The sequence below is a fragment of the Sipha flava genome, unplaced genomic scaffold (genome assembly GCF_003268045.1).
Source record: "Sipha flava isolate LNK unplaced genomic scaffold, YSA_version1 221_pilon_pilon, whole genome shotgun sequence".
Taxonomy (NCBI): domain Eukaryota; kingdom Metazoa; phylum Arthropoda; class Insecta; order Hemiptera; family Aphididae; genus Sipha; species Sipha flava.
This window is the reverse complement of record NW_020272852.1, coordinates 1-144,179: the sequence shown is the minus strand read 5'-3', so window position 1 is coordinate 144,179 and position 144,179 is coordinate 1. Positions and strand designations below refer to the sequence as shown.

The 144,179-nt window shown below is 28.9% G+C and overlaps 10 protein-coding genes and 1 pseudogene across 15 annotated transcripts; 3 read left to right on the top strand and 8 right to left on the bottom strand.

Moving 5' to 3' along the window:
* Positions 1 to 1,836: 1,836 nt before the first annotated feature.
* LOC112683189 lies at positions 1,837 to 4,349 on the bottom strand. Its single transcript, XM_025554095.1, has 8 exons — positions 4,318 to 4,349; positions 4,072 to 4,221; positions 3,603 to 3,709; positions 3,419 to 3,509; positions 3,163 to 3,283; positions 2,841 to 3,102; positions 2,567 to 2,718; positions 1,837 to 1,854 (listed from the first exon to the last, which is right to left on the bottom strand). Exons 1-8 carry the CDS (start codon positions 4,347 to 4,349, stop codon positions 1,837 to 1,839), a joined length of 933 nt encoding a protein of 310 aa, XP_025409880.1.
* Positions 4,350 to 5,054: 705 nt separating this feature from the next.
* LOC112683188 lies at positions 5,055 to 11,863 on the bottom strand. The gene is made up of 5 exons (XM_025554094.1): positions 11,451 to 11,863; positions 8,622 to 8,793; positions 5,474 to 5,635; positions 5,332 to 5,398; positions 5,055 to 5,251 (listed from the first exon to the last, which is right to left on the bottom strand). Exons 2-5 carry the CDS (start codon positions 8,650 to 8,652, stop codon positions 5,158 to 5,160), a joined length of 354 nt encoding a protein of 117 aa, XP_025409879.1. The 5' UTR covers positions 8,653 to 8,793; positions 11,451 to 11,863; the 3' UTR covers positions 5,055 to 5,157.
* Positions 11,864 to 14,824: 2,961 nt separating this feature from the next.
* Positions 14,825 to 17,038, top strand: LOC112683181 (nuclear inhibitor of protein phosphatase 1). Its single transcript, XM_025554081.1, has 7 exons — positions 14,825 to 15,080; positions 15,209 to 15,269; positions 15,347 to 15,500; positions 15,785 to 16,011; positions 16,073 to 16,267; positions 16,332 to 16,455; positions 16,553 to 17,038. Exons 1-7 carry the CDS (start codon positions 15,052 to 15,054, stop codon positions 16,783 to 16,785), a joined length of 1,023 nt encoding a protein of 340 aa, XP_025409866.1. The 5' UTR covers positions 14,825 to 15,051; the 3' UTR covers positions 16,786 to 17,038.
* A 9,252-nt stretch (positions 17,039 to 26,290) lies between these two features.
* LOC112683175 (vesicular inhibitory amino acid transporter) lies at positions 26,291 to 34,557 on the bottom strand. The gene is made up of 2 exons (XM_025554074.1): positions 33,409 to 34,557; positions 26,291 to 29,651 (listed from the first exon to the last, which is right to left on the bottom strand). Exons 1-2 carry the CDS (start codon positions 33,841 to 33,843, stop codon positions 28,467 to 28,469), a joined length of 1,620 nt encoding a protein of 539 aa, XP_025409859.1. The 5' UTR covers positions 33,844 to 34,557; the 3' UTR covers positions 26,291 to 28,466.
* Positions 34,558 to 50,088: 15,531 nt separating this feature from the next.
* Positions 50,089 to 53,131, bottom strand: LOC112683180 (trafficking protein particle complex subunit 12). Its single transcript, XM_025554080.1, has 8 exons — positions 52,822 to 53,131; positions 52,239 to 52,453; positions 51,382 to 51,612; positions 51,047 to 51,298; positions 50,831 to 50,977; positions 50,587 to 50,762; positions 50,394 to 50,529; positions 50,089 to 50,319 (listed from the first exon to the last, which is right to left on the bottom strand). Exons 1-8 carry the CDS (start codon positions 53,057 to 53,059, stop codon positions 50,089 to 50,091), a joined length of 1,626 nt encoding a protein of 541 aa, XP_025409865.1. The 5' UTR covers positions 53,060 to 53,131.
* A 153-nt stretch (positions 53,132 to 53,284) lies between these two features.
* Positions 53,285 to 55,856, top strand: LOC112683186 (zinc finger protein 701-like). 2 transcript variants are annotated; one of them, XM_025554090.1, is made up of 5 exons: positions 53,285 to 53,515; positions 53,611 to 53,798; positions 53,877 to 54,011; positions 54,713 to 54,791; positions 55,012 to 55,856. In XM_025554090.1, exons 2-5 carry the CDS (start codon positions 53,617 to 53,619, stop codon positions 55,786 to 55,788), a joined length of 1,173 nt encoding a protein of 390 aa, XP_025409875.1. In that variant the 5' UTR covers positions 53,285 to 53,515; positions 53,611 to 53,616; the 3' UTR covers positions 55,789 to 55,856. The 2 variants fall into 2 exon arrangements, with proteins under 2 accessions (XP_025409875.1, XP_025409876.1); XM_025554091.1 differs by having other exon boundaries at positions 53,285 to 53,574; positions 53,657 to 53,798.
* Positions 55,857 to 58,113: 2,257 nt separating this feature from the next.
* On the top strand, positions 58,114 to 62,628 carry LOC112683187 (HSPB1-associated protein 1). The gene is made up of 10 exons (XM_025554093.1): positions 58,114 to 58,432; positions 60,207 to 60,413; positions 60,494 to 60,639; positions 60,898 to 61,079; positions 61,156 to 61,302; positions 61,364 to 61,497; positions 61,695 to 61,813; positions 61,869 to 62,113; positions 62,212 to 62,274; positions 62,340 to 62,628. The coding sequence occupies exons 1-10, from the start codon at positions 58,338 to 58,340 to the stop codon at positions 62,607 to 62,609; spliced, it is 1,608 nt and encodes a 535-aa protein (XP_025409878.1). The 5' UTR covers positions 58,114 to 58,337; the 3' UTR covers positions 62,610 to 62,628.
* Positions 62,629 to 65,101: 2,473 nt separating this feature from the next.
* Positions 65,102 to 85,720, bottom strand: LOC112683183 (cardioactive peptide). 2 transcript variants are annotated; one of them, XM_025554086.1, is made up of 5 exons: positions 85,648 to 85,720; positions 77,884 to 77,993; positions 76,319 to 76,388; positions 75,678 to 75,844; positions 65,102 to 65,280 (listed from the first exon to the last, which is right to left on the bottom strand). In XM_025554086.1, the coding sequence occupies exons 2-5, from the start codon at positions 77,974 to 77,976 to the stop codon at positions 65,200 to 65,202; spliced, it is 411 nt and encodes a 136-aa protein (XP_025409871.1). In that variant the 5' UTR covers positions 77,977 to 77,993; positions 85,648 to 85,720; the 3' UTR covers positions 65,102 to 65,199. The 2 variants fall into 2 exon arrangements, with proteins under 2 accessions (XP_025409871.1, XP_025409870.1); XM_025554085.1 differs by lacking the exon at positions 85,648 to 85,720 and having other exon boundaries at positions 77,884 to 78,006.
* A 35,420-nt stretch (positions 85,721 to 121,140) lies between these two features.
* On the bottom strand, positions 121,141 to 128,747 carry LOC112683182 (serine/threonine-protein phosphatase 4 regulatory subunit 3A). Of its 2 annotated transcripts, XM_025554083.1 has the most exons (14): positions 128,375 to 128,747; positions 127,967 to 128,310; positions 127,165 to 127,220; positions 126,841 to 127,083; positions 126,572 to 126,776; positions 126,412 to 126,505; positions 126,153 to 126,333; positions 125,924 to 126,073; positions 125,706 to 125,862; positions 122,871 to 123,089; positions 122,276 to 122,789; positions 122,044 to 122,222; positions 121,813 to 121,964; positions 121,141 to 121,594 (listed from the first exon to the last, which is right to left on the bottom strand). In XM_025554083.1, the coding sequence occupies exons 2-14, from the start codon at positions 128,118 to 128,120 to the stop codon at positions 121,505 to 121,507; spliced, it is 2,394 nt and encodes a 797-aa protein (XP_025409868.1). In that variant the 5' UTR covers positions 128,121 to 128,310; positions 128,375 to 128,747; the 3' UTR covers positions 121,141 to 121,504. The 2 variants fall into 2 exon arrangements, with proteins under 2 accessions (XP_025409868.1, XP_025409867.1); XM_025554082.1 differs by having other exon boundaries at positions 127,967 to 128,747.
* A 7,712-nt stretch (positions 128,748 to 136,459) lies between these two features.
* Positions 136,460 to 138,519, bottom strand: LOC112683185 (annotated as a pseudogene).
* An 814-nt stretch (positions 138,520 to 139,333) lies between these two features.
* LOC112683184 (cell growth-regulating nucleolar protein) lies at positions 139,334 to 143,730 on the bottom strand. Of its 3 annotated transcripts, none has more exons than XM_025554089.1 (5): positions 143,531 to 143,730; positions 143,311 to 143,458; positions 141,884 to 142,112; positions 140,905 to 141,814; positions 139,334 to 139,566 (listed from the first exon to the last, which is right to left on the bottom strand). In XM_025554089.1, the coding sequence occupies exons 2-5, from the start codon at positions 143,442 to 143,444 to the stop codon at positions 139,334 to 139,336; spliced, it is 1,506 nt and encodes a 501-aa protein (XP_025409874.1). In that variant the 5' UTR covers positions 143,445 to 143,458; positions 143,531 to 143,730. The 3 variants fall into 3 exon arrangements, with proteins under 3 accessions (XP_025409874.1, XP_025409872.1, XP_025409873.1); XM_025554087.1 differs by having other exon boundaries at positions 139,334 to 139,587; positions 143,531 to 143,729; XM_025554088.1 differs by having other exon boundaries at positions 139,334 to 139,587; positions 143,548 to 143,729.
* Positions 143,731 to 144,179: the final 449 nt, after the last annotated feature.

Genomic DNA, 144,179 nt, shown 5'->3' with positions numbered 1-144,179 from the left:
TTGCAAACTCCCTCACAACCCCATTTCCACTTTATCGTGCACCTAAACCTGTTTCGCCTGGTCTGGACTTGATTACCGCAGAAGTATCTCTACAGTTACCGAAAAAAGCTATAATACACCTTGCGCACATATTAAACGCTATCATAAGACTTTCCCATTTTCCGCTCCAATGGAAAACCTCAGTCATCATCTTAATTCTAAAAGCCAGGCAAACCCCCCGATACTCCGTCCTCATATCGACCCATAAGTCTCCTACCACTCTTCGGTAAACTTTGTGAAAAATTAATTTTAAAACGTATTTCTCCTTTCTTAAATGATGTATCAGTTATACCACAGACCCAATTCGGTTTTCGTGAACGTCACTCAACCATTCACCAAATACACAGACTGACTGACTCCATATCTAATTCCCTAGAAAAAAAAGAATACTGTTCAGCAGCCCTACTTGATGTATCTCAAGCGTTTGATAAAGTGTGGCATCCTGGTCTCTTGTACAAATTAAAAAAAAATTTACCTCTACCCTACTACCTATTTTATAAATCTTATCTTGAAGACCGTTACTTTGTGACCAAAATTGGATCAGAAATGTCATCCTTGGCTCGAATTTCCGCCGGGGTCCCCCAAGGAGCCGTCTCATCCCCCACTCTTTACAATCTGTATTCAGCTGATCAACCGACAACCCCTTACACCTCAGTTGCAGATTTTGCCGACGACAAAATTATTTACTCCTCACACAAAGACCCAACAATTGCTGGCATGAATCTACAAAACCACCTAAACCTTATGTCTTCCTGGTATGACAAATGGAAAATAAAAATAAATCATGAAAAAATCTACTCATCTAACCTTTACATTGAATCGTGGAACCGTACCACCTATAAACCTAAATAACCTAATCATTCCAAAATCCTCTAGCGCCCGTTATCTGGGCCTATTTCTAGATCAACGATTAACCTGGGCAGACCACATAAAAAAGAAAAAAATCCTCCTGAACTCTAGAAGGAAATCACTACAATTCTTACTCGGAAAACACTCTAAACTTAATATAAAAACAAAATTACTCTTATATAAAACTCTATTAATGCCCATTTGGACGTACGGTATTCAACTATGGGGCGTAGCCAAAAAATCAAACACAAATAAAATTCAAACCTTTCAATCTACAACCCTCCGTATAATCACGAATGCCCCTTTTTATGTTTCTAATCACACCCTTCATACAGACTTAAATATTAATACAATAGAAGAAACTACCAAAATTCTTTATAAACGTTTCCGCTCCCGACTGATGAACCACTCCAATCCACTTATTACCGCTCTAGGTTCCGACACCATTCCTGGTAATCCTCCTCGTCGATTAAATAGAAAGTGGTGCAGAGACTTAAATACCAATTAAAAAAATATATATATAGGAAAAAAATTAACCTAATCATATTAGAAAGTGTCGCCATTGGGTGGCTGCTTTTATCACGTACCAATGTCAAGCTATAGTATATATTCCGCATGCATACTTATTGTAATAACTAATTTACAGATTGTACGCCGTATAATAAAAGTTAAAAAAAAATATAACTTTTTAAGTCCGGATAATAAATAATGGCAAGCCATATTTGGGTCACACTTATATTTTATGGTGATGCATGTGAAAAATCCTATAAAACTGTAGGTACACAAACTATTAACCAACAAAACTAACCAAATTAAAAATAGTATAAGTTTGCCTTTGTTCTTTAAACATACCAATAATATATATGAATGAATACAAATTACATTTTATCAAATCAATTTCAACACATGCCATTCTACCAAGTACCAATACAGTGAATATATTTTAACTTAGGAACACATTGATATCTAGAAAGTAAAATTAAATTTATAAAATAACATAGTATTCCAATTTGTATGATACAACATCTCTACATTTTTAATAGTAAATAAAGAAAAACAAGAACTTACAACGTAAGTACTATCTACTTCTTATAATAAACATATTCAATAGTATAAACAGTGAATTATAACAAACAATAAGATATTTTCTATAACTTTTTTCTAGATTGAATAGTAGCAAAATTATCAATAATATCTTCAAATTTAATTTGTTTTGTTATTTCTGATTCAATATTCAATATAGCAAGTGCATTTAATCTCTCTTTAGATATTGTTGATCTTACATAAGATTTAATACGACGTAGAGTTGAAAATGACCGTTCAGAATTACAATTTGAATACGGAGTACATAAAAACATGTGTAAAGCAATACTCACATAAGGGTAGATGTCTTCTAATTCTTCTGTTTTTAATATAGAACTCATAGCAATTATAGTTGTTGGAGGATTATTTTACTTTGAATGTAACTTTGGAAATGAACACATTCATTAATAAATACTACATCTAAATCTTTTTTATATATTGAACACAAATGTTCCGCTGAAACACGAACTTCTGATGATTTTATCTTGGTAAGTTTTAAAAAAAAACTATACTTTGAGATCACATTATCATAAGCTAACTTTCTACTTGTTAATTATTCTATTAAAGAATCACATATCACAAAATATGTATTTACTTTAAATTCTAAGCTACCGGCTAAATTAATTTCATTATCATTAGTTGTTTCATCATGATATTTTGACCTTCTTTTTATACGTTTATAAATTGTTTCATATTTATTTTTACACATTCTCAAGGCTAGTTTTTCATAATGTGTAAACATATCATCTGAACGGAGATTTATGACATATCTTATCAATGATTCATATTGATCACAAACAATACATACATCAATATTAACACAGATTGTAGATATTTATTAGCTACATTAAATCGTTGAAGTAAATCACCCCAAAATAATGACATAAAGGTAACTTCAAAACGGTTCATCAATTTAAGCAAACCACGAGCTTCATTATGGGTATTAGGTTTTTCATTTATATTTTCTAATATGTCACACAAACTTTGTTTAATGTTATCCCAATTTTGGTTCAGAGCTTTACATGCATCATCTCGTGCGGACCATCTTGTATCAGAGAGACTTTTTAAGGTTAAATTTACTTTAAGTAAGTTCCAACGATGAGTAGATGCAGCAAAAAATGTATAAATATTCTGAATAAAATTAAAAAATATATTGGCTTCCTTGCAGCAACTTGCTGCACATGATCCTACTAAATTCAAAGAGTGTGCTGAACAAGGAACAAAGTCAGCTAACGGGGAAATTTCTTTAATTCTAGCCTGGAGGCCTGAGTAAAGACCAGACATATTTTTCGCGTTGTCATATGACTGACCTCTTAAATATGTAATATCAATATTAAATTTTTTTTAAGTAGAAAATACTGCATCAGCCATACACTGGGATTTATGTCCAATATTTTCTAAAAAACATAAAAATCTTTCTACTGGTAAACCTCCATCATTTACATACCTTAATATAAAAGAAAGTTGATCAACGTGTGCAATATCTGGAGTTGAATCAATAATTATAGAGAAATATTGTGCACTTATGACTTCTTCGACTATTTTATTTTGTACTTTAGATGCCATAAATTTAATAAATTGTTCGTAAGTTGAATGAGATAAATAAAAAGTGTGACCTTTCCCAGGATTACCATAATTTGATAAATGATTGGCCAAAAAAGGATCAAACTCAGCAATCAATTTAAGACACATCATAAAGTTACCATTGTGCGGTGAACCAATATTTTCATTGTCACCTCTAAAAGGTAAACCACGACTAGATAACTATTTGACAACAGCGCAAACTCGCGTGAGCACATTTTTCCAATATATTTTTTCTGTTTCGAATTGAAAAGTAAGCGCTTCATTAATATTGTTCAATTTAGAAGATCTGTTTTTCATGTTAACTACACATGTTTTAGGTGAAAGTGAATTTTCATGTTTATCTATTGATTTTGGTCTTTTCTAATCCGAAAACCCATTTTTTGAAAATTCTGAAGTATTTTTAAATAAATAGCAGGGAATAAAATAAACTGAACCCTTAGATGGTGAATAAACTAGATACTTTTGAAGGCATTTATTGCCATTGACTAAAACTGTTTCAAAAAAACTTATATTTACATAACGATTGATATTTCTAAATGAACCTCTACAACTGACTGATAAATTCTTTTTGATTGACTGAAACCTGAATCTAAATTTTGACTATACCCATTTTTACAAATATAATCAATTATATATTCATTTATTTCCCATTTAGCTGGATCTGACCTACAAAATAAATCACATAAACATATTAATTTTAATATTATTGTTAAGATTGTAGATAAAATGTAAGAAATGGTAAAATATATTAATAAGAATTACCAAGTTCTATACCTATATTCTAAATTGATCATATAATTTTAAGTATTACAAAATTAGTTCTGTTAACTAACTAGAAATGTATTATTTAAACGTTTAAAAGTAAAATATTCAAAATCACTAAATCCCTCGCGTTACTCAAAATTTAAAATTTGAAAATATATTATAATTAAATATGTAAATACCAATAAATAATTTTAAAAAATTCCTAAATAACAGAAAACAAGAAAAATATATGATAAACCAAATTAATATACTTACTCAAACTCAAAAAATTCATCAATTTTTAAATAGTTACGTTTTTCATCGATTTCATATAAAGATATCTCTGTTTTTCTTAAGCTGAAAATTATAAATTTACTTGTATTTTAGCGTAACCTAATCAAAATGTATTTAAAATATTAATAAATAATAACATATGACTGATAATATACAATTATTAGGAGTAAATTTTACTGAAAAAAATAAAATACCATATAAATATATTGAAGTAAATTATTATCAATGTTGATTTAATTGATTGATGGACAGTTAATAAATTAAAATAATTTTAAAAATCTAAAAAATTAGAGCTATAACCAATTATTTAGTTATAAAACTTAAATACTTAAATCAGAAAAAATTGTATTATTGCAGTAAAAGCACTGTATTAAATTAATAACATTTCCGTATAAATAATATACACATACTGGTATTTCTCTGACTTTAGAGTAATTTAAATGTTTCCATCTAGTATCCTGACAAAACTAATCTATCTGCCAACCCTTTTAAATTTTTTTTTGAAACATAACCATGTAAGTACTCATTACTAAATTATATTAAATTGTAAGTGCACTATGCATACTATGCATACTCAGAGACTTCAGTATGTTTTAAGTTATCATCAGGCATTTTAACAATCTGATTATCAGAAAAAGGCATTTCTTTCTTAATAAATCTAAAAAAAAAAAAAAAAAAAATGAATTCACTATAATTATAATTTGATACATTTATATCATTTTTGTGTAAGAACCTAACTTTAGATCCTTAACATTATCCAAGTAGATGTTATCACTACGTTTTTCACCGATTTCATTTGATTTATCTAAAATGGAAACTATTTAAGTATTAAACATTTAAATTATTAAATTTATAATTAATTTTAGTATTTTTTTCTTACCATGTTGAGACTTGCTCATCTGCTTGAACATTGAACCAATATTTTTTGTGTTTTTTAAAACTTCATTAAGTTTTTCTTTCTTCTTTCTTGCTTCATTACGATTGTGAGCACCACTAGTTTTGACTCTCTTCGGTGCCATTAAAATATAATTAACTTGGATACCTATGAAAATGGTAATGACACAATTATTCTCACATAACTATATTTATTAACTATTATTTTCTATAGATTAAACTACTACATACAACTCATAGCAAATGTATTAATATTCATAATAATTGTACGCAAATTTAAAATATACCTAGTATAGTTAGTTACCTCAACCTTACAATATTAATTATTAAGTTATAAATTTTAACACTTAGTTTTTATACTATGTATTTCATCATACTCACATATCAAGTAACAATTAACACATTCTTATTTATTTTATCGATTCAAATTATATAGGTAAGTAGGTACATACATCATAGGCACAAAACTTTTAGGTTTTATCGAAGGGTACAAAAAATTGTGATTTGAAATGGGTAACACATTTTTTTTTTTTTACAGTTACTTATTTTAAATTTATTAATATCAATAAATAATTACTAAAAAAGTATTCTTAACTAAACTCAAATAATTTACTGGTGATAAAATATTAAAATACATGCATTAATATAGATAGGTACCAAAATATAGGCAAAATACTAAATATCAATCTTTTTATAATCTAATAAAGGCAGTTTTTTAAATCATTTTTGTTAAAAATGTTCTTTTTCAACCTAAAGAAAACAAATTAATAAAAATAATTTATTAGATTACCTACTTTCACAGTTAAAATTAACTTCAAGTTAAATATGTGGTTAAATATAACCTATTGGCTATTATCAAAATTCAAAATTTCAAAAATTAATTTAATTTTCACAATCTGAATTCCGTACTTGTAATTTTGTTAGGGCAAACTTCGATAATTTCTTTAATAGGTGTATAATTGTACATATTTATACATGATGTACCTAGTTAAATAATTTGAATTATTATTTATTTGCAAATATGCCCTATGATGGTTAAGGGACGGGCTTAAAAAAATATACCCGATTTTTTTTTTCTAGGAATCGACAAAATTAAAATAAAAAAATAAACGTTTGATACTTTACTCGTAATTCAATAAAATATATTATTTAGAACTAGCTTAAGAATCATCGATCATATAAACCGAAAATGTATATAGTCGAAACAAATTTCATATTTTATAATATTTTATACCTACCAATTATAATAAATAAAATTAACTTACCTTTTATTAAATTATAATCTTCCAATCAAAAATCCAACAGTAATATAGGTACTAGTTTAATAATATAAAAGTAAGTATAACGATTAACGAAATTACGGAAGAGTGGACACCGTGCACTGAGCTGACAATAAAAACATAACCAATTGTTCACAACACAACACATATCTACATTTTACATAGTATTTCGTAGAAATCTATACGTCGTTTGTCGACAATAATATTGTTAAAAATAGTTTTATTTTGATGATTTCCGATGGCGAACATCCGATAACGATTTGATTTTGGTTATCTAATTATATTTATAGTACACCTCACTAAAAATAAACTAGAGTTGAATAATCAATTGATATATTACGAATTAAAATTATTATTAATAATAATAATAATAATAATAAATAAAATTGTACGATTATTTTTAAATTTAATATTTTTTTATTTATTATTTTTTTTACTTACATAGAAGCATTACAATTTTTCTTTATTTTATCTGAGTCTAAATTTGCCGCCCCCAAAGTGTGGCCACCCCCGGGCAATTGCCCACCGATGCCCCCCCCCCCCCTTAAAACCGGCCCTGCTTACATGATATGACTTATAAGAAAAAACCAACTACTAAGATATTTTATACTTTATTATAAAGCTATTTAAATACATTATACTAGATATATTCGATCAATAATCAATAAAGTTCGTTACAACGACACGATATTAATTATAATTGTTTATACCAATAATTACATTTTTTAACATCAGAATGGTAGTTCAGTAATCCTAAAGGACCCGTATATACAATATCGTTAGTAAAAATTTATGTTTATAATAATTATTTTGTATTACAGTTTTAATATAAACATAAAATTAATCAGAGAAAATACGAGAAAGATTAGTGGTCTATTTTAAAAATATCTTAGTTATCTTTAATGGCGTATAATTAAAGGAGATAAATGCTTTGTGATAATTGTTCCATTGTATTGCTTTCTCATGTTCATCGTCGCTGTTTTTCGCAATGCTGATTTCATTTTTTCTGGCCTAGGATCACTCGTAAATATTTTTCGTTACTTATGTCTAGTATTTTTGTTTCATATTTGAACCCCCTTGACATTATATTTATACTTCCAGTTATTTCAAAACTTCAGGATCTAATATATAAGGTCCATTAATTATCGTTCGGTGCCATTAGTTTTGCAATAATTATGATTTTTTTTTTTTTGTTTGCAGAAATAGTTTACTGATAATGGACAACGTAGTTTTGAATATCATAGTTTGCTTTGAGATGCGAACACATGAATCCCTCGTTGGTAACTTTAACCAGGTAGTCACACATACATATGACAACGGCCATCGAGTGTATAACATAAGTTGACACATAATCGTTTTTACTTGAGTACCTTGAAAATAATAAACTTTCCGGCTCAAGTCCCCAACGAAGAATTCACGTGTCTGCATCCAAAAACCGATAGTAAAAATATATACCGCGTTTATCATAATGCCTGTTGATGACCAATTATACAAAAAATGGCAAAGTGAATCGCACCAACCGATAATTTGGAGACAACTGACAAAGGGACATTATCGAAAAATATTGTTTCGTAAAAATATTGTACAAGCTCACAATCACACATGTGAAGGTAGCAAGACGAAGATGGATGGGACAAGTGATAGTGATGGTGGTGCTGATGACGTATAAAACGATGTCCGGTAGTAGGTGTGGACATACATTTTGTGATTCAAGAAGTTGGACCCCTAATTACTGCAATTTTTTTTTTTTTAATCTATGCCGCTATTTACCATTTTATTCCCAAGTATTTACAAGTCCAAACTTCCAACGTGAAACAAAAAAATTAAAATTTAGGTAAACTTCACGTAACTCACCCATTTTGATGAAGAACTTTAAAATCAGCATCCAACGACAGCTAATTATTAGCAAGAATTCGGAAGACTGTTTTTAGAATTTGCAAGTGATTCAGGTGGCCGGCCGTTAACTTTTGAAGTTGTACATTGTGGAAACAACCTACACTGCTTGATGTATAAGCAAATTCAGTACCTACATAAGTGTGTAGAAAAGTGATAGTAAAAAATAGTTAATAATTTATTTATTTCATTTACATAAATGGTTATGAAAGACACTGAAATAATGTTTATCATTACATTTTTCTTTTCACAAAAGTAAATCACATTTTGTAAGGACGTACTGGTTTTTTTTATATTTTACCCTAACACAAGCAATACAACTTACGATAATACATGTAAATATATGAATTACATTTTTTCTTAAACAACGGATTTAATGCAATCTTGTTTAAAGATAGATGTATACGGTGAGTATCAAGTGATGATATTTTACTCTCTTATACAATTGTATTATCCGACGATCTATAACAACATATTCTTTACGAATTGGAAAAGTGTTAATAATTTCACCAAAAGAATAAATACGAAAAAATATATTTTGTCACTTAAGTTACACAAATTTAGGCAATATTTGTTCGTATTTGTACAAATTTTATTAATATAAAAATGTATTAATAACATTTTTTTATGGATACTTCTTGAACTTTTTAACTAAAATTATTACCGTAGAACGTTTGCATAATTTTCAAACCTAATAATAATGATGAAAATAGTTCATAAATTATTTAATTTGTTAATATTTCATTTAAATAATTAAATTCCTAATGAACATTTTTAGCAGTATTCGAATTTTGTAATAGACTTTTCAGTATATACATATTTCGTGATTTAAATTGTAAATTTTAGTTTTATTAATGTATGTGTATTACATACGTGTGATGTATACATTTTCTAAGAAAATTAATTTTTCGTGCATTGGTATTTATTTTATTAATAAAATATATATATTTATGTATTTATTTTATTTTATTATATTGGAATTTATTGTTTCTAATGCATACAATATAAAATAAACTGTACACATAAACGTATGTATTTATCTGTACGTTTGTTCGTTCGTTTAAATAAATAAATAAAAATTACACGGTAGTTCAAAATTAATCAAATATACGTATTTTTTATATCTAACACTAAGAATAGACTGTAGTAAATGTTATCGTTTAATCCAAAATATCTATAGATTTGACAAAACATATTATGTAGTAGCGTCACGTAATTCTATATATCATGTAAATTCACAAAATCAAAACTATAGCACAAATATGTGCACACAAAACTTAATATGATTTTGACTATAATCTTATTATAGATTATGATAACCAAATCGGTCACCCCGATCTAAATATGCTACTGCCAAGTCCCCGTCACGTCCCATATTGAAGCACATATTCATATTAAATCATATATTTCACTTCTGTCGCGCACAATCTGGTACACACCACTTTTTCTTTATTTTCTCAATACTAAAATATTAGATTCTGAATGAAACAAGTGTTGGTCTTACCATCATATATTTTTTTCGTGTATGTGTACACGATTTAGATCAGGCGAATTTCTTCAATCATCAAAATCATAAGAGATTTGATGTAGGGAACCTTGTCTAGTTGATACTTTTGAGACGCTAATATTACGAACTTCTCTACACTTCTTTTAACATTTATGAAAAATTGATGGAAAGTTATGAAAAAAAAGCAAAATTTATGGCATACCAGTTTTCGAAAAGATCGAATTTTTGTTTTCACCATAACACAAAAATAGTAATCGTTGAGACTTGATATTTTCATTTAAAGCTCATATCAGCGTACTCTAGAAAATATAATTAAAAAAAAAAAATTGAGTAAATTATAAAAAGTTGATCTTTTAGCGTTTTTTTTTCGAAAATGTCGAAAATATAATTTTGGTTGGATAAAAAGTCTTGAGAATTTAATTCGAATTTCCTCATATATATCTATATTTGATAAATAAAAAAATTGGCCTTGATAAAAAAAAATTAAAAAAATACAAGTGTTTAAGTATTACATTTTGACAAAACGATAAAAATTACTAAAATTTATTAAATTTTTATATTCAATAATTCATAAGAATTTAAATTTTTTTACAAGACTTGAAAAATGGATGAAATATTTTTTTGTAACCATAAAAAAAACTTGCTTACAAGTTGCAAAAAAATTTTTAAGCGTTAAAAGCTTATATATTTCAACGAATTTTCATTAAACGATTTGAATTATTAGAAATATTTTATAGTTTCAAAATACTTTCATGAAATGTATGCTGTTTATAGACACTTGACATTTTCGATTTCACCAAATTTTAGATGCTTTTTTTGCATAAGTTAAAAAAAAATATTAAAGTTCAAGCTAATTTATCAAAGAATTTATTTTTTCTATTATTTTATCAACCTTCTTTAGAAATATTAATCTACATAACCTTTTTTACTCAGTCATTTTTTTTCAATTCATTCATCACTATTTATCGCCCAACCTGGAAGCCCTATATTATAAGATTATAAGTTTGATACTTATATCTAATTTCGTCCTGATCCCATTCTAGATACATATCTGCTCTTCTTCTATATACATTTCTAATATTAATATTACAAAAATAAGGATTAATTAAGTATTTGATATTTTTACATACATATACAGTTTTTTAATAAATTATTATATTTTTTACATACATGATACATAAATAAATTATATTGTTTTAAATTTTAAATTACACCTTAAGTATAATATAAGGATAGAAAATGAACAAAATTAAATAAAGCTGATACATTTAATTAATACTTACTAACAAAAGTAATGAGAAAAATTATTTTCCAATAATATCGCTTGAACAATCACTACTAATGATTAAATAATAATTCTGTATAATATATTATGTACATCGTAGACTCATATGTTAGTTTTCCGTGCTTACACTTTAAAGACAAGTTGAAGTACCACACTCCAGTTTGAAGACAGTTACAATTTGAAATAACTGTCATCTCGTGTAGAAGAGTGGACTTTATTTGAATGTACAACTAGATTTTTGCAAAGGAATTTGTTTGTTTTCAGACAGATGTTTACAGTTGAACGCCGGCAGACAAAATACGAGAAAAAACACATGTTATAATGAATGAATCAGTTGTATAAGTTTGTAAAAGAAGAAGACGTTTACAAAAATGCTTTCTCCAAATGTATTCAACAATCTTACTTTTTAAATGTAAGCTTCGCACTACTACTGTACGAAGTCCATTAAAATATATATTTAAATAAACATCTCATTATATGACAGCACGCGCACCATTATAATATAATGATTATATTATACATACGCACAATTGTTTTTCCATTTTTAAACTGCATACAAACTATAAAAAATACATTCATGAGTTCTTTCAATTTTGTATAATTTTTCTTAATTTATTTTACTGTAGGTATAAATATATACTATATAATGCCACTATAACTACTTAATACCAATTGTGTAACTAAAATACAATGGAAAGAACTTGAAATCTCTTTTGAGGAATAACATAAGTAGTAAAATAATATATGCATATTAATCATAGTGTGCGTGTAACTACTGCACTACAATACTTTATTATTTTGTCTATTTCTTTTTTTTAAATATTGTACTACCTATAAGCAAGAAAAATCGAAAAATCAGGTTATTTACTTTTTATTTCCGGTGGATGATATATATTTTTCCATGGAAATTGTTTTGTTCAGATTTTTTTGAATGAAAAGTGTGATGTAATTTTTTTTGCATTTCTCATACTACCAATCACGCCATAATAAAATAATGGTACTATATTATGTTATATGATGGTAAAAAGTGAAAATTATATTAAATATTGGGATCATTTTTCATTGACTATAGATACACTATATTATACATCTAGGTTTTATTTACATTTTTTTTTTTTTCATAATTTATGCTTAAAAATTACTATATTGCCATTATTCCTGTGGTTATATTATAATGCTGCATAGTAACGTAAACGTGGGCTAAATATGTTGATCTTATCTTATGACGTATCTATATGTGCTGTAATATATTCGATAAAAATCATATTATATTGTCTGGTTAGCCCCAGAAGAAATTATTTCCAAAACAATTATAATATTTTAAATATTATATCAAATCCGGCTGATCTCTACGTTTGCTTTCAATGAATTTCATACTAGGAGTCCTAGAAAATTTGCGGAGATACTTTGATAATTATACTATCAGTTTATGAATAATAATTCATACTTAATTTTCAAAATCACCGACAACCAATATAAATTACTTTTGATTGATTAGGAAAAAACTTATAATAGAGCTTTAAGCAAAAAATCGAAAACCATCAAGAAAATAAATTATAATTATACAATAGATTAGTTACAAAAGGCTCTCTCAACGATCATTGTACATACCCCAATTACATAAATGTTTTTTTAACTACAGGAAAAAAACAATTGTTTAATAGTTATTTTAATACTCAAATAATAATAATTAAAAAAAAATTAATTATAAAATATTATATAAGTTAGATAAATATTATCAGCTAATATTACATTGAAATTTCAGTTTATTATTTCTCTGCACCACCAAAAATTGGCCCCAATTCATGCCACTATATATAAATATACGACTGATAAAACATTTTATTTATTAACATTTTACATTTTCTCAACCTCCCCCCTCCGGAATCTTTTCCTACGTTCGCCACCGAACACATCCCTTCGTTTCACCCATAGAGTAGTTACTCTAGACAGGTTGGACCAACTTTTTGTGGTTCCCGGGCCAATTTACACATTCTTAAACACATCCGGGGGCCGACAAAATAAAAAAAAATTATATTTTACCTATTTATATTCTATTTTGTAATTTTATATTATGCACACATTATTATATTACAAATTAAGTTACTTAAAATTACAATTAATTATAATTTAGAATTAGTTAATTAATTAATGTGATAATTGACATTGTTTTTCATTAGCCAAGTTTTCGAAATCAATTGAACACCCTGTGGTGGCTAACCTTATTTATGTATTAAACATAAATACATTAATTTACCATTTTGAATTAAATAATCTTTTTTCATCTTCTAATTTACGTTTTTTTCATTTAGACAAAGTAAAAATAAAACGTATGTACGTAGGTCCGTATTTAGGGGGACATTGGTAGGCACATGCCCAGGGGCGTCAAGTCTCAGGGGCGGAGAAATATTTTAGTAAAATTAATTTTAAAAATGATTTACCTAATGAAAAAAAAAAATAAAACAATAAAAAAAAAGAAAATAGTATATTTTATTATGTTATAATTTGTTAATTAAAAAAAGTATTAAACGATTTTCATTTATAAGTTATATTTTAATATTAAAGAATCTCGATTTGGACGAAATAATAAGTGTTGTATTATTATTAATTATTTTTGGGGGGAGGGGCATAAATTATATGCCCAGGGCGCCAAATATTTAACTATGGGTCTGTATATACGGTAATAACACGGGCATTGTCACACGGGTACACGAACAAACGGGCTCAACTGGTTAATAATTACTGATTAGATTTAGTTTAGAGAAATATTTAATACTTACCATTGTGAATGTAATTTACGCCGTCCATCGCGTCTTATCGCAAAAACTCCCATCTTACTCTAGTTTTAGCATAAACGACTTAAACTATAAATATAAAACAATAAAATATAAAATGTATACGATCATAACACAATTTTGTTACAATCAGTGCTCGACTTGAGGGGGGAAGCAGGGGTGACGGAGTACCCCTTCTAATTTTTAGAAATTTTAGCATCCCCCTACTATAAAAACGTTATAATTATAACGCTTAACAAGTTTTGGGGACGCAATTTTTTTTTAAGCAAACAGAGTCCCCCTTCTTTAATTTTACCAAATCAAGTACTGGTTACAATATTATTGTGACTTTAATTTTTAATTAATAAAATAAATGGTTAATTTAACTGTGGGGGTACATTAAAAAAAGGCTTCGAAGGCCTCATGCGACCCGCGGGCCGTGGATTTTACCACCCTGTTCTATGATTTTCGCCCGATTTTTGAGAACACAAAATTACATTTGTATTCAACCCATAGACCTGAGAACGTGTACCACGGTTACGACACGCATGGTAAATTGTGCTATCGTGATAAGGCGGTAGTGTACTAACTGGTGATAATAAAAATCGAATATTCAGCGTCTAATTCAGTTCGACGATTCTATTATTTTGTTGCAAATATAGTTACTATAGTGTTTTTACAAACCTATTTTGGTGTTTTATTACCATTACACAGAATTTAATCTCGACGCACTTGCTAAAATCGATTCGTTCGTGTGTCGACACTCGTAACGATTATGTTTGTTTAAATTGAATTTCAAAGTTTTCTACGCTACAATTATTGTCAATGGCTAATCATTACGATGTGCCCAATTGGTAAGAAAATAACTTAACAAGTACTGTTCATCGTGTACCAAATGTCAGATATTTGGTCTGCGATTCGTTATTAACACTGATGCGGACCGCAATATGATTTAAATTTCATATTTCTGTTTTGTTTCTAGGGCTGGCAAACCTCCTGTGGGTTTGCATTTAGACGTATTAAAAGGAGACAAATTGATTCAAGTGAGTTAAACAAATCCTTTAAAAAATGATACATATTTTACCTAATAAAAATAAATCAATTGTTTCTATCTTCTTAGAAACTAATGTTGGACCAGAAAAAATGTTACTTATTTGGGCGCAATGCTCAAATGAGTGATTTTTGTATTGATCATCAATCGTGTTCGAGAGTTCATGCAGCTTTTGTTTATCACAAACATTTAAACAGAGCATTTTTAGTTGATCTTGGATCTAGTAAGTTGAAAAACAATTTATCGATTGGACTGCTGTTCGATATTTAACCTACCTATAGTTTAAGAAACTATATAGATACTAATCAAATCAAAAGTAATATTCATACATAATTTTTTTTTCATTTTTAATGTTATCAATTATTAAATATTTTTTTACAATTTAATTTTTCCAAATATACTAATTTTATACAGCACCTCATTGTTATAATTAAATACGTTTTAAACTAAAATAAAACTAAACTATTAGTCAATGTTTATTTCAATATTTGTTTCCAATTTATTTAGCACATGGTACTTATATTGGTAGCATACGAATTGAAGCAGAAAAACCTACACAATTGCCAATTAATAGTCAGTTCCATTTTGGTGCATCTACTCGAACATATATTATACGTGAACGTCCTCAATCTACATCAGCCTTTGGACCTCGTCCGATCATGGATCAATTAGAAAGAGAATCTGATAATGCATCTAGTTTATTAGGATTACCAGAAACCGATCTTGAACTAGATGTAGGTATCTATAATTAATGTAAATTGTAATTCTATAATCATCTTTACTTATTATTTTTAGAATTTAACTGAATTTAATACGGCACAAAATCGACGCATATCAATGCTTGGTATATCAGATGATGCATTAAAACCAAAAAGAAAACGAACTCGAATTCATTTTAATGAAGATGAACAAATTATCAATCCAGAAGATATTGATCCATCTGTTGGTCGTTTCAGAAACCTTATTAGGACTACTGTCATACCTAATAAAGTAAACATTGAATAAACAATTTGGGTTTTAACTAATCAAACTAATTAATTTTTTTAATTTATAGAAATTCAAAGACACAATGGGTTTTTCAATCGACCAAAATAATTCAAATAATCAGAATAAGAACTACATGAAAAATATGATTCCAGGTGCACATTTAAGCAATTCACTTTACAATGATATTCCAGGTCAGTATTATCTGAGATTATCTGTTTCAAAAAAATTAACATATTTTAAATAATACATTTATCTCAACTAATGTATATCTTTTCTACAACTTTTTAGGTCCTGAAGGTGATAAACAACATGGATTCTTATCATCTATTGGTAATCGTCTTGGTATGAATTTACCAAATCCAGCCCCAGATGTCGATATTAATCCTAGTATAGAAGAAACAGTTGTTCCCAAACCAACGGTATCAGAAAAAGTTGAACCAACATCAATGGAACCCAAAAAGAAGAAGTATGCAAAAGAAGCATGGCCTGGGAAAAAAAATGCTCCAACTTTACTTGTTTAAAAAATAAAATCAATATCTTATGTATTGAGATACCTCAACTGCTCTTCAACATACATTTTTTTCAATATAATATTATTAAGCATAATTGAATAGTAACTGTTAATGAATTTTTGACTTGTTTAAAGAATCTAAAATAAAATTCAAAAATATATTAAGGTATTGTGTTCACAATATAATATGTGGGTGTGTGTAAGTTTGTAACTTATGAAAGTGTGTAATATGTATGCTAAAATATAATAAGTATTATGAATTATATTATTTGTATTGTTATTGGATTTTCTAAAAATATTTTGTTTTTAATCTTCATCCCTTTATGAGTTCTTAATTATTATATATTAATATTCTATAAGTTCTAAATTATAAAAGTTGGGTCACTAATTATTATATTATTTCTACATAATAATTTTTATTTTAGTGTATTATTTATATAATAACATTTTAGTAAATAATACAGAGTTTATTATAAATTGTATAAATAGGTCCAAATTATATATGTAAATTGTAAGTATAAAATATTAATTGTTTTACATATTTATCCATTGTATGCTATTCCTAATATATAACAATGTATTTAAGATAATAAATAATATCATTAGAATGAATTTTAAAAAATGATCACCTCTTAGACTATTGTACCTGTCCTAATTAAACCATTTGGTTAAGTGATAGGAAAATATAAAATATACAATTTAAGAATTATAGCTCAATGATTATAATTATAATTTTATAAATCAGGAATTGTTTTGTTGCTAAAAATGTATTTTTTATTTTCTATGTGCATAAAACCAATAATGTTTTATACAGCAATTTTATATAAGCAGTACCAGATCTAAGTCTCAAGAGCCCAGGATGCAAATACCAATTGAAGGCCCCTTAAAAAAAAATTGCTCAAAATTACACTTATATTTATATATTGATATATTAAAGAACTTCAAAATAACCAAATTTGAGTAAAAAATAATGGAAAAGACAATTTGCGATTTTAAAATATTGCTTTTAAAGGCCTCGGTAAATTGCATACCCTGAACCCTCACTAAATCCGGCACTATCGATTAGTTAAATAATAATAAACAATATCAAAGTATTGATATCATCTCGATTGTTGCTGTTTTTATTGATCTGTGAGTGCTAAATTCTATATCATATAAAAACAAGGTCGACATTTCGATCAAGAAACAACTTCTATAATTGTATCAGTTAGAAAAATGTTAGAACTTAAAGTCAACAAAAAGACATGTAACATTATTATTTATAATTTATTTTTGACTAGTAACACTTTCTCAGTACAAGTATGATATATTATATTATATTATATATTATACTCATATTTTTATTATAATTTTTTTTTTTCTATTGATCACAAAAATAACATTGACAACAAAGGCCATTAGTTACAAATAAGATTATTATACTAAATAAGAACTAATAATAATAACAATTTTTTTTATATAAGATTGAAAAGTTTTGTTTGTTTTAAAAAATTAATTAAACCAAGGTTATTTTTTTGGTTGGGTCCAAGTGAAGTGTCTAGGTTGTGAGCTATCTTGTGTTCGGCTCGTTCTTGATTGAACCTTAGACAGTCAGCTATTAGGTGTTTGACTGTTAACAAGGTTCCGCAGGTTTGACAGGAGGGGGGTTCCTCTTTTGCCATCAGTAAGCCATGAGTAATTCTGGTGTGACCCGTACGGAGTCTATTGAGAACCGTATCTTCTTACGGTTGAGGTTAGGATTAATCCAACGGTATATGTCTCTTTTTATTTCATTTAATTTTGTGTTTTGTATGTTCCAGATTTTTTGCCATTTATATTTTGTTCATTCAATTATGAGTTTTTTCGCGTCGTCGTATGACATTTTATTAATTAAGACGGTTTCTTTGTTGTTGATGGCGAATGAGGCGTGTTCATCGGCTATTTCATTGCCTATTATACCCGAGTGTCCGGGTATGCACATGATGACGATAGTTTTACCCAGACAGGAAGCTAGGCTGAGGTTGTTCAGAATTTTGGATGCAATATCACCGGGATTGAAAAGGTTCTGCAGACTTCTTATAGAGCTCAATGAATCGCTGAGAATGATGAATTTCGAGTCGACTTCTTGTAATATAGTCTCGATAGCCATAAGTATGGCTGTAGCTTCGGCAGTGAATATGGAGCACTTCGGAGGTAGTTTGTGTATAATTTTTTTATTTGGGAATATAATCGAGAATCCTACACCTTCATGAGTTTTTGAACCGTCGGTGAATACTTCCTGGAAATCTTTGTATTTACTTATAATGCTTTTAAAGAAGCTTTTGAAAATATTTGGTAAGGTTTGATGTTTGTGAAGACAGCTGAGTTCTGTATTAATTAGATATGAGCTGGCCCAAGGAGGTTGGGAAATTTTTTCTTTGGTTATGATTTGCGATATATCGAGGTTTGTGTCTTTCATCTCTTTTATGATGAGGGGGTTGTTTTTTTCGTGAATGATGTTATTTGATTTTGAAGATCTTGCTAAATATTTAAGATGTGATTCCAGCCTTTTTATATCAGGAATGGGTTCACCAGCGAGATTATAAATACTATATACAAGACAACTGCGAAAAGCTCCTAAAGCCAGTCTCAAACCGCAATTATAAACACTATCTAGCCAGTTCAGGAGGGATTTGGATGCTGTTCTGTAAAGGGGATGAACCATAGTTAAGATTTGATTGGATTAAAACTTTATGAATTTTAATTAGAGTGTTTGTTTCTCCACCCCAAGAGGTGGGGGAAAGAATTTTTAAAACATTAACAGAATGACCGGTGGAGGCTTTTAAATGTTTCATGTATGGGGACCACGATAACCGTCTGTCAAATATAACGCCAAGTATTTTTACAGAGTTACGATGAGGAACTTCAACTTTGTCAATTGTTATTTTTAGAGCTTCAACATTTCTTTGAATTGCGTGTTGAAATTGCTGTTTCTGCTGTTCTTGTGAAAATATTCACCGACTTTGTTTGAAATTAGATCGGGATTACTAATAAGTTCATTTGTGTTTTTGTCCACTAGGTTTATTTTGTTATTTCTACTGAGACCTTTTAAGGATTTTATTTTATTCCATAAGAGTTTACTGTCTTCTTTATCGTTAATGCTGCTAGTAAATTTTTCCCAGGAAGTTTTTTTGCTTAATTTGATAAGGTATTTTGATTTGGCTCTGAGTTGTTTGAGAATTATAAAATAGTTCGAGTTATTTGTTTTTTTGAATATTTTTAAGGCTTCTTTTTTGGCTAATAAAGCATCTTTAATGTTTTGGTTCCACAAAGGAACTTTGGATTTTTGATTTTTAGTTTTGGATTTTCCAATTGTTAAGTTACCAGAGTTTATTATGTGGCTTGTGATAGTTTCTGTTAGCTGGTTTATACTTAATTTTTCGGGGTTTTTTATTTTTGATATTTCTGATTCAAGGAATTCAGTAAAAAGGGGCCAGTTCGGGTTTTTTAGATTCCATCTTTCAGCCGAATTATAAGTATCATTGTGTCTAGAAAAAATTTGTATCAAAATGGGAAAATGATCACTGCTGGAGAGATTGGGTAATACGTTCCAATCAGTACGCTGTGCCAGACTTGCGTTGGAGAATGACAGGTCTATACACAATAGTTCACCATTTATAGGGTTAATTCGAGTTGGTTCGAGGTTGTTAAGAAGTACAAGATGGTCATTTTCTAACATTTTTTTAATTTCTTTTCCTCTATTATCGGTTTTAATTGACCCCCACTCAGTGCTATGGCTATTAAAATCGCCTGTCATTATGAATGGTTTGGGTATTTGATATAATATGTTTTCAATGTTGTTTTTGTTAAAAATATGCTGGTAAGGAAGGTATATGTTACATATGTTAAGTTCCATATCCTTCAGTTTAATGGAGGCAGCTAAAACTTCAAAGTGTGTAGTTATATTAATTATCTTACTAGGCAAATCTGATTTTATGTATATGGCTACACCACTGCTTGCACGAAGACAATCAGTTCTATCAGATCTGTATTCATTGTAGTTTTTTAGTGTGCCAGTGTTTAAGTTGTTGAAGTTAGTTTCTTATAAACATAGGATTTCTGGATTGTGTTCGGAAATCAGTAATTTTAGTTCGTCCAGTTTTCTATAAAATCCATTAAAACTCCATTGAAGAATTTTTATGTTTTTTGATATCATCTTGAATTTTTTTTTTTAAAGTTTTAATGAGTAGATTATTGTTTTATCTGACTGTATTTAATTACTAAGGTTTGGGTTTGATTCTTATTTGATTTCATTTACGTTTTAACTAATTTTTTTTTTTTTAATTGTGTATTGTTTATTAAAAATTGAGTGTAATTATTCAATACAGAGAGAGTTATGATATTTGATTCTAGTGGTAGTACTATTCTTGATCTTGCTCAGTAGAGAGAGCCTTATCAAGGAGAGAATTACACAGTCTCGTTAATCTGTTTTTCATGGTTTGGATTTTGATTTTAGGCTTAATGATCTCTAACATTTCGATCATTTCCAAGTTTGTAATGTTGAAATTTTTTAGTACAGCATCAGGATTGGATATGCCGATCGAGTTTTCAATTAAGAATTTGAACTGTTTATAATTTATTTTTTTGCTGGGTATTTCTTCAAATCGGGTTTTAGTGGGTTCGAGTATTTCATCGAGTTGTAAGATTATATTTTCGACGGATTTATTACGTTTTAACTTTTTAGTTGGTTTAGATGTTTTGGTCGTATTTGGTTTAGAAAGATTAATATCATTTGGGATAGTATCTTGCGAAGTAGAATTAGGTGAAGGCGAGTCAGCAGTTGTACTTGATGAAGTTGAGGTGAGTGCTGGTCTTTTTTTCGCATCAGTTGTAATAGGAGTCAATACTAAGTTATCTTCCGTTGTTACTTCCTTAATGGAGCATCGAGAAGGGACGGTGGAATTGATGTTTGTGCAATGATGGTTGTATTGATGTTGAATTTTGGGTCTCCGAATGTATCACATGTGGGGTTATTGATTTCTACTATATCATCAGTGACGTTATAGTTACTTGAAGATTTATTGTAAAATGGAGCTTCATATAACTTAGTGTTAGGGGCTTCTGATGGAGGGTTTTTGCATTGTTTAGAGGTGTGGCCTTTGAGTTTGCATAAGTAACAGGATAGTGTGTCATCGGATAAGAAAATTCTGTGTGAAGTATTTTCATGGTTAATCAGGAGGGAGTTAGGAAGTTTTCTAAAATCATCTGGATTTATGTAGACTTGGCGTCTAAAACTAAGGATATGTGCAAGTTCTGTAATGTTGAATCCAGCATTGATGTGTGTAATCTGTGATAATATTTGTATGTTGTGATATTTTAATTGTGATATAATGTCATCATTTGGTATTGCGGGAGACATTAGAAATAATGATTCTTTTAACCGGGTTTATTAAACGTCTAATTTTAATTGATATCTGGGCGTTTAATGTAATACTGGGATGGTTGATTATAAGAAAGTCCACTGTATTTTTGTCATTGAAATAAATACAAATCAGTTATTCGATATACGAGAAACGTATTTGATGTGTTTAGGTGGTATTAATTTGTTGATTGCAATGATATATTCAATCTGGGGAATGTTGTCTATGGAATCAAAAACGATTACTTGTTCTTTTTTTGGTAAGGTAGCGTTGATAGTGGTTTCAGCGAAAGATTTTTTACTGGTTACATATTTTTCGGGTTCAATGTTGATGTTTTGATGTGATGAGGGTTTGTCACTGGGCACACTCTGTATACTGTTGGTCTTGTCGGTGGAATCATGATTGTGGGTATTTGTATCGCTGTTTTTAATTGGATCATTGTTGGATTCTTTATCGGAGTACTGTGCAGGTGATGGTAGTGGCTCATTAGTATCGTTATCTATTTTGATGGCTGTGTGTACGGTATTGGACATTATGGTATTAGGTTTATTATTTTGTTTTGTTTTTGATGATTGGATTAGTTTAGCTCTCAGATTATTAGAATTTGTGGGTGAATCACTCATTTTTGGGATAAGAGATATTAATAGGGGGTAGGTGTAAGTGCAAAAAATTCGACAGAATGGTAAATATTCATATTACCTGGATTTACACGTAGATTAACTAATTGCTTCGAAAGCTATAAAACGAGAGCGAGATACGATAAACGTGATGCTCGGTCGAAAGTGAACACGTAACTGTTATAATTTTTATTACATGATATACTGTTACAATATAAATTTTGTTTATCAATAAATAATAATAATTGGTACACTTACTAAAATATTTATTTTATAAGTTATACAAAGTATAAACTCTTTTCAAACAAAGGTAAACTTTATGCAGTGGTTGCCATTGAAATATTTTCTTCCATTAATCATTCTTATCTATCACAATTTTTAATAGAACTTTATACTCTCGAGAATTCAACTTTTGATATGATCTGATAAAAATTTTAGCTGTGCCATACCCTCGCAACAATATATTTTGATTAGTATCAATGATTGACACTTACTTTACTGTCCCTTCATGTTTGACTAGTGATAACTATTACTTATAATTAGGCTTAGAAACTTGTTAATTGAAAAAATACCCAAATATGCACTTAAAAATAACCGTATATACGCTAAAATATGCTCAAAAAAAATTAAGTATAACAAATATGTGGTAAAATTAATTATTTATGTTATAATGAATACTGAACAAGTAATCGAAATTATTTGATAAAATAATATCTATTATCGGATATCGTCTAACTGACACCTATAAACGGTTGATACGGGTTTATTGAATTATTTATACCTTCACAAAAATTATAAGTGGTAGTTTTTAGATAGTATATATATTTTTTTTCCGATCGGTTCAAATATGTGTATATACACATATTTTAACTATATAGTTATAATTTCTAAAGTTATACCAAATATGTATCTATAGTTTTTAATTTTAAAATTGAGAAAAATGTGAAAATATTCAAAATAAGAATAATAATTTTAAAATAAGCACATTCCTGCAAAATCTATCAAATATGCACACTCAAATTTTAGATTTGATATCATGGCACCGTAAAATGAATTTATTTCACACTCTGCTATTTTTAACCATAATAAACAAAAATATGCGAATGCTAGAAGTCCCTAAGCCTACTTATAATAATTTAGTTTTTTTTAGTATACTAATGACAAAATAAATATAGGTAAAGTTTATCCAGTTTTTAAGTAATACTTCGATCGATTTTCTCTATTTCATATTTCTCAAGCGTAATTGAGGCTTTTAGAATTACATCAGCCTAATCTGAAGTAGTGAAACTATACAAGACAGGTCCCGAAATGAATAAATAAATGTCAATGACTAAACGAACAATATGCTGTCGTCTAATTATAAAATATTTATTTATTTAGTATTATTATAGTTATTATTATTATTATTATTATACTATTAATATAGGAATTACTGTTATTATTAGGCTCCATTGAAAAATCAAATAATTCTGTATCTATTTATTAACTAAAACTAAATTAGATTTTAGGTGGATTGGACTGATATGGTTCTTCACGTCTCAATTAATTTTTACATTATTTTTCTCGATCTACGAATTTATTTTAATTATATGGTAACATATTGGCAGTGAATTATAGCAGGATCACTATATTGCGTACACAGTATTTTCAGCGTCTTCAAAGCTGTGCAGCTGTAATGATATCAGTCCGTTCACTTAAATTATTAATACGAAAGAAAACAGTACTCCGGGTCCGTGGACTTTTAAAAGTTTTAATAGTTTTAATAAAATCGAATGCACCAAATCTCCTGACTGGTTGAATTTGGGTCTACATATGCACACTTCTAGTAGCTAGCTTTAATATACTTCTTTTACATAATGCAAATATTATTTACTAAATACGCAACACATAATAATGTGTGTGCGTGTGTATGTGTATTAAAAATGTAAAATAAAATAAAAACTTCATGTTTTAAGATAAAATGTATTTTGTTAAATATACTGAAAGAGTACGATGTATACAATGTAGTATAATATGGTATAAATTATGGAAGACAATAGCAGTCTTAGGCCAAAAACGAAAAAAAAAACTTGATGTATTGTGTATAATGTTAACTTATACTTTATATAATATAATGTATAACAAAGAGTATAATTAATTAAATATTTTAAGTAGGTATTTATAAAAGTGAATAATAATTAGTATTAAAAATTACATAGAATCCGAATTTTTTTTTCTTGATTAACAAATAACTTGTTGAATATATAAGTAGGCATATAGGTATTTCACTTTTTTTTCAAAAAATAATAATATTAATAATAATAATATTACAAACATGTATGAACACAAATTATTTTTTTATTATCAATTAAAACTACCTAAAAACATTATTTTTTTTTCATAATATTAATCAGATATTCGGATATGCTATGTAATAATAATTATTATTTTATATATAATATCGTAACGTGAAAAAACATACAATTTATGACGCGTATTATTTAGGTACGTATAAATGCTTACAAATAACATAATAGATTTAACAGGATTAAAGATTACCGACAATATAATTTATAATATTGTTAATAATATATAACATAAGTAACTATTTTTACTCGAAAATATCTACTGGCTAGATAATAATAGTAGTTATTAATAATTTTCTTTATTTTTTTTTTTTTTTTTAATTGGAAGACTTGCAATTGACATTACTTAAAAATTAAGCGCTAATATAAAATATTTTTAGAAAAACATATACGTTTCTCGTATATCCGAAATAAATATATATATAATATTTGGAATCCAAACGTTGTGACATTAAAAAAAAACTGTTCGGAAACCATTAAAATGACAACTAACATTTAGAATTTTTTTATAACGGAAGACATTATTGTTATATTAGAAATAACTACGAACGACTCAGTTCAAATTGCAATACATAAATATACATATGTATCGTGTGCAAACTGTTGTACTTAATTTAATATATATTTATATAGTATATATTATTTATAATAATATATAGAAGATACAATTTATTTATTTTTTCATTAAAACGACCGTAACAAAACCATGAATAAATAATATCCTTGACATCAAAACGATTATTAGTAAAAATATTTCAAATTCAAGAATAATTTGTATGGTAATATCATATCATATATAATATGTGGGCCGTATAAGCCCTGGAAGACAAATGTTGTTTATCACAATATCAATTACATAATATATCGCGGAAGACATGGACTACAAATAATATAACGGTCTAACCGTCCAATTTCAAAATTGTTTACAGTTATGTTATTCTTATAAATAATGTAATAGATATGCATTATTATTATGCGAACATATGGTATAATTCTATAATAATTTGTTTTGTAATTTAAAAAAATGCAAAAACCTTATTCCTCCCTAAATCATATCTATATAAACTTAGATGTGCGGCCATTTCACTGACAGCAGCTAGAATACATAATTATATAATAATCATATTATTACATTTTTTTTTCTCGGCATCAACCTGCTTTGTTAATGAAAAACAAATAATTAAATAACTCGGTAGCTGCGTTTCTATATAATATAAAATAACTTTAGGTACTAATAGATATAATAATTACGATCCGCAGTATATGTAAAACAGGTGAATTATGTTTTTGACAACGACGACCGATAGTATAGAAAAGTTGCGTTTTTCGACAAATAAATCGTTTGTATTTAACCGGCGAGTCTTTTTCTGTTGTAATTTCATAGTTCAGTAATTTTTTTTTATCGACTTAACAAATAGTACTGCAACACATACGATTAGCTGTGTATATCGTTCGGATCGTGGGACCGATAAGGGATGTGAATCGAAATTAAATGCAACGCTTTAACCATAGTAAATGAAACATTTAACCGCAATTCACGGGTGTTTCCAGCTGAGTGTATTCTTTCGACGATTGAATAGACATCGCTTTTAAGATTTGAGACTTGGAATTTGTCAGACGGTAAAATCCAATTAAAATGCCGGTTGTCGGGGTTATAATTTCGTAAGACACTTGAAGTCGAATATATAAACTATAATAAATCAAAATATACCTGGATTCAGTTCTGATGTGGGTTGATTAAAAAATAAAACAGATGAAAAATGAAACGGATGAAAATGTTCGTCAAACCAAAAGATGAGCCCGGTAGGCGATAATACCTATTATCGAGGAGAATCGTATATTATTGTTATCGGTTCTCAGCATCAAAAGGCTTTTCAGGACAAGTGAAGAAAAGCAATCATGCTCAGAAGCTGAAATTTAAGATTATTTTGATAATAATGTTCACACTTTCAGTAACGTATTCATGGAAGGGAAAAATAAGAAATCGAAATAAAAAGTTACCATCAGCACAAACTGTAGCAATGACCATAACTCATTTGACGTATCAGAAATGTTAATGGGCAAAGAAAAAATACTTGGGCTAAAATATTGTCATCCCATTCAGCAAAATCCGATTAAAATAACGAAACGAGCGATACCAAACACGTTAAAGTTCGATGCTCTCTCTTTTTCTCTTTCTCTCCCTCCCCCTAATCTCTCCATACATTTATATAGTACAGTATTGTGCATGATGCGTATGCAGTACTATTATAAAGCCAAGTCTGCGGAGATATAAAAACGCGTTTTTCTTGTATCGTTTTCGAAGCCCGTTTTCGTATATAGTTCGGATCGCGTGATTCACAAGAAAAGAGATAATAAGATTTGCTACGATGTAAATAAAACGCCATAGTCAATATAGTCAGTGGATAGGTGTGTGCGTCTATCTCGTAAATGTATGAATACCAATCGCGCGATATCAGTCTCCCCGTGACAAACACCTCAGCGATTTGCTATTTCCCGCACTTAAACATATATTATTTACGTATTATTCACGGACGATCATCGCAATCCCGGTTCTATAAATCAACGTGTACGATGCGTACATATATCATTATAACATCACCGTCGTTGTTGTCGGCATCGGTGATTTGTCGGTGAAATGGTGGGACGTAGGGTTTCTGTGGGAGAAGTGAGGAATGATAGGTTTTTTCGTACACGCTGATCGTATTCGAGAGCTCGGGGATTTGTATTTTTCGCGGGGAGAGAAGACATTTCGATTGTTGAACTCCTGGCAAAGCAGTCTTTTGACAAAGTCAAATCGTTTGTTTTCCAGACCACCGTCTTAAATAACTCGCATAGTATTCACACAGTTTATCTTTGGATTAAAAACCGTGAACTCGTTATGGTTGTAGAAACGAATGAAACACTCTTGTGTTGTTTTTCCAACGGTTAGGAATCTTTACGAACATTCGAAAAAATTCTGTTAAAAACGGATTTGTTGCGGATTTGATTTCAATGCGCGTTTAATCGGTGTTCGCCATCGCACAGGAGGAACAACAGGCAGTGCGGTTTTAACCTGAAGTAATAACGTTCGGATTTCAGAAAAAAGACGCGTGTTCACACATAATAACCGTTTCAGTGATGATAAAAACGATAGTAAAAATAATAATCGCAATAGTTAATCGGATGTCGGGCGTAAACCGGGAAAACGCGTGTTGAAAATCGACCGGGTTTCGCACTGCGACGATCATAGAAAAAACAAAAAAAAAAAAAAAACGTTAAGCGCGTATGGTAATGATAGGTCGCGGGTGGTTGTCAGATGAAGAGGAAGAGACGAGGAGAGATATGGGGAGTAAGGGGTCAGGACGGCGCTCAGAACGGCAATCCGATCTGGAACGCTTTGATGATGGCGGTGCCAGAGTCGTAGACGCCGATGACGCCAAACAAACAGCCGAGGAATATGACGAAGCAGTCGAACGCGATGGTGCGCCATTCGAGCGAGTCGCCCTTGAGCCTCAGGTGGAAGTAGCAGGGCCAGATGAACGACAGCATGGTGCCGGTGAAGCTACCGATGAAGCCCATCAGTATGGCGAAGTGCGGTATGGATATGGCCATGAACACGGTACACAGGATGATGGCGATGCGGAACGCAAGGCCCCAAACCTTGAGCTCACCGTCCAGGTGCCAGATACTGGGGTACGCGGTGGCGGGCGGCCCGATAAAGAACGACTTCTCGAGTATGTCGCACGCAGCATAGTACGGCAACGGGTACGACAGCAGCACCTTGACCACCAGGAACACGTTGACCAGGCCCTTGAAGGCGGGCGAGTGCAGGTTGTTAGTGATCACCTGCTGCGTGTCGTTCTGGAACGTGAGGAAGCACACGTAGCCGAACAGCGACTTGAATATGGCGGCCGAGATGTGGCTCCACTCGAGCATCCAGTCAAACTTAGACCGGTCGATGAGGTTGCCCTCGAGCGTGGGCAGGAATATCTGCGACGTGTAGCTGAACACGATCATGCCCAGCGATATGGGGAAGTTCTCCACGTCGATGGTCCACTTGACCTTGCTCCAGCCCCAATCGGGCAGCTCCAGCACGCAGTAGCCGAGTATGATGATGTTGATGAGTATGTGTGACATGGTGCACCAGAAGCTCAGCAGTGACACGTGGTGCAGGTGCTTAAGGAACCCGAGCGGTATGAGCAGCACGCCGGTGATCATCATCCAGCTGCGCGTGTCGATCACGCCATCCGGGAACGTGCCCTCCATCAGGTCGCCGCACGCCACCACGTACAAGATGCACGTCATCAGCAGCTCGATCATCTGGGCCACGTTCACGGCCCGCGCGCCCCACACCGGGCCGAAGCAGTCGCGCGCGATCGACACGTACGAGTCGCGCACCCGCACCCGCTGCCCCGTGTTCAGGTCCAACTCGTACAGGCACTCCACCAGTATCTTGCCCGTGTAACAGCATATGTACGCGATCCCCACCATGGCCAAGATGGCCCAGTAGCCTCCACGCAGCACCGCGAACGGCAGCGACACCACGAACATTCCCTGCGCAAATACCGTACAGTGTAATGTAACATATGATAATTGATAGAACGCGATAGGCATGTGTATGTATGCGTGATGCGGTGCGATGTTTGTTTTGTTTATGATTTTTACTCTCTCACGCCGACGAAACCGTAGTCGGTGGCGAAACGGACGAACGGCAGACAGAGATACTCGAAAACGTTAGAGCAATATGATGGAATACGAAGATCGGTCATACGTTGAGGCACGAAAACGTACCGGTGTGTAGGATACTAGAAGGAAAAAATAAAGAAAAATAAAGAAAAAAAAACAAAAAAAAGTAAAAGGACAAATGGTCTCCGACGCTAGACCATCGAGCTACACGGGACAGTGATGGTTAGCCGGAATCAGAAAAGAGTGGAGCAATATCTGACTGCGAAATCAACCATAAGGTAGATAACGAGAAGAAGAATATCATACGATCAGTGCCGGATTTAGCGGCGATGCTGAAGGTGCAATGTACCGGGGCCTCAAGTTCTAAAGGACTTATAAAACCAAAATCTAAAATTGAAAATTATCTTTTACGATATTTTTTTTCCTTTTTTTTTTTTTTTGTTTACCAATTATTTAAGGTACTCCTACTTAAATTTCATTTTTAAAATTAATACATCAACATGTGTTCATAAATATACTCGTATAAGTGTTATATTGAGCAAATTTTTTTTTTTTTTTAAGGGGCCTCCAATCGATATTTGCACTATCTTATTGCACCCTGGCCCAGGGCCGGCGTTAGGGGATACAATATCACCCCACAAATGAATGACGTATTTATATAGTTAGCAATCATCAAAAATTTAGTAATATTAGTATTGAATAATTTTATTTTAGAAAGTAGTATTCAAATTTGTATATTTATGACCTAACCTATCCCTTAATATTCTCTATCGCCGGCCCTGCTCCGGCCTCCTGAGAATTAGATCCAGCATTGGATATGATATTATATTATAATTATAATAAATATTACATGCTACACGAGTATTTTTGCATTATGTGGTTGGTTCGACGAGAAAACGGGACCGCGCAGAAACCAAAACTCATTGTGCAACCATCTATCCATCCGCCCATCGCGATTTTCTGATAAATTTCCGTTATTGCATACACGTCACGCCCCCGCTCTCACAAGTCGAATAGATATAGGTTTCCCATGGATACCGCGGTTTCCTGCGAGTGTTTATTGACCACATTCCCAGTACTGCTAATGTGCGTGTTTCACATCACTATTACTATTATTTATGGTACGTTCGACGTGCTTTCGTTTTATAAACTTAAGCGTAACATCATGTGTACCTGTGATCGGAAACCGCCGATAAAGCTTGTGCGATCGTGTTCAATGCGTACCCTTATATGTAAATATGCGGAGCGAGAAACATGAGTTCGGTTCTCGGTTCGAAGTTTTTATTTTCTTAGTAGTTTCCCGAGAAGTTTACGTTCTCTTATGTTCAATAAATAACACGGTTTTAATAAATACAGCAGGTTCGCAGAATACAGTAAAATCCGAACGAAAACGAGGGACAGGGACCCTGCATATGACTTGAACAAAAAAAATCAATTTTTTTGCAATTTAGATTTTTTAAACTATTTTTAACTATGTATGATTGAAAAAGAAAACTATTAAAATCATCAATTATGTATATATATAAAATTACATTCCTTTAAATAACTCAATATTTTATTTTGAACATAAAGACATATTAATAATTTGCTATATAACTATGCGATAATTCTCAAGCCCGTTCGGATTACCACGTGTTTTGGATTAGCATGTACTTCGATTAACGCTATCCTACTGTAATTAGTTTAAGAAGCTCTTTTTGAAATGGTTAAAAATAAATAATATATGTCTCTTACAGGTCTTGCGCAGTTATAATAATTAAACTATTCCGTGGCAATAATTTTATTTTCGTGTCAAACTCATTCACGTTGCTGTAATTGCGAAAGTAATTAAAAAGTTTTTGTCGTTTGTACAGTACTACGTATTTTTTACCCCGGTTCGGTCGAGAGAAACAGATTTATTTAATAACAACCGCGTATAAAATTTATGAAGTACTTATTATTCAATATTCCTGAGAACTCCCCATCGATCAAAAATAAATACAAAATGTCCTCACCGTTATGATAATAAAAACAAAGTTTTAGGGCAAAAGTTTTTATATATATATTAAATTTGACTTCGACACCTTATTGTCTTTCAGCATATATATTTAATAACAGTTTTCAGATAGTTTTTCAATTACGAGGGGTAACGGGTCATACATAAAATATAGACGTACGAAAAAATATTGTTGTATAACATTATATAGTGTGCACGGGGAACAAATATGATGATTAAATTATAATAATTACGTGCTATTTACAAAATGAATTATAGTTTAAGTCATATATCATATAAAGTGCATGTCTTAGTTTAAAGTGCAATACAAGAAATTTGAAAAAAAAAGTGCAAGTAAAAATCATGATAATCTTTTGTCGAAACAGTGCATAATAATATAACAATATACATATAGTGTTGATAGTGCATATTGTATTGTGCAATGTGCATATAATATCATTCAACGTCGACAGAATCGTCGAAACTCACTTAATAAATATACTGACCATAACATTCGTTCACGGTGTAGCTCGTCGATTCACCTAAAATAATGTGTTAACAAGTCTTTATAATAAAATAAATTATAATCGGATAAAATATGACTCAGGAATAACTGTGTACACACGTTATAATTTATATTTATAAAATTAGATTACAATTTAATTTTATAGTCAACCCGGACATCGCGTGAAATATTAACTCCCACTTTCACCGTACAGCAATTGAAATCTACTGTATAACATATAAGAATACATATTTTTGTCGGAACGAGTACTAACGGATTGGAACCAGAGCCGGCGAGAATTTTTGAGGGCCCTGATCGGTTCAAGGTTCCCTTTATTTGCACTTGTTAGGCCGCGATATACATACTGCTTGTACATACTTTAGTACATCAAAAATATTGTGCTTTAGCCCTCCCTGCCCCACGCTCTCGCTATCCCTGATTGGGACACCCATGTTAACCGGTGGAATCCGGAAACAAGATCTAGGGCACACTCTTGGATGGCCAGGGTTTCATTCGCGGATATGGTGAATTCGTTAGAATTCAGAGGTTAGGAATTATACGACATAACGATACGATGTGTAAACGTGTATAGACGGCAAATATTCATTCGTGTCCTCATCGACCATTGCGTGTACATTTTTTAGACCGCACCAATATTAAGTCCGACTACTGAGTTGAACGACACCGATTTTTGAACCAAACATCATCAAGGGGCTAAAGTTTCATAAGAACAATAAGGCACCCCTCCCTTCTACGTAAAATGTACCTAAAATATAACGTGTGCTTTAACCCATTCCCCCGTCTTCTTCGATCCCGAGTTAGATCAGGAGAAGAGATGAACAGATAAACGACTGAATTCACTCGAGGATTATATCGACTGGGTTTCTCACTCGTTCTCGAAGGTATTAAGGTCATTGTGATGTGCTATGTTTTGAAGCGTTCGAGGCATCCGAGACGAAAAAAGAAACACGTCTTATCCTTAGGGTCGAAGGACCACAGAGAAAACCCGTCGCCTCCAAACCATCGGAACCCCCACCCCTCTAATGACGTAGCACGCGGACGGTCGCGAGCGGATCATGAGGTCGCGTACACCTTCAAGGTATAATTACACCGTTGTAGTACTACGTTCATGGTACGTGTTATACCTGTATGGCGTTAGTGACGTTCCACGCGGCTTGCCATTCGTCGATCTTGTGCCGCCCGCGGCCGAACTCGCCGCCCGCCGAGTCGTCATCGAAGCTACCGTCATCCATGCTGAACGCTTGCGGCGTCCTCCTGGTGACCCCTTCACCGGAGGCTGCGTCCGCGTCTCGTTTCTCCACGCCGCCGTACGACGACAGCTCCGAATTGCACGTGGTCCGGAACGGGTTAGTGTCCGGTCTGCCACCCGCCTGCAGCCTGCTCTTCTCGGCGTCCGCGCCCGACGTCCCGGCCCCAGCCGCCGTCGCCTGGTCGCCGCGACGTTTCGCGATGGCCTCCATGCACGGGCTGTCCTCGGGCACGTACGCCTTGACGGCGGCCCACACCACGTTCATGGCCGCGCCGAACGGCGGCACGTAGAACCGGCCGAAGTTGGCCATGGACCGGTGTCGTCCCGTCTACCGTAGCAGCGTCGCGCGCCGGCCGGTCACTTCGAGGGTGGCGGCGGCGGCGGTGGTGGTGTTGGTGGTGGTGCGCAGTGCTCGAAGACGAACAAATAACGGCGCGAAAAATCGATCGATACCGAACGTGCAGAAGACGGTTGTTGTTATTGGTTAGCACCGCGATAATACTGCCCGTGCCGCCGCGGCCGCCGCCGTCGTCTTCGTCGTAGTGCCCTTTGCCGGTGTCGCAGTCCTAACCGCCTCCGCTTCGGCCGCCGCTGTCGCAGTCTTGATCGTCGTCACCGTACCGATGCGGGCCGTACGCATATTTTTCCGGGCCGAGCGGTGCACACGCGGTCCTGGTGCTGCTTAGGGGACGTGTGCGGCGCGTGCACGTCGAACGGTCCCGAGCGCGGGGTCGGTTTTGGGGAGGGGGCGCGATAGTGGGAATCCGGAAGGAGAAAAGTGAACTCTGAAAATTAAAAAAAAGAAAACCAACGACGGAAGCGAAAGTGATGTCGGGTGACGCGGAAAAAAAAATTAATAAAAAAATCGCCAACTGTGCGTGTGTCGTCGTGGCCGCGGAGCGGAAGCGATTAGGCGGCGCGAGGGGGTACGGCGACGGCGGCGCGGATCGATGAAAAGCGGGCGACTAACCCGTCTAGTCCGTGCGCGGAGCACCGCATTCTGGTGTCGAAATTTTGGGCGGTGGCGGCGTCCCGGGATCCGACGAACGCTCGTCGATACGTATCACGAGCGGCGCACACGCGCACGTATGCACTGGTACCGAACGATTTCGGCTGTGCGCGCGGCACCGGAGATTGTTTTCGGTGATCCGTATTGATTCCCGGACGTTTTTCGATTTTATTGCAATCTCCATTTGATTTTATTTATTACTTATTTATTATTATTTATTAAAATTGTTTTCAATGTATTACACGACTATTTGTAGCGTATTTTAATTTGTCTGATGCTACAGATTTATGAAAGTTTCCTTCCATTAACACACTATATGCCGCGGTAACAATTAGAAGTTTAGAAACCTACCCTTAATAACCATTATTAAGTGTTAAAGGCAGGGCCGTATTTAGGGGGCAGCTACAGGGTGCTGTTGCCCCGGGTAGCTGAGTATGAGAGAGTGACTAATTTTTTTATATTTTTAATAATATGTATTAATATAATAATATGTAATAATATATAATAATGATCTAATATTTTTGAAGTGAAACTTCTTTACAAAATAAAAAGTGTATCTCAAATAAAAATATACATCGTCAATCACGGCGTCACGACACACACACACACACACACACACACACACATATTCGGTAACAGTCGATTACTGTCGATAGATCCAAAGATTTACCAACAATCTATCCTTATGTAGACATTAGAGATGAGCAAAAAGTTTGAAACATCGATGTTCTGATATTTCAATGTGTCTACATTTGAATCATCGATGTTGGTGAACGATATATTCAACAAAAAATCGATGTTATAAAAACATCGATGTTTAAAAATATCGATGTGTACCTTAACGAGTTTTAAGAAAAATTGTATCTATGTTATATGTATGTATGTTATGTATAGATTGTAAAATATTTAAATAAATACGTTATTTAAACATCGGATTTCGGATTAAAAAAAAATTAATTTTTTTTTAATACATCATAATAAAAACATCGATGTAGGGTTTCAATATATCAAACGAATTTTTGTCACATTTTTAGTTATTAACTTTCATTAAATATTGTACATTATATATAAATACTGCTTAATTGTACACTCATTACTACAATAAACATTAAACACTTAGGTACCTATTCATAATAATGATTATAATTGAGTCTTCATTGATATTTTCATAAATATGAAATATTGACCAAAAAATAACATTTTTTGAAAATATCTTTTTTTTTTATCTAGGTAAAATGAAATAATATTTTATCTTTATCTAGATGAATTTGGACATACTATCTTTCATCTTTATCTAGATAAATTTTGAATTATCTATTCCCAACACTGGCCATAAGTATGAGTGGATAGAATTGTTGATATACAAATATTGACTGTTAAAATAAGCCACCTAGCAGTGACACTTTTTAACTTGATTAATTAATATTGTAAGTTAATTTTGATTTATGAGGTTTTTAAACGGTTTTAAATTTAATTTACTAAAATATCTATGATTTGAATAGGATAAAAATGCATAGTAATCTTTTAAAAGATCCAATATGTGTCACGAGGCAGTCAGGATATAAGAAGAATATCGATTAAGCCAGAGTTTCTGTTAATTATTATTGTGTTTATTCTCGCATGTAAATTTCTTATAATTTATACACATTTACCTTTATATACTTTTATAGGGATCAAAATATCTTTATTTAAATTTTATATTTTATTCAATACCCAAGATTTGCTAGTGAAGCCATTCGCAGTGACCATACTTGCGTTACAGATATTATTAATTTCATTAGATTACACGAGCACCAGTGAAATATAATCATAGGCGCAATTTAGGGGAGGGCTTGAATGTGCTTAGCACCCCTATTTTCGAAATTAGACATTAACCTATGCCCACATTAGACAGAATCCACTGTATTTTAATTGCTTCTTATAAATATTTATATTCAATTGAAAACAAAGATATAGGAACTTATTCAGTTGCACTTTGTCTTGAATATTATATGAATTTTTTTCATGTAAAATAAAATTACACCCATTTTAGTTATTATATTTTATAATTTTGTAAATTCATCATCATATCAGTTTTTCTTAATCTTAAATATATTACCTACATTATTAACTATGCATTTTATCATGTATGCGACGATATAAATAAGAAATCAATAAATAGAAATGTACAATAATATAATAATATTATATATTGCAAGAAAAAAAATATAAATATTATTTAAACAAAATGTAAAATGTTATTAAAGTAATGAAATAAATATAGAAAATTTTTTTAAGAAATTAAACATTAATATAATATTTTAAGTCATCTTCAATATCGTTGATTATGTATTTCATGTTCGGTGAGCTGGCGTTAATTTCTTCATCTTGATGTATTTTATTGAATCTATAAAATAGTAAAACAGATAAATTTTATTTTATAATAAGAATTCAAAAATATTAATATTTATCCTAAAAATACCATTATCTTTGACAAGTGGTTTGCTTCCAAAAGAAGCTTTTTATCTGATTTGAATGTTTTCAAACAATGCTGCACGAGTTATCGATAAAACAAAATTAGTTTGATCGTTTTTCAATAAACATGTTATAATAGGAGATAACTGTTGAATAATATTTTGTAAATATTAAGATTAAATTATATTTATTGTATGTTGGAATTTAAAATGGGAAACAAAATTGGAGAAAAAAAATTCGTTTACTACTTTTAAATTAATTATTTAATTATTAATTATCTTATTAATTAGTTTTACATGATAAAATAAATTAATATTTATAATTATATCGTGATTAAATATTTCGAAATTATAAGTCAAAATGTCGATCGAAAATATCGATCGACATCCTCCGTATAAGATAAGTATAAGATATGTATAATATTGTTAATAGTACCTATATGTAATTATTACATTGTTGCATCAAATTCGTTTCTTCTACGAAATCATATAGTAAATCATAGCAGTCACTTTGAATGAATTAAGTCATTAGTTGAACGGTAAGTGTTTTTTGTCTATGTTTAAAACGAGATCCCTTCGTAATCGACTGATCTGGATCTGAAACTAAGACCGACGAAATTAATTCATCTTAATCCAACCTGTTGTTGTCGCAAATTCCGATTTTCACCACCTTAATTTGCTGTTTAACGAATTCACAAATATCAATACTATTCAAATTATATTAATATTTAAACCAATGGCTCAGTTTCATCGATTTCAGTTGTTTCATCGTTTTATACCTCAATACCCCAAATCAAATCACATTGGTTTTGAATAATCGATAAAAGTCTGTGCAATATTTTAAACTCAGTTTAGAATAATATTATATAGTTACCTTCGTGAATCCATTTGTCGAAGTAAATATCATATCGTGTATTTTAATGTTCTTAACGTTGTTGACATAACTTTCTCTAAATCACGTTCTAGTATTAATAGATTCACAAAAGCTTTAGCCAAGCTATATTAGGCTAGAAATACATCTAGAAATAATAAATCACGTTATTAGGAGAGCTATTAAAATTTTTAATTAATAGCATTTAAAATGTTACTTTAAAGGCGTAGGGAAAGTAGCGTCCCCATCGCCCGGTACATTATAATAAATGCACCGCAATAGCCCTACCCTGACCTTAATTGGTTGGGGTAGTCTGGTCCTCCAGGTTGGGGGTTGAGCGTAGGGCTAACAACCCTACCTCGTAAAAAACTCATTGTTACGATTCAACCAAAATCGCCTCGGATTAAAAATGTGGAGCTAAAGGATCTCTCGATAGAAACATGGAATGTACGATCGCTGTATAGGGCCGGACATTTGACGACAGTGATATCGAGTCTTGAGCGGTATCAATTGAATATAGCTGCGATTCAAGAAACTAGATGGCCAGGGCAAGGAAACCTAAAAACAAATAATTGGACCTACTTTTACAGTGGTGGACTGGGGCATCAAGCAGGAGTGGGCTTCATCGTGAATGACAAACTCCTACCTAACGTAAAACGCTTTGAAGCAATTAACGACAGAATATGCTATCTAGAATTAAAATGTAAATGGTACAATCTAGTCATAATCAATGGTTAGGCCCCTACCGAGGACAAAAATGAGGAAATTAAGAATGAATTCTATGAAAGACTGGATACTATATGTGACCTACTACCAAACAACAAAGTAAAAATAATACTTGGAGATTTTAATGCTAAGATTGGTAAAGATCCCCTTCTTCAGTCCGACAATAGGGAAAAATAGCTTACATACAAACTCAAATGACAATGGTTCAAGACTGGTAAATTTTGCTATGGCACGAAATATGGTAATAAGTAGCACTATCTTCCCTCATAAAAACATCCATAAGCAAACGTGGGTTTCGCCTGATGGACGAACGAGAAACCAGATAGACCACGTAGCAGTAGATGGTAGAATTAAAAGATGTATAATGGATGTACGTAGCATGAGAGGTAGTAGCGGAATATCAGACCATTTCATTGTGAAAACAAAAGTCAGATTTAGAATATCTATAAAATGGAAAGAACAAAAATCACCAGTCAAAAAGCTAAACATTGAACATCTAAAGAATTCTCAGACAACAGAAATATACAAAAATAGGTTAAATGATGCACTGCGAGCAGTAGAAGAGGAGAGCAATATAGATGATATGTGGGAAAAAACAGAGAAGTCAGTGAAGAAAATAGCAGAGGAAGTTCTAGGATTTCAAGGGAAACGATCAATAAATAAATGGTTTAACGAAGAATGCAAAACTGCAATGGCAAAAAGAGACAAAGCAAGAACAATAATGTTAAGAGATCCAAGTGAAGCCAATAAACGAGAATTAGCACTAAAACAAAGAGAAGCAAAACAGATAATTAGAAAAACAAAAGAATGTGGGAAAAAGCCAGATAGAAACCATCGAAAACAGCTACAAAAATAATACAAAACTATTCTTCGGAAAGGCAAACGAGATTAAAAATGGATTTAAACCAAGATCAAAAATAATGAAAGATGACGAGGGAAATTTAATTACCGTTAGAGAAGAAGTAACAAAAGAATTCAAAAAGGTTTTTAAAAAAATGCTGAATGTTTCAACTCTAACAGAAACAAACGATAATGATGTTGCCACAGTAGAACAATACTTAGAAGAACCCTCATTAGAAGAGGTTGAAATGGCGGTCGAAATGCTTAAGGGAGGAAAGGCACCTGGAGAAGACTCAATAATGTCGGAACTTTTAAAGCAAGGTGGAAGTACTGTAATGCTACGCCTAAAACAACTGATAAACAAAGTATGGAAAGAAGAAACAATACCAAAACCATGGCGGGTCTCAGTACTGTGCCCAATATATAAAAAAGGAGATGTAATGGACTGCAAAAACTATAGAGGTATATCCCTACTTAACACATCGTATAAAGTTCTCTCGAACATAATTCTAAATAGACTAAAACCATATGCTAAAGAGATAATAGGAGACTACCAAGCAGGTTTCATAGCTGGAAAATCCACCACTGATCAAATACATATTATCAAGCAAATAACTGAGAAGAGTCACGAGTTTGATAAAGATGTGTACCTATTATTTGTTGACTTTAAACAAGCCTACGACTCGATAATAAGAAGTACGCTGTGGAACGAAATGATCCAACTAGGAATCCCAGCTAAGCTCGTCAGAATGGTGAAAACATGTATGGTAGACTCAAGGTGCAAAGTGAAGTTCAACTCAACAATATCAGAGGAATTTACAATAAATACTGGGGTAAGACAGGGGGATGCTTTGTCTCCGGTCTTATTTAACATCGCCTAGGAATCGGTAATTAGAAGAATAATGCAAAACAAACCACAAGGTTTGAATATAGGACAAGAAAAACAGATAACATTAGCCGCTTATGCAGATGATGTAGTCGTAATAGCAGAGACAGAGGACAGCCTAAAGAGAACAACCGAAATGTTGAGTGAGGAAGCGGGAAAGATTGGGCTTATTATTAATGATAATAAAATCAAATTTATGATCATATCTAGGAGAGAACATCCACAAAGTGCTATAACAATAAAAGACATGTCATTTGAAAGAGTTTGGAACTTTAAGTACTTAGAAGTAGACATAAATTCACAGGCAGATAGCCACGCAGAAATACACAGGAGAATCTCAGCTGGCAACAAATGCTACTACTCATTATTCCAATTATTTAAATCCAAAAAACTATCAAGAAGAACGAAAATAAGACTTTATAAGACCCTCGTTAGACCAATAGTACTATACGCCTGTGGAGCATGGGCATCTACCAAATCAGACGAAAACAAATTAATGATCTTCGAAAGAAAAATTTTACGTAGAATATTTGGTACAAAAAGAAATGAAGAAGGTATCTATGAAATAAGATCAAATAGAGAACTGAACGCTTTATATAACGAACCCAATATAGTTGCCACACTCAAGAGCCGAAGAATAAGATGGGCCGGACACGTATGGAGAGCAAAAGACCAACTTCTATGGACCATCACGAAATGGAAACCGAACAAAAGTAGACCAAGAGGAAGGCCTAGACAACGTTGGGAGGACCGAGTTAAGGAAGACATTAGGATGCTGGGAGTCATAAATGGAGAGGAACTGGCAAAACATAGAGAATCATGGAGGGAGATAGTGGAAGCGGCAATGGGCCTAAATGGCCTAGAGTAAACCAAAAAAAAAAAAAAAAAAATGTTACTTTTGATAATTTCGAACCAGTCATTTGTAATATTTTACACTAACAGTTATCAACCTAACAATGTTTCTAATCTCTCAATGGATATAGAATAAATACAAAATTCTAATTCAAAACTGAATTAGACAAAACAAAACTGTATTCTAATTCTAACCGGGGCATAGGCAGCTCTCGCCACCCACTAGCTACGGCCCTGGATAACAATCAACTGAACTGGACACTAAACAAATAATCTTTTATTCTATATCAACTATCATCTTTATTGGCATCCGGTCGATATCTAGCGGGTTATACGGTCGATACAGGTTTATAGTATTATTTATACTTATTATTTACACGAAAATTATAACGAGATATGAGAGGTAGTTTGCAGATAGCATATTGCTGGAAGTATAACGTCCTTTTAATATATTTTTATTTCGATAGGTTGAAATATGTATCCATAGTTTTTAATTTTAAATTTGGAAAATTTGTCAAAATATGCAAAATAAGCATAAACATTTTAAAATATGCACTCTCCTGCAAATTCTATCAAATATGCAAAAATATGCACATTCAAATTTTAGATCTGATATGATGGCACCAAGAAACGAATTTATTTTTCACTCTGCTATATTTAAAAATTATTATCTACTATTAACTGAAATTAGTCTCTTTAAAAGGTAACCAGAAATTTATTTTAAAACATGGGATATAACATATAAAAATTTTTTACTATAATACTACATATCATTTTTTTAAAATTTAAACATTTAATAGTTAATAAATAAACTTTGTAATTTATATTCTTTTTTATTGTACCTAATGTAAATTAATAAACAAATTAATAAATATTAATAAATGAATAAATTATCTTGTATCTTATATGTATCTCAGCTACCTATATCTCGTATCTAGTATCTTTAAAAATATCGAAGTATCTTGTATCTTGTATTAAGATACTTTTTTTTTAGGTATCTTGCCCAGCCCTGGATGTTACCAGGGGTGTATTTAGATAGGGGCCATGGGTCCTGTTGCCCAGAGCGGCACATTTTTAAAGATTTAGATGGGCGGACAATTTTTATTTTGTACTTTACACACAAATACAACTTACGCAAATGATTTAGATTTATCTAAATGATTGTGTACAAATTTTAGGCCATATAAAAAATATTGAAGTTAAGCTTACAACAATACAGATGTTACAGTTTATAAGAGAACACAATTTTACTAGTGTTTATCCTTATGCTGGAGTAGCTTTACGTATTTTGTTGTGTACACCATCTACAAATTATAGTGCAGAGCGTTCTTTTCCCACACTAAAAAGAATAAAAAACTATTTTCGCTCTAAAATGGCACAAGATCGGTGCTTGGCTTTAGTGGTATCAACAATTGAAACTGAAATAATCACTTTATTATATTTTGAAAAAATAATTAATGATTTTGCTAGTTCTGAATCAAGGAAGAAAAATATTTAAATTTTGTATTTATATTGTATATCTAGCAGTTAATATAGGTTTTAATAAATAATATTAATTAGTAACAATATTTTTTTTTGGCTGGAAGGGGGGGGGGGATATGTGTTGCCCTTACCCTGAAATTCTCAGCGGCAAATTATTTTGCCGCCCTCAAGTTCACGAGGTATTGAAATTATAACGTTTTTTTTTCAAATCCACTCAAATATTCTTGTGTACGTTTGTGGGAAACAAATTTTGGTCCCGACAAATGAAAACCGTAAATGTTGATGTTCTATAACTACACTGCGCACTAAATCGAGTCGTATCGCGTACGTGAAAAATATGCAGAATCCGGAAGGGCCACCGTTCACGTTGAACATGACCGTAAATAATTAATGGTAATGTGGTTTTGCACTCACTTTGGCGCGATTTTCTTCCATTTTCGGTAGTACGTAGGGGACGATTTCGTCTTCATCGTCACCGAACGTACTGACTTGTTCTGTCGTCACGCGGACACTCGTCGCCGAGTCGACCACGTCGCACATCAGTGCAGAATGCGCCTGCTCGCTAGCTACTTCGATGACGTTGGACGCGACTTCACCGGTGGACGAGTAAATCTGCGTACACGTGTCAACGAATATTGCGCAGAAATCGCCGCACGCGAAGTCGCGTTTGGCCACTCGTGTGCCAACAGTGATGACGGGGTCCGTTTGCGAACCGCATTCCGTAAAGGATACGGGACTGGTAGCCGTTCAACCACCGATGTCATCGCGAACCAGAGGGCCATCTCGTGGTTCTTCCGGTCCTGTGCAGCAACCAAGATGCGCGAAACCCCGACGGGCTAAAGCGGGAAAAGTACGAGCGAGATGATACGTTAAGAAAACCCCAACGGAGATCGAAAGGTGTCGTAGCGCAAATAGAACCTCGACCATACGCACCTTGATCCTCTGTTAACCAGATCAGGAACCGTGGCCATCCGCAGATTAAACAGAAGGTAATCAACTGCAATCGCTCGTCGTTCCTGTCCGTCTCCTGAGTAGGACTACTACGGCGATCGGAACTGAAAAACACATAAATATCATGCATTTCAAGCGCAGAGGCTCTATCGATCGAACGTCAGACGCAAACACTTCTCGACTGAGCAGAAAAATCGTTGTTACCCGTTCGCGGCGTTTTATTGCCGTATCGTATGACGTGTTATGGTACTGTCGTATAGATCCGTTTACCTAATAGTCAATCCCATTTTCTTGAGATGAGTTAATGTAGTTGATAGATTGATAAGTTTACACTTGAGATACCTTGACGCAAAATCGTTCTGCTGTTACGCAAGGCAATGTCGAATGTTATCGTAATCATTTATTCAACAATTATAATAAAGTTGCAATATATTTGCCAGGTAACGTTTAAAGTAGGTTACGTAATCCATATCGTAAATGGCCAGTGCAGAAAAAATACACAACTTGAAATCAAATTTATTAGTTAAATAATTATAAATAAAATGTTATTCTTTCTGCATATAATACTAATGTATCTATGGAATCTCGTAATCGAAATCACAAAGATATACTAGATGTATTTGTAAAACAGGATGCAAAATTAATAGATGTACTTGTAAGAAAATTAATATTTTATAAAATTCAAATTGACACGGTATAATAATACCGTTTATGTGAATATAAATAGTTATGTATAATTATTATGAACCTAATTTTAATATTTCGCTAAACAAAATATCTACATTACATATCAGTATTAAATATTAATAATATTAGGTAATTTCCTATTCATAGTTGTAAATGTGCCAACAAAATATTCGATTTTTACAACATCTCCTATGTTGTCAATTAATGCCTAGGCATTGATGATATTATCTATTAATATTAATCGTTTAAAATATTAGCTAAGCATTTTTGTTATTACCTAATTTACATATTTTACGATAACATATATGACATATATATACCTATTCAGTATATATTAAATATTAATTGTTGGGTATTATTTTATTTCAACTATTTTGCACGGTGCCCCGCAATTTGTAGCGCCGGTCCTGACTAAACACAATTTCTGGGGATCGAGATTCATCACCACTAAAGAGCGTGATTTGTTCGAATCTACCAACAAAATGAAAGCACAATCTATCTCAACTAGAAAATCTACTAACTGGCCTACTGACCGAAAAAAATTACCTGATCTAATTGATTTCTATATAATGAAAAGAGTTTCATCAAATCATACAGAAGTAGAAGGTCTCATAGAACTACGTCAGATCACATCTCCGTGCTTCTTTCATTAAGCTTCAATGTAATAGTAAAACAAAAAAAAAACTCCACAGCAAATAAATTATCAAATTGGGATCTATTCAGAAGTACTCTCGAAAAACGATAACTCTTTTCACTCGACTAAAATCAATATTCGACATTGAAACTACGATAGAAAAATTGCCCAACGACATTATTAATGCGGCAGAAATAACAACTCCGATGGTTGGAAGTGATAGTTGCCAGATTACCTATCCACTAGAAATCTAAACTTACGGATCGATCCATAAACGATCCAAAATGTTTTAAGATCGGACCGACAGTACGGTCCACGATCTACTTTATTAATTAAATATTATTTAATTACTGATCCGGTCCGGTCTAAAAATAATATGAAGCCGTCGTTCGGTCCAATTTTGGTCTTTGATTAACGTTTAAGTGCGGTTCGAATCGACTAATGTCCCCTGGTAAAATTTGAAGTCCGGTATAGTTCTTAAAATAACGGACCGTGCAGAGCACTAGTTACAGCTATTGCCTCTTTAGATATTTATATTTTCCACGAAATTAAGACGATATTTAATTTGTTTTTATAAAACGATGGAAAAGGACCTCCTCCCATAACAAATTTAAAACTTCCTTTTCATATAAGTGTTCTCCCATATTAATTATTAATTTGTATAATACTCGTAGGTTATATAAATGAATATTAATTTTGGTTATTAATTAGTTTAATTAATTTTAATGGCAAAGGTATTTTTATTTTATATAGGTAGGTATATACATATTATTTTACACATTGGGCTGTGGATACCACCCTATGTGTCTCTTACCCAGTACCCACCCACCACATAATTCACTATGGCAGTCGCCATACTTGAATATAGGGATCGGCGCCACTGCCTATGGTATCTTTCGAGGTGTATGATACGCGAAACTGGAAACACAAAATCATTGTGAACGAGACAACACAAGCAATGTTTGTAAACTTGTATTACCTATCTATTATATAAAATTATATAATGATATTTTTTTACAACTATAGGAGAAAAATTCAACCCAAAAGAAGGGTTATAAGGCTGCCTATCCTATCACCCTATATGTACAACTATATTAAGAAGGTCTTGCCGCTTCAGTAAGATTACCAACTATAACCAAATATAATCAAAGGAAAATTTGAATGAAAAAAAAAAAAGATCTGTTAGGAAAAAGGAAAGCAGTTGGAAATAATTTGGTTAAAATGGCAGATGAGATTCTGTATCGTGTGGAAAATAATAGAGACAGCTTGAAAGATAGGTGGGGAAATAGGTCCTATATGGTGGCAGGTAAATACCACGATCAGACGTCTAAAATATTAAATCTAAATTACGGTTGCTTTGGGATTACAAGGGTAATATATTTGTGCCGAGTAACAAAACTGTGTACTAGAAAAGACCAATTTAATTGCCAGGCGTTACGGAGAAGCTTACGATGAATAGGAAGGAGATTGGAAGTAAGAATTTTATAAATAGATAGATGTGTGAATTATAGTGTGAAAAGCAAAATAGTCAGCTCGTTCATTGTCGGCTATACCGATGTTTTGAACCCATAGAAAATTAAAAATTTTATCAATGAGGCTTGGACGAAACATTAGAGATTTAATGATGAGAATTAAGCGAGACATAGAATAATTGAACAAGTCTTAGGAAATAGCGGAGAAGCATGATTTTGAGTCAGAAATAATGAGAAAGTTTTTGGAATCGTGGGTAAAGATGAACTGAAAAGCGTTTATTAATGGATCACATTCAGTGGTAAAGAATAGAACGAGTAAATTTAGTTTTTAGAAAAATACATATTCAGAGTAGGAATAAAAAAGGAGAGCCAGTTAAGCTAGCCAAAACAGAACCATCAATGAATACTAAAAGAAAGCTTTGGAAGTTGAATAACATAAAATCGTTTAACAAGGAATCAACAAAAGAATTAAAGAGGCGAGATAATGCATTAGGAAAGTAATCAAGGAAGTTGGGAGGAACGGTAACTTTGAGGATATGAATTAATGCAAGGTACGGGTGTCGTAAAATTGCAACCGAAATTTTAAAAGGTAAATTTCTGAGGTGAAAGCTGAAAAGAAGTAAGCGACGAAGGCTAAGATAGGAATTCTAAGAAATTTTAATGGACAGTATTTTTTTTTTTTAATAGTATTCAAAAAATATTAATTAGGTGAAGATATGTATTTTAGCAGAAATTTTCCAACAAAACCTCAACTTCTTAGTTTGATTGAGAGACAAGCATATCTCTCCTCTTAACTAGCTAGAGGAGATAAGTGCAAGAAATCGATGTAGATAAGATACTAAAATTAAATTAATTTTTTTCCGTTGAGTGAGAGAAGCGATGCGAAAATAAATGATCCGTAGTCAGTTTTAGCTCTGATGACTTCGTTAAAGATTTTATGATGACAAGATTGATGTTACCCTCAACTAGAGCCAGCTGTAGCTGTGAGAAAATTGGATCAATGAGAGATTACATGTTTGAGAAAATTGAAATGTAGAACCCATCTATTCAGGGTTGAGTTTAAAGTCGAGGTAAGCGATCAAGGATGAAGATGGTATAATTTGATAATTAAATAAGATATGAGAATGAATTTATATTTTCCTGCGAGTGAAAATCATTACTGACTCTTTATTAGAACAATAGTGGAGGTTGCGGCAAAGAGTTTGGATGAGAGTGTAATGAAGGTGTTGGTGTAAACAATTTGTTAGAAAGAAATACAACTACATCGTCCGTATAAAGAACAACTTTGAAATTCTGAGAGATTAAAGAGAGCTATATGAGGGACATATTACATTAAATTACAGAGAAAAGCTCCCTTGAAGAAGGTCTCTTTATGTTAGACTATATAAGAAGAAACTGGAAGGAGAAATGATTGTTGAGGAAACAGTGAAAGATAAAATTACATATAGAATTTAGTATGTGTAGAGAAATGAGGAGGAAAACCAAGGTGGGGATATGTACTAAATCAAAAACGCCTTTAATATCTATGAATGATGAACTTAGGAATTCTTTATTGCAAAAGAACTTATAAACCAGGCCAACGAAGGACAACAGACATTCCATGGTCCCATACCGCGTCGGAATACAAATAGGTTATTAGGGACAAAGTTGTATTTTTATAGAAACCAATCTAGATAAGTTTTGATTATACTCATATATTCCACAATTTTACAAATATCAAAAGATAATGCGATAGGCTTATAAGCAGAAGAACACTATTGAACTTAAAGATAGGAATTACATGATACTGGTTCCAAGAATCTTGGATCGTATCAGATTAAAATTAATATCAGTATTAAGAAGAAATGTAACTACAAATTTAAATGCGAAACAAAGTAGACTTGTAAAGTAAGAACTTTATAATTGTCAAGAATCGGGTGATTTCAATCATTCTGAGGTGAATTTACTCAGAAAAAATATAGGTACACGAAGCTTAAGGATAAGAAGAAAATAATATTTAGATAATGTTCGATACATTATAAGAAAATGTAATGGATTTAAATTTGACAGGGACATAAAAAAATATTTTTATGAGATCAGTCCAAGTTCGATAGGAAAAATTAGAGTAACCTTCTTTGTTTTTAAATTTGATGTATTCTAATATTGTAATTATTTTTAGTATCTGAAAATAAGGTGAGCCTCATTTTTTAAACTCAATCGTTCCCTCAATTCCCAGGTAAAATAAAGTTATGAACCCTAACGTGTTACTGGTCTACCATCAATAAAACGACAACTAACAACTAATGAAGAATACGTAGTATGTCCAATAAATACGTATATACATAATATGTTTAATAATAACCATAATTAGATAAAAACGACAGTGAATATTGTTTTAAAATTTGTAAATCCTACATAATAATAATATTATTATATTAAATTATTTACAAAAATATATATTTCAAGTTATATAAAAATTATAAATATTTTAGTTTCCTTTTTTTTAATGCAGTTATTTAAAAAAAAAAAATAAAAAAAATATTTAATAAAAAAAAATTCAAAAGATTTGTTCAATTTTTGGACTAGAAAAATTGAAATTTTTTAGTGGAAGGTAAAAGAAGATAGTTTTTCATTAACCTATAGTCCTCTTAAAGACGTTTCTATATACTCATATAATATATGTATACATGTGTATTGTATATTATGTATTTATATATTATGTATACAAAAAATACCCTATGTTAAGTTTAGAAATATCAATCACATATTATTTATTGCTTAAGAGTTTGAAATATGAAATATTTATTTGTATGCATGAGTTAAAAATTATTTTCATTGAGTACTATAATTTGTAAATTCTAATATGATTAATTACGCTTTCAATTAATCTCAGTCTTAATTTTTTTCCAGTGTTATTCAAAAACATATTATTGTAAGTAATAATAATGGTGATACAATATTTACAAAAATAAAAATTAAAAAAAATCAAGTATAATAGAAACCATTTATTTTATCAGCTGAAACAACAAATTGGTAATTATAATTGACATTTGGTGGTTTTAATAGAAATTGGTACAATTGAAAATGGAAGAGATATTTGTTAAAATATATTTCCTTTTCAAATCATTATAAATGGATTCTATTATACTTAAATAAAAAATATTAGGAATATATTTGTGCCAAATTTGTTTTAAAATGTTATAAGTCTCATAATAACTTTATAGATCAGCGGTTCTCTAACTGTGGTACGCGAAAGACTACATGGTGGTACACGAAAGGCCATATGGTGGTAGAATGGAAATTAAAAATTCAATATTTAACTCATATATTAATTTAAAAACACTAATAAATTTGTATAAATAAATAAATAATTATTTTATTTTAGTATTTTACTGCCTTTTTGTTTAAAATAAATATATTTAACTATGTAAAGTTTATATGGTTTTATTTTTTATCATTAATGGTACGTGACTGATTGATAATATACTTAAGTGGTACGAGAAAAAAAAAAGTTTGAGAACCATTGTTATAGATAATCAAAAACTAACAGTCATAATTTTAACAATATTTATAATTTCATGAATTGTAAATTTTTGGTAAAAATATTATAACAAAAATAAAACAAATTAAAACAAAAAAATATAAATATTTAATTTAATGAATTAATAAATAACAGAAAAGTTAATTTTTACAATAAAATATTTTAAATTAATTTAACTAATTAAATCTGAGACACTATTTTTATACTTAGAAATAATATGATATTTAAGCAGTCTTTGTTTATTAGATGCAGAATTTTGAAATTGGTAAAAACAGCAGATGTTGGATAATAGACTTTCATTTAATGCCAAATCAGGATATCTCTGTATAGCGTCCTCCAATAATGATATTGCATTATTTAGTTGGCCTTCATAAAATAAACAAGTAGCCATATTGTTCAACACCTGTAATAAATGCACCAATATGTTATTGCTATTAAATAATAAATTAATTAAAGCAGTAGATAAATTTTAGTCACCATAACATTATTGGAATTCAATACATAAGCATTTTCAAAATGTTTGTATGCTTCTTTATAATTATTTTGAGCAATGGCTAATAATGCAGCATCTATTAATTCACGGTAATCAGCTTTATTTTCACTATTTGTTTCTCTATAGATATAGAAAAAAATTAACATAAAACAAAGTGAATTTATTTAGTATATTTACTGAATTTGTGGTTTTAATCGAGATGATTTAAGGAAGTATCCATGAGCTTTTAGATCACCAACTTGCAAAAAAATACGGCCCATTGCTGATAAAAGAGAACGAGAATGATCTGTAGTATACTTCAATCTTGGAGTTTCAATAAGGTCTTTTAATAATTGAATTGCGAGTTTGAAATCCTAAAAATAAAAATTTAAAAGATTAAAATTAATTTTAATTTTTAATGAGATTTAAAATTATAATCGACCTTTTGATTTAATGCACAATTAATACATGAATGTATTACTCTAGCTTCTCTTGTGTACCACAATACTTTTGTTGTGTTTCGATCTTGGACTGTTAATTCTACATTTCGACCATCTTCAGCCAGACCATTATCTAAATTTTTAATGATCTAAATGAAAAAAAATATTCATTAATAATATCAAAAATAAATACTACCATTAGGGATTATAATACATACTTTTCTAACACCGATAAGCACTTCAAATAGTTTTTTATAAACATTAGTTGATGGTGTTACATACTGAGGAAGTTCGGCCAGTAAAAGTCTAAAGCCAAATGGTACAAGCGAACCATACTTATTACCATACAGTTCTTTATACCATTGCATATAGAGATCTGGGTGATCTAAATCATCCCAAGCCAAGGCTTCTTTGCTGGCTATTTTCCATGCACAGATTTTCACCAACAATGAAAATCTAGTAAACCATAACTAAAACACAAGAATTGATTAAATTTATCAATACAACACACTCAATATCAATTCTTAAGAACACTATTATGAATGGGTATTACCTGAAGGGAATGTTTTGTGTGTTTACTAGCATAGCCCATTTGTCCAGGACCTTGACCATACATTGCCAACAATCTAGTTGTCAAATTTAATGCTTCAGAATAGTTTCCATCTTCAATTAACAATTTCAAACCTCGCTCATCTTGAGTTACTTCTTCCGTAGTTTTACTTTTAAACGCAGCTGCCTCATTTTCACCAAGGTATGATACAAGAGCTTCATATGTTTTATTCGTCTATAAAAAAAAAACCTTATAACTGAACATTATTATACACAATATATACTGTGGTGTTCCTATTAATTTGCTGATTGTATACTGCACTGATGAGTGTTTGAATATGGAAATTGTTATGATTTAAACAGTAGTAGTAGTAGTGGAAAAGGGTTTGTAAATATTAACAAAAAATTGAAACATAAATTTTTATTTTTTACAGAAATTAAAATTATTTAAATACATTGATACCATTGAAATACACAATAATGTCAATAATTATTTCATAGTAATACAGTGATCGTCTCAGAAAAAATTGAACGTCTAAGATAAAATAATGCCAAAATTAAAATTTGTAGAACTTATTACATTTAATTACATTTAATACTTCTATTTGAAATGCTTGAGATATGAGAGTATACACAGTATACCCGTGAACTTTCAAAATAATGTTGTTGGCGTGTATGTAGAATACCCGAAGGGGATACTACTGAATATACAAATATAATATATATATAAATATATTATTGTTATACAGTAAAATTTATCTATAAAGTCATTAATCTTGGTCCTATTTACTTCTTCAATTAAATTTAAGACAGTGTGTATGAATATAAACTATTATTATATTAATATTTATATACACATACAAAATTAACATTTTCAACTCCTGGCATTGTTAACATGTCTCTGGGTAATGTATGATTCATTTGTGAAGCTTTTTCAAGAATATTTTTTGTTTTAGTAGATGGTATCCAAGCAAATCGTCTTCTCTCGTCTTCTGTCGGAATAGAAGATAGTTCCAACTCATGACTGAATATATTCAAAGGATCAATACGATCATTTCCAGTGTTTAAAAACGAAACTGTAAAATGTAAATATCATTGTTATAATACTTTAAAACAAAAAAATATAAAATCAACACATTAAAATTCAATAATTTATTCCAAAATATAATATACTTTTATGAAATTTGATTATTATCTATACATTGTATTATTAGTGTATTAAGTGAGATATTAAGTACCATTATAAATAATAAAATACAAATTATACAAAGGACCATCACTTTATATCAAAACTCAAATGAAAAATATTTAAATTTATGTATATTCCCAGTAAAATTATACAAAACAATCAACAGAAAATTATGGTAAGTCATAAGATTAACAACTTAGAAGTAACTTTTGTAATGGCTGATTACATCGGTACAAATATAAAATGTAAGCTGACCTTCTCGGATTTCAAATCCAGGACTATTAGTATGGCCATTGTCAGAAGATTTGATTATATCAAATATGTCTGTCTTTTTAGTTTCTATTTGCTGAAATATACGACAAACAGCTGGCTCTTCTCGTTTAGTGTCAGTTGCAGCGTGTGATGATATATCGTCAAACAAGTTAGAAGATGGTGATGGATCTTTAAAGTACTCATTAATCGCAGGTCGTAGTTCAGGTGTTTTCCTATCCATATTTCGGTAAAAAATAAACTATTAAATTTTTAAAATTCACAGTGACATTTTTAAAAAATTATCAACTTCTTATCAAATATCCAAATTAAATTATCAATACCTAATACCTAATTTTCTAAATAAAACAGCTGACAAAATCCCGTTACTTTTATTTTTAATACATTAAATTGTATAATGTATATACAATTATTTTTTATCAATCAAGTGGTTCAATTTTTTTTTTTTTTTATTCTTTTTTTCTTAGAATGTAGTATTTGTGTTTTTTGTGTATGTGGACAAAAATGTGAGCGCTCCTGATTAAAGTACAAAAGATTACTTTTACATTCTAATTACCTACATTTTAAAACATAATTAATTATTTATTGTAACATTGCGTCTTCTATATAGTTAAATATTTTATATTAAAATAAATTTCGATATTCGATTCTGTGTACCTGCGATTTTTTTCCTCTATAGGTAATTATAGATTGGTGTTATAACAATTGTACATAAGCATATCTACATCGTATTTATGGGTATGAATTTTAATTATTTATCTTGTGTTGAAACAGAATAAAATGGAGATAAGTATAATGCCATCAAAATGTTTGAATTTAGTAATGGACGAGTCGCACACCAATTCTAATAGTAATAAAAAAATTATGAACACAACCATGCCTACTGTTTCATCATTGTCAAAATCAGTAAAACGAGCATTAGAGTCTGGAACTACAATAATTCCTATTTATTCAAATTCCAAGTGAGGACATTCAAATATAAAATCATGTTTAGTATATTGATTTCCTTCACATATAAATGTAAATATTTTCGATTTCAGACAAGTCAAGTTAGAAAACGGAAATTATGGACGTATGGGCAAAGGTGCAATAAATAACTTTCCAATTAAACTGCCTGCCACTCTGTTAGCTGAGTGTACTGTAGAAATTTCAAATTTACCTAAAAATAATTTTTTGTAAGTATAGTTTTCTTTACATTTATTTAAATATCGACACATTTTTCTATTTATCTTTATCAAGTTTCGATAAAAAATAAATAATTTTCTTTCTAGTTACAAACCAGTTCCAATGCTTACAGATAAAATATTAGTTAGAGAATAATATTTCTGTGATTGATTTTAATTCTAATTTGACTATTTTTCTAATTTTACCCAAAGTAAGTTAAAACTAACTCATTATAAGAGTGATAAAATTTCTTTTTTCTTATTAATAAGTGATTTTTATTTTATTTTTAATGTTTAAATATTTAATTTATGTAAATATATTAATTATTAATGTTTTAAATTGTCTTATTTTTTCCATATAGGTTATTTTAGTTAACTAAATGTAAATAGTCTAAACATGTAACCAAAATTATTCAAATTTTTAGAATTTTAAAATATTTAATAATTTATAAAACATTAATTGGATTTTTCATTAATTTATCAATCAGTACAAAAATAATATTTTTCAATGTTCCATTAATTACTTACATAAGAAATGTATTGTTATACTACAAATAAGTTTCATCATTAGTTCAGAACCTAATAATAAATATGAAATTGTTATAGGCTATAAAAGAATAAATTTGAAATACCATTATTAAGAATTATATTTTTATAGTTTTTTTTTTTTTGTACTCTTTTAATAAATTTTTCATTTGTATTTTTTTCTGCAGACAACATAATGAAAAGAGCTTAACTATTACAAAGAGTAACTTAAAGAACTGTCAAAACAAAATTGCAGTTGAGAAACAGGTAAAATATTGTATAATACTATGTGGAGATCTGGAGATGTGCCTTTTCAAATTCTTGTACACATTATTGTTTTGTTGAATGATTGTATATATTTATAAATATTTTTTTTTCTACTTTAACAGTGAAATAAATTTGCAAACATTGTAAAAACTTTAATAAGAATAACATTAGGTTATGTTGTAATATCAGCTTTGTATTTGTATTTTATTTTGTGATATAGCTGAAAGCTACAGAAAAAGAAGTAACAGAAATAGATATTCGTGATATGATGACAAGTGTTGAAGCCGTTTACTCTGATGATGAAGATACTCCAAAACCTATAGAACCTGATTTGGAAATTCAACAATCAGAAAATCTTTTTCCATTTTCATGTGAATATTGTCCAAATAAATTTAGTAACCGTGGTGCTCTCTGGCAACATACTGTTGCCTCTCATTCTATTGAAAAAACATGCGAATGTAATTTGTGTGGACGTAAATTTTACCGTAATTGCAGTCTTGCATTACATATGAAAAGCCATTCAGATGAATATAACTGTGCATGTTCTATTTGTGGCCGTGAATTCAATCGATTTACATTATTACAACGACATGCAAAGCTTCATTCGGAGGTAGCACAATACAAGTGCACAGCGTGTAATAAGTCATTTGAAGATCTTAACACATTACAGTTACATGCCGTTGAACATAAAGACAAATTGGCATGTGAACGGTGTGATGCTGTATTTACTACTAAGGAATCATTGGACATACACTCAGAAGCAATGCATGGTGAACAACGAGAAGATGTCATACAAGACAGAATGCATGGTGGTGAAAAATCATATGCATGCCGTTTTTGTGGTAAAACTTATGGGGCCAAAGCTATTGTTAAGAAACATGAGCTCATTCACACTGGTGAACGATTAAAATGTGACGAGTGTGGTATTGAGTTTACACAGAAATCATCACTAATGCGTCATACTAAACGTATTCATCCTACTGCCAACACACCATAGATAAATAAAATAAGTGCCTTAAAATTCCAATATATATAAAAATTAGATTTTATAAATGGTAATATATATATTACATAATATATATTTTATTTATTTGCAGAACTTATAAAAATATTTATGATTAAATATTATTTTACTATAGAGCAACATTGACAATTCCACCGTGAATATGTTTAACTTAACTATTTTTATTAAAGGAATGATAAATTTATATCTTCAAATTAAGAACTGAATTCTACTTATTTAAAATACTTGATACATTTTACTTTAAATTATGTTTACTCATAAATGACTGCATTAATTGTATCCTCTATTTTATAAATATTCTTAAGTATATAAATACTCGCGTTTACACTAATTAAAACTACTTAAGTGATTTTCTATAAGACTTGATAAAACTGCCTGTCCATGACTGTTGTTACGTTTTGAAATTAAGTATGAACACATTTTTATTTTTACTCTAATTGATGGTTAGTTATAAGTTTTTAAAGAAATTTAATCTTTTAATATCCAGGGTAATCTATTACTGTGATATGTAAAGACAGGTGCTAGAATTGGGTATTCTAGATAAGTTGTATGTGTTATAAATATATGAATACCCAATCCATAATTTACATTTACAACAATTTTGATTTTTGTTTTTTCTTCTGTGATAATTTTAGAAACTGAGATTTTTAGGTGTATAAATATTTTATTGTTAGTCCCAAAGTCTGTTTGAAAGTGCAATTTATTTTATTTCATTTGGTTATAATTGAATACAATTTTATTTAGATTTAACTATTTTTAATTAGATTTAGTTCCCTCATAATTTTAATTTATGGTAAGTTCAAATCAATTTTAAATTGATTATCACAATCTTAATTTTATTATTTGTTAATATTTGTTGCTCTATACTTATGGTAGTAATTTATCACATTATTATAATTATGAAAAATATATTCTTGTCATAATTAAATACTAAATTTAAATTTATTTACATTACATTACTTATGACAATGCATTTGAAATAGATTTAACTACTTGGTAAATACTTAACTGTTATTTTGAATTGTAAATATAAGATATATCCATAATACATCATAATAAAGCCATTGTTAAATAGATAATATTAATAATTGTATATCTATTTAAAATGTAAGGATGTTCTATTTACTCAACCTCAGTAAATTTGCCTCTTTAAAACTTGATTAATGTTGATACATATTTTCTACTATGGCCAATTAATTTTATAAATTTGTATATGTTAATTTATGATTATTATTATTTATACATAGTTTAAAATGTTGATGATAAGAATTCTATTTTATACTTGTAAATTATTGTATTCTGAAGTGCAAAAGTTGTTATTTATCAAATTATCTAAGTATGGGTTTTGTTATATTATTAAATCTAATATATACTTTAGTTAAATTGTTTAATATAAGGATATTATTAATATACTACCTAATACCTATGTATTTAATTACAACATACTGATCAATGTACATGTATTAACTTAAAACAAAATTATCGAAGTACATAGGAGAAAATTTATTCAATGTTAGTTTTCTCTGAACATAAATGACTGAATAGGATAATAATGTAAACATTTAAACCGACTGTAAACTCATCCATTGATAGTAAATCTATAAAGGTTTACCAAAATGTCACCTAACATTTTCCATTGAACTGATATTGACAATATTTTCAATGTTCCAAATCATTAAGGACTGTTTTCCAAATATTAAAAATATTTTTAATTATATTTATAAAAAATATATTTAGTTCATTTATATTGTTAATAATTTGTAAGATTATTTGAATAACCGACAATTTCAAAGATATTAATCAACACTGTGATTATTTTATTATTTTTATTATTATTATTATTATTATTATTTATTAGGTGCAATTAAAGAGACAAGAACAAATTATATTTTAAGAATATTATTATTATATTGTACGCGTATTTACATGTAATCATTATTGTTTTATTTGTCTGAAATAAAATTAAAACTCTTCGATTTATTGAAAATTTACTTTATTTTTATTTTAATACGATAATATTCGTGAAAAAAAAAACCAATCATCAATTATTCTAGAACGAACCGGTTACCATCAGAATTCGAAAGTCGGTAAACGGCGATCACTGAACTGAACGGTTGCACTAGATGACGCAACGTCTCAGAATAGATTATGAGTCATGGAGTAATTTTTAAATTGATCCGGGTCCTACTTTTCGACAACGAACGGAAACAACGTTGTTTACCGTCCGACTCCCGGTCGTTCTCTCGCACTATATCCGTGACGTGAACAGCGCAGTTGGCTCGCCGGTCCGGTGAGCGCGCCAACGATTTAATTGTACTCGTTAAACTGTGAAAATATTCGTCTCTTAGGTGTGCTACACTGTTATATGGGTAGGTTATCAATTAGTGTTGCGAGAACTGTTGCCGCTCGTTATCGATTTTTGTCTACGTCCGCCGACCGATCAACATTATTGTTTACGCCGAGAACGACACTTCGACAGTTTTCAAACTTCATTAAGTTTTCATCGGAATCGATCGGTCAAAATGATGGAGGAGGATGTGATAACGCCACCGGAATTGCAAAGGTGCATCGTGTGTTACATACGCAACAACAACGTCTATGATGCCACTCTGTTCGAGTGAGTTACTATTATTCAAGCGATGTAGTTGAGCGAGAGATGCTTCGACAACGATGTGTGTAATAATATCCCAACCGCGACGGTTTTGGTTATCAACTGTAAACTTTTCTAGACTATAAGGCCCTCCTCACACGGGGATACTCAAAAGAAACTGCAATCGTCTAGGTACTAAGAGACTGGGTGACTAGGTAACTATAGTTGCCGGTTATCTTCACACACAGTATATTAAATTTTTGTTTCTACTTTTTTAAACTAGTATTGTCCTACTATTTCGACAGTACAGTTCAGTTAAACATTTATGCAACTATAAAAAATATGCAATTAATATGCATTTTCATTGAAATATACAAAAATACGTAAAAAAAATTAACCATAGAATCTATACATTATGAAACATCGACATTTATAATCAAAATTATTATTCTAGGTGAATTGTAGAAGAATATGCATTTGTATATAAATCCGAGCCCTAATCATAATAATATATTAAAATATACATTCAAATATATAAACAAATTATAATTAATTAAAAATAATAAATTCTTTATAGTCATGTACTCAGAACCAATTATTATTATATTATTTTGTTATACATATTATTATTATTATTATTATTGTGATAATACTTGATTATTCTCGGCCTTACCTGTGAGCTTAACTTTTGAGGCTACTTCACTCCAAGCTTTTTCCGTTATATTTGTTTTGGAGTTGCTTTTTAAGGTATAATTATATAGCTCGGGATACTTTTCTATTTGTTGCACAAATTTTATATTAAAATTTTGATCCATGTTATATTATTTTATTATGCACGAAATAAAAATTACCAAGCAACTCGATCAACCAAAGTAGCGAGGTGACCGGCATGTCTAGTCACCAGTTGACTAGTCGCATCAGTTTATCAGTCATGGCGACTTTAGTAGCGCCGTCTGAATGATGCCATTCAAACATACACGAGCAGTTGCCTAGTTTCCTAGTACCTAGGCGATTGCAGTTTCTTTTGAGTATCCCCGTGTGAGGAGGGCCTAAGAGTTGAACTCTGACCAGCCTGGACTGAATGTTACGACAATCGGACACTGCGAAACTCTTAAATTAAGAAGAGACGTTTTCTTTTTTTCTTTACCCAACATTTTGTATTATAATATTTAATACATTATGTCCTTAGACTATCTAAAGAGAACCAGTAATTAAAATCTTTCTGGTATCTGAAAACTTATCCCTTAGAAAGTTGATGTATCTTAGTATCCAATGGTGTAGTCATAGAGAAACTATTGTCTTCCAACATTATGGACCGTGTTTATGTGCATGTGTATGAAGTATGCTAGGGTACTACTTTTGGTATTTAAGTATTTTAAAACATTAGAATTAATTAAATGTTGATGAATAACGGGTGTTTGTCTCTTTTACTTAAGCGTAGTCTCCATGATTACACTAAATTTTTAGTGGTTATCATGAATGTTGTGAAAAAACCTCGTCTAACGCTGTAATTTTATATACTATATTTTAATGAATATTATTAAAACTATTTTAAAATGCTGTAAATGCATTTATTAATTTGATGGTGGTGGAGGGAATGAAGGATGAACTCTTTAATGTTTTCTTACCTAACCTGCCCAAAAACATGTTTAATCCTTCCCATTTAAAAAATCTGGCTATGCTACTGTGAGTATCCAAACATTTTTCCATCTAAAATCTATACAACTATTTAAAACTAGGTTAGGTAACGACATGGTTGTATTAATCAATAATGTTAACAGTTTATTTGTTTATGTTTTAGATTCCCTGACAATGTGGAAACTCGTAAATTGTGGCTGAATGCTTGCGGATTTAATGTTAACATGGAAATTAGTCCTGACTTTAGAATTTGTTCCAAACATTTTGAAAGGGATTGCTTTCAACAGGTTCCAAATCCAAATTTAGAACACCATAATATACGTTTGGTTTTAAAACCAAATGCAGTTCCTACTAAGTTTAATAGAATGAGGTAAGCACAGATCCCAATAGTTTAGCTTTAAAATTATTACAGTTAGTACAGTTTTGTTAATTATTTGTTTGGATTTTCAGTGCACATTCCCACATTTCTGGTAATTATGGTCCAAGTTGTAGTAGAGTTTCTTCTAGTTCTAGTAGAGTTTCTGGACCTAGTAGAAGTTCTTCTGGTCCTAGTGGAAATTCTGTTTCTGATGAAGTTTCTTCTAGTAACATTCCAAGTATGTTACATTTAAATTATTTTTTTTATAATCTAGTGTTTATTGGATTAAATGACAATACTTCTATTTAACTTTTTGCTACAACTCTTGCACATTTTTTTATAATATAAAATTATATTTAAATGAGTTTATCAGTCAAGCTAATAATGGTTTTGCTGTCTTGGTAAAAATGAATCCTAGTGAATACTGCATTGCTTTCATTTATTTCATATACAATTTAATATTAATTTTAACATGTTCAATTATTTATATTTACAGGTAATAATGACATAGAAAAAATAATCACCATTAAAAATGTGATTGAATCATCTAGAGTTCCTATAGTTTTTCACAATATGCTAAATGATTGGGAACCCTTTAAATGGGGTATAGATGATTGGAAAACGAAATTGTATCGCCATCCGATTCACTGTAGAAAAGGAAAAATAACATGTACAAAAGTAAATTTAAATATAAATAAAATAAAAAATTAACCATTTTAATGAAAAATAGTTTTATTCATATATTATTTATTAGGAACCTTTATGGGAACATCTTTGTACTAATGAAGATAGTACATTTATTGAATTAGATAAAACTTCTGAAACTATTGAGACTCATGGAAATTGGTTATATTTTGACTATAAATACATTGGAGAAAAAATTGATGCTGACATATTTAATGTTTGTTGTTTTTAATAATTATAAAACATAATTTGTTTAATACTTATCTTTTTATATTTAGTCTGTATCATGGGATGAATTAGGTTATGATATGAGTGCTGAAGAGTCAACTTTATGGATTGGAGGTACTGGAGCTCATACACCATGTCACCAAGACTTATATGGTATTAATTTAGTGGCTCAAGTTTTTGGAAAGTGAGTTGATTTTGGTTCATATTGTATATTACTTTTTATTTTTTAATAGGAATAACTATTAGAATAAGGTATGATAATATGGTTTTATAATAAATAAAAATGTTATAAAAAATAATACGTTTTGCTATTTTTCAATGAAAATAAAATATAATTGTCCATTTTATTCAATCGTAGAGTTTAAAATTGTAATTTCATAGAAAACGTTGGATTTTAATGCCACCTGAAATGGAAAAATATTTAGAACCCACTAGAATACCTTATGAAGAATCAAGTTGCTATAGCAAAATTAACTTTTCATGTCCGGAAAATATTAAAAGTAATTTTATTAATTGTAAATAATGTTATCATAATAACAATTTTATATGTTACAGAAATTGATAAAAATTGCAAATATGTATCTGTAATTTTATCACCTGGTGATGTTTTATTCGTTCCACATAAATGGTGGCATTATGTAGAAAATTTAACTACTGCTGTTAGTATTAATGCTTGGATACAGGTTCCGAAACTTGACAATGTGGCTAGATTAAAAGAGTCAGTGGTTCGTTTCATGGCAGGCAGTGTTTGTAGTGTGACACTTGATACTTTACACAAACAACTCTTAAATCCAAATGAAGTAATTTCTGAGTACTATTTATTTCAATAGTATAATAAAAAGTTAACTGATCAGTAGAAAAAATTGTAAAAATTGATTTTTCCTATACTTTTTTTTAGCCATACTCACGGTTTATGACTCTAGAATCATCTCTTTTGATTGACCGATGTATTAAAGAAGTGGTATATATAATATGGATATAGTTCAAAGTTTTTTTTTAGTTATTTTTGTAAATTATGTTATTTAGATTGAAAATGAAAAAGATACTACAGATGAACCAAAAATATTAGATCCAGCATTACTTCCAAAGATACTTCCAAATTTGAAATATGAAGCACTTATACCAGATCAACACTTGTATAGAGGAGAATTTGACACTGTCTACCACAGAATTCATCATTCATTAACACCTTTAAGTTCTATGAGTAATACAGATATTAGTTTTAAATTATTAGATGCTTTTTGTAGTGAAAATGTTGTAAATGAAATTGTTAAGAATCTACTTAAAAAAGATTAGAAGCTCCAATTTCTTCTGAGATTTTGTGTAATTATGTAAAAAAAAAACAGTCTTTATATGAAAATTAGTGATTTTATTAAATTAAATAATATATAAAAAATACTCTGATATTAATGCTCTTGCTAGCAGTTTTATAATTATACTTCTATATCTATTTGACTCATAATACTTTAGTCATACTAAAATATATATATATTGACTACGTTTGAAAATTGTAAGTCGTTTTTCAATTTTTAAATGTATTTAAAAGAAGAAAAAAAATTCAAAAACTAAAAAAAATTTACCTGTTTAAAGAACTGTTGATATCCACTTTACAAATTATATCATGTAGCTATAATATGAAACATTTGTTGCGCTTAATTTTACTACTCACATTTATCAATAGGTGAAAAATATCATTTTAAAACCAATAATATCTTTCTTTTTTTAAATATTAAAATATTTTCCATATTAAAAGTCTCTTTTGAATAAAATCTCTCAAAACCAAAAAAATTTTCTAGTTTTATATTTCATTCTAAATTTGTCTAAAATATATTTAACTGCAGTTTTTCTACTATTTTCAAAGATTATTTTTATTTCATTCAGTTAATTTATTTTTTTTCATATTATAATTTAAATATTCAAATTTGTATAGAATATATGGTATTACTTTTCCTATCAAGTGTGTATAAATGTTGTGAATTTTTTTAATTATGTGTGATTTAATTATTTTTTCTAATGACTTATTGTACAAATGTGTATGTATAGATTGTCCTACTTTTGTAAAAATTAAAAAAATGTGTACAGATTTTTTTATTTCTTTAATTTAAAAATGAATGTCTTCAAACTGAATGATTTTTTAGCCTTAAAAAAAATCTTGAGTATTTTACTGATGACAAGTGAGTTGGAGTCGAAAAGTTCTAACATTGCTTTTTTACTAATGTGTTTTGAATCCCAGTCTGATTATAGCTAAGAATTTTTCCATCAAAGAAAAGTTATTTAAAAGACATTTATGAAAAATACAAAGTTAGGTGACATAACAGAAATTATATTTTTTTTCTCCTCGTGTTGGATGATAACTTTAAACAGTTGCTTATAGAAATTAAATGTTATACATAGTTTACATAATTTGAAAACAATTTTTTTGTGATCGGTAATAAATTATAATGGGGAAAATATTTATTGTTTTATAGAACAACCAGTTTTATTATATAGAACACGAAATCTCTTTTAGGAGGATAAAACTGAAAGTGTAGAGTGAAGTATATTTCACATCAGTTGAACACGGTAACAAATTATCTCTCATTTTATATGGTTGTTAGCAAAACAATGAAAGCACACAATCTGTTTCCTCGCGTTGTTCTTTCTAAAAGAATGTAAAAATAAAAAAGGTTAAACTCATGTTTGGTAATGCAGTGTCGGTCTGGCCCACCCAGATACTTGGTGATTGTCGGAGACCCTAAGATTTATTCTTAAAATAGGGGCCTGACACAACTATACTAATATGAAAAGTTATAATAATTATTTTCATGAATTAAAATTATGTTACTCTTCTATTAACCTTGAACTATTGTTGACGTGATACATAGAGTAATAATATAATAATAGTAGTAGATCATTTACTCTATGACGTGTATAATACAACTAAGTATAACCTCTATAGTTCAAACATTTTCATTTTCTTGATAAAAATTAAACAAATATAAATATTAATACTTAAAAATTAAGATAAATATTGTAAACAATCACATACATGGACACAACGATAATTTTTAGAATTCTATTGGCTTTGGTAAAATGTAAGAATAAATTAAAATGTATACTATTTTAAGCACAGCCAAAAAAAATTAGTTGGTAGTTATTGAATCTCACTTTAGCATTCTGTTGTTTAGGTGCCCATTAAAAATTTCTTACCGGAGGTTCAATCATGAACCAGACCAACACTGGTTGAATCATAGACATAGTATAAATAATGTATAATATAATAATTATATTATGTCTAAGGGGTGAATGATATTACTATATTGGTCTTTTAAACTTGAAATCAATATAAACCATGATAAAACAAATACATTTGTTTCACCCTAAATATATAAAATACTTTAATTTCTGTGGTCAATTTATGTTTTAATAATACATAGGTACAAATTTGTGTTAGTTAAGTACACAATTTCATTGATAAGGCTTTATTATATTATTTTTAGTATATAGTATATATTAAAATAATATAGACTTTAATTCATTTTTACAATTAGGTAACCGATAATAAATACGAGTCTATATATCAATACATATAATATATGTATATTATGTATACACGCGCGCGAGTAGTTGATCGATTAATGACTTCAACAAAAATATTAATTTGTTTAATATATTCAACTATATTTTGATTATAAATATATCGATTGGGAGGGTTTGAAATTTCAATGCTAATCATTATTAAATCCCTTTTAATTTTATATTTGATAATATAATACTGATATCAACATTTACAACTTGATATTTTATGCATTATTCGTATTATATTTGACTTATTTACTTAAACAATTTACTATAAGGAAATTATAATTATAATAAAAGAAATTTCACAGAGATGATAAATGTCTCCTCAACATTTGTTATTTAAAATGGGAGACCGACGTTTTCTTCTAAGAGCCATTGGAAACAATGGTTTCATTTCCATTCTTCCCTGAAACATAATAACATAAGTACCTAAATATTATTTATTGATATGAATAATTATTGATAGTAATATGTGTGATGGAGTGTAAATAAAAATAAAATTATTTTACCATATCTTTATTGTTAATTTTAACGGCTTAATACACTTTAAGCTGTGTTTATTTTTGTATACATAATACAGTGTAATTATTACGAATTATACTAATTAGCAATGAGGCCGATATTACTTTCGAATGGTAGTCATTGCAAATTTGAGATAGGTATAACCGTTTATTATAGAATAATTTTATTCTATAATCAATGGTATAACGTATAAAAATACAAGTACCACCGCTATTTTTTTTCTCTAAACAGGCACTAAGTGTTTTTATTTTATAACATTTGAGACACTATGATCACAGGCTGAGACTCTCAATTCTCATATAATAATAATAATATAATAATAATAATAATAATAATAATAATAATAAACTTTCATAGTTCGTATACATTATACTGTACCAGCGTACTATTTTCCACCCTTCTAAATTAAATATTGCATTCGTTATACTTAGGTACACGTTGGAATCGTCGCCATTTTAAATTAACAAGCAATATCCAGTAATACTCAAAGTCCATGAATATTGTTTAATAAGATAATATTTGATGGAAGAATAAAACAAATCATTTTTTTAAAATATTGAAGATTTAATTTTGTTAATTGTTCACGTTTAAATCGGGGTATGTGTGTGTGTGTGTGTGTTACTAAGATTGTGTTTTATATTTTTATTTTTAGGTTGTGTCAGTTGCCTAACTTATTTTCGTTTATATTTGCAATAATTCAAGTTAAATATTATTTTATTTACGGGTAAAATTCAAATTTTCTCATTTTAGGATTAATTTGTTTCATATGTACTCATCAATTGTCTCTTTGTAATTTTTGTTCTTGTTCAGAATACGTTTTAATTAATTTTTATAATTAAAATAATATATCATTATTTTATAATACAATTAATATTATCAATAATACATAATATTAATATATTAATTAAAAAATGAATAATATTAACAATATAAAATATTATATAAATATTATTCAACCACAATTCGTTCAACGCTATTCGTACACGTATTATTACATTAACCGTATCAGAAGCGCACACAGGATTTTTCATTAATTATTTACTATAATAATTAATGTTGTACCTAATGTTGTATTAATGATAACCCAATGCAAACATATTGTTAAACGTTGTACAAAAAACAGTATATATTATTTATATTTGTACACTTATATCTGTAAAACTTGGGTAAGGTTAAAATTTAATGAAGAAGACATTTCGAGGAGGAGGAGAGTTATGACCTCTTAACCCCCCTGTGTGTGCCACTGGGCCGTATATATATATATATATGTTATAGTTAATACCGAATTCTATCAAAACTAGTTTTCACAAATTGAGCCGGTGAGAACTTTTGAGGGCCCCAGGGCTGATCGGTCCCAAGCACCCTTTACTCACACTTGTTTGGCCGAGATATACATATTCCTTATAAATACTTAAGTATAATAAAAATATTCAAATATGCATCTCATGCTACGGCGAATGAGATAATAATATAATTTGTAAAAAAGGCTGAGACGACGGGTTCTCTCAGAGGTACGGGCCCCAGAGTTCTATCCCTCACTGTCCCACCCTTTCACCCAGTGCTCGACTTGGCAAAATTAAAGAAGAGGGACTCTGTTTGCTTAAAAAAAATTGCATCCCCAAAACGTGTTAATCGTTATAATTATAACATCATAATAGTAGGGGGACGCTCAAATTTCTAAAAATTAGAAAGGGTACGCCGTCCCCCTGCGTCCCCCTCAAGTCGAGCACTGCTCTCACCAGACCTTTTTACAAATCATTTTAGTCTAATTGCGTATCAAAGTTATAGTGAACTGTTCCTACGCCACAAGTGAGAATTGCAAAGGGTTGCAAAAGTATGTAAAAGTCGTAGTTTTATTCGACCTTCAAAACTAAATTTTTCATTCATACTTTTTAAAACATGTAGCTTTTTTCAAATTTTATATACTACGTATGGATCTAATTATGAAATTATGAAAAGAGCCTAGGGAAGTTCATAAAGGAAATTTTATATGAAAAAATTATCGATGAATTCACCAGTCTTAAGCTAAGAAAAGCAAATTTTTAAATTATATAAGGCATAGATTCTTAACTTTTTATTGGCCATGGACTCCTTTAATACATAAAATATAATCAAGGACCCTCATTTAAAAAAAAAAAAATACATATATACAATAGAATACGCTTAATTAGGACACATTGGGCGGTGACCTATTCGTCCCCATTATCCGACAATCCCGATTAATCGAATAACTAATAAACCGAAACTATTAAAGTGCATATATGTACATACATAATAACTATTTAAAAAATACATACATACATACTTAATTCATACTTTATTTCAAAATGACATATTTTTATTATTATTATTATTAGCAGTAATAGATTATATTTATTATTTAGTATTATTATTATATCGTAAATTAATTAGATGATTATTTAGGGTTTAAACTGTAACATATATTTATATAATATAGAATACAATATATGTATAAATTTCATCACATCGGAAAACATTTTATACGCGCATATTTAGTACCTTGCTAGTTTCGGTTGCTAGAGCTGAGAGTTCCTTCAACGTACTTTTAAAAATAAAAACCTTTCATCCGTTCTGTTCTATATAAATAAGATTTTTCGAGATAGCACATCTTTGTAAGACGTTAGCATAGCAGATTGATTTTAAAATAGTTATCGACCCGTTTGTTTTAGAAAAAGCGAGGAAAACTCATTCGAAACAGCTTCATAACATATATTACGTGCATTCGTATTAAACGTAAAATAAATACAATTAATTCACGATAGATTTGTCGTCTTGTTTGTTTTTAAATGATTTATTGCACGCCGCCATGTATACCATCCGTGATCTGTCTACTCCTAAAAATTACCCAGAAATTTAGACGAACGGTCAAAAATAGTGGTACCACCCCAAGGCGATGATGACAATCGGACGTACTTGTTCTGCGCGCACGTTGGCCGCGAGACCAAGCAGCACCATTGATACATCGTGTAGCCCGACGGTTACCGTCAAACAGGGCCGTAGCAAGGGGGGGGGTAGAGGAGCCTACGTCCCAGGTGCAATTCCTGGGAGGGTGCAAAAATTAAAATTTAATTGTTACTTATAACTTATAAGTAAAAGTCATATTATGTATTTATATATTTACTTATATAATATATAAATATTATTATGTTATGTCTATGAATCTAATTATAATTATTATGTATATTAAATTTTATTGAGTTATTGATTTAAATAAAATTAACAAGTGCTTACATAACTATAAAGAAAAATTATTATTTATATTGATTTTATAAAAAATATTCAGTTTTTTATGAGTTTTTTTTATAAATTAAAATATTTAAGGCCGCATTTTGAAGTTCCATCCTGAGCGCAATATTTGGTTTCTAAACCGCTCTGCCGTCAAATATAACTAAACATAACATATATATATAATATATGTAAATATTTGTTATGTTTACTTATATTTGACATAACTCCCGTGCACCGGGTAAACACTTGTTAACGTGAACACCCGTACGCTTGATGCCATCGTGCCCGAGACATCGTTTCTCGCGTACGGTTAACCCGTAGCCGATCCGTTGGTATTGCGAAAATGATACGTGGATCGTCGGCCGCGGACAGTACTCGAAATCCCTTCGCAGCACCGCGTGTGCGTATTGTCGATTTGCGTCAAGCATCTGTTTACGTTGGATCCAATCACCGCGATCGGAAACTGACTTTTTCCCTCACATCCCCCCCCCACCGGTCAAAAACGGTCACACGAGCGGTTGCACCCATTCCCGAAGGGATGTGCGGGCAAGTGATTTCGCAAACAAACACTATTATTCCCCAGGCGCGGCCATTTCAAGAGTCGATCCGAAAAAAATAATCTACGGACATCGTACCAACATACATGGTGTGTTGTAAACATGATCACATGTCCGTTAAGTTTTAAAGATTCTACAGTAGGCGGACAATCCGGGCATCACCCGGTACGTTGTGAACGGAATCGTACAGTTTAAGTGAATCGATGATTGCGGGAACGACACGACGAGTCACGTATCCCGTGAAATCCAGATATGAATGAAAGCTTATACTAGTCGTGCGTTTCTACGTGTTCAGTGTAAAAACACCGATTGCTATTAGGTATTTAATTATCCGATAAAAACAGTATAGTTGTGTGACGTTTTTGCATTTAACGCGTAGAAGCACATGAATAGGATACGTTTTTATTAATATCTCAATCCCATTAAATATGTGATTCGGAGTCTAAGAGTAAGGCTCCGTGTTTTAACTGATGTTGCTCAAATTCAATGTAACTTATTATAAAATATTTGGTAAAAAACAAATTATGTTTGTAATACCAAAAACGAAACAAAATGTACTGAATTTTCGTGCAAACACTTATCATGATAATGTAACAGCTATACAATTGACTAGAAAAGTACAAATCATGAATAATTGAAGCTATCTGAGAGAAATATAGGAAATTTGAGAAAAATATTCATTGGGACTAATATGTCCAGTGGCGAATTTTCAAATTGTTGGTAGGAGGGGGGTGAGTTATAATTTTTTTCAAAAATTAAATGAATTTATTGAATTACTAACTAAATTATTCTATTATTATCACCAAATGATAATTGAAGAGACTAAATGAAGAGTTATTTACATCCACATGATATAAATTAATGTTCCCTTTCTCTGTACGTTCGTAGCAAGTCATTTATGACTTTTGAACCTTTTTTCTTCTGGGGGGGGGGGGGGGGGGTGAGACCCGAAAAACCTCTCTCCCTCTCGAAAATACACCACTAAATATTCCACAGTATATTATTTAATTGTACCATTATGTACATATACCATTACGAATTTGGATGGTATTATTATAGTTTTTAAGGTTTGAAAAACTTTTTAACACTGGTTTCTAAGACTATTATTTTATAGGTTTTTCATAGTTTTTTGATGTTGTTTATCGATTTTGATTATACGAGTATGCGTGGAAATTTTTTTTTCGTTGATTTCAGAAAATCCCTAAAAATATTCACTGTAATGAGCATATAATATTTATGTGCGAGACACCAACTGGTAGACAGTCTCCGCCGATTATAATATGATACTTATGATTATTATTAAGCCATTTAGTATGTATAGCTCTTAAACATAAATGCTTAATAATGCTTAATATATAAGAACGTATATCGGTTGTTTCTATCTTTAGCGAATTTTATTGAAGTTCATGTTAACATTAGCAATATGCACGTATTGACAAAACATGTTTTGCCGTCTATTGGTTGTCTTATAAAAAAAAAAGTTGAAATTACAGTGTTCAATTTGTAATAAAATAAAAATTAATAAATTATGTTCATGATTTACATTTATATTGCATATACTGAGATATAAAATCATGTTGGCCAAGATCGAGGCTGCTCGACCCGCCAAAATACTTTATCATTTATCTCTGAGGCTTAAAGTAGGAGACACAAAGAGACTCAGTTCCCATAAAATCTCACAACACTTTAGAGCGTCCCTTTTAACATTTCTTTGAAAAGTTTACTAAAACGCTCAACTGTTTGTTAAAAATAATCACAGTTTACGTCACTAGGTGTTAAAAAGTGTTCAACAAACAAAACTTATATTTAATATTAGTTTTGTTTGTAGAACATTATATATATATATATATACATATGATGAGGTGTTGTTAGAGAACAATTTCCTCCACAAACTATTCATGAGCTATAAAAATAAATAAGCTTAAAAATTACTTAATTATCTTTTTAAATAATAGAAATATAGTATATATACAGTAGAAATGTTAAATATTCCAAAATTGTTTTCAAAATTTATATAAGATGATTAAAGACATCGATAATTACGGTCATTTTGACGAAAAATTGGTATAGTTAGCAAGGTCCTTAGTGTACAGTTACTAGCACTTACAATTCCATAAATTAATATAAGTGAGAACTATCAATTCTGCACAGCCATTGGCTTAGAAGTGATCAATTATTCTGTATTCTTGTTGCAATTAAATATATTTGTTGAGAAATAAATTCAAATTCAAGTAGTGTTCATTTTTAATTCACGCTCCACGCGTTATCCCCGACCAAAAAGTTTGAGAATTGTTGGTATAGAGATATCATTGGTTTTTCGATTTATTACTCATCGTACAGCCACGAAACCACCACCAACTTTTTATTAGTTGTGCACTTACTGCAACTACCGGTAAAGTTTCTATACAAGACCTTTCTGAAAATATTTAACTTATACACAGTAGGTAGTTCGTTTACGATTGATTTCAGTAGTAGAACAATTATACCTGTTCCATCCAGAGTTATGTTTCGGTAAACGTGAATATAATAAGAAGTTTATTTTGATTGACGCGATATTCTCAATAGGTACGAAACATAATAATTGTTCGGCGGGAATTTCTACCGCAATACGTCGAGCTAAATATTAATTGTTCACGGGTCCTAAAAGTTAAGAGTACACTACGTAGCCTGATTGATATTCGTATACGGTGCACAGGGGGAATGCATATCTGCGTTACTATGTATAGGTGCACGTAGTAATACACATTTAATTTCATTGAAAACATACTTAGTGCACGAACCGTTTGAATTCATACTAATCTAATTTTTAGCTCACTCGGATTTCATTAAATACTAGGCGTTCGTGGGTTCAATATAATATGTTATTCAGAAGAGTTTGTGGAAGTCAATCATTAGTTTTATACATTTCTCGGCAGTTTATCTACGTAGTATGTACAATAAGTACGCGAATTTAAAAAATAAAATTTTTATATCATAATTTGCTACATATCAGTTTTATCCCCTTTAAAATACTCTCCGTCCGTAGCATAACATTTATCCCATCGTCGTTTCTATTAATCGAAACATCTTTCTAAGTCCTGAGAAATTAAGCTTTCAGTCTTGTCGCTTTATGCTATTTGGTTTTTACATCATCCCGTAAGCTAACAAAATAAAAATACGAATTTAAAATCAATGAAATGAAATTTTAAACTTTTGCATCGACTTTCATAGACCATGCCATATATTTAGATTTTCTTAAAATTTAGGAGAATGGACTGCAGCTCATTTAGCCCTCCCCCCATAAATATGACTCTGTATACGTAACATGATTACGAGTTTTATGATAAATTTGAAAATAATCGATTTTTATAAATTATAATAGACGACAATTATTATCTTTATTTATTATCTACACAACAACAATATTCTTTCAGCAACAACTATTTCATTGGCTACTAACAGCTATTATGCGACAAAAAAATTATGAAGTATAACTAAAAATAATGGTTTATTCTTTTAAGGGATTGCAAGCCATGATTTTCTTTTTCTTTCTATTATACGCGCAGTATAGAAATTCAAACGTTTTCTATTTCCAACGTACCAATCGATCTATTGATAAGGAATTTTAAAAATTGCTTTAAATTCGTCGTTAAGCCTTCTTTAGATTGACTTTCCTATTTTTTTGATTTTGTCTCCCAAAATTTCACAAAATAGGATTAAACAAATTGGAAACATAAAAATTAACAAAAAATAATTTTTAGGTATGTTAAGTATAAAATTTTAAAAATAGGAAAAAGTCAATCTAAAGAAAACTTTACGTGAAATTTTAATCAGTTTTCAAAATCCTTATCGTCTTAATAGATCGATCGGTACGTTGGAAACAGAAAACGTCTACATCCCTATACTGCGTGTGTGATAGAAAGAAAAAGAAAATCATGGCTTGCAATCCCCTTAAGAATAAAATGTTTCCACGCACCCGGTAACAATCAATATACAATATACCTTAGATATACCTTGGATGTGTATCGACGCACCTATTGTTTGATTATTTCCAGTTAGTTCCCAACACAGATTTGATTATTGTTTTATATATCTGTGATCCTCAATCAACGCTTAACTACTACAGCTGATAACGGGGTTCGAATTGTTCGTATGGTGTACAATAATCACAAAATAATAAAACAGTTATTTATAAGACTACACACGGATTGAGTCCCGAAAAAAAAAATTTGTTAAGTTGGTATACGAATTGCATCCGGTTTTATTTAAATGACTGCAAGAAAATATTTTTTTGGTCTCCCATTTTTAAAACCAGATGAAGTAGATGATTGTTTTACTGACGATATTGTATCGATTTTACCTGAAAATGGAAAAGTACAGCAATTTTCCGATTACGTATTAAATACATACATTAAGTTTGATTGTGACCACGCACTTTCTGTGTGAGCAATGTATTTATGTTCTATAATTCGAACTACGGTTACTTGTGAAGCCTTCAACTCCAAGTTTAATAATATGTTTGACTTAGCACACCTGAATATATTCCAATTCATAGATATTGAATAATATAAGAAACTTATATTAAACCGCGGAGTATTCGTATAAATAAAAACAGACGAATAATGATATGTGAAAAAGAAGATTATTTAAGATAAAATATGGTAAAATATAAAGATGGCCAATTAATAGTCATAATATGCAATCAACAGTTCTAAATCTGTATGAAATAGGAGGGAAAGTAATATTTTTACGTTGGGATTTGTATAGTCATTAAATATGGTTGGGTAGCAATTCTGTGTAGCGATTTTAAGGTGAAGCACGATAGACGGTGTTATCAAAGTATCAATATTATATGAATGCAGTACTATTGATTTAGAACTTATTTAATGTTTACATTACTCGCGAATAGAACTTGAAGTTTTCACGGAATACGATTTTTCTTGAGCGATAATAAAGTAAAATAAATATTTGTATAATACATAATTTTCCAAATATTTTCCATGGTATACGCTCGAATCATTTAATATTATATAACGGGGTTTTTATGAGCAAATTAATAACTATAATTGTAATATCCGGAAGATACACGCGTTTATCGTTTCTTCATTTTCTGTTGTATTTACAAAACATTTTTACATTTGTAGTTCGTGTTTACTGTAATATTACCTATATAGTTTTTCACGATTTTTTTTCTCTCAATTTTTATTTTTTTCCTCTGCCACACAAATTGTTGTTTGACACATACTGTTGTTTTAAATTCTCTGTACGTAACCTTAAAGACGTTATATTATTATTATTATGACTAATAAAAGATGATCAATGAAAAAATACAATAAATGGTAAAGAATACTCGGGAGGAAAACGTTAGGATAAATTTGACAAGTTTTCTAGCACTTGTGAGTAATATTACACATTTATTTTGAGGGAAGATATAAAAAACTTCTTAGTCTCTACGGGACAACCAGACTAAAATGTACCGATTGAATCTTCGCATTGCGAATTTTTCGCAAATTTTGTTTTATTGTATATAAATATTCTATCGAAAATAAAAATTATGTTTTTAAACTTGTACGACTAAACGTATGCATACGAATTTTTGTTAAGTTTTCCCAGTGGACGAAATCGCCTGCTCTCAGAGACTGTGAAATCAAAATTACAGTGTCAAATTAATTATAACTTGACTTGCGCACAGTTCTACAAATATGTTGAAAAATGCAAAATCTTCTAAATAGTATGGCCATCCAAATAATCTGTAATAAGCTATAAAACAATTTTTTTTTATGTAACTTAAATAAATAAACAAATATTTGATTTAAAAAAATAATTACAATTTTTATTACAAAGTTGATTACTTTTATACTCTCCATCCTAGAATTCTTAGAGCATCCCCACGAGACCTTAGCCAAATATGGAAACTCTAAGTATGAACAGTATGAGAAATACATGTAAATCATATATAGTTACAGACCAATTACTTTTTCGAGTTATTTCGTTAATTTTTATTGTTGCGTAATTTTGTACTGTGTTATTAAAACAAAATATGTCCGTATAGTTAAATATTGTTTGATTGTATTATGGATTTTTAACTTCTTAAAATCAAACATTCCATATTTTAATTTTTATTGATTTGATTATGGTTTTACGGAATGATAAAATATATACTTTTAATTTTTTATATATATATATATATATATATATATATATATATAGCGGTTTTATAAGTGGGAATCCGGAGCCACCCCCAGATCCCGAGTTAAGGATGTGATATATTATTTACTTGGGATTCTCGGGTTTAAAATGTTATGTTTAATTTTTTTCGTTAACATAAAAATTTAATTTTAAATAATAAATTATTAATATGTTAGAAAAGTTTTGTCTTTAAATATTATAAGATAATATCAGAGGACCCCCAGAAAAAAATCTAAAACCGCTAATATGTATATACATATGTATGTGTGTATGTGTGTATTAATTATATACTTCGAATTCGACTTACAGCTTTATTTTGTTTTTCCTGACGCAATAATTCGACACGTGCTTCTTGAATGGCTTCCCAGAGCTTAGCCTCGGATAGGATCTGTCTACTAAGCTCTTCAACAGCAGGTTCTGAGCGAAGATCGACTAATGTGGCCATTGATTCATCTGATCTTTTACGACCACAGCCTATTTATATATATATATATATATATATATATATATATATAATAACAAAATAACATAATATTTAATATATGTATACAAATAAATGAATACAAATGTATACAAATATTCACCGACAAGAAATATAATTCAAAATTAAAATTTTCCTAAGAAAACATAATCATGTAAAAAGTTTGATCGAATTTAAATTTTGTTTTGGATTTATTTAAGAATTATAGTTCAAACACCTTTTTAGTGACTTTAACCATATTGATTAACTTTAATTTTTACATCTGTATAATTAATACGTGCGTAAATATATCATTATAATGTTTGTGTTTCTACTTAATGAATTTCACAAAGGTGCTTTAGTTTGAATATAAGAAAATATATTATTGTCATTAATATTTTTAGTGTAGTTTTTTTTCAATACTATTAAAAACTAAATTTACACTAACAATATTGTGTTGTACTTATGTAATTATCATTGTTTCTTACCTGTGAATGCATTACAAAAGGGTTTTTTCCTCCTGATTGGTTCAGCTACCGGATTATCGTTGTCGAAATACTGATTAAACAAAGTCATATTTATGAGTCATAATAATGAAGTGTTAAATGTATATATGTATTTATTTATTTTGTCAAACATTTATGTATGAATTAAGTTTTCAAAATTTATTTAAAAATGTACACAAACTATCTTAAAAATTTTAGATATTTTGTATTTTTATTGCAATGTATATACATTATTCTGATTTGGCTCACTGTGTACCTACATCAATTTAAAACATGTTACTTGGTTGGTATTATTAATTCATAGTAAAATCGTAGGAAATCTTGTGTAAATATTTTAATAAAAGCAAAATCGGTTGATACTATAACTTTAATTATTGTTTAACTATTTTTAAGTTAAAAAGTTTTGTTTTAGTTTTACTTTTTTTTAACTAGTTTTTTTAAGAACTTTTTATGATAACCAAATTTTTTTAGCGAAACAATGGTGTATTTTACTCGTTTGTGTTGTGTATAAGTTACATCCATTCGTCGGTATATCCGTGTGTAGAGGATGGATACTTGACGATAAGTGTAACATCCGGTTTTACGTTTTTTTATATATGTATAATTATTATTTTCAGTTTTAACACAACATTTACTTTACTACTTCGATTAATTTAATTATTAAAACATTACACTCTTTAAAAAACGTTTTCCACTCTTGTAAAATCTCAACCACAATCATAAGCATTTTTTCAAAATTATTTTTTTGTGTAAGAAATTTTCAAACTATACTTTTGGAATAATACAATAAATATACATAAAAAGTATAAATGAAACGAAAATATATTATAATTAATGTAGACTTCATGATTTCTTACATAAATTATTATAGCAAAGATTTGGAATATATAGCATTCATTAATTTAGAGTAATTTTGCCGGATCCAAGTAAAAAACATTATCGTGTTAGTTTGACTTCTAAAAACATTTTGAACTATAACATTATCTATTTGAAATGTGTTGAAATGTAAATAAAGTATTATTTTCCCAGATTTCTTAAAAAATTATTTTCGAGATTTCATAAAAATTAAATAAATAATTGTTATCAAATTAACTCATTGTTTCTCCTGAACAATTATTTGCGATAGGTATACTATTTTACTTTTACATTTATTATAAAATATAAATATATTATATATTTATTAAGATTTAAAATTAACACAGTTTGGATTTTAACGACTGTTAAAATATCATCATAAATATCTATTTTTATAAATAGCTGATAAAAATATTACAAAATAATTTAAAACATATACAGTATACAAAATATTCTAAAATCTTCTTCAGTGACATTCATTATTATTCATTTATACTTTTTCTTTTTTCAATTTGAAATATTTAATTAAAATGTGTATTGGATGTTATATACGAGTACCCATTACTATGATTTCTCATTTTAATATTCGATTTATATATGAAAAATAATAAATAAATAATTTGTTTTGAATTTATTTCAACTAAGCTTTAGTAATCATATAATTAGTAAAGTTTAATAAAATATATATTTACCCTTTTTTGAATAATGACATCATCGGCAAACACAGTTTGAACTAGGGATACTAGTAAACTCATCCAGACGAAGGTCGATATTGATGAATTCATGGTTGTTGCTGAATGACCTTGTGTAAACATAATTTTAAAGTTTCACAAACACGTGTGTTAATGAAATTTGTTTATCAAAAATAATCATCTTCAGTAAATATTAATATAAGCACTTGCTTTATAAAAACACTATGCCCGATGAGGGTATAGTTCTACATTATAGTTATGGTAATCTAATTAGTAAGAATGTTGGACACCTACTAAGAAAATATATATTATGTACATAAGTAATTACAAATACACGTTTTATTATACGAGAATAATGAAATAATAATAATATCATCTCGTAATAATCGTATTATATGTTGAAATTAGTTTACCTATTTTTCGATGAGAATTTCTTAAAAAAGAAAAAAAATGACAAGTTATAGATTAAGATGAATTTTTCAGCAATATATACAATTTTATCACAATTTTTTTATTATAACACATACAATTTTAATATCATATGTATGGTATGTTAAAATATAACGTACAATAATATATATCAGCATTGGTTTACATTATAGGCAGAATAAGCAGATGATTAGAGCGACAACATTTTAAGCATGTCAAATTTTCTGGACTTAAATATATAAATGTACATATATCAATAGCTAAGAGGCCAAAAGTTGTAAGTCATAATAACTAAATTTTTCAGGAGAGCAGTTTGAAGGCTAATTTACATGGTGACAGTACTGTCATAATACCACTGTCATGTGATTATATGACAGCTACTGTCACAGGAAGTATGCAGTATACATATTCACACTAAATAGCGATAGTGAAAGTGATAGCCACTGACAGTGGATGATTTTTGTAGTTCTATAAGATTCTTTGTTTGATTCAAGTGCTAACATTTTGAAGTTTTTAAACTTAATTTGATTTTGTTTTAATTAATTATTGTTTGTTATTTAATACTTAAACAACCATCTAAATTAATAATTTCTGAACTAGTAATAAGTGCAATAAACATTGATGAGATGATTGTTTTGAAATAAAAACAAAAAACTAAAAGTAGTAAAAGAGAATGGGTAAGAAAATGGATAGAAAGAATTTCCAATACTTCGGTATAATCTGTTATGAAAATCTGGTATGGCCTTGTTCCACAAAAATGGATATTCTTTACAGCTTTTAAGAAATTCTACAGTGTCAGCTTAGAGGACATGACTATTTACTATAATTTATGATATTTAAATATTAAATTAACCGATTGAACTCAAGTGGACACATGCAGATAATTGATAACACCACGATAGAGATGTATGAACAGTGTTTACACGATAACAGTCTACGATAGCTACTGTCATGCAAGCGCGATATTACTAGCTCAGCTAGATAGTGTGACAGTACTATCATAGTCTCATGTTAGTTACTACCAAATAATTTATACCATGACAGTTCTTGACAGTGACTGCTGTGACTGCGACTGTCAAGATTTACTGTCATCATGTAAATGAACCTATAAGGTTTTACATTTTTTTTAAATATAACTCGCATAATAATTTTTCGTTTTTCTGGGTTATTACTGATTTATATATAAAACGTTCTAAAGAACCTAACACCATTTTATATTTAAATTATTTGATTGTTTTAAACGTACTTTGAATGATTTTATTTAATGTCATTAAATTTAATGATTAAATTAAGTCAGTGGGACTTATTATAAATAGAATTGTAATTTGTTATTGCCAATGACGTACAAGGTTTTGATGGACGTATAATAAAAAGTAAATTTTCTTAAAATTTAAATAAAATTAATGATAATATGAGTAAATATTAATTTATAAAATCTGCTACATTTATGTTATAAAAAAAAGGAATTTTTTTTGTTAAAAATTTAAAATGATTAGTATTTTTTCTTCCAAATAATATCTAAATAATTTAATAATTGACTTAAAATTTTAGTCAAAACATAAAAACCTTTTTCAACTATTATCTATAGTAATTATATGAATAAATATGTTTTATTATTTTAGATTATATTATAAAGTATTTATAAATAACTCATATTAATTCAATAAAATATAATAAAATAGATACATCAATTTCAAGGATATCACAATTCTGAATTGTAAACTTTATAAAATAATATAATATGCGTATCACTTATGAAAATTGTATTTATTTTTATTCAATTTAATCTGTCAATTATAATACGAAGATAATTATTCCCAATATAATTAAGTCAGGACGTATCGTATTTAAAAAAATATACTCGAATAATATAGATTCTCATTATATTACATGTCCAAAATTGACTAAATTGTTTTTGACAAAAATAACGCCCGGTCTTATTACATTAATCCATTTAATATTTAAGTCAATTAAAAATACTTATTGTAAGTCCAAGTCATATAAGACTTATTACATTTGCACACTGAAAAAGCCTATCTTGTGATAAATACACGGCATTTTAAGTACATAAAAACCTGTTTACAATGATATTTGACTTATAGTATTCGATCCAAGGAAAATACGTTCCAGATTTACTTAATCGACTTATAAAATGACTTTGAGAAAAAATGGACTTACAACTATTGATCTCTTAGCCACCGATTTGTTGTATTATAGGTTTTAGATATTAGGTTATTAACTCACTGAAATGGTTTCGTTGAACGCAGTCAACTTGAATTTTTATTTTTAGTAAAATATGAATTGGACAAGACACGCGGTGCAGCAACTACACACTATGGGGCTGGTATGTAAATTTGAATTTGGGGCTCAAATGTTTTTTCAAAGAAGTATTTACCTACTATAAATAAAATATGTTGACCGGTGTTTATATTATGAAATGTTGTCTAGTGGATCTTTAATTTTAAATGATCTGCATTTTTTCTGTCCTAAGAATTAGTATTACCATAGCATTAGAAATACTTTAGTAATATAATGGTATTTATAATCAGTGGTATTGCATTTGGTCATTGGCAACGAGTTAATAGTTAGGTAAGTTATTTGATTATAAATATTTAATAATATAAAAATCTGTTTTTTATATTTATCAATTTACTTCAGATAAAATGTCTACAACCAAATCCATAATAATACATCGTGTGTCTCCGTGTGGGGCCTATAACGGTTAGGGGGCCGATGTGCAATGCATACCTTGCATACTTGGTAGTTGCGGCACTCAAGACACGTCATCAGCACTGAGGCCTTTTATGTGAAGAATAAGACGAATGTATTTCTAAAGAGTACTTTTTGGTGTTTTTTTTTAGACAAAACAAAATCGTTTATTTTTCATTTTGTATTGGATCATCTTAAATTGGAACGGAAAATGAGACTTTCTTGATAAGTAAAAAATTCAAAATTTTGATCAACTTAGACAACATGTCAATTTATATCGATCATATTGTTCAAAGAGCTGGGATATTTCAACCAATTTATGAAATTGAAATTTATGAAAACACATTTACACAAGAATGCATGCATTTAAAACTTAAATTCAAAATAAAATTGAAAAAAAACCAAATCAAAGTTTATTTTCATTTTTTCGAAATCAAAATTTAAATAATCTATTTTCGATTATGAGCATCGTTTTAAAAATATACGAGTACTTATATATAGTGATTACTAATTGTTCGGTAGAACGATCGTTTTCGTATCTCTAAAAAACTAAAACATATTCATGATCTACTAATTGTGAAAAATGATTAATTATTTGGCTGTCCTATGCATTAAATCGAAATTAGTATCGACAATTTAATTTCAAAATATAAATGGTGTAATTACTATGCTCAAAAGCCAAACGAAAATAATGTATTTATTGTAATCGTTTTCTTATATTGTATTAAATTTAAAATAATAAAGAATAATTTGATTAACAATTAATTTATTTTTATATATTGTTTTTTTTTTAAAAAAACTTTTGAAAATGAAAGGATGACAAATGTCCTGTTTATAGACGGAAAATTGCTTAATCCACCATTGATATATTTATATATATATATATACACACACACACACTGTTGTATATTATAACATAATATATTGTATATTTTATATATTTGAGATCCGATAAGTCAAGTTATGTTTCATTTATGGTTAATAATATAAATATATGGTATAAATAGTGTTTTAGAATAGTTTTATATTAGGTATATTATAGAAATAGTATTATAATACTTTCAAGTTTCACGACTCGTTTTATATTACTAGATATATTTCATCTATTTTATTTGAAATGTCATTAAAATCTTACATAAACTTCACATAAAAGTAGCAGCTCTATGTGTAGTCATGTGCGTATGTACATAGTAAAATGATTATTTTTTCGACATAAAATACACATTGTTTCACTCACACATTGTTGGTAATTTTTTAATATAAATTTTTGTATTAATAAAAGTTACAATCTTAAAATGGTTTTTTTTCTATTACTCTATTCAGTGAAATTAAGTCAATATTTTACATACGAGGTTCTTTATTTTATTTTCAGTTCTTTAAATCTATGATATAAGAGTATACATGTCACAATTACGTATTTTTAATAATGGAATAATTATTTTAGACTTAAGTCGAAATGGATGGTGGAAAAGTAATATTTTTATCTTTATTAATATTTGAAAATTATAATTTTTATAAAATCAGTTATCTTTAAATTTAAATATTTACAACTAACTTCTTGAAAAAGAAAATATTTATTAGCTATTTAGTATTTAATGAACCTGTTTAAAAAGTATTTGATGTTTTAATGTATACCGATTAAAAAAATAATTAAAATGTTCATCTTAAAACTATGAATAAAAGTTCTTGGTAAAAGAGTTTAAATCTACATAATAATATATGTCTTATAAGATCTTTGAAGATTTTGAGAGCTTTTAATTTATTTAAAAAAAAAAAAATATATATAAGTTATAATAAAAATAGAATCATTACATATTTCACACATACAATTTTAACCTATTTTATAACGTAAAAATTCGACAGTCTAATGGTATTTATATGTAACAAAATTTTTATTCAATAATTTATGGTATTTACAATAATACACTATAATATCACTAATAAATGACAAAAAATATATTTTAAATAGTTGAATTAATGTTTCTGAAAAAAAAAAATTAGAAGTAATTAAATTTAGAAATGTGATATCTTTTATATTTTATTTGTATATATGTATAGAAAACAATTACATGTTTTTTGTTCTCAAAAATGTTTGAATTTAGAATATAATTTAATAAAATAAAATAAAGTTAGCATATTGAATACATACAGAGTTTTATTTTTATGTAATATCTCCTTAAAACAGTACAATTTAATAATTATTATTAGGCCGTGGGTTTCAATGCAAAATGCATTCTTTTTTATACATCCTTACGCAATGCTCAATTTGGCAAAAATATGTTTCAAATGATGTAGATTCATATAATTCGATTTTTATTTTGCATTTTTTGTCGTATTTACTACTTTAATGCATTTTTGGAATTTTCACTTGTTTTAAGGACATTATTTTCACATTTATTAAATATGTATCATTTTTGGGAAAAATTAATACAATTTCAAATATTCAATATTTTTCTTTAATCAAATTATTGACAACTTTATTTTATCGTTTTATGTTATCGTTATGGCATTAAATTATGATATAATAGTCTATAACGATAACAAACAAACGGACTATGTGTGTGGAAAGCATTGATAGAATAAAATAAAACATTTTTAGTGCATTTTTGGTAGTCATTTTTTCCATTTTTAATACAATTCTACGTCATTAATTCTATTTTTCACATTTTTAATACATTTTTTTGCGTCATTAATTAAATTTTTTTGGTCATAATTGCAATTTTCTAAGGTATTTTAAGGTATTTTTTAGAGCATAAATATATGTGCCTTAATTATCATCATATTAGTTTAATTTTGAACATAATTTATATTTATTATAATTCATTTCAATATGTTGCTTTCGTTGAACAACTCCATAATATTTAAGTATTATTTAAATTGTAAATATTAATAAATATTGTACATCCATACTCATTTATAAATAATAATAATTATAATATATGATAGTATCATTTAAATTGTATAATATATGAAATATTTACATTATACCTAGTATTGTTTTTTGAATTTTACTTCGCGTATAACGAAAAAAAATGTGTGAATAAATTGTCTGAATGTGAATTATTAAACCTGACACATTGTTTCTATTTTTGTTTTAATTATGTACATGTAACAATGATTAAAAAAAAAAATATTATAAAAACGGTAGTCTTAAGTTTTTGGATGACAACAGGCAACAAAATAAACCTTCTTTTCCTAATAAAATGTCTATATTTATAAAAATACCATGATCAACGTAAAATATTTAAGTGAAAAAAGTTAAGGAAAAAAAGTAATGAATAAATCAATTTACGTTGTACTTAACTTTTGCATGAATTAATTTTTTACCTTTATAATTATGATGGATTTTGTAATTTTTGTTAGTAGAATTCGAATACCTATATTAATTAAGATTCACATTTTTAAATATAACAGTTAAATTTCCATAATAACAAATTAAGGAACATAAACTTATAACCTTTTTATAGTTAAAATTTAAAATTATGACAGTTCTAAATGTGAAAAAAACTAAATTATTTACTTTGATGAATAAGTTATATTTCTATTTAATTAGCATTATATATGATATTACTTAGATAAAAGTAGTTTTGAAATATCGTCATATAATATTTTAAAAGTACAATAGTTGAAAATTCACTATAACTAATATTCTACAAAAATGTGAATGATTGAGTATCTAAGATTGAACTCATTCTTTCGCCATTTAAATGAGATTGATATCTGATTGTCGAATATACGGGAGTGGAGTGATAAAGAATTATGAAACTCTACTCAATTACAAATATTTACTAAGAAATACATATTATAATAGATAATAATTTATGCTGAGATACTGTGTTACACCACAAAAGTTATGAAAAATTTAAAATAACATTTAGGTAAAATCTAGTTTATCTTATTTTTTTCTTGCTTCTTACCGTTAAAAATTTTATTTCATATTTAAATAGACTAAAAGACAATATAAATATTCAAGTTCAGTAAATTAAACTCTAAGTGCCACGTTTTAGATTACAATGTTATTGTAGATATAATATTCAACGCATTTGTTTTTTATCATAATTTGTAATCGTGTAATATTAATTGAATTATTATACTATTTTAGTTATTTTCTATTAATAAAATATATTTTTATTTAAAATAATATTCTAGTTTCAACTAGACTTAATTTTAATTCCAATTAATGGACGGGTTCTTTGATAAAATTAGCTGTAATATTTTTGTACAAAAAAAAAATATATATATATTATTTTAATTATGAAATGTCGGTAGAAAAGTAAACCATGATTTATTATTTATATATATATATATATATATATATATATATATATAATATATATTATAATGTATTTATATATATATATATTGTGTTAAAAAAAAAAAAATTATATACAAAAAGAGTAAAAATGAAATAATTTTAATTTAAATAAGATATTTAACATCACGTTTAAAAATTGTATATCCATGTACTTTGAAACATTCAAACGAAATAAATTTTTCCTAAGTAAATATTTCTAAAAAAAAAAAAAAAAAAAGTAGAGACAGTTATAATTTTTAAATAAGTATAGTTATATTTTCAAAATATATTGGAAAATAAATAAATAATTATGTACGTGTCTAATGCCTTACCTGTCTCAATTCAGATGCACATTGACCAGAAACACAAAAACAAACAATCACTGTGAGCTTGTGTAAATGTCGGGTTTTATAGGTAAAGTTTTCCGTAACGTCCGCAACGAGCGCTTTTCACGGTTTTCAATACACGTAGCTATGTATACATGTATATAAGATAATCGTGAATAAACGACGACAAAACCACCCCTATAGCCTTATTTTCATAAAACTCGCTGCTAAAGTATAACAGATGATCAGTTATACTTTTGAATCTCGAGTAATGGAAATAAAATAAAATATGTATGCAGGTACCCATACCGTTAAATATATAATAATATATTGGTAAATACATAGACGCGCGTGTACCGTCCAATAAGCGCACGTCAATTCACCTGTCTGATATTTTCAAAATCCGAATGAATTATCGTGAAAAACAGAATATCCACTTGAAATATGGAAATACCTGTAGTAGAAACAACGCCGTAATATATTATGTCTTGTAAATCTCGCTGTCGAATGCAACCGCGGTTTGCTCAAATCGAAAAATAACAACGTCGCTTACGCAACAATACATGATGTACATTGATATATTAATATTTATCGCAAATTATTAAGAATGATTTTAATGAAATTATGACGTGGATTTCACAGCTCATTTCTGTTGCTTGTGTATACACGATCCTTAGTTGTAAACGTTTGGTTTTCTCGATTCAACTTGCGAACAATTATGACGTGTTGATAAATCTTTAACTACCTACAGGTTTGTTTTATTCGAAATGCATTACCATTTATTATTATTCAAAACTCGAACAAATAAGTAAGTACCTGCGCAATATCGGTGTGAAATCGAACTTTTGAATGTGTACTTTATACATCTATAACTACACCTTTTAAGATTCAATTTAAGATTCATCATTGAATAATATGTACAACATGAAAAAAATTTCAATAAAATTTAACTAACTCTTTATCAAAAATTTTTCATATATAATAGTAATATTTTACTTTACTTTTAAAATTCATAGATGAACCTCAGTGGTGCATTGCATATGAACAATTCGTGCTTAAAGTTTTTGTAATATTTTTCTATATTTTAAAATTATGCAAATTCATGCAATAAACATGATTCGTTCATAAACAATTAGTTAATAATAAAATAACTAATAAATCAATAACACTTTTTACTTTTTATGAAATACATTAAAATATATTGTTTAGGTATTATATAATTAAAATTGAGATTTTCTCAATTTAATAAAATAAGTGAAAACGATAACTTTTTTTGTTTTACCGTTATGTCCAAAAGACAATTGTCATGGAATAATTTAACGAAAGATAAATGCTTTTTCCATTTGAAGGTATGTATAAACATTTTCATTCTATTTCATTTATTATTTTTTTTTAATAACAAATAAAGTATATAGCATCTTAAAAGTTCAAATGAATTTTTATATGTTTTATACAATCCTAATGTTTTTAAATCAATTGTATTAACGCTTCTTCAGAAACTTCTTATCGGTTTAAAATATTATTTATAGCTACTCAGAATTCATTTAAAGAATAAGAACGGAACTGTTTCATGTAAAATAACGAATCACCATCTCAATGTATTTACAGACATGTATATATTATTATTTTAGCATTATTATAGTTAATCCTGTAAAATACTATAGTATAAAATAATATTAATATGATGTATATATAATATACAATATTATAATTAATGCATATTATTTATTATAAACAATAATATTGTGAACTAAATATATGATTTAGTTGTAATTATTTTTGTTCATTAATAAATAAATGATCTAGAAATTTAAAAAGAATAATAATAATTTTATTTTGTAGGTGTATGTAATGTAGAACATTACCTACCTCACGTTTACGTTAGTAGATGTATTGATGATCTAAAAAAGGAAAGAATAGGTGATCTTGGTGAAATCTTAGCCTGAATATCATATTAAATTATTTACACTTCATTTAATACATTTATTTATAAGTCACTAAATAAAGACAAATATTTCCAAAAATATTTTTCTTTTTAAGTTTCTAATTTACTATTTTTTATTGAAGATAAAATTAGATAATTGGTGCAACAAGGTGAGATCAAAAACATTGAATATTTGTGTCTTAGTTAAAAAAAAAAAAAATTAAAGTTTTGTATATAAATGTTGAAATTTCATATAAATGAAAGAACAATTTTGAGAAGGAAAAAATTGAATGATGAGATAAATGTTTTTTTTTTTTTTTTTTAATATATTTTGGGAATTATTTTTCTGTAACTTATTACAATTGTCATTAGATATAAATAGAGGACATTATTTTAAGTTATTTAGAAGACATTTTCTTGAAAGAGTCGAGTTACTACAAAGCAGGACATCAATGCGAATGTGTGTTTGATTTGAAAGAATATTTTAGTTACATAACAATTGAAAAACAATTTTAATATACCTAGATTTGTTAGAAATTTGTGATTTTTAAATTTAAAAATTTTGTTATATTTTTACTTTATAGTACACAGTAAAAGTAACATATTTATTAATATTTAAAATAATAAAAATTTGTCAAAAAATGTTCAAAGGAATTTGTATAATATAGTAAAATATTAAATTCTTATATTTACTAGAAATACCTTAAATACTATAAATATATAGTATACATATACCAATGGTTAAAATATTTCGTCGTTAATCAGATGATGTAAGTTTTAAAGTTATAATAATATTAATAGTGTGTTCTTACCTTAATATAAAAAATATCTAGATATCTGTAATTTTTTTTTAATTCATAAAATTATGTTAAGTATAGAACAATGTGATAATAACATATTTTAGAGAACTTTTTATTTATTGCTATTATACGTATTTATACTTTACGTGAAGAAGCAAAAACATATTCAATGAAATTACAAACATTAAAATTTAAAAGTATTACATTATTTTTAATAATATACTCGTATAAACCGGAACATATTTTTGTTTTCTAAAGTACATTATATTCTTTTAATAATTTTTAATAATTTTATTTTAATATATAACATTTGGAAATAAAATATAATATAATCTAGAGTTTTAATAAAAATTTCGAAATACCTCCAAAATTGTTATTTTTTATTGTGATATCTGTTTTTTCTTTGGTTTAATTATTATACTATATAATATTTTTGTTTGAATCTTATCATAATATGGAACTAACGAAAATATTTATTTTGTTTTGTTGAAACTATTACATTAAGACATGTTTAAAATTTGTCTATATTATAAAAGTATAATGTTATATCGTATAATAATTGTAATACTTGATTGTAAATTATTAAATACGATAATTTTAAAGTATTGTTTTTCAATCATTGATTGAAGTGTGTAGACTAGATTTCAGGGAAAAATACGATTTATAAGATCACAGATGGTCCCAAGTTTGTTTTATTTTTGACATAGGTCACAATTTATTGAATAATTTATGGTATTTGATTTATAATATGTTGAAAATGAAAGTTTGCAGTAGTAACGGGTCAAGTTTTTACACGAATCCTTTAAAGAATACTATGAATAAATTTATTGAACTATATAAGTTCTGATTTTATCTTTTCTAAAAATCATAATGTGTGAATATGGTGTTACTTAAATATTAAGAATGCTACATTTAATTTAAATAAGCAAATACAATGACCTCTATTAAACTATAGGATTTGGCACTAGGTTAGTTTAATTAAAAAGAAAGTCGCAAGTATGTTTATAAAAATAATTTATGAATTGATATAAACTTTTTGTAAATTATGTTGGCTTAGTTTATTTTTTATTAAATTATTTAAATCGTTTTTAAATTGAATAACAGAATACCAGCATTGTAGCGAATATACCATTAACATTAAACATCAAATTATATATTGCTAACACACATCGAAGTTAATTTTGATTTTAATACATGCAGATAAAAAATAACTTTTTGTTTTTTTTAATCACCAAAATGTTTTTTCATTGTAATAATAATGAGAAGAGTTCTATCATTATATACCTTCATCATATAATTCTGTCATATATAAATTATTGTAGTGTATGCATTTTATTATTTGCTTATTATATTTAATTAAATACATATTGTAGATTTTGTATAAAAAAAAAAGTGTAACAATACACTTCAATTAAATGTATAACTATGATGAATTAAAACAATAAAAGTTCTTTTTGGATTTTAAGTTTATTCCTTTAATCAGTTTGGACGAACTTGTGATTAACACATAAATAAGTAAAAATTGAGTCCATGCATTAGGAAGTGTTGGGATTTTAAAATTATTTAATAGGTTTTTAATTTCCTGTAAATATTTGGTAGTAGATACAGTTCCTTCCGCTACCACTGTAAACACGCGCTTAACATACCAATTATGTGTCGAAAATCATATGTACACAGAGATGCTTTAATATTGCATATACGGAACGCCGTCTTTAAATAGACGATAAAATAATTATGTTGAAGAAAATTACCTATATATATTTCTATTTTTGATAATATTTGTCATCGTTTTCTTGATGGATGACGTTTTAGTTATTCAATTATATTATATTGTTTAAACCGATTTATAGATACTAATAAAGAAATAATAAATATTACGGTTTCATAAAAAATAAGTATACATAAAAAAAATTAAAAAATTATGATAGAATTAAAACGTCATAATTATTCCTTCTTAGAATATTTACCAGTATATACATATTTAATAATATCTTTATCATAGTTAAATACATTTACAAATTATTATCAAAAATTAATAGCGGTAATTTATTTATTGCACATTATTTCTCAATAATTTGGCTGTGCCTTACTATTTGCAGTGGGTGTTTCTAACAATTTAATAAAAATTATAATTTTATTACAATTAAATTAATTTTCGGCTTGTTTATAGGAAGATTTTTATAGTTAATTAATGGTCTAAATATTTCGTCAGTTGATTAATGAGGAGCATATATTATAAATAACTCATATATGAGATAATATTTTGTTAACCTTATCTCAAGTACCAACAATGCTTCACCAATGTATAGTTTAATTATATGTATTAGAATGAAATAATGAAATTATGCTCAAAATATTTTGTTTGAAAACATCCACGTAAATTCTAAAGTATAATATGCGTACATTGTATGATTGTTTCGTCCCCACATGTTTGTACAAAATTTCACTAATCTCCTAAAGTATATTTTATTAAGTGAACAGTAGGTACCTAGTAAAATATAGAGAGTAACCAAGCTGTTAATAATGAAATATTTGAAAATAAGACCTCTTAATGTATTTTGCGGTTTCTGTCACTTTGTTACTATGTTAAGCTAATATTTGCATTTATTAAAATTAATTAAGTTCATGTAGAAATATTTACCGCTTAGAAAAACCAAGTCAAATATTACATAACTCGAATGACGTAAGTAGTAACTTGTTTTATAATAACATTTATAGTAATTATACTAATACTTGTAATTCATTACCAGGTATAGTAAATTTTTAAATAAGTAAAAAACATTTCACACTTGAATCATTTCAAATTTAATTATAATTATTAATTACTCATAGCTAGAAATTTAATACTGTTTAATTATATTTTATCTAGATATTACTTGTACAATATAGCGATTCCTATTCATAACTAATGTGTATTGAATTTAGGAATTATATATTGGATAAACATCTCATTTTGTCATAAATGTATGAAACACATTTTATTACATAGTTTATACATATTTGTAATTTAATTGTATTACAATTTTTAATATGAAATATCATAGTGTTGATAAAAATGTATAAACAATTTTAAATTGTTGATAGCTCTAAAATAATTAATTAGCCTAGTGAAACTTAAATAAAAAAAAAATTAAAATTTTAGAAAGGAATAAAAAATATTAATATTTAAGCTATAATAATTAATTGAAAAATATGACAAACATTAAAATACATTATACAACTTTTAAACAATTTTATTTATTTAATTGAAACGAATCCGAAAAATTAAATAACCATATTCTATTACGAAATCAATAATATAATAATATATTACATATATATATAAAATTAAATAAAAACAATAATATAAAATATATAAGAAACACATCAAAAAAAAAATTGATTGTGGTTTTTAAATATTATAGTTCAAAAAATATAAAAATGTTATCAAGTATAAATAAATAAAATGTTATACTTTTTAATCAAAACCAATATTTAACAATATATTCTAGTTATTTCATCGTAATTCTTCTAAGTAAACTAAGAAATATAACTCTTTTTTTTTTTTTTTTGTGCTTTAAAACATTCACACATTTTATGATTTTTCTTATACATTTAAAATTATCTTAAATTAAAAATGTACAGTAGAAACTCGATTAACTGTCACTGTTGAAATCGGGACTATGACAGTTAATATAATAGACCGTAAATAGAAATTGTACAATAAATGTACATATTTTACTATGTGTGTATTTTAAGGAAAAAATAATACACATATGTAATACATATTACATACCATACTTAAATTTTTGAAATAAAACTAACAATTTCAAACAAAAAAAATCTGTTATTTCATATTGTTTTTTTTTTTTTGATGCTCGAGTTTCTTTAGTCTGTAATATTTCGTATTTTACATAGCCATAAGATCGGGTTACTCAATCACCGATTAAATTTAAATAAAAATAATTCAATCTGTTCTTTCACGTCGCGTTTATCAGATATGTTGGTTATTAGAAAAAAATGTATATAATTGATAGTCGTCACAACGCGTTTACTATATTACATATTTAAGTTTTCAATATTGAAATTGTTAATATTGTGTATAAATAAATAACGAAAGGCTCCAAGACCTCGAGTACACAAACTCTCTGGTTACAATACAATCTTATAAATCTAAAATGAAATATTTTCATAACCCAAATAATATGCTTCATCATTAAGATTGGTCTAACCATTTAAATTAGTTTAACTATTGCAATTCAGTTAAATTTAAGTTTTATAAATTTGTTGTCCCATTTTTAATTGTACATACATTTTATGTAATTATTATAATAAGTTTTAATACAAAGTTTCAATGAGAAATAAAAAATTAATGAAGTATAAACAAGAATTTTAAGTTGTACATTACTCTTAAATAAATGTATTGAGATCGAATTAACATGATCTAACCTGTAGATAATAACACAAAAAAAAAGTCATTAACATTCCAGATCGCTGTCATGTTATATGAACGAAATCAAAGAAGTGTACCTACTATTTAATTATTTGAATGTTACTATATAAGTTTCAGACTGATGTATTTATCACAATACCATAAATGTGGTTAAGTCTAATAATAATATTTTCATAAGATTAGAAACGGAAATTTAATACATTAAAAAAAAAATAATTTTCAAAACAGTTGCTTGATATTGAATTTACAAAAACGACCAAGATTTTTCAGAAATTATTTCGCCTTGTAAAATACATTGTCTCAGTGAACTTAAAGTACCTCAGGCTAATATTTTACACATTTAAATAATTAAAATAATTAGTGTTGTGTATAACGGTTTTCTTAAAAGAAATTCCATTGTTCTTTTGCATATATTCGTAACAATCTATGACAAAAACTACTAAAGTATTTAAAAATTACATATTTATATTTTCACCTGCAGCTGTATCCCATACAGAAAGCCAAACAAGACTTTTAGACCACGTTCCAGACTCAAACAATCCGAAACGTATATAACTAAAAAAATTTTCATTGTTTGCCATAATCAAATTTTAATATATCTAGTGCAAAGGTACAAAAACATTATCACAGGATTGTTTGTAGATCATATGATCCATACCAAATTGAGCATTATTATATGCCGATTTTACCAGTAGCTAAACTCGATTAACGCTATGTCACACTTTATATACCTGATAGTTGAAAATATACAATAAGTTCACCGTGTAATTTAGTGTTGTTACTAATGACCGAGCAAATACGTGATACTTTGATTGGTAACTGAATGTCAGTAAATAATTATAAATACAAATTATTTTCATTGAACACCTATTTAAATATAATTGGTATATTTGTTAAATATATATGCGGAACACATGTGCGTCTGTACGAAACACGATGATTGCGGAATATTAACTTTAAAAATAAATAAAACATTTTTGTGTTACTAGCCTAAGGCTGCAGAATATATTTCAGCTGTGTTATTCCATTATAACGCCCGCAGTCAATTATCTGAATAATGTACTACACGATTTTTTACTACAGTTCTCAATATAATCAAAAATTACATAAAAATAACAACGAGCGTAGATTTACTAAACATTTAAAATAATAAATGTATAAATCACGTAATGTAATTTTCACGTTTGGACTCAACTTGTCAAGTGCAGTCAACACCGATCACTAAAAATATAACTGTTCAATTTCTACGAATTTATTATTATATTTGAGATCTCTAAAATCTCATAACTTTCCTGTAAATATAACATACAAACATAAATAAGTTTCTGTTTGAAGTATTAAAATAAACAAAATAATAAACAATAAACAAAATAATGAACAACTGGATGTATGTCCTAAAAAGATTAAAAAGATTAAGAAAAGATTAAGCTATAACACTAATATTTAATTATTACCAATAAAACTAAAAAAAAAGGAAGGGTAACCATTGAAACTTTAGTCACATTAATATATTTCAAAAAGTTCTGCCTTTTGTTATACATATAATTTTATGGATTGCGATGAGGGGTGAATTTTTCTACTTATATCTGATACATTTAAATTTAAAAGGTATGAAAATATATCATAACCGTACACAATTTTCTAGACGAAACTCTGTAGTAACTGTTCTGGCTTCAAAAAAAAAAAAATTTTGTTTTTTATAGTGTATTTTTTATAATATTTATTGGTTTTCCTAAGTCTAATCCTGATAATTTTAATTTAAATCACTTTCTATTTATGGTGTTGTAGCACTAAGCTTGGTGTATTTCATTACTAATCGTGATGAGAGAAAAAAATTTATTTTACAGTGCTATCAAATGATCGGACGCCAATTACCAATTATACCGCAAGTCATCATTTCCCGAGTATTTTACGAGTGTCGTCGACTTATATATATATATATTAGGGTGTCCCTTATATATAGAAAAATTTTTTGTTTTAGAAAATAGTCCCGCATACCCCCTAATTTTTTTCCTTTTGGTCTTAAACTGTTGTAAATGCAATATTTTCTCTCTAGGATAAAGTTAATCCGTGCCGAATTCTATTCAAAATTGGTATATACGAACTCTAGTATTTTCGTTAAAACAGATACATTTCTTGGGCACCTCAACATTTTTCTTGGCTTAATTTTTTGTGCTACTGACTTACCAGATTTTTTACCACATTTTTGTGAATAATTTACAAAGATCTGGATAAAACGTGATAACACTTAAATTAATTGACTACTATTTCAGAATATTGTTATTTAATATATAAAAATCAATATTTTATTTTATTAAATGAACATTGAAAATAGATTATTACAATTAGTATTTTCTCTTCAAAGTTTCTTTTTTGCAATCTGGATATATTTTTCGGTGTTCACTAACACATCGTAACACAAACTGCTTTTGTTCTTCATCTGCTGTGAGTAGACCGCGAAAATCCTGCATTAATTTCACAGCTCTCTCCGCTGTATCATTAACTCCTTTTAGGCATGAAATGACTTCTTTTACTTGAATAAAAACCTTATTTGTCTCCCATGAAGATATGGGTGCCTGAAGAAATTGATCATTGAGTTCTAGGCGACTGAACAAATTCTTACTCTTCAAAGATACAAAGTCATCTAGGCTCTTCTCTAAAAAAAAGAAAAAATTTTTAAATAATTAAAATAAATTTATAATATAATACTTATTAATAGTGTTAAAGTGATGATGAAAAAGTAATGTTAAAAGCAATATTATTTATACAATAAAAACAAAATATTTTAAATGAAACATTTTTCCAATAATTTTTATTAGAACTTACCGTAAAATGGACCTGTCAGTTCTTGAACGGATGGGATAAACCTGTTTCCAGACGTGACTGGATATTCTCTATGGAAATTTTCAACCATTCTTGCTTTTGTAGCTTGATCCACTAAATCATCAAAAAGTCCTAAGGCTACTGTTTCGTCTGTTAAATATCAAAGATGCTGGCAAAACTTTTTTGTTGCTGCTTTTGATATAATTTCATCCACAGTCTCGTAGGCCTTGATAGTTTTCAGGAAGTCTAAATCTTGCTGAGGAGCTTTCATTGCAGATGTGCAATTCAGCCATGGCTTAACGTAACACATAACAATAAAACTACACACATCCAGTAGAACTAATTTGTCTTTTTGGGGCAGACTAAACTGTGCGCTAAGTAGAACAATTTTCAAAGAATACAATGCTCTTGCCATCCATCGAGCTTGGTGCATTGAACCAGGTGGTCTTATTTTCAATGTTTTATTTTTATCTCCTCCCAAAAATATAATAGATAGCTCTACTAATTCACGATAGTCATGTCTTAAGTCTTTCTTTAAAATTTCAGATCGATAATAATTGAGCAATGTATTGACTTCATACTAGTCCAATGAACTGTTACACTGTTTGTACATAATTCAAAATTACCGGGATCAATATTTTTCCAATTTTTCCTAAACTTTTTAAAAAGAGGTATGTCCGGACTTGAAGTGACATGTTGAATTTTAGCCTCAAATACTGTTTTCAATACAAGTTCATAAATGTGATGACGACAACCAAAAATTAACAACTCCCTCTTTAGTTTCTGTTCCAACAACACACATGCACCATTTATTCGTCCTGTGTTGGAAGCCGTTGTGTCACAACAAAGAATTTGAACTCTTTCTGTCAGATTCCAGTCTGCAACTGTGTTGAAGACCGCATCAGCCTGATTTTTGCCACTTGAACTTTCCAATTTTGGTACTGCCAAAAGCTGCTCTTTCATACCAAATGAAACTAAAATGGGAAGACGTTCTTCTTTAGAATTTTTCACATTTATTGCTGGTAACATTTTGCCATCCCAGTGTATAGTCACCACTTTGGGAATCTCATTTTGAAAATCATGTTTGATGAATACAACTCGTTCTTGGCGAAGTTTCGTTCTAACTCGCTGGATAGTGGACTTGTTCACCGGAAAATCATCAGTATCCAATCCCAGAGCCTCAATAGTCGCTTGAACAATGAACACTGAGTCTCTTATGCTTAATTGACACCTGTCAAGTGCCGACACCAATTTAGTGGTAATAAAATTTTTCCTGCCACGTTTTGCCTTTATTAACATTACTGGGGATTGTTCGGGAAGTTCAAAATCATCAGAGCTGAGAGAATCACTTACGTTATAGTTAACGACTGACGAAGACATGGAAACAGTGTTGAAGATTTTTTGTCTACGATTTTCTTCGGCCTCAGCCCTTTGAATTGCTCGTTTTTCTTTTTCGGTGAACTTCCTGTCAACACCACCCAAATTACCAGGCCGGCCTGGCTCCCTTTGACGCTGTAAAAAGATTTTATCTTCTTCCATTTTCATAAGTTCGAGAGCACTAGCGTGTGCTATATCAAAAATGTAATCTAGCTTATTCACAAAATCATTCCTTCGATGATCGAAGATCTCTTGAGTTTTATTTGCATCTTTTTGAAGATTTCTCCAGTTTTCGTATAACTTAACAAGTTTTTTTACACTATTGGAAGAGCTTTCGTTGGAATTCGAGCCTTCTCCCAAAATATATTGCACTCTCGAACTGCTAAATTAGCACTTTCACTCAAAGATAATTTCACTTCACGCATGTTATAAAATAAAACAGCAAGCACTTGACGATTAGACGGAAGTTTAGCACCAAAAATTTGATGATTTACATTACCAACCAAAAATACTAGTCTTTTAGCACTACGTAAGCTTGACATATTTAATTGTAAAATAAACGAAAGTCGAACACGAAAATGAAACGCACCAGTACTGAACGGCTAACGAGGTATATAATATTACGATAATGATTTAATCATCGTATCAGATAAGTGAGCATAGCCAGTAAAGTGGTTGATTGCGTCGCGTAATACCCAAGAAAAGTTATCGAACGATACAACGATAAAAAATATAAATTCGATAAAAGATAAAACTAAGCCGCGACACGTGTCGACATCGGCTGTCTGCGCTATACTATTATAACCAATGATCATTATTATTATATCTATTATTTTTATTATTAATATGATAAATATTATGGATTTAAAGAATATTAATAATTTAAAATATATTAGTAATAATAATAATGTTGTCGTTTATAAATCAAATATTCTCATTCCGCAGCACAGAGCGTCGAAAATAATTTATTTTTCAGCTAAAAATAACTGTATACAAAATCCAAATATATCATTAAAATTGATAAATATTACTGAATAACAGTGTATAACTTTTATTATTTTAAAAAAAATAAATGTAATGTTTAATTTCAATTTTGAGTAATTTTTTTTTCTCGAATAGCCCAATTTATATATATCAATTTTGATGATGATTCGGCACAGGTTAACTTTATTATATGAGAGAAATATTTCATATTCGGTAGTTTCAGACCAAATAGAAAAAAATTAGAGGGTATGGGTTCAAAAAAAAAAAAAGTTCAGAAATAAGGAACACCCTAATATATATATATATGTATTTATGTATGTACACGCGTGTACTAGGATAGTAACTGTTAGAAACGTAAGGTTTTGCTTTGACAGGGTTGTGTCTCGCTTTGACGTCGGATTTATAAGTCCTCACTATAGTAACACGAGTAACCCGCTAACCACAAACTATACGATTCCAAATCCATTTTAGGGTGACTGTGTACACTGATATACGCAATAATTTAAAATGAGACTCAAGTATCAGATGCGATTTAGCTATTGTAAAACGGAACTTTGCCGGTCTCATTTTGCATAGTTTAACTGAATGCATTGTAAGCATAGGCATGCACAGACATTGTTGCCAGATGATACATGACTTGTTTTTTAATATTTACATTCATTCATTATTTACCTTTTCAAAAACAAAAAAAAATTGTGTTTTTTTTAGAATATATGAAACTTTATTATATATCTATTAGATAAATTTATTAAAAATTACTTTATTAGATGTATACTTTATTGATATATTCAGCCTTCACATTTCAACATCTGTCAACACTGCAACTAGTTTCTGTTACTCGATTCTTGTTTCAAAGCAGTCACTTACTGAGAAGACTGCGGTAGCCGAAGGGTCTTAAATATATTTATATATATTTTTCAAAATAATAAATAATTGGGTATCTGCTTTTATATAAAATAGTAATAGCATCGACCATTATCCGTGTCCGACGATGGATATGTGTAACATTATATCTATAATGACTATAATGTATATATAATAGTAATATATACTATTATATGATTAGGTTAGGTTACTAGCTGACCCGACAAACGTTGTTTTGTCATATAAATTATTTTCAGAGAATAATTTGCTAGAAAAAAATAAATAATTTAATATAAGTGTGTAAGTATGTGGTATATAAGTGGAAGAGGTATGGAGTTCTGTGAACGGTGACAGAATATAAAAATGAAAAAATATCAAACATTAATTTTTTAATAATTTATTAAAACTGATCCTTTAAAATTATATATATATATGTCACTTATTATGATAATATTAGTAAAAAAACTATAGCAATCTCTTAATGCAACAGAGTGTACAATATTTTTTGTTATCCCATCTTTCGCCAACACAAACAAACTGGATGGTTCGAGAGCATGCCACGTATAATTGCCCATGTGAAAAACATAATTGTGCTCAAATTTAAACCACAGATAAACAGTGTTGGCAATAGATAATGCAAAAATTATATAGATAAAGATGAAAGATAATATGTCTAAATTCATCTAGATAAAGATAATAGATAAAAAAATAAATGTATTTTCAAAAAATGTTATTTATTGGTCAATATTTCATATTCTAATAATATCTATGAAGACTCAATTATAATCATTATTATCAATAGTTACCTATATGTTTAATGTTTATTGTAGTAATGTAGTGTACCATTAAGCAGTATTTATATATAATGTACAATATTTAATATAAATTATGCGGTGGCATGTCTGGTAAGTCCAATGAATTTAAAAACTCTATTGGATAATTTACAGCTTCAGTAGCATCGCAAACTGTATTAAAAGATTTATATGATAGCTAGTCTCCTGGTAACAAATGTTGTATCTTGAGATTCAATTCGTTGATGTCCACATTTTTTATTTCTAAAATTGCTCTTTCTGCCAGCCACTCATGATTTTTTGTATTTCTGTGTACATTGGGAAATATCTGGTCAATGAGAGCATCTTGCGAATCAATGATTGTGCAGAAATCGGTCGATAATTTTATGCATTCCGTTTCATCTGTAGTAACTTTCCCATCACTGATATCTAACGATTGTTTTGAGAATCTTCCGTACGCAACTTTTTTTGATTGAATCGCAAATATCGAAATCGTTCGCTCTCTATCTTTACATACACGTAGACCATGAATTGTTGACAAAGCTCACGACATGCTAGAATAACGTTGTCCTGATCGCGTCTCATCATCAACCGATATGCATAATAATCCTTCGAACTAACATTCTTGTTTGTTTTGGTACCTGTTGCGGGATCTTGTTGTTTAATATTTATGCAATACCCGTCATTTAATATCAAAAATAAAATTAATAGTTTTTAAATAGTTTTTAATAGTTTTTGTAATAGTTTTTTAATAGTTATATTTAATATTTCATTTTCAACTGTGCAGTTTTCAACAGGGTCAAAAATTATTAAATTAAACTACGATTTATTAACTAATAGCACTTTTCCAACATTTTTTTTTTCGTAAAAACCTTCTCCTGGCAATTACGAACAATTAAAAAAAAATTTGAGCCAATTCGGCCCAGCCATTTTCAATTGATGAAATTTTATAAATTTTTGGCACCATTTTTATATATATAGATAATACATTATTATATAATGTATATACTATTCTATTTTTATACGATTTGTTAAACGTAATAACTTCTATAACATAATATGGTGTATTATAACAATATTATGATATATATGTATTTAAAGTGTTGAAACGTCTATCAACAATGAGTTTAACGTGATCACAAATATTCATACAAACAGGTGATTACAACAAATCGTAGCACGCACCTATTGGTTAATGGCTACTATCAATGTTATTGCGTGAAGTGATTAAAGGTGGTAAATCTTCCAACGAAATACTCTGCACAAGAATGAATAATATCAATCAAATACAATTCAACACAATATATCATTAAAAAAAAAAAAAATAAGCAAATAATAGGAGAAAATTGTACTATAGTTATGTATATTTATATATCTGTGATTCTTAACAATTTAAAAACTAACCTAATCTACATAGAGCACAATAAATTGATACCCACTTCAAATATTAGTTTTCGCTAATAACTAGTTATGTTTAAATACAAAATATATAATTATGTATATACTTACTATGTAATTCACACCTATTAATTGTATTGACACGTCATGGAATTTTTTTTAGTAATTATATTGAAAGTTAAAACTACATTATCAGCCTTCTTTATTTTCATTAATTTATTCCTCCCACTATTAAAAGTTATTTTTCCCTTATTAATGAAATATTCATACGTGATGAATGATGAGACATAGATATTACGGTGAACACATTTAGGTTTAAAATTGTTATTTTATCATGAGCTTATCGATATAAATAATTACACTTATGTCCTGTGAATCATTCGGTTTTAAAGTTTTAACAACATATAATTGATTATAATTGAGTATTAAAAGAAATTAAACAATGATAACAAAGGTAGATATATTTATTTTTTTAACATTTTAATATATACTATTTATAGATTTTTTTTTTATAATTAGCATATATGCTAGTTTCACTTTATTATTACTTTTTGGCTTGAACACGTGGTAAAAGGAACTATTCAACATTAGTATTTTTAAATTTGCATTTGGTTCACAAAATTGTTTAGTTATATATACATAATATATTTGTGTGTATATATAATATTTATTATATATGTATGTATAATACATATACTATAACATTTTTTTTTTTTATTAATAAAGGTAGATATGAAATAGTTAAGTCCAACAATATAGGATTATATCAATAGGTGTTTTTTCCTATAGTCTTAATATATGTATAAAATATGATGTACATTGTATACTTTATAGTAATAGTATAGTAATAGGACATGCACTGATATTTTAAGTATTTAAATATATTCAAATTTATTTTACATTATTATTCTTATAGTTTAAGTGAAATATTTTACGTTGTGCCAACTTAATTCGAACCATGTACTCGTATTTACCGAGAACTACCTATAATATTTACATTATAAATGAATCGGGTTAATGTGTGATTTTAAAGGATTCAGTTGCTTTTGTTGTACTTTTATTATTATTAATCGTTCCATACATGTTTAATTTAATATGTACATGTACAAGTTAAAAATGTCATATATAATTTAGTGAAACGACTACACAAACATAATATTTATATTAAGTAACTTGTTACAATTTTTCCTTTTTTAGATAATATGGATTTAAAAAAATTGAATGACAAATAATCGATTAAGATATTTCAACCCCTAAAATCTATCAATATACCAAACTTAAACATTGATTTAATAAATTTAAATACATATTATAATTAATTTTTAACTGTGGATAAATCATTAATTATTATGTTATATATTCACGAAATCTCAGAACACAAAAACTATGTCCTCCAAATCATTAAAACTATATCATAAAATTTTAATCGAGATATTTTTTTTCAATTGACTGATAGCTGATATATTTAAAGTTATATAACGACGTAAGCTAAATATTAATATTAATTTCATAAAATAATCGAAACGTGAATGAAGTGAATAATAATAATATTTAATAATATATATTATTAATTTAATTATTAATATAATAATAATATATAATTAATAATTTAACTGATAATATTATCATTATGAGACAAATACAAGTACGAGTATATGATGTATATATATATATATATATATATATATATATATATATATGATGTATAATTAAAGTGTATGTGAAGTATAGATATAACGTCAATATGTATAACAGGCGCGTGTCCTAAATTTTATTTCGGGAGAGGCTGATCAAAATTTATAAACATAGTTATATAGTAAAGCAAAATTAATAAATTTAATGATTTAAATTTATTACAATCTATATCATTGTATAGATTATTAGCTATTAAGTATTAAATAAAAAATTTTAAACGTTTGGCTCGTCCACTATTAGCAAACTTATCTAAAACCATATTATCCATATCATCCATTATAAAAATATTTCTACGACTATTTAATAATGCTAAGCCAACAAGACGATTCTTTGAAGTTGAGTTTCTCAAATATGTTTTTAACCTTCGAAGCGTTAAAAAACTGCGTTCAACAGATGCAGTTAACAAAGGAAGTATGGCAAGTATTTTCAACAGTTAGTAGAGATTAGGGTACAATGTTTTATCTCAAGAAATTAAAGTGTTTGTGGAGGTAGAAGGTCTTGATGATTATACTACTGATTTCCATTTAGAAATCCATAAATCGTGCCATATTGTGCATTGAGCTGCAGCCCTATACTGCTTGACGATTGTTATCGACAGATTTATAAATAGTATCAATGATTCCCAGCATTACTTCTTGTAGTAAATTTTTTCTATGAACGGTAAGATATTAAAACAACCTTTTAAATACAAGCCCGAGTAAAGCTCTACATCAATATAATTTGACAAAAAATCTACACGCTACGACCATTGGACTTATGTTTTAAAGCAGTGGCGTTCTTTTAGAGAAAAAAACAACTCATGCATCTGCCGCAGTCTAGAGTTTAATTATTCCAAAGTTGACATATCATCAAAATATAAATGCGTCTTTTATAAATCCATTGACATGTTGTAAGTCAGAAAAATAATACATTTACTATACGTGTTCTTATATATAAAGAATAAATCATTATATTTTTGGATTGATTTGACGTCCCCTCCCTCCGCGTTGATCGGTACTTCAGTAAAATTTTCCTCCTAGTCGACAATTTAATAAGAACATGTCAACTGTCCTACTCTAAAAAAAACTAAAATAACGCCATTGTTCTTGTGTTCTGACGATCACAAACTCCTATAAAGATCAAAATATCATAAATCACCAAATAACTTCAATCTAACTAAAATAGTTTTATACAATTAAAAAAACAAGTTCAGAGATCAGAAAAAAGTATATTTACATAAATCAAACTTTTTTCAACTCATTTAGTAATTTTATATTCGTTCCATCACAATTACTTTTATCCAAGTTTCTTTTCGTCGAATTCGTCACAATGAACATTAACTGCTGTGACTATAGCATATAACAACATATTAAACATATTAAACACATCAACACTTTTCCTGTTCAAAGCACTTGTATAATTTTGTCAACATTAGGTATTCGTAATAGATGTGAGCCGAAAGAACTTGCAGATACAACGTTAGTCACTGTAAACTATATAGGTAACATTAACTTAGCGCTCATTTTGAATTTCTTGTGTATAAATTATAAATATAATTACTAAGTATACTATAATTAAATAATTAATAGAATTTAAAATTAAATTCTTACTTGGAAACATTAGATCATGGTCACTACAGTATATTTTATTATAAAACCATAACATTTCTGTAAGAAAAAAAGCGTTTGTAGTGGTAAGAAGCTAGATATGTAATTAACAAAATGTATAGGTTTAATTTGTATAATATAACACATTATCTAATTTATTATTAAATCTAATAAAGAAATGATATAGATTCAAAGAATCAAAAATTAAATGTTTTTGGAATTTTAATCCTGTACATCCAGTTGCGTAGTTACGGGGAGGATGTAAGGGGTTTCCACCCCCCCCACAGATTTTTTTTTAATGATATTTGATTATTAATATTTACATATTATAGTAAAATATTTTGATTTTACTATGATTAGGTACATATTAAAAAATGGGTAACAAAATAATTTTCATTAAATACGGAACAATATATATATATATATAATACCATTTTAAATGTAATATTATTACATATGACCTCGTTTTATGATATACTAAGAACATTTAAAAACTTACTCTTAATCACCCCCCCCCCCCAAAAAAATTTTTTATCTACGCCACTGTGTACATCCAGACGCGGATATAAGTGGGAAGCTATTAGGACTGATATCCCCCGTCAGGCCTTAGGTACGTAAAATATTTCAAAGATTACCTTAATTTTTAATTTATTAAAAAAAAAGGAACAATAATATATTTATAACATTTTGTACTGCATATTAACATTTAGGAATAATTGATAATCGTGGTTATTTAACGTGGTTGTTATATATAGTCCCCAATAGTCCTTACCTAGAAGAATGAAATCAGATGATTGGTCATATTAATTTGCTAATATACTGTGATATTTTTTTCAATTACAAAATATTTTTCACTTCTGCTTGTGTTGTAATATATTATACGATATTGTATGCAATAAAAGGTAATTTAATATCATTTTATAATACGGATGTATGATTATTATTTTATTCACTTAATAAGCTTAAACTTAATGCCTATGATTTTATGTGCTTATGCATATATAATTAGGCTTTATATCAATTAATAACGATTTTATGTACTTACTTGAAGTACATTTTTTCACCCATCCTCCCCCTTTTAACATTTATAGATCGGCGTCTGTGTATATCGAATATCGTAATTTTATTTACATAGAAGATTCCATACAGTGATTCGGAGTAAGTGGCCGGTATAGACCGCCAAAAACTATACTATCATGATTACCCAATTATGATTATTTTAAATACATCGAATTGTGTTTAACGAACAATCAGGAGCGGATCCACAATTCTCCAACTTTGGATCAGATTATTTCAAGAGGCCACTTGTTAGAGTTGAAACTGAATTACAAATGTATAACTTGTAACAAAAAAATACAATATGATCAATGATCATTGATCATGTAATATGTATGTTTAAGTTTATTCAAAATTATCATTGAAAATATTAACATTTATTTTATTTTATGTAGAATTCTGTCTAATAGGGACTGCCATAGAGATGTTTTACAGTACCATACAATTAAACCAGAAGCGTCATTTGGAAGAGTGGTAACTGGGAATTTGCCCCCGTCTAGTATTAACTTTAACTTATAGTTGGCACACTTAAAAAATAACAGAAGTCTTTTAAAGAGGACAATTATGTAAACAAATATTAACTGTGGGATAGCTGACCTCCTGACCTCCCTCCCCCTAGATACGTCATAAATGGGCCATCTTAAAAATTTCGTCGCTCAATTTAATTTTCATAAGAGTCATTTAATGGTAGGTATTATGAAATAAGCTTTAACTATCAAATTGAATCGCGATGTTCAAAAAATGTACATTTGTTTAAGTTTCGGCGTGCAGAGAATACGGCCAGTTTAATAAACTGTTATAAAATTGTTCACCATCTGGCCACCACGAGATTTCCCCACCGGAGGGAGGGGGAGCTAATCGTGCCCCATCGCCGATCCCTAAATGCAAGCCTAGAAATGGCGCCACTACGGTATATAATAACATGTTTATAATGATATATACCTAGTCGTAATGGCACGCGGTTTATATGCACGTTTTTAAGTACGCGATAGATCGTCGTTACACAACACGCATTTATATACATATAATATACACACACATATATATGTATATACGATCGGAGTATAATCCTCCGGTGTGCGCGTACATAAAAACATAATATTCAGTGTAATAAAACCAAGCGAAATCTGTCAACTTATAACACGTGGCGCGTACGATGCCGCCGTATAAACGCGCGATAGTATAACAAAAATATTTAGTGAATCCAAAAGCACAGGAGGACCACCGTACGCGTATGCGCCACGACTACTGCGTTTTATAACTCGTAAGTGTTCCGGACACGTGTCACGCTGAGTCCCTCTATGAGACTATTCCATTAGCTACCGCTGCGCACCGTTAAACGCCGTGCCCGTATGTTCTGTTCCTCAGACACTGTTCGTATATAAATATCGATAAGCTTCGAACTGCACCCGCTTTACGTGTAAAAGAGCGCGGGGGCGAAGGGCTCGTATACTCCTGGCACATTCTACGCGCGTGTACACACGTACGTGTACGTGCAGAGGTGGAACTAGGAATTTTCACGCCCGGGGAAAATGTTAAAATTACACCCTATCATAGACCAATACAATCGAATACTCTTCTCCAGAATTTTTTCCTAATAATTAATATACAATCATACTTATTGAGTTTTAACTCAATAACAGTATTTAACAAAGTTAAAAATATTAAATTAGTTGTTAATAATTACAAAAATTATATCCTCTAAAATTGTACGTCCGAGAATGAATCCCCGTCTTCCACCCCCTAGTTCCGCCCCTGTTTCGTAAACGATGGTTTTGGCCGCATCACGGACCATTGAAGTCTCGAAAATTACGATAGATCACAAGAATCGTTATCTTATAACATTATTATATTTATTTTTTCCGTGTTAGAGGACGTTTATCGAAATACGCGACGGAGGAATAAACGCGGAAAGTATGCGCGTGACAACTGACAAATTGACATTGGCACTAGGTATATCGTACTCGCATACACGCAAAACAATGGGGATATTTTTAAATTAAAAAAAAAAAAATCTTGTAACTTTTATTTATTATTTTTTCACATAAATCTTACATAATAATATTAATACTAAGTATGGGATTTCTATGAACAGATTATTATTATAACAATTATAAAAAAAAAATCGGAACTTCTTGGTGAATCAGTGATTGCTGTATTTCAAATCTGAAACCGTAGTACCATGTTTCTCGAATAAACGATTTTGAGTTAAATTAGTCTGGTGGGTTGGTTTACACTTCTAAATCTATTTGATGTATTTGACAAATTCCTTAAAAAAGTAGGTTGAAAATGTAATGTTATAATTTTTACAAAAAAGACATCTAAATATATCAGATATCTATAAAAACCAAAAACTTCATGAAAATATTTCGTAACTATGAAATATCTTTAACTAAAACAGTTAATTATATACAGTTAAAGTTAAGTATATACAGTTTAATTGAAATTTGTTAATTTTGAAATTTGTTAAAGTATCCTATTTCATCGAAATATAATTTCCAACACTTACTATTCAATTTTATGATTTTTCAATTGTTGAGCCTAAGTTTTATGTATAAAATTGAAAATGTTATGAATTTTTTACTACAAAAATTTAACAGATTTTAGTGATTTTTATTGTTTTTTCAAAGATTAATATTCAAACGCTCATAAATTTTTTTTTTTTCATCGATTAGTAATAAATTCATATGGGGATTATTATAATACATTTTCAAAACTTTTTGTCAAACAAAATTATATAATTTTCAGTTTTCTATAAAAAGATTAAATAAGTTTTTTGACAACTATACTATGTATAGTAAACGGTGATATAAGCATTCCATGAAAATATTAAGTGTCTTTGATTATTATTTTTTAAGTTACTCTGAAATCAAAATACCAACGAGACGACTTTTCCTATCAGAAACCTCGTATGGTTTTGATGATCATAACAATCTTTCATGTTAAAATCGTGTACACAGATACAATAAATAATTAAATCAAATAAAATAAAAATATACATCATTGTAAAACCAATATATATTCAAAATATATTCCTCGTTTCACTCACAATCTAAAATACACTTATAATGACGATTTTAAAAATAAAGACCTACGAGAGACGGATAAGTTAAATGCGAAAATTGATTTATAAATTATAACATTATATATTTGTAATAAATTTATTTTATATAATATTTAGGAACACACGATATGTGATTTATTAAAAACTAAATTTTATAACCTTGATATTCAAATATAGTCGCACAATAGTTTTTGAAGTTAGAAATGATCAGACATTCTGATTTAGTAGATATAGGCGGTGGAATCCATATCTATATCCGTATTTACTATATATACGTTACTGTGCGTAGTCAAACTACGGGCAAATTTCAAACGTTATAGCGAGTTATCTAAGAAATTATATTATCCAAGATTCTAAGGAAAATAATAGAAATGCAACCTTTATATGCGCTATTCTGTTGCTCTTAAAAATTTTAAATACTTTTAAATTATTAACTATACTTGTATGGAACTCAATTTTTATAATATATTACCTCAAATTATTTTCCGAAGAGACTATTACGCATCGGAGCACCAATTTTAAAATATAAATATGCGTTTAAAATAAGTAAAATATTAAATGTATTATAACAATGTTTCTTTGTATGTAATAACAGTTTTTCATACATTAAACCCTGACCAGGATAATACTTAAAAAAATTCATTTTTCAACTTAATCAGTAATTTGTCTTAAATTGTATTGATTGATAATTGAAAGTAGAATATAAATTGAGTACCTAGATATATAGTATATAAAAATAAAGTCAAAAATATAATTTGAATAAGCAATTGTTGTAAACAATCCGTATGGGACTCCCGGACTTACATAAAAATATTTCAAATTTTATAATTTGTTTTTTTTCAAAAATATGTAAATCAATCGAAAATTATGTAACTATAACATTTGAATATATAGGTTTATTTTAAAAGATTCGCACTTCCCTGAGTAAATGTGTAACATATAAGAGAAAATGACTGTCATAGTAGATTTTTTTTGGTCAATCTTAATTTGATTATTTCTGAGTAAAAAAACTTAAGACTCGCCAATTTCTTACTTATTATTTTTATACATACTATCACGTTGATATTTTGTATAATAAATTGTATTATTATATCCGTTTCTATTTACAGTTATATTCACAAACAAAATTATTTCAATTTTTTGTTTTCTTTACATTACATAAATTAAAAAGTACATACCTATATGGCCAGTGATAGATCCAGAACTTTCTATTTTTTTTTTTTTTTTGGGGGGGGTTGAAAAATGTTTTCCCTTGAGATATTTTTTATAATATTGCAATCAGTCATTGATAATGAATTAAAATAATAGTATATAATATAATACATTAATTTAAATATAAAACTACTAATTTCTTGTATGAATAAAAATACAAATTGTATACTTTCCCTCATACTTTAAAAAAAAAAAAAATCTTTTTCTTAATTCATAAAATTATTGATTTTTAATATAAATTTTTCCTGATGGGGGGGTTAACCCCCCCGTGGATCCGCCAATGTATATAGCTGTGTTTTATAAATTATCTTTAAAACCGTATTTACTCTAAAAGCACGTGAGATACGAACTCAGGGCTCTCGACCAAGGAAGATTCTAAAAATATAGTTTACATCTTTACTTTGTAACATATTGGCGTAATCGATCTTAACTAAATGTTTGACCATCAGGCTTAAATAATAAGTTATAATTTAAAAATAATAATTAATAATATTCAACTCAAAATTTAAATACTTTAAATACGACGATTAATTTTTTAGCGATAGATTCGATTAACAAATTATCAACGTAGATACAGTGACAGGCGATTAAAAGGTAATTTATTATTATTTTTCCATAATAAAATAATATTTTTGATACGTTTTTGAACAAAGATGTATGCTTAAAAATATCGTTTCGAATTCCAAATGTTTGTTACATATAATTTGGAAATATATATAAATATTAGGTAATGTGAAATAATACTAGTAATCGTAATTTTGCTTCTAAAAGTTCCCCTAAACTCTGTGTACCCAAGGGCCCCTGAATAGCCAAAAACGGCTCTGATGATTCTCAGTAAACACATCCTAATAGCGAAAACCTTCTTCTAACAAAATATTTGGAAATTGCTCAAAACAAAAAAATAAAACTAAAATAAATAAAAAAAAAAATAAAAAAAAAAACTTTTATTTTATTTATTTTACTATCCCATAAGGTAACGTATATATATAAGTATAAGGCTATAACATTTTATGCAATACCATATACGAGTATAAAATTATTAGACATCCACATATATTACATACCTATGTTAATGATTTATTGAATGTTGAATTTTATTATAATTACAGCCGATAAGCAAAAGATATTATAGTTGAAGAATTGAATTACTCAAGAGTTAAAAATCTAATAAGACAACATTATTAATGATATGATAATAAAACCATTTTATTTTAAAACGTAATCTATTTTTACAAGGAAATAATTTAATTGTTTCATATATTTATGTATAGTGGATTAAATACAGTACTAAAAGCGCTACTGACTAATTAAATAATAATTACTATTTATAATATAACAGCGTTAAAAAAATTCGTTTAAATGGTTTTCACTGCTTTACAAATATTTTTAATATCATTATAATTGGAAACGTTTCAAATATAATTGTACGAAATATTTATAAATAGGTACTTAAAGTTATAAGCAACATTATTATTTCTTATTTAACTACCTACACTTATTCTAATGTACAGTTTTATACTTTAACAAGCCGAATAATTCTCAAGTTATTTAAAAAAGAGTTAGATACGTACAGGATAGGTTTTATTTTCAAAATATATGTAGATATTTTGAGACCATTTATTTTGAATACGTAAAATAAATAATTTTGTATACCAACTTTAACAATTAGAAAATAAATCCAATAACTATTAAAATGTAATATTTATTTAACTTGTACATAAATTTTAGCAACTATTCATATTTTTATCAGTACCATTTTCAAATTTATTTGAATTATTTTAATGTTAATGACTTAAGTTATTTATGACTTTTGACAATTTTTTTTTGCAATTGCTGCGAAAGTACAGAGAAAGATAATATTAATTTATATCATACGGTTGTAAATAACTATTCATTTATATTTTTAATAATAATAGAATAATATAACTATTAATTTTTACCTTTTAGATATTTATTTATAATATTATAAAATTACTTATTTTTAAAAAAAATTTAACTACTCACCCCCTCCAACAATTTGAAAATAGGCCACTGAATATAAGTTATAGATAACAAAAATCACCAGTAAAATACCTAAATTTAATAATAAAAATGCATTGATATGTAAGCAGTACCTATCTGCGGATGGGCGCATGTCCGTTAGGTTAGTGCATCAACTCCGCCACAAGTACCATTTTTTACTGTAAACTCCACAAAAAAAAAAAAAAACAGATAAAATTGGATTCATGTAAACACCGCCACTGAAAAATATCAGGTAAAATTGAGTTCATGTAAACTCCGCCAATGAAGAAAATCAAGTAGTAGTATAAAATTAATATGATAGATTATTAAAAAAAAAATACATTTATATTAATAAGATTACAATAATAATTATAATAATAAAAAATAAGCCATTATTTTTATTAAAAAATAATAAACATGTTTAAGGAATAAGTTAAATTATACGCTAGAATGTGAAGTAAACTTTACCAAAAATTTTAGGAGGTGTAAAGTGGAAAGGGCGGCAAATTTTGTTGCCCTAGGGTGAATATTTTCAACTATGAAAATCTATAAAAGTGAAACTTGGCTTTTCATAATAAATGTATACCTTCACGCCATTTTTTAGGCAAATTCATGCAAATTAGAACCTAATATAGATGTTCTTTGTGAATAAAACAAGATCAACAATCACATTAAAAAAAAATCATGTATCATTGTACCAATATTAAAATGAGCGTTCAATAAAATATAATATTTTATTATTTTCTAAAAAAGAGTTAAAATAAATAGGTTACCTATGGTTTACAGTAAATTAGTATATTTATTTCGCATAGATTTAAATTATTATAGATCAATTGAGTCGTCCAGTTGCAAAAGGTAGTATGTCCATATTTTAGTTGCAAAAGGGAATATGTCCAATTTTAAATATAAATTATTTAAAAAACTACTTATCCACGATTTCTATAGTCTAAAAAAAGTAAAATGTTTTTTTTTTTATATATATTTATGAAAAAAAAATGGTGACGTTTTATAAAATATTAATGGAAATATCAGTTTTTTGCTGCTTGTGAAAACTTTATTTGTTTGGACATACTACCTTTTGCAACTGGACGACTCAATTATTGTTATGTGTTATACGCCACATATAACATATGTTAAAATAACATTGATTGTAAATACTGGTATTAATTAAAATCAATAACTATATGCGAAGAATTATTAATGTTGATGAACTTTGTATTCGGCTAGTTATACAAATCATAGTTCCTTGTCGCTATGGGATACGATTAGGCACGTACAATTTGTAATCCGATAAAAAGTCATTTTGCTCTGAGAAGACAAAAAGAACTGACAATCGTGTTCATTCTGTTTCGCTATAATTATATCGTAGAATAAAATAATAGTTTGAACACTTTATACATGTATATAAATATATATATATTTTTTTTTTCATATTATCTTCAAATAATCCAATCCGGTGTTATGATGGACACAACACGCCAACATGTTTCCGTGGATTCCGCTGGCCGACGGTTCCAGGATTGCAGATCGTGTAACGTCTGCCGTGCGCGCTCGAACACGATGAAATGCAAAAGTACGTACGGAACACGTTGAGCGTTGATGCGTAGAGTTATTATTTTCCATTGGGTCTTCTGTCCGTGATGTGTTGACGATGAAATTATGACGTTTGTCCGTGTACTAACAGGTTGCATGGAATGTTGCGGTTACGAAAAATGTTCTTTCGGGGATGGACGCGATGGCAGCGAGGCAGCTACTCGCCGCACGACGGGCTTGGTTCATAAATTTTCTAGGAACGGATATGGATCACACACGGCCGGTGGAAAGGGTGACGGTATCGACGGGGCCTTTGACGCACCGAAACGACCGGTGCCGCGGACAACGAGAACGGAACGCAGCGGTGAGACGAGCGTTGCCAATGAAATGAGCAGGAGGGCCGAAGATCCACGATGCCTGAGCAACCGAGTGGCGCGGATAGCGAAATGGAATTGCCTAAGAAGCCAACACGCCAGATCGGGACCCGCAGTCCACGACGACCAACGATCCCTGAATTCGGCCGCGCGCCAAGTCAACGACAACGTCGACGTTCGGTTCGCCGGCAACTCCGTGACAGGAGGACTGCGGTCGTCAGCACCGCGGTACCACGTGCGAAAAGTCGGGGACGACTTGGCGGTAGAGCCGGAAGAGAGACAGCGACTGAGCGACAGAGTAGCGCGGATAGCCAAAGACAATTGGCGGAAGAACAACGTGGGCACGAACCACGTCGTAGCCGATTGGTCGGATGTTTGCACCCCAGTAAAAGCTGCACCGATACGGTCATCGTTGCCCTGGTCGTCTGTCCGAGATATCGAGGAGGACCATGGGCCAGGCGTTTCGTCTCACGGCCGCAGTACCATGGTTCACCGCGACAAATCGGTAGAAGAGCCGATAAGGAGACGACAACGGCTTAGCGATAAAATCTGTCGGATAGCGAGGAATAATTGGTTAAAGAACAACAAAGCCAAGAATCGGAATTCCGGGCCGAAACCTGGCGCTGCGCCAGGATCGTCTTCGGTACCGCGGTCATGCGTCGTAGATACGGTTGTGGGGACCGGTGGCCAACGCCCCGGAGCTGTCTTACGTCCAACTGTAGTCACGGCCAAGGCGGACGAAGGCGCACCCGAGAAGTGGTCGATGGCCGCAGCTGATGGTACCGAGGAGGCGCCGAAAAAGAGTGATGGTTTCGACGAAAACGCTCTTGCGGTGCCCGTGGTGGTGAAACCCGTGATGGCCGACAAATACGTTGCGGTGGCCGACGTGAGCGGAGCTGAAGATCACACGGTAGTATTCACTGAGGCCGACGAACCAGCGACGGTTGGGGTCGACGAAGCAGTCGATCAAAGTTCCCGGAGTCAGAGCCGTACCTCTACCCGAAATCCGAAATGCACGCTGCAATACAGAGTCAACGCCGCTAAACGTGCCTTGGCCACGGTTGTTTTGAGCATAGGTCTTGTATATTTGAACATTTTTCATTTTTAATCCCCGTCCAACATTTGACTTCTAATCGAATATTGAAAGGAAAGGCCATCCACCGTTGATATTGATTTAGTCAAACGTCATAAAGTCTACCGTTGCCCTGAATTGTTATTCCCTAGAAGCGTTACTGTATATCAGTACATGCATGTACATATTATATGTTTATTTCTTTTGTAATAATAAACTATTCGTAAAATTATTATTTTATATTATATTATTGGTGAAAATATGTCATCATAAAAACAATTCTGTGCAGGTCATAGGTCATAGAAGTGAAACCTCCTCGACAACAGTCGTGGTGATATCAAACTATTAATGTACAATCTACAGTTACTGTCGTAGGGGTTTCATTTTTATTATTTGTCTTTGCAGAGAATTATTTAGTAATCAAAATGAGAAGATCTATAAAGGGAGGGAAACAGGGCCGGATTTAGACTTTCGGATGCCCTGGGCAAATCGATTTTTCGAGGCCCTTAGCAGTAAGAAATTAACATTATCCATGTAGTAAAGGTAAAATTAAAAATTTGCATACTTGCCCATTAAAATTATCAGCCTATACTTTTTCATTTCAAGTTTAAAATACCACTGTTCATGCTTTACAAATCACAAATTTCTGTATGTATAATAATATCACAGTTTAATTAAATGTAATATACAGTAAATACTAAATAGTTAGTAATAAAAAAATAAATACATTTTAGAATTTAGTAGGTAATTTTAGAAGTAATAAGTCTGACTTAAAAAAATTAGATATACAATTGATTTTTTTAATGTCACTGGCATGCGTGTGTATAGGTATAAAATAAAGGTACGTAACGTAGGCCGTGCGCCGACGGCAGCCAGGAGCGTCTAAACACAGGAATGCAACGGCATATAAAAGGCCGCACGACCGTCAACCAAGTACCAGTTTACACAACTTATAGCAAGACCCTCCCAGGCAGACTTCTGCACTTCAGGTCAAACCTTCCCCGCTCAACCTATTGGACAGTATTTATATTGGTCAATAGTACAATAGTCGAAGTATTCCGGCATTGCAATGATTAGTATATCTGTCGCAGTTCATGGGGCAATAGTCGGAGTATTCTGGCATTGCACCGACTGTCATACCATTCGGTAGGTTCTAGCTCCCAGTCGTGCGCGCTTTATCATACCCCGAACCTCTTACCATTGTAATTCTATAAAGTATAATTCCATAAAGTGTAATTTTATAAAATATAATCGTCATTGTGATTCAACATAGTCTTGGTTTCTTTTCATCCATTTTTATTTTTATTACAACAATAATTTTATTACGCTACAACAGATTTGTTTATTTCTTTGATGCTTTGTATTTATTCGAAAAGTAAAAAAATATGAGGTAATTTTTACACTCTTAGATATTCTACAACAAAAAGAGATTCAAGATTACGTCTGTGGACTATGATAAAAAACTGGGTCTACTATACGGTGCAGTCTTCCGATCGACACAATTAATAATCCCCTAATTAAAATGTTAAAGAAAAAAATTAAATATCTATTAGTCGATTTGATTGAGGCTTTTAAGTCTTCACCACCAACAGCTGTGTGAGACTTGTAAGGAAAACATTACTCTGTATAATGAAATTATACCTAAATAATCTTTAAACTAATGTTTAAACATTAATCAGATTTTAATAACCAAAGGTATTGATATAATAAAAATATATAACTAATTCCAAATTTAAAAAACACGATTATATCATGTTATATATTATAATACACGATTATTTTATAGTTTCTGTAACATATACAGTATCTTTTTGAAATCAAAATATGTTAGAAGCATTAAACCTAGGAATATATTATAAATTTTATACCTAAATTTTTTATTGGTAATGTAGTATTCTATTTCACCTAAATAGCTGTAACTAGTGCTCGAATAAGGAGGGAGCTCCTCTATTATTTTTTTTTTTTTTTTGCGTACCCCAACTATATTTTTTCACCGGAACGTTCATCTTAATTGATGTCCAAAATAATTTTTATGTGAATTTTAGTAAACGTCAATTTTAAAACGAATTTTACGGTTTATAATATCAAAACTATTTTTATAATTAAAGATTATAGTGTTTATGATAAGGGACAACGCCGTCTGTACGGTTTGTTATTAATATTGGTGATCGACGATATCGTCATTTCGGAAAAAAATAAATGCCCGCACAACGACCATAAACTAACCTTCTAAGGCCATGGCCCGCACTAAAGAGTAAAAATAGATAAAAACAAAAACCAGATATATGATTATATCATTCGATTCATGAGACTGCCTGATCGTCTACAATTATGTTAATTATTATTTTATTTTTATTTTCTATTGTAACATGTAGGATGTTGGTATTGCTATCAAAACATATTATATTTGGAATTTAAATATTTGTTTAGTTGAAAAGTGGTATTCAAAATATATGTAAGGTTGGTGGAGGGGGGAATACGAAGCCCCCCACGGATATGTGTTAAATAATTGCGCACGTAAAACGTAGTTTTCAAATCGTTGGACTGAGCTCCTTCATTGGCGGATCTACGAGGGTGGATATGGGGGATAGATCCCCCCCATGGGCCGAGAGTTGAAAAACATTTTTTTGCAACCAATTCAATTTTTGCATGCACAGTTTAAATAAAAACTATTCTTTTATTATTTCGTAATCAAGAAGGATACACTAATATACATTAGTATCTAACTTAATATCAGATTACAAATATACACCTCGTATTTATATCATGACCCGGAATAAAACCATAGAGTAATGGCACAGTCATCATGAAAATTAAATTTTGTTTTGTAAACTTAGTAGAATAAAACTTATTATTCTATATATATTATGTACGAAAATATTTTATATCCCAGCCCCATGATAAAATCCTAGATCCGCCACTGAGCTCCTCTACTTAATTTTTCCCAATTCGAGCACTGGCTATAACTAATGAGAATAGGTTTTCTTCTGTCAGTCATTATAGGGAATATTTAGTATAAGTGATATAGTCAAAAGTTCGCTGAAGTTCCTTTCAAAATAACTAAAAATAATAAATAACTGATAAAATTAATTCATTTTGAGTATAAAAAAAGCATTATTTACTATAAGCAGAGCCGTATTTACGGGGGAGCTACGGGGTGCCGTTGCCCCGGACGACTAATTTTTTTTATATTTTCAATATTTAATGATTTAATATTTTTGAAGTGAAGCTTCTTTAGAAAATAAAAATTGTATTTCAAAAAATATATACATCGCCAACCAGGGCGTCACGACACACATACACACACACACACACACACACACACACATACTCGGTAACGGTCGAGTACTGACGATAGATCCAAAGATTTACAAACAATCTATTCTTATGTTGACATTGCACTTAGAATGATTTTGTATACACCAGCAACGAATTGTTCTTCAAAAATATCTTTTTCAACCCGCAGAAATTTGTATTTGGTATAATGAGGCGTTTTTTATTATTGACCCTGGTATCAAATTCCTAAATACGGCCCTGACTATAAGTGTACAATAAACCAATGCTTTCGAGCCTAGGCTCAGACAAGCGTGCCCCTTCTATGAGATTTCTCTCCTCAAAGGACACGCTCCATACGGGTCGGTGATTCACGCCGCTCCCCGCCGAACTGCCAACTTTCGTACCGTTAAGTCTTGGAAGACCCCAGGCGTCCGGTGCTCGCCTGGTTTACCTAGCGACGCCACAGCCCCGTCGAGTCCAACCTCAGATCTACCGAAGCAGACTGGGCGCGGCGGGAAGACCCGTAGGACACACGCCGCCCTGGGCTAACCGCGCCTCCCGACGTACCATTCGTGTTACGCGTCAATGGTTAGGGGGTACGGTACCGGTGCGACGAAGCTTTTGACAGCCGCGCCGCTCCGAGACCACGGCCTCCGAAGAACGAGAATCACATGAGACGCAATAATACGCCCGGACGCCCGACCTGCTTGGACGGTCACACCAGCAGGCCACCAGCCTCCAGCGAACCGGATTCGGAGTCATTTTGATCGTACGGCCGCCTCAGAGCTCTCGGCACACCGTATATTTTACGCACCAACACGCGTAGGCAGAGCTCTCGCCCCGTACTGGCTGATGCGCAAGCAAATTGTCCGGGCGAGAGTATTCTAATATTTCCCTCGTCTCCCCTACCACAGAGGAGTATTTAAATAACGCTATCCGCAACCCGCGGACCCGATCTACCAGCATTTGCCGCTGCTTCGAACTAGCCCCGACTAGGCCAGCAAGACCACGAAGGAGCAGGGACAAGTCTGCTCCCTTAGCCGAGGATTCGGGTAGATACTATAAGTGTACAGTAACCGGGACAGGACTAAAGCAAACCTAACCCATAGTCATAACTTGTCTGCACACAATCAATCAGGAGCGTATTTATGTTTTGTGCGTGTAGACCTATGGAAATTTGCCACCATAAATAACTAAAATAATATACCGTACCTACTAATTTAACTATCGTTTAACTACCAACTATAAAATATACATAAATTAGGTAAGTATGCAAAAAAAATTTTATTTAAATACTAATACAATCTTTTAAGTTTTAAAACCATTTTTATTAATAATTAATAACAAAATAAATTCTTCAAATTTGTCGATGTAAACACGTGCCGCAACGCTTGCATATAATTACACCACTGCACATAATGGAAACTAAGCTAAATAACTGGCGCTACCTTCAGAGCATTAATTAATTAACTTCTTTTTAAAATTACGTCACTAGTTTAATTTTAATTTTAAAAATTTTAATATTCAGTGAAAGATAATAACATGCATATTTTAGTTTTTTAGTGGTCATAGTCTACATGACATAGTGCAGTCATCAGAAGCCACCATGCCTAAAAAATCGGTTGACTAGCAAAAGCAGCACAGGTATCCTAAACTATTGTCAAAGACACTATGATGTGACTTAATATGGCTGTTCACCATTAATGGATTTCATAAGAAAAATTATATTTTCATTCGAATAATAAAATAATAATATACTTATTTCTTCACTGGAAAAAAAATTAACTACATGTACATAATGTAAAATAATCATAGTAGTTATATAGTGTTTCAACATTATTTATTCTCTCCAACCTTATGGAAATTATAAATTCCTAAAACAATTTATTTTAATTTATAAATCATTTTGACTTGATGAGTTAACTGGAAAACAGAGATCACAGCTAGTATTAGTATTTAATATCTCATAATGTTCATAATGTATCTAAATATATTAATAAAATCCTCTTAAAAATATCTAAGTACTTATATTGACTTATGTAAATATTAGAAAATGTTTAGTTCACTACCAAATAAATTATAATATAAGTAACAAATCTCCGAATAAAAATAAAATAACTATTTAATTAATAAGAAATATATAATAGTGTATTTAAAAAAAAAAAAAAAACATCATAAAAAGCAAAAATAAAATGAAATCTGTAAATTAACGTAAAAATAAAAAAATAAATTATATTAACACATTTGGTAATAATTGGTATCACACAAATCTCATATATAACACAAAATTTAATGGAGATTATAGTTAAAAAATTTATATAGAAAATATTAATTTTCCTGGATTACAGATATCAAAGTGATTTTTTTTTAAATATAATGAATTTTAAGTAGATATTTTTAACCAATAAAAAAACAATAATTTATAAAACATGCTTCAGAAAACATTTAAAATGAATTGAGACAATAATTACTCTACCCATCTCTAATAACCCATAATAAAATGAAATATTTAATTTAAAATAAAATTTTAGTATCTACGTTATGTGTAATTAACAGATAAAAGTTAGAATAAAATTTTTATTTATTATACTTATGTTAGAGCATTAGAAGAAAAAAGTATTTAACTATTACTAAATACTTCTACAAAATAAAACATAAGATTTTCTTTCTCAATTATTTTAATCATTGGTTCTAATACTTTTGCTAAAAACAATGTTTCATATTTATCCCATTACATCAAAGTTCAATAGACAATTTCAGTCTTTTAAATTATTATAAACAATAAAAATAAAATACAATTAAGATAACCATTCATTCAAAGGGAAAAACACTAATATTAAATAAATATTTAGTTCCAAATAAAATGAGTTTCTTACACCTATTAGTTTTATACATTTAAATATAATTACATTTTGTCTTCAAAATTGTAATAAAAAAATAGGTCCTCTAAAAATTAATATTGTATATTTAATTAATAATATACACATTGACATGAAAATATCTACACAAAGCTCTAAGATTGTATGAAATTAAATTACAGTTGTAGTTCGCAACATTTGAAAGGCGACATTGTACAAAACAAAAAAAAAAAACATCAAGAGTTTAAAATATCACAACAAAAAATTAAAGATCACTTTAAATTTGCATAAAAAAAAATGTATGTATGTATATATATATAAATATATATATCAAATTGGTTTACTCACGCAGTATTTAAATAGTTAACTGACATTCAAATATTCTTTTTGAAAAACATAAACAAGTATGTTTTTTTATTATTGTTTTAGTTACAATAATAATCATGATTAAGTACTGATAACATGAATAGTCCAAAGGATAGTCAAATGTACACGTTTTAGTTGAGTTGTAGGTAAAAAATAAAAATAAAAATGTTGATAAGCAACATACATGATTTACCTAGCTTAACATATTATTCACGAAAACATCTATAATGCATATCATACTTAGCATGATTATTATTTACATTGGAGTGATGTTATTTAGTCTAAAACTTAAAATTATAAGTGTTTGTACTTGTTTTGTATAACAAAACAAGTTAATTATTATTTAAATCATAGATACATGAACTTTTACAAACATATCATGAATAACGTGCTCTCTTGATAGGTGATTTTAAATCTCCATTTTCATCATCATCCTCGTCTGAATCACCATCATAGTCAACTAAAGCCTAAAAATAAGAATCAATATTACCAAGAGTTTAACATTGTAAAATTAAATTAAAAAAATTATAATATTATTATAATACGGTATTTTATTAAAACAAAATAGCCTCCTATTATAATAATTATATAATTTTAAATTATATAAAAATTTATTATTATATTATAATTATAATATAATTATATAATTTAGTTTAAATAATAATAATTAATTTAAACAACTTACCTTTTTCAGAAGTGAACTATTTTTAGGATCTTCTGGAGATGAACTTAATGTTGGAGTAACTACCATATTATTATTTATGACTGGTGTTGTTTTTACTGTGGTACCAAATATTTTTGCACTACTACCTTCACATTTCTTATCAATACTTTTACCTATTCCACAATAAAATATAATGCAAATTTAAAATATATATATATATTTAATTCAACAAATGTGTAATTAATAAATTACCTATAGAATCTAATTGTTCAGAGGCTGTTATTTCAGTTGAACCTGTCATCCCAGTATGTGGCACTACTGCTTCACTATCATCAAATTCATCATCTTCATTATTGAACCATATTTCTTCTTCGTCTTCTATTTGTCGAGGATCTCGCCTAAAGCGTCCAGTTGAAACAGTCACACTACAACTAAGTAAAACAAAATGTATACTTTCCAAATATATTTATATATATAAACATACTTAGTAATAGGTTTTTCTTTTAATTTTTCAGTTTGTTGAATGTGTCGTTGTCTTAGAGCTTTGAATGTTTGTACATAATCTATGTGTTCAAACTTTTTACCATAATTTTCAACAATATGTGCAATCAAAATTTTTATATCTTCGAGTTTAATAAATTCAAATAGTTCAATAATGGCAGAATCAAGTAAATTATAACGGCCATTGTTATTTAACAAACAATCGATTACAGGACCAAAAAGACAACCTTTTGTAATATAACGATTATAAAACTCATCTTTAAGAGCAACAATTTTTCTCATGAATCGTAGTGCACCCAATACTAAAAATTTATGGGCAGACTTCATAAGTACTAATACACGTTTCAATAAATCTTTGTTCATTATGCACGATTTAATATGATATGAATGATGTTCAACACAAAAGGTCAATAACTCAAGAATATGAGCCAATAACTGTGCATTTTGGTAATCATCTTGTGCAGGCTCACCATTTTCCGTATTTTTCAATAGTGGTTCTAAATAAAATTAAAAATAACAAAATACTTAATAACTCCAGATAATTTTAATTTAAGTAATACAGTAAATTCAGCACTTACCAGCAAGTATATCAACACTATTTTTATAAAAATAGTTAAGAAAATCTGTTTTTTCTACTTTGCTTAGTGATGGCAACATGTTTTCAGGGTCTATTAACACCCGTATAACACCCATTAACTGGACAGCACGTCCGAGATCAGGATCAGTATCGCATATCATTTGTTTGATTATCACATTCATTAGCATCAAGTCTTTTTCATTTCCATTTCCTTGAGGCACTAAAAAAAATATAGTTTAAGATTAATGATTAAAATTCTACTGTACATAATATAATGATGTTTTATTCTATAGAAATATTATTACAAATTATATTAACTACTAGTAATAAAATTAATTAATATAGTTCAAAATATCAATTACAAAAAAAAAAAAAAAATACTCGAAATTCAAAATTTTTTCCAAAAATTATTATTAATTTCTCAAAAAAGAATACTAGGCCTCAGGACACGGACACACAAATATATATTTATATAAGATAAAATAAAAATGTTTATTGAGGCGTATAAAAAGCACTTAAATTGTGTTTAGGATTCTAATTAACATCTATTTTTTTATAAACGGTTCTCACCTACGCCTAAACTCACATCCAAACACACTCATATAAAAATTTAACTGAATTAACCATCCCTAGTAATCCTCCTCGTCACCTTAAACGAAAATAGTGCAGGGACCTACTACACCCTTAATACCTTGAAAAAAAAAAAAGAAAAAAAAGGATGTATAGTTAAAAAAAAAATAATTAAAATACAAAAACGAAAGTGTCATCAGCGGGTGGCTTCTTCATTCAATATTTTCATTTCTTCCTGTCAATAGTTCATACTCATATTGTGCTAATTGTGTATAATTAATAAAGAAAAAATTTTTTTAATTGATCTTACCACGTTGACTACCATACGGCCGCCAGCGGCCTCACAGTCGTTTATTTCTATAATGCTGTACATATATTCTGGGTAACATTGATAAAATATACCGAGGGATTTAATTAGAACAAATAAGACTACAAATATGATTCCGATATCAATTGGTTTATTTTTCTTTGAAGATTATTAATAAATTATAATAATAGTACGGCCGCCAGCGACCTCATGGCGCTAATATAATAAGTAATTTTATTAGACACCATACGGCCGCTGGTGTGCTAACGTCAAATTGTCCACTGTTATTAATTTTTTTTATGCTGTAAAAATGATTCTCGACCAAAACGGTTTCAAGTCTGGGATGAAAGTGTTGTGCGGAAACATTTAGATGACAACTTAAATTATAAAATTATTAATATTTTAGTTTTTAAAAAACAATAGAAATTTATTTTAAATATATTAATTGAAAAGGTACTGTATTTTTTTTTTTTTATTTTATAAAATACGATTTTTAAAGATCTTAGTATTTATTAAGTTTTATTAAAAATAAAAATTTATTTTAGAAGTTTTAAGTAAAATGTATTGTTTAATTTGATGTTCAGTTAGAGTAATAAAAATGATGACTAAAGAACATCATATATGGATGTACAATATACCGATAGAATGGCAATTTCTTCCACTATATCACAGTTTGAATTTAAAATGTATAACTACAGCGCCAACATATTTATTATGATTCCAAAATGTAGGAAATTTACGGCAGACTGCGACCTTACGAATGATATAATGCAGAAGCTGGCAGCCTATAACTTATCAATACATAATTATTTTTATGTGGTCGTATGGCAGTCAACGTGTTAATAATACGATACATAGATATAATAATTAGTTAACCATCAGTTATTCACAATATTCAGGCATAAGTAAACATGAGTCACTTTTTTAATCTCTAAAATGTTTTACTGATTTGTAATAAAATAATTATGACTGTAAAAATTTTGATTGAAATATTAAAGAAGGGTTACCTTGAAATAGATAAAAATTCCTTCCAATTTTCTAAAGGTTAATTTTTAAGTTATATTAATTTATTTTTCATATATCCACTATTATATTTAAATACATATCAATTTACAGAAAAATGATCCAACAATATAAAATATAAAAAATTATAACCGGAACTGGAAATTCATGCACTAAAAACTAGCAAAATATTTTTTTATGTACACTAATATGCATATTTAAAAAAAAAAAAATTGATGATGTTTCCAAAAAACAGTTTTTATATCAAAAAGATTTTTATTTTTAAACATTTTTCACACATATTTTTGACTAAAATGCTTGATGCTTGAAACACTGATAATGTGAATGAAGTAATAACTACAAACAATTAATTGTTAGCCATTTAATATTGCAACCACATACCTACAATTTTAATTTAATGTACTTAATTAAAATCAAATTTTTAATTTTTTTTTTTTTTTAATCAAATTTTGGTTTATTTGTTGTATTTCGATAAAGAAAAAAATGCATATTATATAATTTATTAAATAAAAATATCAAAATTATGATCATGCCAAGTAAAATAAATAAATCTTAGCTACGCCATATGGGCAAGAAAAATCCTCTAAATATGTTAATTTACTCTAATACAATTCAGTTATTAATTATAACGTTAATTAATTATAATTATTAATTATAAATTTACCATTATTTCTTTGAGGGAAAATTACAAGCTTCATTTAATCTTAATTAACATTTAAAAAAAACATCCAATATTTTTATAGTTAATAAGATTTTAGCATTTCTAATATATAGTTTTCATAACAATACATTTTTTGACTCAACTAGATTGCTACAAGATTAATAGTGACATAACTATAAATTATTCCATCAGTTGTTTAAGAAGCAAAACTGTAGAAAGCAAACTGATATCAAATAAACCATTCCACAAAATAATAAGTTTAACTTATATCTTACCAGTACTGGTTGATTGTTGAAGAATATATTCTCGTATAACAGAAGGTGAAAACTCAACAAGAATAGTGAGAATATCAATAGCAGCCTGTTTGATATTCACTTCTTCAGATATTAAAGTCATTTCAAGCATTGGTAAAATACCAAGAGATGTCAAAGTCTATAAAATGAAATCATTATTATTGATATGAAATACAAATGTAATAACAAAATAGAATTACTCTAAAAAATCCTTCTTTTTGTGGTGGCTGTAAATTTTGTGAAAAATTGCAAAACTCTTTAAGAAACTGAACTAACTCGAGCTTTCTTGAATCTGGTGTGTTTTCATCTTGCAGTTGGCCTAACAGATCTGGCAAGAATTTATCATCTTCCTAAAAATATAATTTCAATTAATTTATGAATAACAGATGCAGTGTTATTATATTATTAAAATATGTATTATGTGTTTACTTGAATTAAAGTGACAATTTCCACTTTATTAAAAAATATAAAACTACTTAATGCAGATAACATATTATCTTCAAATACAGATGGTGTAGGAAGAACCACATCTTGTATGTACTGTACTCTATGAGTTTGATGTATTTTGTTCAATAACTCAGGATTAGTTATTAATATGACTTCTTTAAATCTAATATGATAAAAAAAAGATTTAAGTTAAGCAATAATTAAATATATACAAAAAAAAAAAAAATGCTAAGAAATTTACTTGGAAACATTTTTTAAATGATGCCTATGATATTTACGAATGGGTTGAGTTGGATCATATTCTAAACAACCAATGACATCAAATATAATATCATCTGAAACAAAATTAAAATATTAATTTAAAATTTGATTACAAATATTAAATTGTATTTAATAATTACCAGCAAATAGCATTTCAAAGAGGGCATTTTTGTTAATTAGAAAAATGTTTTTAACTATGTCATATAAACAATGTAGACCTTCCAAATTATTGAGATCCTCACACAAATTAAAAAGTTTAACCAACTTGCGTACATAACCATCATTTTCAATAGCTTCAGCTAACCGATCTTTATTTAAAGGTGTAGCCATACAAGTGATAAAAAGCTGTAAATAAACAGTTTTATATAAATTATATATCAATTAATATACACGTTTAGATTTAAATTACATCTTTAATTTCTTTAAGCCTGCCAATTTCACATAATGGCAATTCTACAGGAGGAGCAGAATCTGATAAATCATCAAACCGCTCATCTTCAGACTCTTCAACAATATCTTGAGTAGTTTCAATTGTTGGGTCCTTCCCTTGAACATTACAAATTTTCTCCCAAATTTCTTCACAACCAGCTTTTTCTTGAAAACTTAATGCCAAATCAAAATTATCAGCTTCAGACCAAACAATCAAAGTGTCCTATAATTAAGAGTTGTATATATTAAGAATTATTGTTGAGTATAAATAAAAATGCATTTTAACTCTCAAATTAAAACTAACTTGTTGTTTTTGGTAGACTGTATCATGCTGAATTTTTGATTCTAATAAAAGAGCACCTATAACAAAATGTAAATTATTTAGTTAAAAGATTATTTCAGTTTTTTCAAAATATAGAATTGAATCATCTAAGTATAAGTAATAGATGAAATACCAATTTGCTAAGAAAACACTCAGGAAAAAACTGAATTACTTTTTATTAATATGATACCTAATTAAACCTAAAATAAATAAAAATATTTGATATTTTCTAAAGATCCAATCAAATAATAAATTGTTTGAAATTAAAACTTTTTTTAGTTCTTAGATAATTAATAATACTACTGAAAAATTGTAATTAAGTTATCATTGAAAAATGATTAAAATTATTTTAATAATGTCTAGGAGAAATAGTTGTTTTATCAAATAGTTAATATACTACAGTTATATAATGAAATTTAAAAAAATACACAGAATTCAATATTATCTAAATATCTAGGATTAAAATTACTAGAATAATTTACAACCTAAAAGTAATAATAATCATAACTATAGGAAAATTATAACTTAAAAATCACAAATACTTGATGCATATGTGAATGATAAGTTAGAACTCTGGAAATTAGGCAAAACAACAATACTTTTGTTTGTTGAACAATGTTTATCATATGACCAACTGAGAATATAACAAACAATAAAAGTAGAGCATTTTATCTATGAAAAATTAAATTGATGTTCGCACAAAACAAACAACATCAATCGACTGAGCTGATTTGAATTGTACATACTGTGTAAAGCACACAACATAAATTGGGAAAATACTCACCATCGGCTTCAGCACGAACCAACAGTGAAACTCCTTTGAGCCGTTCAACGTAGTTGCATGATACATGCCCCGTGCCACGATCGTCCCATTGACGATCGGCGTTCAGGGCATACAACTTCACTCGCCGCTTGGTATCAGTCATTGCGTCGAACATGAGTCAGCAGTCATCGCGAGAATAACAGAACGTGAGCGCGAACAAGTGGTCCTCAGCGGCGACGGGAAGGAGATAAAAGTTCGACCAAATCCTTCGACGGATAGGTGGACGGAATGCGAAGACGACAACCACTGGCTGCAGATGGACGTGGTTCGCTCGCGTTTGTGGGTACTAAGACGGCGACGATCACCTAGTCCGGGAGGAAAAAGAAAAATTACAGACGTGCAGAACGCAAGAGTAGACGCGATTCGAACGAGTTATCAATATTCAACGGCGGCGACGGCAGTGGAGGTGCGAGACTCGCGGATTTCAATCGAGTGTCCGGTGGAACGGCGCGGGCGAACGCGCGAACGGCGTTGATCGGAACAAATGTACGCGACGCGCACTAGACGAACGTAGTGGGACGGGTTTCATTAGCGGTGATCCATGGAAACATTTCGCGGACGCGCACTCTCTAAACAAACAGTGGACACACGGCCATTTTGAAAATAATGAAAAAAAAAAGTAATAATAATAATAATAATAATAATAATAATAATAAATGTATATATGACTATGGCGCGCGAGTAGCAGCAGCACCGAACGATGGGAGAAAAAATAAAAAAAGTAAACGCTCGTAACGCGTTCCGTTCACTAAACTCGCATTTAGTCGCTGGTAGCGCGCGCGTACACGAAATAGAAGAACGACCGCGGCCGACGCACAGTGTGGCCAACTGAACCGACGCGGTTGTTCCGTGTGTCGGAACGAAAACAAAAACAAAGACGACCGGCCTAGGAGACGTTATTAACGTTATTATGATTTTTATTATTATTGTTATTATGCTATTTTTTTTTTATCTACTTTCAACGTGTGATAGGTAGGGACGTGGTATCGACAGAAAAATATCGATACTTTCACTTGGTATCGAATCGAATGAAAATACCTAAACAAAAGGACTGATATAAGTAAATATCCAAAGAAAAGTATTGATCGCTTTACTCAGACTTGGGTAGTAATCCGAATACAATAATCGGAATACTGTATTCAGAATACTTTTTAAGTATTTCGAATACTTTTTAAATACTTTTTTTGAGAGTATTCAATAAATTATTTTGAATACTTATAACGAGTATTCTGAATACTGTTTTTCGAGTACTGTCAATACCGTGATTTTATTACTTCTCCGTCGTATCTTGTAAAAGCTAATATCAGGTATTTATTATTATTTTAAACCATAAACTACAACAGTTATGTAATATAAAAATACAATAAAATAACATATATTTAGTCTACAATTTCAAATATTTCTGTTGAGTGGACATCTATTATTTTTATAGTATGAAAAGTAGAAGTATTTTAAAAGTATTCGGAATATTTTTGAAGTATTCTAAATAATGTATTCGGAATACAATTTGTATAAAGTATTTGAATACATATTCGGAATACTATTTTTTGTAAGTATTCGAGTATTTATTATAAATACTTTTAAAAAGTATATTTCCCAAGTCTGTCTTTACTTCATCGTATCATCGTATCGAATCGAATTAAAATAGTGGTAAGAGTAAAATATAAAACGTCCTATGTGAATAATATTTCCGATTAAGAACCTATTGACGCTATTGTATTGTGTGGACTAGTTTCTGGTCCGTGGAAATAACAATGTAATCATATAGAGCAGTGTTTCTCAACTTTTTTTGTTATAGGGCTCCTTAAATTTAATGTAAAACTGTCAAGGCCCCCCTCTATCAAAATCATTAATTATTTATTGCTAATTATATACTAAATTTACATACACTATTTCACACAAATAGATTATTAAAATGGAAAGAAAATAAATATATTTAAATATATTTTTGAAATGTAATCTTATAATTGTATAAAACTAATAACATATATAAACAAAAAGTAATTGGTAAAAACGATAAAGCAATACAAAAATATTCAATAATAATGCTGATTTGGTTTCAGAGGCTAGGTTAATAATAATAATAATAATATAAAAAATGTTATAATTATTAATGTGACGGTTGGGCTTGCATATTTTCGCAAAGCATATTTATATCAGGTGTGATATTTGAAACTGAAATACGCAAGTTTGCTTCTAAAGACGATTACGAAATGCATGATCTATGTTTGTTTTTAATGCAGTTTCACAAAGATATGTCAATGCGAAAGGTATTAATATAAGTAAAGCTGCTTTCGAAATTACAGGATACTCTTTTTGTCGTCTTAACCAAAATGCAGTAAGTTCTTTTTCATTAAATTCGATTTCAAGAGCTTTAAATTTAATAAATATTTTACAGCCCACCAATTATATAACCTGGGCCCCAAGGTTGAGAAGCACTGGTATAGAGTATATAGAGTGATGACTGATTTATGTAAACAAATCCTCCATCACGCGCACAAACCATTTTACTAAAAAAAAATTATTTTAAAATACCATTCGACCATTTGAGTGCTTTTGATTTTTGAACCAATATGGCGGTTAGTAAACGATTCAATACTATTCATGCGATTCTAATATTTTTTTATCGATATTAGTAAAGTATAGAAACCATGGTATCAATACAAAAAGTACTTATATCGAAAGAAAAATATCGATACTTTATTGATATCCGTAATATTGCAACGTCCCTAATCACGTGGTCTCTTCCGTAAATTGTTGTCTTTTCGTGGACGCTGATAGTATTATTATGTTGCTGTGATGTTTTGAATACTGTTTTAGTTTGTTTCCTCGTTAACCAATCTTGTTGTCCAACAATGTTTCATATCGGCCCTTCAATAGATCAGTGACTTAGTGTACATTTTGGCCAGTAAAAGAGAAACAAGGTCGAAACGTCACATATGGTATGACAGAACTTGCGTACTATTCCTTCTACACCCGATTTTATTACATTTTTTACTTCTTCAACGACTAAAATGTCAAATCTTCAGCATAGTGACAACTTGAGGTAATTTATGTAAATATTAAACTTTATCTTCCATTCAAAATAAGAAAATAAATATATATATTTGTTATACTTTCTAAGGTAAAAAATATCATTAAATTATTTTATATTCTCCTTGCACCATAAACAGCAAATATTGATCAATCATTTTTTCAGAAATGCTCCTGAGCAGAGTGTCCTTGATGTAGCCAAATATACATCAAACAAATACCTCATCATGGGATGAAATATTTGAAGTAATATGTAAAGATCTAAAATGTATAAAATAATGGCTGCTCCAAAATAATCTATATCTTAATTTTGTGAAAACTCACTTCATTCTTCATGCTTTGACCAAAAATTCATTCATAATACATGTAATAATTTATAACCCGATTTTCAAAAAAATGTATTCATAACTTACACCGTAATAAGACTGGGGTCGGGACCATTTTTTTGATTGTTGGACGTAACCTACCCCCTTAATGGATTAGCTTTAGCAAATATCAATAAAAAAGAAAATCTGACCAAATTGGAAGTTCTACTAGTATAATATATAGTTTTTATAAGTTAGTTTACTTATAACGTTATAAAAACGTTTTGGTGCCCTGGTATGGACACTAAGTATCGTTATAAAATTATCCCAATTAAAAAATTTGAAATGTCTATCTCACATATGATCGATTCCTTAAATACGGATTCAAGGGTGGGGGATATCCCCCTTCGACCCCCTAAAATACGCCCCTGATAGGAACCCTCTAAGCAGTAAAATGTGTGATCGAGAAGCCGATTTAGATGAAAGTGGACAACCAGTGTCAACTACTTTCACGCATAACTACATTATTTTTATTCCAATAGTACATGTTGAGATCATGGGGTATACTTTCCATGTCTGGGTCCCGATCAACAGGCTCAAATAAGCGGCTGATCGGGTTCTGAAAATACAGTGGGGTTGGTTATTATATTTACAACTATGCAAGGGGTGGTCGTTAGCAATAATTGGAATAACTCAAATAAGTTTTCGTCAATATGCCAACGCGGACCCGGAACCATGTCGATCAAACAATCGGAGATGGGGTGGAGGGAATTTGATGGCCCTAACAAGGGCCATTTTAATCAAGGGCGTATTTGAGAAAGGACTGGGCATTCGCCTTCCCATGGCTCATATTTTTGTTGAATATAATACATCGATTTACTTAAAAAATGTAATGTATAAACAATTAAGAATATAAATTACTAGTCTATCATTATAATATGTTATCATCAGGGCTCGGAAGTTCTAGCAAATGCATATTTTTTTTTGGTTCATCTTAGAAGATCCAAAGTAAGATACAAATATGTTTCTCACTACTCGGATATCTTACACAAAATTTAATTTCACTATTTTTTTGCATGTTTACGGGTTTTATTGCTATTTTGCTAATTTAGGGTTTATAGTGCTATTTTCAGGTATATTTTCACATAATATAAGAAATAATCACATTTTGTTGATAATAATTGTATTTACTTGGTTATGTTTTTAAAAAAATATTTTAATTATTGGAAATAAATAGACATCATCAAATATTGTTTTATGTTTTCATCGATAATTTGATGTATTAATAGTATGTTATTCCCTTATTATATCATTGCATTAGATTATCAAACATTTTAATAATCTAGGATAATTTCCTAGGTAAATATATAAAATAATTTAATAATAAGTAGGTATATTTTTACAAATATATTTAAGTAATTTAACATTTTTGTTAACAGTTTATTATATTATTTAATGCATATATTTTGATTTTTCGTGCTATTTATAGCGTATATTTTAGAGTTTCTGAATGCATATTTAAGAGTTAAAAAGTAACATTTTTAATGCTACAACTTCCGAGCCCTGGTTATCATTATAACAGAAACATGAGCTTTAGGTTATGAACTGTAAATTATTTTTAAATTTGTATTGAAGAAAAATTAGTTTTTCTCCCCCCCCATGGCTCCTAATATATTGAAGGTGTTTGGGGTTTCTTATTTGTACACGTTGATCTCCCGTGGGTTCGTTTGGATTTGTGCATTTATTTGTTTTGATAATGTAAAATAGCATCTTCCGACCATGTTTTGTTATCGATAGGTATCATTTTATGCTGTAATTTTCCTGGTCGTGTAAAATTATACCTCTCGCATGTAGTTGGTAATACCACCGGTGTTATTTTACATAGCCATTTTGCTTCAATGGTGGCCCTGTGAAGGGCCGTTTTCTAACGGAAGTGCTCCGTTACAACTATATAGGCTGATATATCAGCGGCGTACGCAGAATTTTACAATGGGGGAGGGGGCTTGAAAATAAATAATTACTAAGTTGTAACAGGTGAATTGACTTAAAAATTAAAATAATTACTCTTTTATTTCTTATTTAAATTAAGCATTAAATAAACAAAAAATATATGAAAAAAAATAACAACAATAATGGGCAATAAAATACATTTTTATTTAGTCCAGTCTAATAATTGCAGTCACTTAGGTGAAGTTTTTCAAAATTGTTGTAGAACTTCCAATTAAATTGGCACGGGGCCTCCACCACGCACACAATCCATTTTACTAGAAAATAATTATTGTACGATATCATTCGAGTGCTTTTGATTTTTGAACCAATATGGCGGTTAGTAAACGATTCGATACTATTCATTCAATACCAGTATTTTTTATCGATATGAGTAAAATATCGAAACCATGGTATCGATACAAAAAGTACTTATATCGAAAGAAAAGTATTGATACTTTATTGGTATCGGTAGTATCACAAGGTCTCTAGTGATAGGTACACTTTAATGGTGAAAACAATTATTAATTTCTCTTGCGTGCCCTCCGTTGTTCCATCGCAGACCTTATTCTTGATCAGCCTATAGCAGTGGTTCCCAACCTTTTTAGTAGTGCGGATCACCAATTTCATAGAAAATCTTTGAGGCCTACCAATAGTTATATATGTATAATGTGCACATACGTTAATTATTACTTAAAATATATATTATTTAAAAAAAATTGTTTATCAAAAAAAAAAAAAACTTCATTGAAACAGATTATTTAAGAGTTAAACAATTTAATGTCATTTTGGATTGTCCCCCACAAGAGAATCGGTATTTGGATTATAAATGAAAAGTTTAAGCCTCAAATCACTCAAAATTCAATTTATTCCTACATATTTTTTTTAAAAAGATTAAAGTAGAAAAAGCTCGTTCACACAGACACATAGGTTGTCGAAATATAGCCCACCAAGTTTCTAAGTCAAACTTTAGAAATTGCTGGGAAGTTTTGTCGAATATTTAACTAGAATGGTAATAATGGTGTAGTTTTAAAAAAACGATTTTAGAGTCTGATCACATGAAAGTTCAATCAACGAATCTTATTCACTTGTTGATATTTAATATTTTAAAAATATATGTAAGTAATATTAATATAATATGGTTCACGGCCCAGTACCACTTGCTCGCGGCCCACGGGTTGGGAACCACTGATTGTGTTGGTCGTTGTTGTGGTTGCTGATGTTGAAGCTGTGGGATGTACTCAGGGGAAGACTGGCCTGGCGGGACACCGAGACAAATCCCGGTGGCCCATTACAATAATAGATTAAATGGCCCAATGTTTTAGAAATTAAAAATATAGTATTACGATATTTTAATCGACAGAATTGGGGAACTTAGTAAAGTTATAAAAAAAAAACCTAATTATGTAAAAAAGGAATTACTTTTAGAGTTGATTTTAATATATAGGTATTATATTAAAATGTGTATACTGTATCTAGAAAAAAAAATTTCTTATATATTATGTGTAATTTTATATATCTACATAAAGTTGGAAATATTTTTTAAATAATAATGGTTTTTTATCATTATTATTATTTTTGCATACTTATAAATAGGGCTTGGAAGTTTTTGCATTTGCATATTTTTTTGCACCATTGGATTTATTGCTAAGTGAATTAGAAATTCATTCCAAGACACTACGAAAATCATATCAAAAGTTTTTAGAGCATGGGGGAGTCAAGGTAAAAATATAACACATTTTATAATTAACAAAATTATGCAAATTCTTAATATATTTTGACTTAAATAATAGCATTGATAATAGAATAGACTATTCTATAATCAATGATATTAGGTATTCAATACTAGCTCTTCATATTTCAAACTTATAAAATTTGTAAATTTTAACCTAGACATCGGAGAAACTTTCAGGGGGGTATAACCCCTTGACCCCCCCCCTGCGTGCGCCACTGAGCATGTTTAATATTTACTAATTCAAAATGAAGGGAGTTATGAAAGAATTATTATATTGTTTTTAAATAAGATTATTTTTTATTATAATACGTCAACTAAGTATAGGAATACAGGTAATTACAATGAAATATTCAAATTACACCTTACAACTTTAAAATTTAGGCTTATATTTAAATGATTAAAAATATTAAACATTTTTTACCTTACTTTTCCATCAAAACTTATATAGCAGGGTACCACGCTAGCAACTATCCAGTACCTATGGTGTATCCATCTATATACACTTCAAAATAAGTTGGATGTTTGTAGTAAGAATTAAAATAATCACTTTGTTGCAAGATTTTAAAATATTGTTTTAAATAATTTTGTTTGCCTATGATGTTTGTATATATATTAAAGACCTGCACGGGCCGGGCTTACCCGGACCGGCCCAGAATTGGCCCGGTCCGGACGGACTTTGGGCCGGGCCGGACCTTCAATTAGCACAAAAGTTACGGGCCGGACTTTTCTTTAATAAAATCTGGTACCTACTGCTTACAACTTATTAATTTTTTTTATTATTTTAAAGACAAATTTTTAATTAGTTATGTTACAATTTGTTATTCAAAAGACTGAAAATTACATTATGTGATATTTGTTGTTTAAATTTTATTTAATACTGAATATTTTTTCATTTCTAACCGGGCCGGATTATCTAAAAATTTTATCGGGCCGGGCTTTCCAAAAATGTTACTGGGCTGGAACGGGCTGTAAAGTATCGGCCTATGCAGACCTTTAATATATGAATCGCTAAATGCAGAAAGGACACATGTCCAAGTTTTACATTTTTTCAGGAAACACAAAAAACTTAATATATTTGAAAAAAATTGAATTACAAATTGTATGTTATAGAATAATATAGTTAAAGACATGGTATACATATTTCTACAATCACTTAAAGAAATATAATCTAACTGTAGGTATCTGAAGGACTTTAAGGTTGTGGACATGTGCCGTTTATGCTTCAAATTACCATTTATATTTCGAAAATAACCGTTTTCTTATAAATAAGTAGCTTTAATATGCATAAAAGTTAAATTGACATGATTAAATAATATACAGTAGATTATATATTAATATTGAGTCAAAAATATTTGATATATTTTTAATAATTAGAAATTTAATTATATAAATATCTTATGTTCTATTTTGCCTTGCTTGAGGTTAGTAACAGTCTTAATTTGTAACGAAAATATATAATTCCAAAATGATTGCAATGCTGGCTCCGGAATATATTTCGCTAGTTGCTTCAAATCTTTCATTTTGCTTTCAAGAATTGGTAAGCTTGAAGTATAAACTAGTGTTTTTGGGAGTTGTATGGACATTGCATTGTTTTTTCTCAATTTGAAATGGTTTGATATTATTCCGTCAATAAATTCACTTGCCTCAATTATTCCACATTTTTCCGATACACATTCAAAATAATGGTACTTAGAAATTAAAAATTTTTTCTATTGTACGACGTTGTTTCAATGTTTTATTACGGCTTAAACATTCTAATGCGTTAGTATTTTTATTATAAGATTGTGGAAACCACATTTGATAGTCATAAATCATACTTTTATCAACTAGAAACACTGAAAATTTTTCTGGGTTTCTTGATGATTTTAAAATAAGTTCTATACAGTCTTCTAAAGTGTATAGACGATCCACTCTGTTCAGTTGTTTTTTTATCAATGCAAAGTCACGATCACACGGCAAAAACGAGTGTCCTCTTTGTGGAAAAAACACCTGAACTTTTTTTAATTTTTTAATTTCAACTAGAGCCATAATCATTCTGAGTAATGCATGGTTTTTGTTTTGCCCAGCACAATTGTCACAAAACAAATGCAATTCCTCAACATTATCATCAACAAAATTATTAATATAGTGAACCAAAAAAGAGCATACATCATTTGGCGTTTTTCTTGCTGTTGCCTCATGATAAACATAACAAAATAAATTATTCGTATTTAAATTATGAATACCAAAAGTATTGACAGATAATTGACGATAATAATATACTTCCTGCACCGGTATTTTAGGTAAGTCAACTACAGCCATAAAATCAAAGCAAAGACCTAACACTTTTTTATTCTGTTGAGAAATCTCTATTGTTTTTTTAATATTATTATAAAATTTTTTGCTTCTACGTTTATGAACTAGTAATTCCGCAGCAGCAACTCTTTTTGCAACATCATTTAAATCTTTACTCATTATTTTTGTATTTAATTCTTCGCATTTTGAACAAGCATCTTTGACTGGAGCACCAAAGCTTAATGAAAAATTATTCTTAAAATACTCCCAATAATATTGATATTTTATTTTCCCTTCTAATTCTGGATACTTTTCTAAAAACATTGTGTGCATAGTTTTAACATTTAATTTAGGGTTCAAATAATTTTTCAATCGTGTTGTGTAATGAGTATCTTTAGTTGGAAAACTCAGTATATGTTCATGTATTTTTTGACAATACTCATATGGCATAGTATTAGCACTAATATTTTTGCTTCTCATATCAACTGGGGTAATAATATTTTCTAACAAATCGACCAGCCGTCTAATTTTTTTAATAGAAATATTATAAACGTTAATGAAAGCTTTCTTACATACTTGAATACGCTGTCCATCTACTATTAAAAAATACTGAACACTTTTGGATTTCGGTTTTTCTTTTCCTTCTTCTGTTTCTATTCGTTTTCGTTTTCTTGTAATTTCTTTTATTTCTATTGTTCGTTGAAGATGAAGGTCTTGTTCATTTTTAGAATGCATTTCATAAAACATTTTCATTGTATTTTCAAGTTTTTCTTGTTGAATGTCTTTGAGACATTTTTTTGAACAACTTTAAATCGAAAATATTATTGTAAAAATATAAAAGCTACTACTTATTAATAACGAATAAAACAAACTAAATATTATATAATTACCATTCTTTAAGTATTAATGAAGGATCATTCTTTGTAGCAACTATTTTTCCAAACCAGTTTGTATGTTTTTTCCCTTCGATTTTTGCTTGCTTAATAATATTTCTTTTATATTTATCACTGTTAGAAACACCTTTTTTTCTTTTGAGAGGACTAATACATTCGTCGCCTGAACTCATATTTTAAAGTTATACACGTTATGATCGTACAAGATCGTACCAGTACAATATTTATTTTATTCACTGATAATCATTTTATTTTATAATTAGGTAAAGCAACGTTTTCCCATTATAATCTTTATTTACTGATAAACAATTATAAAAAATTAAATTTATAAATAGAACAATATTTCATGTCATACAATAAAGTAATTTCACGAAATTTAGGCCTGATAATATTACTAAAGTATAATTTTGATGCAAAAAGGTTACATGTCCAGGACATGTGCCTTTTCTGCAATTAACGAAATTTTAAATTATTTTTAACGGGGATCTATTTAATAGGATATGTGCCTTGTCTGCACAAAACCATGTATTTATCAATATTAAATTGGATTATGCAATAAAGTGATTTTTGTAAAATATTGGACATGTGCCCTTTCTGCATTTAGCGATTCATATATATATATATAGGTATATAACATAAAAATTAAGACTGATTATTAAAAATGTGTGTAGATACCATTATTATCTGATAGCCAATACAAAATCAGATTCTTAGTTTATAGTATTGTTTTAATTATATTAGTATTAATATTGTAAGAAAAAGCCATGCAAATAATATTCTTGAAACAAAATAATTACTTAAGAAAGTAATTATATTATTAAAGAGTTTTTATTTCTTCTTAGACAAATGTATACATGCTTTTTCAATATTTAAGATATTTCAATATAATTAAATTTTCCATTCGATATTTTACTAAAAAATTGTTATGATTAATTATGATACATAATGTTTGCTCATATTTCAACAAAAAGTCAAGATATTTTACAAATAATTACAATACTTTTTATACTTTTTAGTATCTTAAATTTTAATTAAATTAAATTAAACTGATATAATAATACATGTATAGTATGTTAAAGTAAAAATAATTACTATATAAATGTTATATTAAATGTACTTTATCATTATCAATCTTAACATTTTTCATTTTTTTAATTTTCTTTCGAAAAATTTTTTCTAATTCACTTTCAGTTTTTTTTGTTGTTTCATTTAACAAATGATATTCATTCATAACTCTTTTCATAACTTTGTTCAAAGATATTGGTTTGTCTTTTTTACCCATCAATACTTGATTAATTGCTTCATTCCATTCAAATTTACGTTCCGGTTGCATTTCTGAAATTTGAGGTGTATCTTCTGTAATCATTATATAAATATAACACATATAACAAGTTAAAAATTGAAAAAAAAAATATATCATTATGAAAATAACACGGCTACAAATTTTCTAGAGTTTAAATGGAAGAAATAAAAGAGAGCTAAACTCCTAAATCAGGTGAGGTATAAGGAAAAGTGAAACATATTAGTTTGTATCTTTATAACTTAAAATCAATGTACAATAGTTCTCAAAAAAAATTTTGGGTAAAAGAAATGCAAATTAGTTGAAATTTCTTAACAAGACGCCACCACAAATGCATGTGTTTTTGTGTTTTTGTGATGCATGTGAATGATTCTCATGAGAAATTTTTCTGATTAAAATAATGATAACATATGATAAAACAATCAAAACATTCACAATTTTACTCAGAATCTAAAACTAGATAGTTTAGAATCAATGCTGTAACTGAACTACTCGAAATCCCGACAACAAATCAAAATCTGAAGGCTTCTTATCATTGTACATTTTTGAACATTTGACCTTTTGAGGTCCAATAATATAGTATGAGGCCAGAGGCCTGTATACAAAGTAAATGTTGCATACACAATTTATATGGCACTGTTTTAGAATCCAAACTCAAAATTATATACAAATTATTGGATAACACACAAAATCACTAACTTATTAATATATTTTAATCATCTAAACTATAGATTTAAATTTAAGTCCGAGCATCCGAGTTGGGACCTGGATTTTTATGGTACTACAACTAATTGAGTCCCAGTTTTTATAGGTACTACACTAGTTGGGTCCTGAATTATTATTACACTAGTTCCTGAATATTTATTGGTAAGTGCTACATTATACTAACAATTTCCTTCCCATTTTAACAGACTTAGGGCTGTCTATGATTTATTTAGACTACAGTTATGGTTAAACACGTTTTTTATTGTTTTTTAGTTTCTTTTCCGTTAAAATATAAATTATTAGAATTGTGTTGGTAAAAATATTAAAAATGTTAAAAATCAATTATAAAAATACATATTATATAATACAAATAAAAATTAATGGAAAAGAAACTAAAAATCAAAAAAAAAAAAAGTATAAAAAATATTTTTAACCATACATGTGGTCGAAATAGATTATTGGCAGTTCTAAGTCTGTTAAAATGGGAAGGAAAATGTTTGTATAATGTAGTACTTACCAAAAAATATTCAGGAACTAATGTATATCTAAAATAATTCAGGACCCAACTAGTGTAGTACCTAAAATAATTCGAGATCCAATTCAGATGCAGCCATTTATGTAGTTAAAAAAAAATGTAACCATGTCATTTTTAAATAAATAAAATTTACCAGTTTTTGAAATTTTTTGTTGTGGTTCCTCATTTTCAACATTGTTATTTAACTTTCTTTTTTTCTTTTTACATATTGGTTCACTGACTGCTTCTATAACACCATTAGTAACAGATGCTAATTCATGTTGATATTTCATTTTTTTTTTCATTTCTTTTTTTTCTTTTTTACTCATTTGAAATTCAGTTTTGTCATCTAAAATGGCATTTTTTCCATTTAATAAACTATTTTCTTCTGTATTTAAACTGTCAGTATTAGTAATACCGTTTTCAATAAAATTATTAGTTTCTACTTGTAAATTCTTTTTTTTTTTTGAAGACTTTATAGTTGAGTCTAGTTCAGTTTCAACAGAATTTGATTCTTCTAATGTCAAACTGCCTTCACTAGTTATGTTATTTCCTATTGATTTCTTCTTTTTCTTCTTCTTTTTTTCTGATTTAGGTAAAACAGTCTCTTCTGATATAATTTCAGCATTTGCTTCTTTTAATGCCAAATCATTTTCAGCATTTATGTTATTTTCTAGAGATTTTTTGTCTTTTTTCTTGGATTGTAGTTTGTCATTTTCTTCAGATTTTATTTTAATTTCATCATTTAACATATCAATAGACTGTTTCTTTTTTTTCTTCTTCTTTTTTGATACTTCTTCTGATTTACCATCATTATTTTCTTTTTCTTCATCATTTTCAACATCCTTCCTCTTTTTATTAATTTTTTGGAGATGTTCTTCTTGAATTGAGTCATTTTTCTTTAAATTGTCAGTATCGTTGGTTTTTGGTTTATTGTCATTATTAGATAATTTTTCATTTGAAATCTGGGTTTGTGCTTTATACTCAGCTTCAATCATATCAAATACTTTATTTACTAAATGTTCCTTTCGTCTATAAGCAGGTGCAGAAGAAAAACAAAAGTTCTAGAAAAAATAATAAAATTAAAAAAATTAACAAATAAAACATATGTAAAAATTAAATATAAGTAATACCTGGAATTTATTTTTTTTCCTTGGTACATTATCAAATTTGGTAATGATACTTAAAAATTGTTTTTCGTCATTACTTAAGTCTTTCCTATTAATTACAGACTGTACTATATCTACCCAACCAGCTTGTTTGCGTTTTCCTTTTTCTGCAGAAGCTTTTGGTACAAAACCTTTGGCAGAATATCTTTGTTCTTCTGTTACACATTGGCAATGGTCTTTAACTGTTTCTTGACTGAAATAAAATATATAATACAATTCAACATGCATTGGGACTCAATCAATTTATATAATCAACAATTTTGACTAAATATGAGATTATTGATAAATCAGTTTATTAAATTAAAAACTACAAATATTTTATTTGGGTAGCTTTATTTTTTTATTTATTACATTGAAAAAATATAAAATTGTTGAGAAACATCTAGAAACTAAGTATATCAAAACATTATAGTGTACTAACTTCTTAAGAGCAGTACAACACACCAATGATGTTTTCAAAGAGGCCTTTTACTGGGACAAGACAATTTATCTTTGTAAATTCAAAAACATAAAAAGTTAATATGATGAATGTCTATAACATACACATTCTAGAAGTATTAATTTATTTAAGTTCTGGTTAGTATTTTGGATTATTTGTTTATTTCGTAAGTTAGCAGATAATATATGTAAATAAATTATTATATATTATTCTTCAAAATAATCTACCTTCCTTGATTCTTGCATTATTCTTTTAAGGTCAAATACGTATTTCTCATAACTATATTGTAGTTCAGGTTCACAACAGAATATGGCAGGTAACTTAGGTTTTCTTGCAAAAAATCAGTTATAAAGGTATGCATTAAGTGGAGAAAAGTTCAATTTAATAATTTCTCTTTTAATTTTTAATCAAAAGTTCAACATAATTGTACTTAGAAATACATTAAACATTTTACATAAACTATTAAATATTTTTATTTCATTAAAAATTTTGGAATACTGAATTATTTCTAAAAAAAACTTACAAATATGATTAAATAAAACTTAATTTAAGCCTTAGAATGAAAATGTTAAGGTACATTATTTGTTTGGTCTTTGATGAAAGTGAACTTATCTTATATAAGTATATAGTATATTTATTGGATAAATGTCAATATTTTAAAATTATTTTAACTAAAATAATTAATTTGTGCATGATAAATAAATAAACTACCATATCAATATTAACATAAATACCAATTGTATTTTTTAAAAAAATGTTTGTATTTAACACTATTAAAATTTAGTAACTAGGAACTTTTTATAAACTTATAATTTTCTTAAAAAAAGAATTTCTTTTAATATTTTAGTTAATTTATAATAAATTTGATGTATTAACTTTATAAGAATACATTTCATACAGAGTCTAACATAATATTATTTCATACAAAATTAAATATTTCAGAAATACTTACTTAAAATCTTTAAGACAGTCAACACAACAAAAGCTCACAGCAAAATGTTTGCGTTTACATTCATATTGAATATGTTTCTCCACCTTAGGCTTGTTCACCGAATCTCCACAGTTATTACAGGTGAATACAACCATTTCACCAATAAAATCTATAAAATGACAAGAAAATGAAAATGAAATTATTTAATCAATAAAAATATAATAAAACATTAATTACTAACATAATATTATCAGTAACCTGTATATATGAAGAAAGTTATAGGATACAGGTCTCTACAGAAATAGTTAGTATTTTTAATTGATGTAGAACCTGGATTTGAAATTGTAACACAGATCACGTGTAAAATAATTCTAAGGACGACGAGCCATCAGCAATCAAACATGTGACAACCAACTCAAATTTTCCAAGCTACGGATATCACGTTATCATCCTATAATCACTTTTACCAGTATCATGGAAATGAATATGGAATAGTCTTTGAAAATAAATTTCTCAAAGACATCAAATACATACCTAGATAATATTTCTGCACCATAAAATGTTAAAATAATATAATGATAAAATGTTTTATGTGCAATGTTGCTCTTCTGATTCTATTTACGTTTATTTTCAAAATTCGAGTTGGGGGCAATTGTCCAAAAAATATTAAGGACCGGAATCGAAAGACGGTGGCATAAAATGTGTTTCCAACATATAATTTCTAAAAATTATATTATAAAATTATTTTTTTGTTTAAGAAGTTATACTGTTTCATTTGAATGATAATTATATTTTTTGATAATAATAACATAATTAGTTACAAATAAATATAAATATTTATAAGCATACATGATATATTACATAGATTTATAACATGGATATGTTTTTTA

Coding starts and splice junctions, on each gene's coding strand:
- LOC112683189 (XM_025554095.1), bottom strand. CDS start 4,349: ATGATCAATTTAGAATATAGGTATAGAACTTG. Junction 4,222..4,317: donor GAATATAGGTATAGAACTTG/GTAATTCTTATT, acceptor TTTATTTTGTAG/GTCAGATCCAGCTAAATGGG. Junction 3,710..4,071: donor TTAGAAATATCAATCGTTAT/GTAAATATAAGT, acceptor TTTACCTTTTAG/AGGTGACAATGAAAATATTG.
- LOC112683188 (XM_025554094.1), bottom strand. CDS start 8,652: ATGCTGATTTTAAAGTTCTTCATCAAAATGG. Junction 5,399..5,473: donor GATGAGCAAGTCTCAACATG/GTAAGAAAAAAA, acceptor TTTCCATTTTAG/ATAAATCAAATGAAATCGGT. Junction 5,252..5,331: donor GATAATGTTAAGGATCTAAA/GTTAGGTTCTTA, acceptor TTTTTTTTTTAG/ATTTATTAAGAAAGAAATGC.
- LOC112683181 (XM_025554081.1), top strand. CDS start 15,052: ATGGCTAATCATTACGATGTGCCCAATTG. Junction 15,081..15,208: donor CATTACGATGTGCCCAATTG/GTAAGAAAATAA, acceptor TTTTGTTTCTAG/GGCTGGCAAACCTCCTGTGG. Junction 16,268..16,331: donor CTACTGTCATACCTAATAAA/GTAAACATTGAA, acceptor TTTAATTTATAG/AAATTCAAAGACACAATGGG.
- LOC112683175 (XM_025554074.1), bottom strand. CDS start 33,843: ATGGCCAACTTCGGCCGGTTCTACGTGCCGCCGTTCGGCGCGGCCATG. Junction 29,652..33,408: donor ACGTCACTAACGCCATACAG/GTATAACACGTA, acceptor GTATTTGCGCAG/GGAATGTTCGTGGTGTCGCT.
- LOC112683180 (XM_025554080.1), bottom strand. CDS start 53,059: ATGGATAGGAAAACACCTGAACTACGACCTGCGATTAATGAGTACTTT. Junction 50,763..50,830: donor ATTGTGCATTAAATCAAAAG/GTCGATTATAAT, acceptor TTTTATTTTTAG/GATTTCAAACTCGCAATTCA. Junction 50,530..50,586: donor CGATTAAAACCACAAATTCA/GTAAATATACTA, acceptor CTATATCTATAG/AGAAACAAATAGTGAAAATA.
- LOC112683186 (XM_025554090.1), top strand. CDS start 53,617: ATGGAGATAAGTATAATGCCATCAAAATGTTTGAATTTAGTAATGGAC. Junction 54,012..54,712: donor TTACCTAAAAATAATTTTTT/GTAAGTATAGTT, acceptor TTTTTTCTGCAG/ACAACATAATGAAAAGAGCT. Junction 54,792..55,011: donor AAATTGCAGTTGAGAAACAG/GTAAAATATTGT, acceptor TTTGTGATATAG/CTGAAAGCTACAGAAAAAGA.
- LOC112683187 (XM_025554093.1), top strand. CDS start 58,338: ATGATGGAGGAGGATGTGATAACGCCACCGGAATTGCAAAGGTGCATC. Junction 61,303..61,363: donor TTGATGCTGACATATTTAAT/GTTTGTTGTTTT, acceptor TTTTATATTTAG/TCTGTATCATGGGATGAATT. Junction 61,814..61,868: donor ATGTCCGGAAAATATTAAAA/GTAATTTTATTA, acceptor TATATGTTACAG/AAATTGATAAAAATTGCAAA.
- LOC112683183 (XM_025554085.1), bottom strand. CDS start 78,006: ATGTTTACACAAGGTCATTCAGCAACAACCATGAATTCATCAATATCG. Junction 76,389..77,883: donor ATGTCATTATTCAAAAAAGG/GTAAATATATAT, acceptor TTGTTTAATCAG/TATTTCGACAACGATAATCC. Junction 65,281..75,677: donor AGGAAAAACAAAATAAAGCT/GTAAGTCGAATT, acceptor ATTATGTTTCAG/GGAAGAATGGAAATGAAACC.
- LOC112683182 (XM_025554082.1), bottom strand. CDS start 128,120: ATGTTCGACGCAATGACTGATACCAAGCGGCGAGTGAAGTTGTATGCC. Junction 126,334..126,411: donor CATTTAAAAAATGTTTCCAA/GTAAATTTCTTA, acceptor TTATCATATTAG/ATTTAAAGAAGTCATATTAA. Junction 126,074..126,152: donor AAATTGTCACTTTAATTCAA/GTAAACACATAA, acceptor TTATATTTTTAG/GAAGATGATAAATTCTTGCC.
- LOC112683184 (XM_025554087.1), bottom strand. CDS start 143,444: ATGGTTGTATTCACCTGTAATAACTGTGGAGATTCGGTGAACAAGCCT. Junction 141,815..141,883: donor GGAAAAAAAATAAATTCCAG/GTATTACTTATA, acceptor TATTTTTTCTAG/AACTTTTGTTTTTCTTCTGC. Junction 139,588..140,904: donor ACAAAAAATTTCAAAAACTG/GTAAATTTTATT, acceptor TAATGATTACAG/AAGATACACCTCAAATTTCA.